Source organism: Neophocaena asiaeorientalis, unplaced genomic scaffold (genome assembly GCF_003031525.2).
Source record: "Neophocaena asiaeorientalis asiaeorientalis breed wild unplaced genomic scaffold, Neophocaena_asiaeorientalis_V1.1 scaffold99, whole genome shotgun sequence".
NCBI lineage: Eukaryota > Metazoa > Chordata > Mammalia > Artiodactyla > Phocoenidae > Neophocaena > Neophocaena asiaeorientalis.
The window spans coordinates 3359674-3492021 of NW_020173022.1; the positions used below are offsets into that span (position 1 = coordinate 3359674).

Genomic DNA, 132348 nt, shown 5'->3' on the forward strand with positions numbered 1-132348 from the left:
TGCTTTGTAATTTTGAACAAGGAAATTTAAACTGGTTGCAAGTCAAATGTTATAGAAAACAAACACAAAAATCAGAAAGAAAGGAAGAAAGGAGATGTAAAATGAGAATAATAGTATGGAAACAGAGGGAGAAATAATTTGGGGGGAGGGCAAAAAGGACAAAATTAAGATCAGAATTGAAGGGGTCTGATAAAAGAATCCAACATAAACTTAAAAATATAGAAGCAGAGTAAATATCACAAAATGCCCTTAACAAACCCCAGTTCTGCAGGCTTTTCTGCTGCTACACAAAAGTGTATTTTTCAAGAAAATTGGTTACAGCAGTTATCCGTGCCTTCGAATAGCAACAAGTAGAAATAAGGCAGGACGTCTAGAGGGGCTCTCCTTAGAGCGGCATTCCCTACCTTTTCAATCCCTGCCAGTTCTCCTGCGCCAAACCATATGGAATCCATCTCACTCAAGGACATAGACGAGGAGAGGGGCTTCGGGAAACCAGGGCTGCTGCAGGCGTTTTAACGGCATGCCACAGGAAAGTTTTATTTCCGATTGATTGGTTACAAATCAGATAAATATCGCTTCTAATGAAAGCAGCTTCCAACCGCTGGAAATGTTATCTATAGGAGTCTGGGGTTTATCAAAAGTCAAAAGTAGCTTTAATCACATCAGCATGCTAATTACAGGCAAACAATAAAAGCTTTAAGAAATGATTGTGAGGGTTTTATTACTATTGACAGTCACTGAGATATATTTATTTCGGTTGGTAATTGTCAGAAGACTTTCTCCAGAAAGACTTGTTTGTATAATTAAGTGCGTGTTATGCAAGCTTATCTACTGATCTACTTCTGCTAGTTATGTAGCTCCCCCAATGCCTCAGAACACAGAAGCAATTAAAAAAGAAAGGCCCAGGGAGATGGTTTTTCAGTAGTTCATTTGTGAAGGAGGAAAAAATAAAGACCTAATGTACTCTGGAAAAACAGAATGTACTAGAGTAAGAAATGTGATCAGTCACTAAAACATAAAGGAATAAAACAATAAAGGTAAGTTGAAAACTCTTCACAATCAGTGATGTAAAAGTAGGAAATAATAAGAATGGACATTTTCATTTGGAGGAGAAGTTGGGGGAGCAGGAATTTTCTTTTTTGTATACAAAATATCATTCAATAAAATGGGGTATTCCAACCTAAAAATATATGTGATGAGAATGAGACAAAATGGAAAATAACAATAAATGGCTTCAGGACCACTGGTTTTATTATTTTATTGTGGGTTTATTACCTAATTCCCAAAAGTGCCTAATTTACAAGTAAGAGCCTAAACTTTTGGTAACATCATTTCAAATCTGCACAGACACACGTGCTTTTTCATCCAAATGAACAACAAAGGTAGATTTACAGTTGCCGCCCTGAGCTTTTTTTTTTTTTTTAGGCTAGACCACCTGAAACATATTTTAAAAAAATATTTCCATCTTATTTCTAATGACAAACTGCATTGTGACTGGACTAAAAGAGGAAAAAATAAACCTTTCAAACTATGAACTATTTTTGTGCCATAAAGAATCATTCAACTCTAAAAGGGAAAAACCCTAATTTAAAAGATATCATTATTATATCAAAAGGTGTTGGACTGGATTTAATTCTTTCCATTCCAACATATTGGCCTCAGTTCAGTTTCCACCTCATTCAAAGCAATTAAAAATGTGGCAAACCCTTGATCAATTTTTTACCTTTAAATTGGGTCGGTTCTGAAGTTGTCACATTTTAATGGGTTCAGAGTCAGTTTATGCAAGAGACAATCAAATGTTTGCTTTTAAAAGTCCTATAAAAAGTAAGAGCTTTTAACCTTTTGAATGCATTAATAAAATGCTAATGGCATCATGGCCAAGACCACATTTGGAGGTTCCCCAGAACTCCAAAGGACTGTTGTGAAAACAGAATTTTAATCAAATGATCTGTTATTTTAATGGCCACTTACAAAACAGGAGATTTATTGAGAAGCATAAAGTTTGTTTGCATGAGTGAAAGCAAAGCTTTTAAGAATTACCTTCTTCTGGGTTTTTTTTTGCCCCAGTTCCTTACAACATAATACTACCAAATATTTGTGAATTGTGACTCAAGTCTGCAGTCTTATTTCTAGCAGAAAATAAAAGGGAGGCTGGAGAGCAAAAAAAAAGTGGTGCCAATTTGTCTGCCCAGGCTCTGATTATTGGATGCAGAAAAATTTTTTTTTCCTTTCAGGGGAGAAGGATTTGGTGGGAATGTTTCTCCCTTCAGGGTGAGATATCTGATATCCATCCCGAGACCAATCATAAGGCCAAACTTTCATGCAAACTGCACAAGGGAAAAAAATTAGGTCTTTGGGTAAAATCCTCATCTAAATTTGCAGCAGATCCCTAGTTTCCGCTGGGCAATTATGTCTCTTCTTACCATTTCTGATTGCAAAACACATTGATTTTTTTAAAAAGTTATTTCTGATAACTTGAGAACCTTCCATCCCTAGCCCCCTCCCCCAACTCTTCGTCCTCTCTTTTGAGTCTCTGTTCCTCATTTCTGTCTCCCCCGTCTAGAAGTGCTATCCAGTGACCCCTGGTGCTGATTAAAGTTTCTCGGGTGACCCCTGAATGCATTTTATTACACTGGCTGGTCATAAAACCTGCTTAAACTGCTGGCTTATCCAAACTCCTACCTCTTCTGTGGAAAGCCCTACAGTCAGTCCAGCCTCAGGCAAGGAAAATACAAACAAGCAAACCAAGGAGGGCAGAGAAGGTTTGAACACAGACTTTGTCAATACCAAGGAGCCATCCGGCATAGGGGAGGGGAAAACTTAGAATGAAGACAGACACTCACAAGGGTTCTGGAGGAAATCAACTTAATACTAGTATAGGTGGGACATGGAGAAGTAGAAACATGAGAAAAGAGAGAAAAAATTAAAACCGTTTGGTGTTTTCTTTTCCCTTAAAATGATGTCACAACACTGAAATCGCTTACAAGGTGAAAGGTAAGCATCACTAACACAGGTCAGCATAAGACATCTCTGAAAACAACATACTCCTAAAACGGATCCCAGGAAAACATTTACTCAGCTTCTGGGAGCAACACAAGGAGGTTAGAAGCCTTTGTATGTTTATGTATTTACTACATCTAGGTAAAAATATGTATTGTTATATTTACATGGCTCAGGAGAAGCCAACTTACAGTGAGGTTTAGTTTAGCTGTTTATCTTCCTGGGCTGCTAAAGGGAGGCAAAATCTATAAGATTCACAATCCTGCCTGGATGGAATTTCTGTGGCAGGGATAAGGCATGCAATGCTTATAGGGGAGGCCAGAGAAATCAGCGTTCGTCAGCACATCAAAACCTATCAAGCTCTGGGTTTTCCCCTGGGACTAAAACTGAACATATGCGTGTGTATCAAATCCAGTTTAAAAACTGTTTTGAATTTCATTCTCATTCGCGAAATCTGAAAAATCGGTAGGGTCGGTTCTCAGCCTTAAGCCAGGGTAGGAGGCTACAGTCTGGAAGTCTGCCGAGAGAAGTCAGTCTGTTCAGTTCTGCAGGTAAGGTGCTACCTGTTGCCTTGGAGGCGACGGGATGAAGATCTGACACACAGAGTTAGCTCCTGGCAGCTGTCCCACCAACCACGGTAGAGATCCACAGAGGCAGGAGAAGAACACACTTTTCCTACTGGTCAGGTTCCCATTTCAGTGACACTGAACCTGGATGAGATCCAGACTCTGCTCGGAGCCGTTGACATTCCTAATGTCCGAGTGACAGGCCCCCCGATTGCTGGGCAGTTTTTCAATACTTTGGCCATTTTCACACTAGCTAGAAATCTTTAAGAAGGTAAAATCAAGGGCCCAAAGTGAATCATTAATGACTATTTAATTGCATCTTGTGATTAAAAAGTGATTTGTGATGGTTACTCTTGACATCATTTTCTTTGTTCATGTGATTTTTTAAACTCTTAGAAAATGTATGTCATTATTTTCCCTTTTGTTCAAAGAAATACAAAATAACCATGAATTCAACTCCTCTGTAGACCAGAAGGGGTCCCTTTCACCTGTTTATACTTTTCATGTAGTCACTAAGCAAAAGTCAAACATTTCCCCAAAGATACTATTAGTGGAAGCTGGTGACTTTGTTAATATCTAGAATGAACTGGTGAGATATGCTTTATGTATCTAATTCAATTGATCTAATGTAATTCATTCAGAGAGTCTTCATAGTGAATGATAAATCTGATAACCAATGACATTCATCAACCATTTTTATTTTTTATATGCAGCCCACATTACACCAGGAGAGGAATTTGATACTGTTCCTGCTGTTGCTTGCCTATCTACTAGGCCTGGCAATTTACAGATGTAAACACTTTACTTCTTACTACAACCATATGGAGTAAATATAATTATTCCCAGTTTGTAGATGAGGAAACTAGGGCTTAGAGAAATTAGGTAATTGCCCAGCTTCACATAACTAGTGAGTGTTACAGTCAGGAATGTGATTCTGGACAATCTGACCCTCTGCACTGACTTGGGCTCCAACTCACTCCTTAACCAACATCTCTTCATCAACTTTGCTGGGTCCCAAACAGAGTAAACAGAAAGGAAAGATCAGGAAAACAAACAAATGTACAATTGGCTGCTTATTTTATTTATCTCAATATGTTAGGTCCAGAATATATATGAATCCACAACTCAAGGTTATTTTCTTCATGAAAACTTCCTGAGTAAACTAACTTACTCGCCACTTGATAAATCTATTTCTCACCTCTCCTTTCCTCAGTGGAATCTAAATTTCTTTTAAATTCTATATATTTTAGTTGCTTACATACAGTATGTCTTCTTAAAGGAAGTGATACATTTTCTTTAAATGGTGAATAGTTTAAGTAGTTAAAAAAAAAAAAAAAAGCTTGTTCCATGCTTTCAGATAGAGGATGTAAGAAAGGAAAGTGGGTGCCAGATGTGCGAAAATGCTAAATAGTTTGGAGTTCAAGTTGAAGCTGGGAAACAGAGAGGGTAGATAGGTCAAAGTGGTAGTCAGCCTTCATGTATCTGACTAAAAAAGATGGTGAGTAAAGTGGTGGGGTGACAGAGTCTAGGAAGCTAAGATATAAAATGACCTAGTAAACATTTCTTGGAATCTAGCCTAGAACAAAAAATTATGAGGGAAAAGTTATGTGCGGGAAGATATTCACAACAGCAAAAGTTTGAAAACATTAGAGCTATCCGAAATTGGGAAAATAAATAATTAAATGCTGACATACTCACTGTGCAATATTTTTACAACTACTAAAAGTGGTAATATAATATAAAGTGAATAAATTACAAGTGTCAGTACATTGTTTTTACTCTAGGTGAAATGTACGTACAGATGAATAAAGACTGGAAAAGAATGCATAGAAACTTTCAAAGTTACTTTAACAAGAGTATTGGTTTAGGAATTTTTTTCTCCCAATTGTCCAAAGTTTCTGTAGCATTGTTATACAGTACATTATATACAATATAATAAACAATAATATATTTACTATAGTGTACAGTGACAAGCACTTATATGTGTAGAAATATTTGGGATATTTCTCTATAATATTTCTATAGCCCCATTATTTTCAAAGGACATTTGATTTATGTAAATGTATGTATATTTATAGAAATTATTAAATTGATTATATTTATACATTTTGAAGTGATATTCTTAATTATTTTCCTCTTTTTTCTTGACATCTCCCTCCACTTTCCTCTGTCCCTTTCTCACCCCCACCCCAATAATCTAAAAAGTATTCACTATTGAAATCCCAGGGACAACACAATAAAAATTTGTCACTTATTTCAAATCTGATGAAGGTAAGGTGGTCCTCTTCCAATTTGTAACTATATCATCTGGAACATATGACCTTCAAGATCACTATACAAGAAAAGAGTTTTTAATTATTTAGGCTTGCAGGTGACACACAAATTCTACTGACAGACCATTAGCTGAATTAGTCACAAAGCCCAGCTAAACTGTAAAACAGGCTGCAAAATCAAGGCAGCTCATGGGAGTATGTAGTGAGCACTGTCATTGTGACAAATAGCCCGTTTTCTCCTTCCTTTCCACAGTCAATGTCTTCTCAAAAGAGACAACAAAAGTCCTATTCAGGTGCTGCCTCCATCTCAGAGTCCAGGATGTAGATTAGTATCTCCATCAAGACTGGAGAACTTTGAACTAAATACCCAAGTCATCTTCATACCCCAACCCTGATGCTCAAGATGTTAATAAATAATGGAACAGTAAACACCCCCCATTTTGAGAGGGAAGAATGGAAGATACACCACAGTCACTGGTCCTCAGAAGTTCTGAAGTCCTCTGGGTAGGCAATATGAAGTCCTCCTAGCTGGCATGGGGATGTGTGTGTAGGACAGCACCTTGGTCAGCCCCCGGTTCTGCTCTCTGAATCTTCTCTGTCCACTGTTCTCAATAACCTTTGTTTTCCCATCTGAAAGTTCTTTTTTGAACATCCTCCTTGTCTACACCTGAAAAAGTCGTTTAGGGAATATACTGTCCTTGGAACTATATACTCAGTCTACTTTCTGCTTGCAGAAGTTTGAGGCCCTAATTGCCTGGTTTTTTTTAAGAGATTTATTGTGATATAATTAATACATAAGTTGCCCATATTTAAAATATAATTTGATAGGTTTTGGCATATGTTTACATTGAGAAATCATCATAGTCAGACAATAAACATATCCATCATATGTAAGAACTTCCTCAAGCCCCTTAGAATTCTTCTCCACCTCCCCTTTCTGCCCCCCTCATCCTTAGGCAATAACTGATCTGCTTTCTAGGTCATTTCATTCTCTAACATTTTATAGACATGGACTTTACATATAGTGCATACTTTTTATTTTTGGTCTGTTTTCTTTTACTCAGCATGATTATGTCGATATTCATGCATGCTGTACAGCAGGCATGAACATCTCATTCCTTTTTATTACTGAGTAGTATTTCATCATATTCCCCTGTTAATAGATATTTGGGTTGCTTCTAGTTTTCGAATATTACCAATACAGTTGCTATGACACTCAAGAACAAGTCTTTGTATGGGAATATAAATTTGTCTTGCTTAAAAACTTAAGCGTAGAGCAACTATGTCATATGGTTGCTGTATTTTTTTTTTTTTTTTTTTTTTTTTTGCGCCGTACGCGGGCCTCTCACTGCTGTGACCTCTCCCGTTGTGGGGCACAGGCTCCGGACGCGCAGGCTCAGCAGCCATGGCTCATGGGCCAAGCCACTCCGCGGCATGTGGGATCTTCCCGGACCGGGGCACGAACCCGTGTCCCCTGCACCGGCAGGCGGACTCTCAACCGCTGCGCCACCGGGGAAGCCCTGGTTGCTGTATTTTTAAGTTTCAAAATCCCACCAAGCTGTTATCCAAAGTAATTGCACCATTTTACACTTCCACCAGCAGTATATGAGAGTTTCAATTTCTCCACTTCCACAACACTTAGTATGGTCAGTCTTTCTAATTTCAAACTTTCTGATAGGTGTGTAACATGATCTTCTTGTGGTTTGGACTTATATTTCAAAAATGGCCAATGACTTTGAACTTCTTTCTGTGTACTTATTTGCCATCAGCATCTCTCCTTTGGTGAAGTGTCATTTATACACTTTGGCCTTTTTTGATTGGGCTGTTTCTTTTTTTATTGAATTTGGAAAGTTCCTTCTATATTCTGGATATAAATCCTTTATCAGATATGTGATTTTTAATCATTTTCACTCAGCCAGAGGCTTGTTTTTTCATAGTAGTATCTTTCAAAGAGCAGAAATTCTTAATTTTGATGAAGTCCAATTTTTCAATTTTTTCTTTTGTGGATCATGCTTTTGTTTTGTTTTCTTTCATTTTTTTTTTTTTTTTTAATTTTGGCTGCACTGTGCAGCATGCAGGATCTTAGTTTCCTGACCAGGGATGGAACCCATGCCCCCTACATTGGGAGCATGGAGTCTTAACCACTGGACCACCAAGGAAGCTCCTGGATCATGCTTTTGATGTTATATCTAATAAATCTTTTCCTAATTGAAGGTCATAAATATTCCATGCATTGCTTTTATTGAGTGTTTTATAGTTTTATGTATTACACTTAGGTTTATGATCAATTTGAGTGATTTTAATATGTATATGGATGGAAGTTTTCCCTCCACCATGCATACACATATGGATTTTCAATTGTTCTAGCACCTTTTAACATTATGAATTGTCTTTCTTTATCTCTAATAATATTTCTTGCCTTAAAGTACCATTCACCTTATATAATCACTGCTTTCATAATTTTTATCAAATTTGTAATTGTTTTGACCATTATTTTTAGCATTATTTCTTTTAAAAATTTTCCGTCCCTCCCCTCCTGTCTTTGGGGACTAGAATCACGTGTATATTAGGTTGCTTAAAATTATACCACAACTAACTGAAGCTCTGTCCATCCTTTTTTCAATAACTTTTTTTCCTCTCTGTGATTCAGTTTGAATTGTTTCTATTGCTATGTCTTCTAATTCGCTAATCCTTTCCTCTGCAATATCTAATCTACCATTAATCCTGTCCAGTGTATTTTTCATCTTTGACATTGTAATTTTCATTTTAAGAAGTTCAGTTTGGTTCTCTTTTATATCTTCCATGTTTCTGATTTACATATTCAAGCTTTTCTCTAGCTTCTTGAACATATAGAATGTACTTATAATTGCTTTTTAAATTAATTTATTTTTTATTGAAGTATAGTTGATTTACAGTGTTTTTTAAATTAAATTTTATTGGAGCATAGTTGATTTACAATGTTGTGTTAGTTTCTGCTGTAGAGCAAAGAGACTCATTTATATACATATATATTTTCAGATTCTTTTCCTATAATTGTTTCAATATCCTTGCCTATTAATTCTGTCATCTGTATCATTTATGATTTGATTTTGATTAATTGATCTTTTTTCCATATTATCAGCCATTATTGGTTGCATGCTTGATAATATTTGATTGCATACCAGACATTGTGAATTTCACTTTGTTGATGGCTAGGGAGTTTTTCATTTGTTTGTTTTCCTATAAATATATTTGAGCTTTATTCTGAGACATTGTTAAATTATTTGGGAGCAGTTTAATCCTTTGGATCTTGCTTAAAGCTTTGTTAGACATAGTGGTGTTGAGTCAGGGACTAATTTTTCCTTATCTTGAGACAAAATCCTTCTGAGTACTCTAATCAAAGCTCTGTACATTATGAGTTGTTTTCACTCTTGCTCACGGGATTTTCCCTCTAATCCTTTCAGGTGCCTTTTTGCTCAGTCTTGGGTATTTCATTACATGCATGTGTTGATCATTAGTTAGCTGAATACTTGAGAAGAACCCTCTGCAGATGTCCAGAATTTTCTCTTTGTGCAGCTCTCTCCTCTCTAGTACTCTGCCTGCAAAATCTAGCCACGTTTTCACTACCCAGGCTCCCATCTCTGTCTTCTCAACTCAGGGAGACTGCCATGCTCCACCTGTACTCCTTCATCTGTGCCCTGATTGGAAACTTTTTCTGGGCTTTAAGTTGGAACAATTGTAGGGCTCACCTACTCTGTCTCCCATTTCTCAAAGATCAGTTTTCTTCATTGCCTTATGCCTAATGTCTTGAAAATCAATTTTTTATATATTTTCTTGGTTTCTTAGTTGTCTTATGTGGGAGGGTAATTTTTTTTGGATGGTAAGTAGAAGTCTCCATATCTTGATCAAAATCTCACAGTTGGTCTAAGCTACTGGTTTCTTTGGCAATGTAGTTCCTTAAAATCTTGGTTGGCTTAACACTTAAAAAATGTAGTAGGCTTTTCATCCACTTGCTCAGTTTCATGTGCCAGTAACCACACTGTAAATCTTATTGAGGCATAGTTTTCAGATCTGCTTTATGTCTTTGCTTTCTTATCTCTACGCTTGTCTTTCTCAACTTAATAATAGCTACCTAAAGGCTTTCAGGCTTAAAAGTGAGAAATCTGAATGTGATCACTTATGCCAACAAGGACCTTAATTTTTTTTTGTTACTATCTTACACTTTTTGAGGTTGATAAGCAATCAGTTTTTCCAACCTTGTATGATCCCAAATTTCTCATCTCTGTAATCCTTCTAACTTCTGCTTGAAAATTGGCCAATTTTTTTTCTGAGTTCATCACTTTCTTATAAGATTCTGACAAAAGCAATTAGCAGTAGCCAATATTCACTACTAATTGTTGTCTTTTCTAATCTCTTCTGCTATGCATGAGGTCTGGCCTAATGCCCAAGTTACCACGAGTGATCATTTTACCTTTTCTTTTTCTTTTTCTTGGGGGTGGGGGTGGGACACTGGATAACATCAATTTCTATCTTTCTTTCCTCTGATGTCAATTTTCTCACTGCTGGCTTCACACTAATATGAAGCATATATTTTAGATTTTTAATTTCAGCAACATCTCATCTCAAAATATTAATCACTGGATTAAGATAATGTAGCTACCATAAGAGAAAAATGCCAAAATCTCTAAGGCTTAACAAAATAAGTTAATTTTCCTCATGCAAAGTTTAATGTAGATTGGCAGTCTTCCTCAGACTTGTAGCTATGCCATCTGGAACATGTAGCCTCCAAGATTTCCAAGGCAAGGGAAGAGAGAAATGCAGGAAATACATCATTTCTGAACTGCCTCATTTTTCCTCAGTCCATTGGTCAAGATTGTCACGTGGCCCCAACCTAACTCCAAAGATAGTTAGGAAATGTTAGGAAACATAAGAAAGTAATTGGGAGAAACAAGGGGGACATAATGATTAAATAACTCTTCCACAGCATGCTAATAACTTTGTATTGTACCATTCACATTTTCTTTATGGTCACATCCTTCCAAATATAAATGTATTATATATAGAAGGATGTGCAATGATAGGATTATGTGTATATAATATATGATAGCTATAGTTATATACATATAAGCTTATCATTGTATATGTGTACATAGATATAAAACCTTATCATTGTTTTCTAAAAATAGAATCATATTTGTGCTATTTTATCTTTCTTTTTGTTTAGAAATATCTACTGGAAATCTTTCCAAATTAACTTCTAGACCTGTAGTTCATTCATTTTAATGACTCCGTAATATTCCCTGGTGTGGTTGTACCATAATTTACTATTTCTATACTGAGGTATATTTACTTTATTAGCTCATTTTTTGTCAGTATCAACTGTGTTTTAGTATATTTAATCAAATGAAATTTATTTCTGGAAATTAATGGCTTTTCCCCTCTATGGGATAGATATTAAAGAGTGGGATTTAATGGGTTGAAGTGTACATGTTTTGTTAATTTTAGTACTTTGCCGGATTGGTGGTCATAAAGGCTGAAAATATTCACATTTTCATGTACAATATATAAGAGAACCCATGTCTCCATGAATGTGACAATAGATGTTTCAATACACTTTAGTTTTGTCAATTTAATGGGGAGTAAAGAGAATTAGGGAAATGCAAATTAAAGTAAGAATATCTTCATATATTAATTGGCCATTTGGTTGCCTCTTCATATTCTTTGCAATTGAGATTCACATGACATTTTTGTCAAGTAGTAAGAACTTTTCATTGTCGTAGTAAACATCTGGTGATCTTCTGAATTGCAAATATTTTTCCCAAATCAATTTTATAAATGTTTATAAAATTTTATAAACATTTTGGGTATATTTCTGCATAATATAAAATATTTAATATTAAACCATATTATATATGATATTTTGTCATTCAAATATTTAAAGTTTAAATTAAAATTTTAATTTTAAATTAAAAATAAAAGTTAAATTTTCGTATTACCAAAAAGTCTTTTATACTGCTGAGTCTCTTCTGCTCCTTGATTGTACTTGTTGTGTACTAGATTTTCTTGCCATATTTTATTTTTTTTTACTTATTTAAGGTTTTAATCCATATGGAATTAATTTTTTCATAAAATAGATTTCAGTTTTATTTTTTTTAGTTGGGTAGCTTTCTGTGCCAGCACTATTTATTAAATAATTCAGTATTTTTCTTCTTTTCATATATCAAATCATGTATTTTCTGGGACTCTTTATTTTGTTCTATTGATATATTTGTTTCTTCCTATGCCTATAACAATACTAATGTAATTTCAACTGTTTACTAATATATTCTGATAGTAAGGCAAGTCCCTATTCACTATTCACCTTTATCAAAATTTGCTTGGCTATTCTCAAAAATGTTTGCTTCCTTATAAACTTTTAAGTCTTTTTATCCATTTTCCCCAAGCCTCTGCAAGGATTAAAACCGAGATTATTTTACATTTAAACAATAATTTTTGGAAAATTGACACTTCTATTATATCAGATCTTTCCATCAAGGAATGTGGAAAACTTTCTAAAAATGGTTAGTTAAAAGTTAGTTATGGGGCTTCCCTGGTGGCGCAGTGGTTGAGAGTCCGCCTGCCGATGCAATGAATCCATCTGTTCCTGGTACTGTTTTTTATGGTAAGTCTTTAATCTTTCGACAGTCTCTTCTGTGGTAATTGATCCATTGCAGTTTTCCTGGGTCTTCTTTGATAATTTTGTTAGGAAATTCTTCCTTTCCTGACTTCAAATTTGTTGTTAAAAGTTTTATGTAATATTCTTTTATAAGTTTTTCATCTTTTATGAACCTGTGATGTCTCTTTTTAAATTCCTGCAGTTTTGTGAGAAATTTTAATCACAGTACTATTTTTTTTCTTTTTAAAAATCCTATCGGGTTTATGTCTTTTCTCATCAGTCCTTTTAATTGAAGATTAGACCTTTATTTGAACTTGAGGGAAATCTAATATTTGTTTCATTGCGATTTCTTCTTCTAGAACTTCTTTCATATATGGGACTCCTGCTCTATCATCCAAGTTTCTGTGTGTGTGTTTTCCATATTTATGAAATATTATGTTGTGCTTTAAGATACTACTTTTATTTGACATCTCAGGCCACTAATTTGAGTCTACGTGGTAGCCAACAATTCCATCAACACATTTACTGAATTGATTAGCTCAGAAATTATGGTTTCACATACAGGAAGTATTTCGGAACTGCATTTGAATCTTTATGAATTGTTGTCTGTCTCCTTCAGCAGCTGTGTGGGTGTTTTGTGCATTATGATCTATCTTCTTTTTGTAGATTGTTGGGCTGTCCTCAACTGATCACTTTTCATTATGAGCTCATATGAGCTCATTGTCTAGTTATTGGATTATCTCAAGTTGTCTATAGGTTCTTGCATTGTGGAAGGTGAAGCAGACTTTACAAACAAGAGGCTGACTCTTATTGAAGGACTGTATGAAAATCTTCCTGCTTCCAGCTATCCTCTCTCTCTTCTAATCCCAGGTATAATGAGAGTTCAACATTTTCTTTGCTTCTCCTTAGCTCTTCAAGGCCAGAAGACCAGGCACATTCACTGATACTAATGCCAAACTTCTTCCAAGGATCCATACTGTCTTAGAAACAGGTGCTTTCCAGGTTTCTCAGTCTTCATCCTGGAGATCTCCAGGCTTTCCAAGACCATATAGAAAAAGCCCTATACAACATTTCTCCTCTGGGTGTCCCATAGAGTTTGAGTTTCACTGGAACATGAGTATATACCAACCAGCTTCAGTGGTCTGGAGGCTCAGAAAGCAGACCAGACAAAGTTGAAATAACAGGGAAAAAAGATACATTCAGGGGGACTTCCCTGGTGGTCCAGTGGTTAAGACTCCATGCTTCTGGGCTTCCCTGGTGGCGCAGTGGTTGAGAATCTGCCTGCCAATGCAGGGGACACGGGTTCGAGCCCTGGTCTGGGAGGATCCCACATGCCGCGGAGCAACTGGGCCTGCGAGCCACAACTACTGAGCTTGCGCATCTGGAGCCTGTGCTCCGCAACAAGGGAGGCCGCGATAATGAGAGTCCCGTGCACCGCGACAAAGAGTGGCCCCCGCTTGCCACAACTAGAGAAAGCCCTCGCACAGAAGCGAAGATCCAACACAGCCATAAATAAATAAATAAAAAGAGTCCATGCTTCCACTGCAGGGGGACACAAGTTCAATCTCTGGTCTGGGAACTAAGATCCTGCATGCCACAAGATCCCTCATGCTGCATGGCATGGCCAGAAAAAAAAAAAAAAGATACATTCAGGTTACCACCTTCCTAGAAACCTCCCACTATTTTCTATAGAAATTATGGAAATTGAGAGAACACAGTGACAGAGTGATGAGGACTGCGAAAAACTGGGCACTCCACTCAATTATTGCCAACTAGGAAAGAAAACCCTGTGTTGCCAAATCTCCCCATTTTTTTCAAAAGCAGTCATAAATTCAGAATTTTATGTAATATCTTCCCATTTCAAAATATCAATGACTTGTTAAAAGTTATTTTGTAAATACTTTGTGAGCCAAAACAAGTATGTCTGTAAGTTGAATTTAGCCTATAGCCTCCGAGGTTAGGATCTCTGGAGTAGATGGTACTCTGGACAACACATGGGTATCTCTGACTTTGAAGTTCTGCATCATGGAGGGAAACTGTCATGCCTTCTCTTGAGGCAAGCTCCTTGAGGCAGATCCACATTCTCTACTTAGTTTTGCATTCCCCAAGGTTCCAAGTACAGCATAAGGTATGCACAGGACATTTCATACATGTTTATGGAATGAAGAAAGACAACTCTCGATGCCATCGTCAGAGACTAATGGATCATTGCTCTGGCTTTTGTAAAAATAAACAGTACTGCAGTTACGGAAGCTGCTAATGTGACAACTGAAAACGTAAGAGGAATGAGGCATGGGGTCATGAAAAACAAATCCCCTGAAATTCCTTTTCAGGTAAGTTGGATGTGCAATGACAAGTTTTATACAAGACCAGAATATTTTCAACTGTCCAACTTTTCCGTGTCAAAGAGTTAACTGGGCAATGCTTAATGAATAAGGAAGAAACTTTTGTCCCAACCATGTGGATGTGAAGATTTCATACAATCACCTTAATGCAAAGCTTTGTCTAGTAAGGCAGTCTGAGGATGAATTTAGAACACGGATTTTCATTATTTTTCTATTTGCCATGCTTCTCTATGAGACCTTTGTAAGGAAAGGAAAACAAGAAAATCATTGTTCTATATTATACAAGCATGGAGTCTGAATAATAGAATGCTGAAGAAATGGTTGTCTGAGATGGGAACTCAAACATGATTTTAAACTTGGAGGGAGAAAGGCCCCAAATCCAAGTTTTGAATTGCAAATCTACTTAATCTTTGATTGGGCTCTGATGGTCCACTCACAATAGTGCTTCTTCTATTAACCTGAGACCTATGCCCAATTACAACCTGCTTTTGGTGTTCCTGGATGACATCAAGAAGTGTGGGATGAATAGACAGTAACAGGCACACTGCGGAACAATTGTAGCAAAACACCGCATTCCCTCAAGAGCATGGAGGGTGATTTCCTGGGTCAAAATATTAATGTCTAGACTTCTAAGGCTGTTGTTATTATTCTGGAAAAAAAAAAAGCTTCATTCTACTGAGTCAACAGACCATCCTGGATTTATCATTGAACTCATCTCATTTTACTCTCTAATGTAAAATTTCTTTGTTTCTCTCTGACAGTTTGAAAACATACTACTATTAACCTCAAAGAGTATTGGGTCCACTTATACATGATAGAAATATACTGTGTATAATAATATTACACATTTATTTCTAATCTGTCTACGTTCAAAGAAAGGATTTGAGGTGGGCTATTCAGAGTAAATGAAAGAGATTCAATCAGCCCTTTCTGTCTGGGAATTTGAGAATCTAAGTGTACCCCAAAAATGCCAAATATGGCAATTTTCTCCAGGACTGTCACATTGCCCTACTTCCAAAGATATGACACCCAAAGAGTTCACAGCTGCGCTGTCACCACAAGTTTAAATTTGACACTGGTGATATCAAAACCATGGAAAATAATTTTTAAAAAATATCACAGCTGAGTTTATGGATTACTTAAGTTGTCATTAAGAAATAAGCTCCACGGAGTTTGATAGAGACTACTGACATTAAAGGATGCTCAGGGCTTCCCTGGTGGTGCAGTGGTTGGGAGTCCGCCTGCTGATGCTGGGGACGCGGGTTCGTGCCCCGGTCCGGGAAGATCCCACATGCTGCGGAGCGGCTGGGCCCGTGAGCCATGGCCACTGAGCCTGCGCGTCCGGAGCCTGTGCTCCGCAACGGGAGAGGCCACAACAGTGAGAGGCCCGCGTACTGCAAGAAAAAAAAAAAGGGGGGTTTCAGTGAAGGAAATTTATTAAAGAATCAGCTGTGTAAAATGCTGTGCTAGGCCTTCCACATCCATTATCTCATTTAACTTCATAATAACCCCATTAACTAAGTATTATTATTTTTCTTATTCTGTATATCAGCAACAAATTTCAAAGAGGTTAAATACCTTCCCCAACAGCTGGTAAGTGACAGAATGAGGAAACTTACTCATGTCCACCTGATTCCAACGCTTCATGTGCTCTTTCCATTACAACTGTAATGTTTGGAATTCAGATTAAATTCCATTTTTGGCCTGGATTAAAGATCTGCTCTGTGGCATCTCTCAGGAGTCAAATATAATAGAGGCTAATGAAAACAGCTGATTCACCTAACAAAGCATAACACACCACAGAAGCAAGGGACAGGGTCTTACTCTTGGAACAAAATCATGGCAAGACTGAAAGCCTTCTCAGCCATTCCCTCTCAGAGAAGCCACGATAGCTAAAAGTCTACTATGAGTGTTTCTTCCTTATGCCCTTTTTTTTTTTTTTTTTAAAAAGAACTACTTCTCTGGAATACAGGAAAGGTTTATACATGAAATAAATTCACATCCAGGTATTTTGTGACTAATCGGATATGCCTTCTTATGAGAGGAGAGAAAAGGCAGTCAACACATTTTTGGTGTGTGGAAGGCAGCAGGGCTGAAAAAAAGAATGGAAATCTGGAAATGAGAGAATGCTCCCTATTTTGTCTCCTGCTTAGTTCAAATGCTAGACATAGTACTTGGGAAAAAAAGAGAAAATAAGATTCTGGTGTATCTTTCTTGCATAATCTAGAAGCTTGCAATGGGCCTGAAATTTGTAGCCATGTTCTTAATGTGAAGGAAGTCTGCCTGAAGATATTCATAAGTTTTTATTCTATTCTAGTGACCACTGATGATTTGTATCATTTACAGGTCAAGAACTGGCATCAAGGTCTTTTCTGAACTATTTGCTTTTATAATTTTCATAATCCTATACATGAAAGGTACACTTTGAAAAAGTTAGGAAGAGATTTCTTTACCTTATCTTTGTGAATTTGACCTTTGATTATCATTAAGTTTGAACCACAAATTATGGATTTGACTAAGACCAGTCCTAGTTAGCAAATTGCGCAAAACCATAGAGAAAAAAAAAACTTAGTGATTTATTCTGTCTCATTGACTTTCCTGCTTGACTGAATATTAGAAAGTATAATGTAACTAAATATAGAATGTACCTCAGAACATAAGGGTTGAAAGACAAGAGCCAAACTCCAAGCACCGCCTATAGTTGGCAACACACAAAGTTCCGTTTTTAAACAACTTTTTTCAAAGCTTCTAAAAAATTATTCTGCTTTTTAGAAAACACTGCCTAGCCCTGTCACATTGAGACAAGCCTGTGGAGTTGGCAGCCATCTTGTGCAGTGAAAGACAAAGTATCTGGCTCTGAGCCAAGGAAAGCCAAAGTGATCAATATTACATTCTGAAAGCACCAATGGACCCTTTGTCCCAGGACTAACTCTTCTGGGAGATGTGCCAGAAGATTCACGTGTGCACATATGTGCACACATGCAGTAACATGATGATTCAGGAAATCTAGTCATATGGGAAGATCAAAAGCACAGCAAGATATTCCTGTGACTCTGGCATTGGTCAGCAATACTTCAATGTCCACATCCAAATATGAAGGCAGCTTAAAGAGTCTACAGATGGAAGATTAACAGAAACTTGAAAAAATGTACTAAGGCAGCTTATTTTTTTTCCCATTGTCCTTCCACCTACCATGAGCAGCCCTGGTACATTGTCAATCACTCCCTCACACCGCTTTGAAGTATGACTCTGTCCCTGAATCCTACAGAGTAGATGCCAGCCTGGCCTCATCTCACCTCTTTAAGCCTCTGCCCTTCAGCACACTCACAAGTGTTTGGAACATATATTGGGGATGGAAAGGAATATGATCCCAACCCCAAGTCCAGACGGCTACTAGAACACGTCATGTGTCTGGCACTGAAAAAGATCACATTGCCAATTTAAAACTAGAGAAATGATCTCAGTTTTGAGGGGAAAGAAAAAAGAAAGTCCATGTGGCTGATGAGAGAACAATGAAAAGATACCTCACACACACAAAGATCATTTATCTAAAAATCAAGGCCATATTTGGGATCAGAAAAAAATAGACTTAGTGGATAACATTAATAGAAGGGCCTAATGAGGCACTCTTGCTACTGTTGTCCTTACAAATAAATTTTAAGAACACATTGAGCCAGGGAGGAAATTGGTATTCAATTTAGAACTTTTTCATACGTTTAATATCTGCCTCTCTCATCATGTTTGCAATTTTTACAGTCTTTGTTATGAATAGCTTCTCATCACATTTCTATGAGGGAGATCATCATAATTACAACCTTATGTTACGGGAGAGCAGAAAGAAGTGACTTGGCAAAGGTCATGTGGCAATGCAGTGTCCTAGACAGGAAGGGAACTGATATATCTGGAAACCATTGTGAGTTGTGCATTCCAGTGTGCCTGGCAGAAAACAAGGCTCAGGTTGCCCTAGCCAAAGCCCTGAGCTTATTCAGAGACATGCGTGCTTGATGTGGATGTGATGTCTCTAAGAAGAAGAAATCAAGCTTTACTAGTAATAAATTGAGCAAAATCATGTTGGAAGCAATTTCCAAAATTACTGTTACTGCTAGGAGTGCTGGGAGTAAGACAGGGAAAGAATGAGCTGCCTTTTAATACTGGAGCATTTGATTTGGCATTTAAATTGCTACAAAATATGCTCTTAGCTAACAACCCATCATTTGCAAAAGCATATTAATTCTTTTAAGGATGGTATCTCTTTCACGAGATGCTCCAGGAGGCTACGTCCTTGTGTTCTTGGATGGTCTTGTATAGCCCACGTGGCGATGGGACAAACCAACACTTCTATCCTAGGATGCTGCTTTGCAGTAGGAACTAGGTGTTTAAATAATTTTAGAAATAAGATGTCATGAAGTTCATGATTTCTGAACTCTGAATGAGCCTTCTTTCAGAACTTATCCAAACCGATAACTGTTCTTTTTCCACCAGAGTTAAAAAAAAAACCTCCATCTCCCATTACAACATAGAAGAGAGTGAGACTGAAAACTCAAATGAGAGAAATGACAGAGTGTTGTAATCAGTATTTTTCAGAAACTGCCTATTACCAGGTAAGCAAATATCCTTCTGTAGTTGTTTTTAAAACACTGCACTTACTATGTGCACTTTGAGATAAATGGAGAAATTGAGAATTTTCTGTAATTAATATTGAAATTCTGATGTGTAGAAGTAAACATTTAAATCATAAGGTAAAGGACTAAAACTTCATTGGATACAGACGAAGTCTATTAAATGAGACTATGACTCAAACTGGACAAGGACAGACACACATCCCACAGCCATATCTGAACAAGTGGCTTTCCCCAATTATTCCACAGAGAAATTAAATGTTAATATACCATATTTTTTATGTTTCAAATGTTTTAAAGTGATTATTAAATATTTCAAACAGCACAGATGAAATGGTATATCATCACCAGCTACATTTGTCAAACCTTACTCTCTTGTCATATTTGCGCCAGATCTAATTTTTTTACAAGGAGACATGGCAGGTACATTTGAAGCTCACAACGGAATACCACTCTCCACCCTCACCACTGCATTTAGTTTCCTCTCCTCTGTCTGCACCAGTAATTGGAAACTGGTGTGTGTTTGTGTTTGTTGTTTTCATACTGCATTATATGTGGTTTTATCAAAACCCACTATGCAGCATAATTTTCCACATTTAAAATTTTTACCCAAATGGTATAATGTTCACATTCTTTTCTACTTGTTTTCACCTTCCACATTGTTTTCAACATTTATTCAAGTTGATGTATATATGTGTGTGTGTGTGTGTGTGTGTGTGTGTGTATGTAGTTTAATCATTATAATCACTAAAATTGGTCTACTTGTGTGTGTAAGTTGGGGAGAATACTATTTAAAAACAGTTCATTTCATTGATTTTCATTTTTATTGTACTTTTTTTTTTTTTTTTTTTTTTTTTTTTTGTAAAGCCCTGTTGTTTTATTTTACATTTCTTTGGTTATAGTGAGATTGATCTCATTTTCTGTGGTATTCCTATTCATAGCCTTTGCTCATTTTCCCAGTGGGTTCTTTGACTTTTTAAATTAATTTGTAAGAGTTCTTAAAATGTTATAGATACTAATTCTTTGACAATTATATGCCTTGCAAATAATTTATATTATGCTTCTTTCTACAACTATTTATGTATTTCTGTATTTAATGTCATGCCCCATCTCTATTCTTTGACAGCTCCATTCACCATACACAGTTAATGACCCAAAAGAAATTTTACAGTAACTTCACTTTGCTTGCCTATCAACCCCATTCTTGTTCAATTCCAGATACAATTTGCTTCTGACACTTGACTCCGTTTCCTTTCATTGGCCCCAAATCTGATCTTTTGTATGACATTTAAACTTAGAGGTTTTGATATTCTGTGCTCCCTTAAACTCTTGCCAAGCACTCAGCCTTGGTCATCTCAGCTCTTTTCTTCCTGATGCAGATTTTCTGGATTTGTATAACTCATGTACCATGTTCTCATGATGGTAGATCCTTTGGTCTAGCATTAAATTTCCTAACAAATGCTAAATCTTTATCAACCTGATTTGTTTTCTTCAGGCATATATCACTGTCCTAAATCATCTTGTCCATGTCCAGAATCAAAGCAATACCACTGCTTCTTTATTATCTGTTTCATGCCCTCTACCCTCCTACCACTATGTAAGCTCCATGAGATCAAGGATTTCATCTTTTCACCATAGTATTCTCAATACTTTTAGAATGAATGAATGAATCCAGGTGTTCTTTGCACAACCTCTGAACTTTGGAAAGCTAATTCTAGCACAAGTCTTTCTAATTAATGTTCTATACCATTCTCATACCATAATATACAACTGAAGAGATGAATAAATGAATAGAAGAATGAATGAAGTAATTTCAAAACTGCTTTCCTCCCAATATTCCCTATTTTCAGAATGGAGTCGTCATCTCCTTTTATTTTTCTAGTCCAAGAACCTCAGAGTCATCCTAAATCTTTCTCTTCTCCTTGCTCTAGCATACCCAATTTTGTCAGTTCTACTTTCTGAATATTTGCCCTTCCTCCCCATCTCCATGACCATTGACCTAGTTTATCTCCATCCTCTTCATCTTCTACATGTCTATCAGAGGGATAATTCTAAACACAAGTGCTATCATGTTATACTTCTGCCCAGCTCTGCCACTGAGCTGCACGACCTTGGGCAAGTAACTTAACCATGTTGTACCTTACAGAGGATTGTCGTGGGGCTTAAATGAATTAATATAATGAATAATAATAACATTTAGAGCAGAGCCTGGGATATGGTGACAGTCAATATATGTTACTAAGTATTATTTTATTAGAACTTAGTATTCTTCAATGAACTTGCATTGCTTATAGGAAAACAAAAATATGTCACAGCACAAAACAACATTTTTGCCAGGCATGTAAGACATTTAATATTTGACCCTGCCCACTGCTCTCTATTCACTTCCCCCTCTTCTCACTCTAAATTCTAGTAATACCAAATCACTTTGCATTCTCTATACATAACATGCTTCTTTATAACATTACACACACTGGTGTCATCCTTTTCAAACTTCTCTTACCATTTAAGTCTCAGCTTTAATGCTGTGTCCTCTGATGAACCTTGCCAGACATATCTTGATTAAGTTAGGTGCTTCCCTGGAAGTACCACTTAGCTTTGTGTATATGCCACTTACAGCTATTATCTTACTGTATTATTAAATTTTAAGTAGTATTTCTGAATCTTCAGTAAACTGTATACTTCTTTGGGGCAGAAATAGTTCATTTAATCTTTTTTTCCTTTTTCCTAGTACCAGGGTCTGGCATTTAGTACATATCCAACAATTATTTATTGAACAGATATATGAATTGCCTGGAATGGCCTCTATTATGGATAGGGGAATAACATTTTGAATAAAGGAAAACCCCACCATTATTATTCATGACTCTCTGCTGAAAAAAACTCCAATTCTGCATATTTAGTGATTTAAGTATGTAAGCTCATCCTTTGAAGAATCTCATAGCTTGTGATCTATTTTACCTTCATATATTCCTTCTCTAACACTCTTCCTTTCTTTATGTAGATACAAGTTTCTGACTTGCATCATTTTCCTTCTTTCTGAAGAATTTCTTTAATATTTCTTGCAGTGCAGGTGTCCTGACAACAAATTCCCTCAATTTTTGTTTGTCTGAGAAAATCTTTATTTGTCTTTCACTTTTGAAGGATAATTTCACTGAATAAAGAATTCTATTTTGGTGGATTTTTCTTTCAACACATTAAGTATTTCACTCTACTCTTGCTTACATGACTTCTGAAAATAGGTCTGATGCAGTTTCTATCCTTGCTGTTCTGTAGGTAAGGTGTTTAAACTCTGGTTTCTTTCAAGATTTTTGTCTTTGATTGTCTGCCATTTCAATATTGTGTACCTATGTGTAGATTTCTTATTTTATCCTACTTGGTATTTTATGAGCTTTCTGGATCTGAGTTTGGTGTCTATCACTAATTTTAGAAAATTCCCAGTCATTATTGCTCCAAATATTTCATCTGTTCCTTTCTCTTTATTTTCTTTCTGATAGTCTCATTGTATGCATATTATACCTTTTGTAACTGTCCCAAAGTTCTTGAGTATTCTGTTTGGTATCATTCCATTCTTTTCATTCCTTTTTCTCTTTGCATTTCAGTTTAGAAGTTTCTATTAATGTTTCTTCAAGCTCTCTGATTCTTTCTTCAGTTGTGTCCAGTCTATTGAGGAGCCCATCAGAGGCACCTTTCATTCCTGCTACAGTGTTTTTGATTCCTGGTATGCCCTTTTGATTCTTTCCTAGAATTTCCACCTCCCTGATTACATCACCCATCTGTTCTTGCAATCACCCACCTTCTTCTTTAGGGCATTTTTCTTAGCACATTAATCATAGTTGTTTTAAAGTTTCAGCCTAATAATTCCAACATTCATGTCATACATGACTCTGGTTCTGATGCTTGCTCTGTCTCTTCAAACTGTACTTTTTGTCTTTTAGTATGCCTTATAACTTTTTATTGAAAGCTAGAAATGGTGTACTGGGTAAAAGAAACTGAGGAAAGTAGGCCTTTTTGTGAGGTTTTATGTTTATCATACTAGGAGTTAGGCTGTGTTTACTGTTTGCTGTAGCTGTAGATGTCAGAGGCTAAAATTTCCTATGGTGGACTAACAGTTGTCTTCCCTGTTGTCTTTGAGTTTCCTTAGAGATATCAATTTTTTTTTTAATGTCTACTGCTTCTCAGTAGAACTACAAGGAATATGCTGATACTTCCAAGAAGAAATGGCTGAGTGGTGCACAGGTAATCTCACCAAGAAAGGGTTCCATGCTCCAAATATGTATGGAGGAATCTACTGGTATTGAAAGGGTCATGCAGCCAGCAGACATTTAAATGGCTATCAATGTGGCAGAAAGACTGAAGACCACATGCCCCCTACCCAATATCTTCACCCTATGTCAAATCTACAAACTGTGACATAACCCAGGATGGAGAAGTCCAGGAAAACCTAATGCTTATGTTTTCTGCCTTGTGGGTTGAAGGCTTAAAATATTAATTATATTAATTTATGATTGGGAAAACCCATTTATGATTAAAAACTCTTCAGAAAGTGGATAGAGAGGGAACATACCCCCAACATAATAAGAGTCATATATGACAAACCCACAGCTAACGTTATAGTCAATGGTGAAAAGCTGAAAGCATATCCTCTAAGATCAGGAAAAAGACAAGGATGTGCACTCTTGCCATTATTATTTAACATAGTTTTGGAAGTCCTAGCCATGACAATCAGAGGAGAAAAAGAAATAAAAGGAATCCAAATTGGAAAAGAAGAAGTAAAACTGTCACTGTTTGCAGATGAAATAATACTATACATAGAAAATCCTAAAGATGGTACCAGAAAACAACTAGACTTCATCAGTGGATTCAGTAAAGTTGCAGGATACAAAATTAATACACAGAAATATGTTGCATTTCTATACACTAACCATGAAAGATCAGAGAGAGAAATTAAGGAAACAATCCCATTTACCATTGCATCAGAAAGAATAAAATACCTAGAAATAAACCTGGGAGGCAAAAGACCTGTACTCCAAAAACTATAAGGTGCTGATGAAAGAAATAGAAGATGACACAAACAGAAGGAAGGATATACCATGTTCATGGACTGGAAGAATCAATATTGTCAAAGTGACTATACCACCCAAGGTAATCTACGGATTCAATGCAATCCTTATCAAATTACCAATGGCATTTTTTGCAGATGTAGAACAAAAAAAAAATCTTAAAATTTGTATGGAAATACAAAAGACTCTGACTAGCCAAAGCAATCTTGAGGAAAAAAAAAAAAAAAGGAGCTGGGGGAGTAAAGCTCCCTGACTTCAGATTATACTTTAAAGCTATAGTAATCAAAGCAGTATGGTACTGGCACAAAGACAGATTTATAGATCAATGAAACAGGATAGAAAGCCCAGAAATAAACCCATACACATATGGCCAATTAATCTATGACAAAGGAGGCAAGAATATACAGTGGAGAAAAGAGAGTCTCTTCAATAAGTGGTGCTGGGAAAAATGGACAGCCATATGTAAAAGAATGAAATTAGAACATTCTCTAACACCATACACAAAAATAAACTCAAAATGGATTAAAGACCTCAGTGTAAGACCAGATACTATAAAATTCTTAGAGAAAAACATAGAACACTCTTTGACATAAATTTCAGCAATACTTTTTTGGATCCACCTCCTAGAGTAATGAAAACAAAAATAAACAAATGGGACCTAATTAAACTTAAAAGCTTTTGCACAGCAAAGGAAACTATAAACAACAAAAAGACAACCCACAGAATGGGGGAAAATATTTGTGAACAATGTGACCAACAAGGGATTAATCTCCAAAATATACAAACAGCTCATGCAGCTCAATATCAAAAAACAAACAACCCAATCAAACAATGGGCAGATCTAAATAGACATTTCTCCATAGAAGACATACAGAAGGCCAAGAGGCACATGAAAATATGCTCAACATCACTAATTATTAGAGAAATGCAAATCAAAACTACAATGAGGTATCACCTCACACCAGTCAGAAGGGCTATCATCAAAAAGTCTACAAACAATAAATGCTGTAGAGGGTGTGGAGAAAAGAGAACCCTCCTACATTGCTGGTAGGAATGTAAATTGGCATAGCTACTATGGAGAACAGTATGGAGTGTCCTTAAAAACACTAAAAATAGAGCTACCGTATAATCCAGCAATCCCACTCCTGGGCACATATGTGGAGAAAGCCATAACTCAAAAAGATACATGCACCCCATGTTCATTGCAGTGCTATTTACAATAGCCAAGACATGGAAGCAACTTAAATGTTCATTGACAAAGGAATGGATAAAAAAGATGTGGTACCTATATACAATGGAATATTACTCAGCCATTAAAAAGAATAAAATAATGCCAGTTGCGGCAAAATGGATGGACCTAGAGATTATCATACTAAGTGATGTAAATCAGACAAAGACAAATATCATATGATATCACTTACATGTGGAATCTAAAAAATGATACAAATGAACTTATTTACAAAAAAGAAACAGACTCACAGACTTAAAAAACAAACTTATGGTTACCAAGGCTGAAAGATGGGGGGGAGAGATAAATTAGGAGGTTGGAATTAACATATACATACTACTATATATAAAATAGATAATCAATAAGGATCTACTGTATAGCACAGGGAACTCTACTCAATACTCTATAATAATCTATATGGGAAAAGAATCTGAAAAAGAATAGATATGTATATGTAAAATTGAATCACTCTGCTGTACACCTGAAACTAACACAACATTGTAAATCAACTATGCTCCAATATGAAATGAAAATTAAATTTAACAACTTTTTTTAAAATTTACAATGGGGGGGCTTCCCTGGTGGCGCAGTGGTTGAGGGTCCGCCTGCCGATGCAGGGGACACGGGTTCATGCCCCAGTCCAGGAGGATCCCACATGCCGCAGAGCGGCTGGGCCCATGAGCCATGGCCGCTGAGCCTGCACGTCCGGAGCCTGTGCTCCGCAACGGGAGGGGCCACAGCAGTGAGAGGCCTGCGTACCACAAAAAAAAAATTTACAATGGAGAAAACATTTCTTTCCAACCTGAATTTGTAGACATATTCACATTTTTATTAGATCCCTATGCTCTTCTTTAAAACAGAGGGTACATACCTACATTCAAATGATTTCAGAAAGTTTCTCCAATTCTCTTTTAATAGGATTCATCTTCCAGAAAATTAATAAATATGGAACACAGAAGACTTAGGCAAACTAGACTTTATTGCTGTAAAAACCACTTTGGATTAAACCCAATCTAAATAACTCAGTATGAAACTAAACAGGAACAAGATAGAACAACAAAATTACAACAAATAAGAAACTCAGAAGGGTCAAAAATGCTAATATTTACCAGTATTATGAGCTCCTAATTATTAATTGTGTCACAACTTAGCCTTGTGACACCTCATTACTACTGTAGTCCTCTTACTGTCCAATGTTCCTGCCCCTTCAAATTCTCTTGTCCCAAACATTACAGCTGCTATGGGCATCACATAAAAATTTGCTGCAATCATTGGCACTTCAGCTTAGTAATTATTCTAACTTTTTTCTATCATCCTGGACTCTTTGAACTCCCTCACAAATTGGTTCTCTTAAATCTCCAGTCTCCCTTGCCTTTGGATCTGGGATTGCTCATCTGTTGATAACCCAACCTCAGACCATCCTGATTGTTATGGGTTAATTTTATTTCTCTGCTTCCCCTCCCCACCAAAGATATGTTGGAGTCCTATCCCCCAGTACTCAGACTATGACCTTATTTGGAGATAGAGTCTTAACAGAGGTAATCAAGTCAAAATGACTGGCGTTCAATATGACTGGTGTCCCTATAAAAAAGGGAGATCTGGATGCAGAGACAGAAACATACAGAAAGATGATGTGAAGAGACACAGGGAGAAGATGGCCATCTCTAAGCCGAAGAGAAAGCCCTGGAACAGATCCTTCCTCACAGCCCTTGAAAGGAATCAATCATGATGACACCTTGAGTTCAGACTTCTAGCCTCTAGAACTGCGAGATGACAAATTTCTGTTGTTTAAGCCACCCAATTTGTGGTACTTTATTATGGCAGCCCTAGCAAACTGATACACTGATCCTCCTCATCTGACATCACTTTGGAATGCTGCTTCTGATCATTGTTCTTTGGCTCCAGGCACAGAAACCAAGTGCAGGATGTCCCACCGCATAAAACACAGCAGCAAAACAATATTCCTTATGCTCCCTATCAGGAGAAGTAAACATAGCCACACCTTGAGCTTCAAGAACATTTTTCTTTATGCCTATATATGAGTAATAATTATCAGTCTCTTTCAAAACACATAATTCACTGTTGTATTTACTAGCCAATGTTGTTAAAGATATTGTTCACCACATCACCCATATCCTTACATGGAATCCTATGTGAGAAACTTGTTCTGAAATTCAGTGTTTCACAATTTGGCAATATCTATGAAAATTAGAAATGTAATGATAATCTATGACTAAGAAATTCCACAAGGCCCTGAAGGTGGATACAAGCTTGGATTGTCTAAAGATCAGGAAAAAGGCCGGTCTTAATCTTTAGGTGCTTCAAGATGTGGATCTTTCTGAGACAGTTTGTTCTTCAACTTAGTGAATAATCAAGAGTAGAATAGAGTGAGAAATATCCCTAAAACATCAAATATTTTCTGTTTGACCCTCTTGGATCCTTGGAATTTGGGACATTTAGAATGAGGATTTCAGTTCATCATAGATCTTGCCCATACCATGTAGCTGTGACTGTTCACTTTGTAGATCCTCAGACACAGATCCTCAGAGTAAGAATAATGATATTGATACGAATCAGGTTACAGAGCCACAATACCCATCAGGTGTATCTTTTAAAGTAGCTCTATAGCGGAGCTAAGACAGCACTCAAACTGTACATAAAACAGTAATGATAGACTGCTTATAAAGTATTAATACGAAAGCTTAGAAACCTTATATGCTCAGAAGAAACAAACACTTTGCACCTGCTCCTGTAATCCTTACATAAGGGAAGGAAGAGCTGTAATTTAGACTGTTTTGTGGTTTCTTTGTCTTCTATCTGCCCCAAAGAAAACAAATACACACACAGCTGTTATAGCACTTGCTTTCTGCTCCAGAAGAGCATAAGTATGGAGTAGAAATCTTGACTGCTTGCAGACATTGCCTAATAACTAAAAAGTGACAAACACAGCAGGTCTCTCCTGGTTCCAGTAAGGAGGCAGTAATTTATTATAAAAGCAACTCTGCAGCTGCAGTGATGGCTGTTTTATGCTCATTTGTGCACCAGAGTCGGTCCACGCATAACTGTGTAAGTTTAAAGCTGAGGAAGTAACATCACTACTGTGGGCCTGGAGGTAGAAAGCACTATGATGATCCCAGATCAAAAGAGGAAAGTGACCAGTCCTACTGAGATAGAACCAGTTTCCCAAGCTTGGTCCCATCAAGGCCAAGAATGACTCCAGTTGAGAGGTAGTGACCCGAGATTAAGTCAGTGCAGTTTTTAAAAATATACATTTTATTTTTTACATTTCACAAACAAAAAATTTGTGAATTCCAGACCATGTACAACTTAAACCTTTTCAAAGAGCCATGAAGTTGCAATACAGTAAGGTGCTTTGCTGAGGTTGGTGATGTCAGTGAATTTGACCCTTATTTTTGACTATTATTTCCTGTAGTAGTTATCGGTGGTATTGGTCAAAGATGTTATTTTTCAAAATCCCATTGATTATAGAGAGATGGAATGTCCTTCAAAGTTCCCTTCGGAAAGCTCTTACTTTTTCTTCCTACTATAAAGTAAATAATCTTGTGATAATTTTTAAGAAGAATCATTTGGCATAATATGAAGATATCAATCACAAGTGCTTTGAAGCATTTCAGAAAAGCTTACTCATTCATTAATTCATCCAACCAGCTCTGATTAATTGCTGAGGTGACTTTGAAACTGACAGCTGAAGAAAGAGCAAAAGCTAATCTTAAGCAAAGTAGGTGTGATGACCATTATAGACAAGGAAATGGCCTAGGTGAAGAGAGGGGTAGGAGGTAAAGTTAATCCAGTTAATGAAAGGAAGTGTGCTAAACCTTGGGAGAATAGAGATAAGGACAAATCCCAGTGGGAGCTTACATTCCAGTAGAGGGAAATAGATATGTGAACTAATAAAAGTAATAGAATGTGATCAATTTTATGATAAGGTGAACGATGGTTCAGCAGGGTCCAAAGATAATAGTGGTTAACTCTACCAGGCTTTCTATAATGCTTGAGCTGAGTCATGAAATATGGCGATATACTCCCCAGACTTTTCAGAGAATGACAAATGCTCTAGACAGAGAAAACTGAAAATGTGAAGGCAGAAGTTGAAATAGCTTGATACATTCAGGTTGCTGAAGCTTGCTCCATTTGGAATAAGGGTTCATTCATATACTCATTCGTTAAACAAGTTCCTTAGAATAGTGGACGAGATGTGTTCAGCCTATGCCTGCATGGAGACTACTTTATAGTGATGGAGGCAGATTTTTAAAGTACGATGTAAATAAATATATAATTACAAATTTTAAGTGTTTATAAAGAAAAAAGTGAGAGCTAAGATAGATATAGAGAAAGAGACATGAGGAGGAATAGAAATATTCTTTAAAGTCTAGGAAGTGCTCTTGTGAGAGGTGACTTTTAAAATGACATGGAAGAATGAACAAAAGCTAATCTTAAGCAAAGTAAGTGTGATGACCATTAGAGACAAGTAAATGGCATAGGTCCTGATATGTGAAGAGAAGGGTGGGAGGTAAGGTTAATCTAGTTAATGGAAGGAAGTGCATGCCATCACTATGCTAAGATGTCTAATCTCGCTCTTGTAGGCAATACAGAACCACTGGATAATGTTGAAAGAGACAAATACAATCATATTTACATTTTAAGAAATCTACTTTCTTGGCAGGGTAGACAGGTATTGTCCATAAAGTAACCAGTTAGGAAATTGCTACAGTGGTCCAGTCAACGGAAGAAGGATTTCTGGAAGTGAAGTTAAGGAAGGAAAATAGAAGGTGCATATAAAACAAGCCCACATTTACACAAATAGTAGTGAAATTCAGGAAATTTAAGGCAAAGGGAAGATCAGAAAACCAGAGGAAAACTCAGTGGATGTTGCTTTTCATGAGACTTCTTTAGGGCCTCCTTTCTGACTCCAAGTATTCTTTCTCCTTGGTATCGAGTTTGCCTACTCAGCCTGCCTTGTTTACCAGAAGTCTATATAATTTTCTAAATATTTTGAAGTTATAGTTTTAATTATGCCTAGGTTATATATTTTAACAAATTTAAAATTTTAATTTTCTATTGTAGTTTATTTTCATACTTTTCAAAAGGTAATTTCTAACTTTATTATCTTATTGTCATAAAAGACTTGTTTTATTTCTGTTTCTCTGTGGCATTCTTTTTGTCATAAACTACAGCAATAATCGGCACTTGATTGTGATAACCACAATCAGTTCAACTCTTCTTTGTTTAATCAGTCACAGAGGCCAATCTTTGACTGTCTAAGATTTATGTCTTCTGTTAACAGAATCCTGCACTCATTAACAAGTTAGTTCACTCCTGCCTGAGATACAGAGGCAACTAAATTCAGAAGATATAATATCAGGCAACATTGTGTCTGCCTTCAGTGTCTGTAAGTTTCAGCAAGTATATTTTGGGTACTCGAAGTTTTATCACTAGCATCAAAGAGAATTAAGAATTGTAACCTGACTCTATTCATTCAACAATGTTCTACCCTTAAACTTTATTAGTCAAACTTCTTTCAGCATACTATATAGTTGAGTTTCCTTCCACTTGGGAAAAGGGAGAACAGTGTCAGCTGGGCATAGGATGAAATGTACAGGGTATCAATGACTGAATGGATCACCAAGCACTACCTGAAATATGCTTCTCTAGGCCTGTGTATGTGTGCATGTATTTGTGTGCACTTCCAAATATATTCCAAAGTATTCAATGTTAGTAATACTATTTAATTTGTACTGATTTTAAGGATGATAAAGCAACATTGTCCTACAGCCTCTAAAGATTCTTCTTTAATTAATAAATTGTATTATAGTTCCCCATCTGGTTTTCCTTCAGTCTGAATGGCTTATTGGAATAGACTCTACATTTTAGACATGTCCTTGGAAAACCTATGTTCTATCAGTGAAAATCCTGAGAAGTAATAATAGCAAGAAACCTGATTGTATCTCTTGCTTCAGTTTTCCAAAAGAAAGCCAATTATATCAATTTAATTATCTTTCTCGTTCTTTTACCCTAACATGTCTACAGTTGTGTGTTCCTTCTTGGTGTTTCCATTGTAGCTTATGCATCTAAAATAGGGATAATGAATTTTTAAATATTATGTAATAGTTTTATAATATGTTATAAAACTACAAATATATAATCTATTTTAAATGTCATAAGAAAATAAATACATATAATATATAATAAACATTAAAATAGAAACCTTTTTCCCCCTATTTCCATTAACTTTCTATTTATTTGGAAATATCCATCTGCTGGAAATGGCAAATAGAAATGGAAAATAAAAGAGTAGTGGATATTCAACTACTGACTACCAAAATGGGATTTTTGAGTCATTTTTTTATGACAGTGTTCTTAGAAGCCAAGCATTGTGGAAAGAAAAAATAAATCTCTAATTTTTTTCTACTCTTTTTAAAACATCAAGAAGCAGGACAGGCTGACCTGAATATCAAATTCCCATGGGTAGAGAGAATTCAGAAGACATATATCCTTTCCATACAGGAAAGTGAGCAAATTCTACTTCTTCTAGCCTAAAAGGTTGTGGGAAGAAAAGTTTAAAAGACATGGGAGGAGGTTCAGTTCCTCAGTCATTCTCCCCCACAAAGTACCCCCCCTCCATTTCCCACCAACTCCAAGAGATTTTCCCCCTTCTTCCTATTTGCAACTCTTGAAAGAGATGATCTCACAGGGTGCTGTCTTGTACCAAAACAAAAACAAAAATAAAGAACAAACAAACCACACAAAAACAAAAAACAATGGAAAGGCTTGGTTCGCTTATAAGACTTGAGCTAGCCCTCTAAATACGCCATCAACTCCTTTAGTGTGTGAAAAAGATCCAGAAATTTGCATGCAAGGGGAGGGGAGGTAAGGAAAGCAGTTGAGCCATTGGGCTTATATGGTATTGCTGTGACAAGAGATGAGAGGACTTAACCAAAAGGATCCTAATCCTAGGAATCTGAACACAGTGAGCTAAAACCGAGAGGGTTGTGCAATGCTAGAGTCAAACTGGAGCTTAATGAGCCAGGGGGGACCACTGCGGCCTAACCAGCTATGAGAAGCAAAAGCACACCTTCATCAATAATACCTGTGAAAGGGAGGCCAGGAATAAATTCCAACCAGAAGCTTTGTCATACAGGACCTAGAAATCAACACAGGGCCATAGATCTTATTTGTGGTTCTTAGACTCTCTCTTCTCAGCCTCTTTGAGACTTGAAACCCCTTCCTAACATTCTCAGATGCTAACCTAGAAGAAAGCCAGGGGAATGGAAAACAAGCTGAAAGATTGATCATTAACATCCTCAAGGATAACGAATTATCTTTGAGAAACTATTGAATCCCCAAGAGTCTGAGATACCATTACTTATTGAATTTAAGCTTTTCTTTTGGTCCTACTGGATGAAGGACTAGGGGAATAGATCAATTTTAGAAATTACTTTTTTCAGTTTGAAAAATATAGCGTTCAATCATCAACTCTGCCACACAAAACATTTTCTTAATATCTGTTTATCTCCCCTCTTAGATAGTGAGTGTATTGTGGGAAGACCTGTTTTGTTGTTTGGTCTTTTTAAATCTTCAGGGTTAGTAGGCACTCAGCACATGTTAAGTGAGTGAATTAGTGTATGAATGAGTATCTAGTGCAGAAAGGCCTGGGGGATTGTTTTACAAGTACCCATTTTCCTGATTAGGATTTGAGGTAAACAGGCATGAAAAGTGCAATGAAGACAGACATCTTGTTGAGAAGTGAAGTTCTGGATGAAGAGATGAATCTTCAAATATAGAAAATCAAGCCTTACAAGGGTTACTGTGTTGAATTCTATTTGACCTTTAATCCCAAATGCCATTGAAAGCAACGTAAGCAAAAAAAGAATGTTGGAATCTTCACTTCATGCGCTGTCTGACTCACTATTTATACTTTTTATTTGATCTTCAATAAGGCTCCCTTTACCTCATACATGAGTTATGGGTTCAAGGTTTTTATTAGTCTTCTTGCTGCAGCAGGGTGCAGTAGCTGAAATTCTTCTTCAACCTGTACAAGTACAGATTCATTTTTCAATTGAAGCTGTTATCTCCAGAAAGAACATATTTCGCCAACACAATCCAAGGGCAGAGTCATAATAACAAGTCTTCCCTATGGTCTAAGAATAGGAATCTGGCTCCTGGCAGCTGAAGGGCATGCTGATGACAATATACATCCTGATGTGACATGGCAAAGGAATCTTTCATTGCAAACAAAATCATGGCAACTTTCAAAAATGGGGTGGGTGTGAATGTAGAGAAAAAATAATCTAAGTACGACTATCCTTTGATTTGTAGGATATCTAAGCATACATTTCATAATTCTTTCTTTTCCATTGTTCTACCAAGAAAAATAGTAAGCCTGAATGCTACAATACAACTTCTCTCTTAACTCCATCCCCAGAAAAAAAAAGCAAAGACAGGGCCCTAAACATTCAGTGGTATCTTATTTGGGAATATGGACACTTTGGTGAGACAGGCAAAGGGACAGGCAAAGACTTTCTCTTCTTCCTCATGATATTTCTAGGTTTTCAGTTGCCACTGTGGTGTAGGGCGACTCAGGAGGGTAAGTTGAAGGCTAAAGGTAGGGAAACAGAGGGAGTCTTGGGACTAAATTTACACTAAATCTTACATTTACAGTTTCAGACCATTGAACTGGCATTTCTTTATGTCACTGATGCACACCTGCACAACACACCATTTAGCAAGGTAGTTAAGAGCACATGCCTGACTGTCAGAGAGAACCAGATACTAATCATGTCTGGGTGACTCTCCTGGGAAAATTACTTAATTTTGGTTTCCTTATCTGTAAAAGGAGATAGTAAAACCTACCTTCCAGGGTTATTGTAAAGATTAAATGAGATAATGGGTACAAAACACTTTGCACAGTGTTTGGCACATAGTAAATATTCATGAAATAGTAGCAATTATTACTATTATTACAGTTCTGAGGTTATGAAGTTGAGATCATCATGAACACCTGTAGAGCTAGGGGAAAATTGTCATGTCCTTATATACTTCAGACATCTGTTTTCAGTGCTATATACTTGGTATATCATTCAATTGAACACGTAAAAGCATAGTTAAGATTTTGCTAAATATCAGAAGGCAATTTGTGAAAATATTTAATGCTTCTTAGACCAAGTGATATTTTAAGCATTTTTTTCTCATGCTGCTACTTATTCTTACAGAAATTCTCTGTGGAAGACAAATGGTAAATGCGTGGCAAGAAATGGGCCTCCAATTCCCTGCTTGAATTATAGTTTCTGTAAGAAACGTAATATGATATGTCTTCAGCTTGTGACATGGAAATGGAGGGAACCAACTTTTTAAAAAATGTATGGAACAAACTAAATGTGCTCTTTGTGGCTGGCATTTTTCCATCAACATTATATTTGTGGACCCATCCATATTGTTGCATGAAGTATTTAATTCTATAAATATAGCAATTTACTTATCCATGATATTGTTGTTGAGTATTTGGGTTATTTGCTCTTTGAGTCTGTCATAAATAGTACTGTTATACTTTTTAAAAATATTTCTTTGGGTACATGTTCATATGTTGAACCATCCTTGCATTCTAGGAATAAATCCCACTTGGTCCTCATGTACAATCCTTTTGATATGCTGCTGAATTTGATTTGCTAGTATTTTATTGAGAATTGTTTATTCATGTTCATAAGATATATTTGTCTGTAGTTTTCTCTTCTCATAGTATCTTTGTCTGGCTTTTGGTATGTTGTGTTTTCACTTTCATTCATCTCTATTTTCTAATTTCCCTTGTGGTTTTGTCTTTGATCCACTGTTTGTGATTCAAAGAGTGTGTTGTTTAATTTCCACGAATTTGTGAATTTTCAAGCCTTACTTCTGCTGTTGATTTCATCCTGTAGTAGTGAGAGAATATAATTTAAATAATATTTGTCTTTTTAAATCGATTGAAACTAACCTGAAAAATGCCCCAGGTGCACTTGAGGAGAATGCATATGCTGTTATAGTTAAGTAGAGTGTTCTGTATGTCTGTCAGATCTTGTTGGTTTATTGTGGTAAGTCCTCTATTTCCTTTCTTATCTTCTCTCTGGTTGTTCTATCTATTATTGAGAGTGGAATACTAAAGTATCCTCCTATTATTGTAGAGCTGTCTGTTTCTCCCTTCAATTCCATCAGTTTTTGCTTCATATATTTTGCACGTCTGTAATTAGGTATGCAAATGTTTATAATATTTACATATTCTTGGTGTACTGAAACTTTCATTAATATATAGTGTTCTTCTTTGTCTCTTTTAACTTATTTTGATTTAAAGTCTATTTTTTCTGATATTAGTACAGCTACCCTTGCTGTCTTTTGGTTACTATTTGCATGGAATGTCCTTTTCCTTCCTTTCACTTTCAACCCATTTGTGTCTTTGGAAAGTGAGTCTCTTATAGATGGCATATAGCTGGATCATGTAGTTTTATCCTTTCTGTCAATCTCTGTCTTTTTATTAGAGTGTTTAGTACATTTACGTTTAAAGTAGTTGCTGATAAGGAGGGGCTTACTTCTGTCACTTTGCTATTTGTTTTCTGTATTCCTTACGGCTTTTTTGTTCCTCATTTCCTGCATTACTGTTTTCTTTTGTGTTTAGTTGATATTTTGTAGTGAGACATTTAAATTTCTTTCTCATTTCCTTTTGTATATATTCTATAGTTATTTACTCTGTGGTGACCATGGGGATTGTATTTAACATCCTAAAGTTACAACACCTTAATTTGAATTTATACCAGCTTAAATTTGATAACATACAAAAACTCTGCTGTTTACAGCTCTGTCACTACCTGTTCCAGTTGCTGATGTCACGAAATTACATCTTTCATATTGTGTGCTCCAAAACCTAAACTAATAGTTCTTTCAAATGCATCCATCTCTTAAATTATGGATAAGGCAACATGTAGATTTACAAACCAAAGTTACAATAATACTAACTATTAGACAATAATTAAAAATATATTAGTCTCTTAAATCATGTGGAATAGAGAGTGGAGTTACAAACCATTGTTATAATACTACCTTTTATAATCACCATGTATTTAACTTTATCAAGATCTTTATTTCTTCACATGGCTTCAATTTATTGTCTAATTTCCTTTCATTTCACTTTTCCTTTGAGCATTTCTCACAGGGAAGTTCCAGTGGTAAAGACATTTCTTAATTTTTATTTATCTGGGAATGTCTTAATGTATCCCTCACTATGAAGGACAGTTTTGCTGGATATAGGATTCTTGGTCGATAGTTCATTTTTCCTTTGAGTGCTTTGAATATATTGTCTTCTGGCCCCCAAAGTTTCTTATGAGAAAATCTTCTGATCATCTTATTGAGTATCCCTTGTATGTAATGAATCTCTTCTTGTTGTTTTCAATATTCTCTGTTTATCTTTGGCTTTCAAAAGTTTGATTATAATGTGCCTCAGTGTGGATCTCTTTGAGTTTATCTTACTTGGAGTTTGTTGAATTTCTTGGATGTTTATATTCATGTCTTTCATCAGATTTGGGAAGCTCTTTGCCATTATTTCTTCAAATATCCTCTCTGCCCATTTCTTTCTCTTCTCTTTCTGAAACTCTAACACTGAATAAATGGTCTGCTTGGTAGTGTCACTTAGGCTCTATTCAGTTTTCTTCAATCTTTTTTCTTTCTATTGCTCACATTTGGTAATTTCCATTGTCCTGTCTTCAAGTTTGATGATTCTTTCTTCTGCCTGCTCAAATATGCCTTTGAATCCTTCTAGTGAATTTTTCATTTCAGTTATTATACTTTTCAGCTCCAGGATTTCTTTTTGGTTTCTTTTTGTTTTCTATCTCTTTATTGGTATTTTCATTTTGTTTATATATCATTTTCTTGAGCATATTTAAGACAGGTATTTTAATTTCTTTACCCAGGTAATCTTCCATCAGGTATTTTAAAGGAACACTTTCTGATTATTTATCTTTTACTTTGAATAGGCCATACTTTCTTGTTTCTTTGTTTGCTTTATGACTTTTTGTTGAAAACTTGATGTTTGAATCTAATAAGGTGAAAACTCTGGAAATCAGATTCTCCCTTTTCCCTAGGGTTTGCTGGTTTTCATGATTGTAGGTATGTATGTGTTTCTTTGTTTATTTATTTATTTATTTATTTATTTATTTATTTATTTATTTGGGGCAATCTCTGTTCCAAGGATCAGCCTGAGGTGTAAACCTAAAATCTCCTCAGGTCTTTTCTGAGCCTTCACCTTTCCCATGCATGGTCACTTTCTAATTTTCCCTGTGTGTGCACTTGCTTTTGAATGTCTTAGGCTTTAGTGTTTGTCTCCCAAAAGGGAAAAAAGAAAAAATGAAGTGGGGAGAAAGGGCACTGGCCATTTAATTCCCTTAGAATCACTTTCACTTGAGGGGAGGAGCTTGAACAATGGGGGAAATGTTACAACAATTACCATCCTCCTTTTTGCACTTCTGAGATCAGAATCAGTGATCAGCAATTAGAGCACTGATTCCTGATATTTGGAGAGTAGGGTCCTTTTTGCCTACCCTGGCTTCCACAAGTTGTGTGTTGTGTGTAGCTGCTCCAGCAATGTGTGCACAGCTGCGTGCCAGAGGGCTGAGGCTAAGGTATGAGTAGTAGCTGCTACTGTGCTAAGAGCTAAAATTGACTGAAATTAACCTCAATTTACTGTCCAAACCTTCCCCTGAAACTTGCAAGCCTTCAATATACTCCAGAGTTTTAAATTAATTATATTAGACAGATTCTGCCAGCAAAATTGTTGTCAAGGTGGAGAGACAGTTTCTTGGTGCTTTCTACTCCCCCATTTCCCCAGAATTCTCTCTGCTTCTCATTATTTTTCTCCTCCGTACTTAAGTCTGGATATTTTCTTCTGATCTATTTTTCAGCTATTTCTCACTTAAGCTGTATCAAATATCCAGTTAAACTCATCTACTGAATTTTTGAGTTCACCTGTTGCATTTTTTAGTTCTATAAATTCCACTTGATTCTTATAGTTTCAGTAGTGGGATATTATATTGGTCATTGTTAATTTTAAGTCCATGTCTGCTATGTCCAATACCCGGGACACCTATTTCTGTTGCGCATGTTTTCTCTTGGCCTTGTTTCTTAATATGTCTGGGTTTTTTTTTGTTTTTGCGGTATGCGGGCCTCTCACTGTTGTGGCCTCTCCCGTTGCGGAGCACAGGCTCCGGCTGCGCAGGCCCAGCAGCCATGGCTCACGGGCCCAGCCGCTCCGCAGCATGTGGGATCTTCCCGGACCGGGGCACGAATCCGTGTCCCCTGCATCGGCAGGCGGACTCTCAACCAGTGCGCCACCAGGGAAGCCCCTGATCTGCTTTTTATTCACATCATGTTATACTGAGCCTTTTGCCTTGTGCAGCTTAATTAGCAAACACCTTGAGGGAAAAATGGTATTACTGTTCTTATTTGTCTCAGCCTCACTTTTCTATGAAATCTCAGCTGCCCCAAACTCTAATTTGTCTTTCTCCATGGCCATACAAATGCATAAAGCTCTGCTGGATTATCTATTTCTTAGCAGGTACATTTTTTTCCTTTTCTTTTCTTTTCTTTTTTAAGTCTCTTGGTCCAGTCCAAAATGTGGCAGAAAGTGGCAGACTACCCAACAATTAAGGAGGAATAGAGAAAGTTTGATTTACTTCCAAAAGCATTCTTCTCTGGAACACGATTTTCAAGTCCTGACTGCCTTGGAAGCTCTTTGATATTTGGGGTGAGGAGGATATAAATATTTCAGATTTTCTAGTTGCTCTTAGAGGGAGCATTGCTGTTCTGCTACAAGCTACTATATAATAAACAAAAGTGGAAATTTTGAACTTTTATTGAGTATTTACTATTTGCCAAGCACTCTATTAGATCCTTACTATGTTATGCTACTTTTTTTTTTTTCAGCAGTACCTTAGATGCTGAGACTCAGATATTGAGACTCAAAGGGACTGCATAACTTGCTCAAAGTTTTTAAGAGGCAGACTCAAGAAATATACTTCCAAGGTTTTTAAAGCTTCTACTCTTTCCATCATAATAAACTCAACATGGAATATAATAGACTATCTGGTAATGGTTACAGGTTAATGGCAGACTCCTGCTTTATGCCATTTGGTCCAAAATAACATAAAATTGGATATCTGAAATCCTGTATCATAATTTTCATAAGGAAAGCAAGACACCCAACAGTAATGAAAATTAGAGAGATCACTAAATCTTACCCTTCAAATTTTGAAGGAAATAATTCAAACTTCTGGTTTAAAGGAGCAGAAGATGCTCAAAAGAAAAATTACAAAAAGAGGAAAAGATAAAAGGTGAGTGGCAAAAGGAAGTTTTGTTTTGTTTTTAAATCATGTATGTTAGTGAGAAGTGGTTCTGGTGTTTTAAATGCAGAGCTGGACACCAGGTTTATGAAAAGCAAAGCTGTATTTGTATAAAAGAGGTGAATGGTGACTTAACAAAGTGTTGAAGTATTAGGTTCATGATCTGCAAAGTGTTGAAACACTACATTATTTTAGACATAAAAAAAATCAGTTTTCTAACTTCCATTATGTAAATACTTTCTTCTTATCTGTAGTGATGAAAAGCAAGAAAAGAATGGCAGGAAAATGTGACAACTGGAGGTAATAATCACTGCAACTGGTATTATACATACACATTATCTCACAGCATCCTTTTGAGGCAGGCAAGAAAAAAATGTCACTGCAATTTGTTACCACTGTTTACTGTGGAGCAAAACTTGAAGTAAGGCATATCTGGATGTGTTCAACATGACAGATAAAAAATTTTTATCTAACCAAACAATAATATACCTAACCAAACAAGTGTAAATAGACAATAGAAGGTACAACCAGCTTGGTTTTTGACCTATGAGCTAGTACTATAGGAAAAGTGGAGAACTGGGGGACAAGAAGTGAGAGAGCTGTTTAGAAAATTAGAGATTTATGGAAGGACTCAGGAGAGGAAAGCAGGGGGAGAATGGGTTGTGCTTGGCTCCAGATTTATGAGAGCAGCAAGTCCAAAAAGGTAATCCTAAGTGTCATGCCCACTGGGTAAGCACTAAAGTCAGCTGAAGAGCCTCATAAGTTTTAAATTGGCCAAATTTACCCAGGCCCAAGGCGTATTGTATCTATCCTGTAAGATTCCACCCCACTTTTGCTTGGCTTAGAAACAGAGCTCTAGGGGCCCAACGTTTAGGAACTTGCAGAGGCAATAAGCCAGCCTGGGACCTCAGCTCTGGTGTCTTACATAGGGCCAAGAATCCAATGAGCATGCAGGTTCTCTAACTATCAGAGTGTGGTAAAAAAAAAAAAAAAATCCACCAGGCTTGAGCATTTCCAGCACAGTATTGAAGGGTCAGCAATGGTTTCCCTGGTAGCGCTGTGTGCTGCTGTTTGCCTAGAACCACTCCCAGTTTTATGCTTCTCAGTCACATGCATTTGCCCAGGATTTTTCTAAAATAGGAAAACAGCAAGAATTTAACATCCTATTTTTCCATGGAACTCAAAGGAATCTGTAACCAGGGCCATCTGAAGAAGGGAATTAACAGAGCAGAGGAAGGGAATTTACATTTGTTAAATGATGATCATGATAGGGCAATTTTTATGTTTTTTTTCTTTCTTAATCCTCCCAACAGCCATTTGTGGTTTGTCTGAATCTGCCTGGTGAGTAAGGCTTGAGTTCCTCAGGACAGAGAAGGTATGGCGTCTGCACATTCATATTTCCTCTGAGGGCATTTGGCAAGTCATCCTGACTACTAATTGTTATTATGTTAATATAATGTGAACACACTCTAATATTATAGCTACACACTCCCACGTAATGTTGCCTATTCATTTGCTCCAGTGTTAATTAATCTTCAGTTGCAATTCGACAAGCACTTATTGACTTAGTGACAGGATTGATGCTAGTTAGAGAACACAGGCAGAATTTAGTGGTTACCTGGATAAGCTGGAGGTCATGTCAAAGAGGGAGGAATTTGGGGTAACTCCTAGGTTTCCTACTGGGGAAAAAGGCGGAGCATGGGAAGATTAGGTTGAGTTCAGTTTTGGACATGCTGAGTTTAAGGTTCCTTAATGAAGTGCATGTCCATCAAGAAAATAGCTATTTTTTTCCCAGGGTTTACTGTACGGTAAGCACTGTGTTAATGGCTTGCATGCATTCTCATTTAGTTCTCATGAATATATGTGGTAGGAGCATGGTTTATCTCATTAGAAAGATGAGTAAACTGAGGCATAGGGAGGTAAGTAACTTGCCCAGTTTGCCCAAGGTGACAGTGAGTAAGTGGTAAAGCTTAAGATTTAGATATTAGACTCATTGATGAACAAGTGGTAGTTGACCCATGAAAGTATATGAGATCTTTTAGTAACGACCTGTTTACTGGAAAGGACAGTGAGGATGAGGGACAGAACTCTGGATAATATCAATATTTAAGGAGTAAGCTGATGAAAAGGAACACTCTACGAAGGCCAAGAAGAAGTGGTCATTGAAACAGAGAACCAGGAGAAGAAATTTCAAAAAGACAGTGCTCAATACTGTCAATTAGAGCAAAGGCACTTGGCAAAGGAAAGTCTGAGAGTACTCATTGCATTTGCCAATGTGCAGGTCCCCGGTGTCTTCAGTAGCACGTGCAAAGTCAGTGTCCAGTGGTTTGAGGAGGAGATAGCTCCAGTGCACTAGGTCCTACATGAATATGTTGGCCCTCCCAAACTGCAACAAAATGAACCTATTACCAGCTTGCTACCTGGAAATGTGTTTTTAGTCCTACTTCCTTTGATTACTGCAAAATCCCAAAATAATCCAATAGGGCTATTGGATGGAGGTGGGTGTGGGTAGAGAGCATTCACCCATGCATAGGAGAAATGTTCCTGAGATGCCACTTATGATAAGAAGAACCAGAACGGGGAGGGCAAAGGAGAGTCTTTTTCAAGTCTGGCATAAAATCTCCTCGGACACACTAAAATATGAGAACCCTGAAGAATATATCTAGCATTTTACTCTTTTCCCCTTTTTTATTGCTAATGAATATATACTAGAATGTCAACCATGAGCAGGAAAGCACTTCCACCCCTATAGCATGTTATTTGCATGAGGGTGGTATTGTCTTGTTTACATGTCATGGAACCTACGACCTGTCACACGTGATTATCATGTCAGCTTATTAACATGTCAGAGAGTACAACTCCTGGCTTCCACCTCAGAGGGGAAACTGCTTAGGGTGTGTGCGGGGGGGCATTCTGCTAGCCAGATGAGGCAGAGTTCTGCTAGCTTCCAGTGCCAGGGAAATCCTGGACAATAATCAATACCAAACCTAACTATGAATAGGACCACACAAGGGCACATAACTGGGAACCAAACCTCCTTCCTACTTTGGTCTGATCTCTTGGCAAGTTTCCTTGCTAGTCCGAGCTTTGCTCCCACTTACTTGGGGAGGAATCTAGAAACAGGAGTTATTTTTAAAAAGGATAGGGCAGAAGGAAGGGTTGGAAAGCCACTCTCAGATCCTGGAGGGATCATGAAGAAGCGGGTTCTGGTTAATTACATGATCCAGGGCTTCACATTTTAATAATCATTGACTGATGGATGGAAGTCAAAGCAAAAGCCAGGGAAAGATCTACACATGTTTAGAGATTTTGAGTTAGAAATGCTCTCCTTCTAACTTTTCCCAAAAGGAAGTCACATGGTGAAAACAAAGTAGTGATTAGGTAACTAAACAGGCCACAGCATTCTCTGAGGACTTCTAAGTTCCCAGGCCAGGCCTGCCGCTTGCCTGGGAGATGAGCATGTGCTCCCAGCCACAGCTTCTCCTCCCCTGACATCTTTCTGCCAGATGGTCATTCTCTAATTCTAGAGGTGCCTGGCCCTCCTGGTTCCTGCAACCTGAGCCGAGAGAACTTTGATCCACCAATTTCCCCCTCCCTCCACCCCTCTGGCGAGCAGGGCCTGGCGCCTGGACGCAGGGAGAGGCCAGGCGTGGAGACCCTTGGCACTCTGAGAAGGAGCTCCGTGGCCCGCCTCTGTGTGCCCGAGGTACAGCGTCTGTGCTGGCTCCGAGGGTTCCGCTTCAGCCTTCTCCCGCCTGGCCAGCTAGCAGCACGAACCGACGCCTTTCACCATTTACCGGGTGAATGTGCTCCTTGCTCATGAATCTCCCTGTAGGGTTATCCAGCTGGTTTTTAATTACAGTCCAGAATCTCAACAAATTACAAATGTTTTGTGTAAACATAATAAGGGTGTGGATCCAATCCACTAGCAATTGTTAATAGAAAAAAATAAAAAAACTCCACAAAGACCTAAACAAGAAAAAAATATCAATTCTGCAGGGTCTATGCCTCCAGGATTTGCTTTCTTGGGGACCCTCCCAGAGCGTCCTCCCAACTCACCCCGCCGCCCCAGCTCCCTGCGGTGAGAACTACGGATACCCTGGGAAGGAATGGCCTTCTGGAGCGGTGAAGAGTCCCCGGAGCCTTTTCCGCAGGATTCCAAAATAAGCATGCCGGGACTGCCAGAGGGGCCCTGCCGCCTGTCTCCAGACCCCTCCAGATGCCAAGCTGGCATCTCCCTTCCCTTGGACACCCCGGGAGTCTGACCCCTAGTTCCAACTTCTTCTGGGCTTGGAGGACACTCTGTCAGCCCTTCTCCTGCCACGTAGTCCTCAAATGCCACCCCTGGAGGGGGACTCCGGGGCCTCAGGACTAGCGCAGCGCCGAGAGCTGCGCTGTGGCAGCTGGGCCAACCCCACACAGTCTGCTGGTATTTGAACTCTCACTCCAGAAGACATTTTGGGAAAATATTGTGCATAGAAATTTATAGATGTATATATGTGTACATATACACACATATATATATGCATGTATATGTAATTTGGTCGACAAATGCTAAGCAAATGTGCCCGGTGTTTTTGTTGAAACCGTTAGCATCTTAGTTGGTATTGGTATAATTGGTTGATATTATTATGAGTATGACAAGTGGATGATGTAAAGGGAGCGCCCGATCCCCTTGGAAAACACAGCGGAACACAAGTGGAGACGTCTGATTGTTTCCAACTGCCCGTATCTCCCCTGTCGCTACCTCTCGGTCACCAACCAGGCTGACGGCACACTCTGGACAAGGCAACTTCCTCCGAAGGGCAATCTCCCCTCATATGACTGAGATCAGTGTGTCTTCAGGGGAAGCAGCAAGTCCTGGGGGTGTCAGAAGCCCCTAGTCCCTTATCCAGACCTTTGTCACAAAAGGCAGTTCGGTTGGTATCAAGGACGAAAAGAAACATTAAAATACAACTGTGTAATGAGGGTGGAGAAGGAGGGAAAGGCTAGGGCCTGCTCCATTTCTGAGAAGATTCGAAGAGGCTGACTCGGCTGCGGGGACATTCCCAGCCGTGCCTCGCGGGGCGTGGAGAGAAGGGAGAAACGGCCGGCCCCTCAGCCCTTTCACCTAAGCTCATGCAGCCGGACGCCGGCTGAAAACCTCTCTATGCGATTATGTCACGTCCATTCCAGCCGGTGGCACTGACACATGTGCGCTCGGCTTAGGCGCGCGCAACCAACGGTTTTGGAAATCTCCGCGCAAGGCACCCGCCTGCAACGCTCCCACTCCGGCGGGCCCACCTGGGAGCTCGGCCGTCTCCCACCGGCATCCCGCTAGCCCTGCCGCGCAGCTCGCCCCAGCCCAGACGCGGACAGATGTTTACTGCTTAGAGCCCCGACCACTGGGGAGACTGAGCGACGGGCTCTGCGCACCATGCGGCGCTGGCTGGGCTCTGGGGCTCCCGGTCCGGGTGCGAGCGGGCCGCGGGGGAGGGCGAAGGGATGGAAAGAGGAGGGAGGGAGTGGGTGGGCTAATGATGAAAAAGTCTCCTCCATCCCGGCTCCTTAATTAAATGCATGGAAAGAACCGAGGCGAGCACATCTGGTTTCAATCTGCAGCCCTTTGATGGCATCAAATGTTCTTTTCCTAGATCAGGGCTGGAAGTTCTGGGCTAACTGTGGCCGTTTGGAGCCCAGAAACCATTTACACACACTCGGACCCTTCTTTCTCTCCAGTCGAGCCTCTGGGCTATAGGAGAAAAAGGGAAAAAAAGAAAAAAAAAAGTTTAGTAATCAAGGGAGTGAGGGAATATGTGTGTATGTGTGTGTGTGTTTAACGAACATAAAACGCCACAAATAAACACTTAATATTTTACTTACTAGTCATATAGTAACTCATTTCTAATGAGACTATTAAAGCTGTACCAAATTCCAACAGGTCATGAAAAAATCACTAAGCACCTCTCTGTCCTCTGTCAAGTTAGGGCTCAGCATTAGAACGACAAAGCATTATCCGTAGACTTAGATGGGGGTTCGTCCACCCCTCTCCGTTCTTCCTCCCTCCTCCACCCCCAGGGCAGCCGGACTGTACCCTGAACCTCCGCTGGAGCCTCCGCCCGCAGCTGGCTCTAGGAGTGCCCCTGCTTCCTCCTCATCTGGGCAGCGCGACCCTCTCGGCTTAGCGTCGTAGCCTGGGGAAGCGACCTTGGCTGCACCAAAGAGGTTACGAAATTGGCCAGCGTGGGGGGAAGGGGAGCAATTATGACAAACTCCTAGAGTCCTTTCTTCCAGCTAAATAAATATGTAAATTTCCTACTGCCTGGCCCCGGGATTCCTAGCGGCGCGGAAAGACTCGAATCGATTCAGTGCCTTCTAGATCTCCCCCAACCTGCCTTCAGTCCACGGAGGAAGCGTGGGAGAGCCTTCCATTATGATCACTCCTGTCATTTTATTACATTATTTAATAGGCTGCCTCTACAGGGCCAAATGCAGCCTTAATATGCTTGCTGGCTCCCTTGTTCTCAGACGCTCTTCCAGCCCCACCACCCAAAAATTGGTAGAACAGCAGGAAACGTTAAAATTAAAAAAAAAAAAAAAAAAAAAAAGGCAGAGGGAGAAGAAAATTTGATTGAGATAGTTGTGGATTTTTTCCAACAAGTTTCCCCGCAGCTGTTATCAAAACATGCAAATGAGATTTTCCAGCAGGATCTTAAACAAATCTGGAGGAGTTAATGCCGAAGCAAAATAATCAGCCCGTTTGAAGTGACTATGGGTTTCAGTTTGTCTTTTCTCCCCGTGATACTATTGCAGGGGAATGATAATTAGACCTTTACTTAAAAAATCTGAAGGGGCTCTCTCGCTTTCTTTTCCCTCCCTTTTCTCCCCCTCCTCCCTCTCTCCCTCTCTCGCTCCCTCCCTCTCTCCTTCTCTCTTGCTCAGAAGTTGGCAAAGGGGGTTTTCTTAATCAGACTGTTTTTTTGGTCCGAGGGAAAGGAGGAAGAAGGAGATTGTGATGGAGAAAAGGGGTCTGTAAAACGTCAGGCACCACACAAAGGCTTTGCCACGTAATTACAGGCTCCTATTAAGTCGAGATCTGCCCTCCCAGGGGTCTCCAATTTTCTTGTATTCCCTACAAAGCCTCCTCTGCATGCCAGTTTGTGCCTTTTGAAGTGCCAGAGAGCTTCTTGATCCAACTGAGAAGGAAAAAGGAGCTCAGCAAGAAGAGGGGGAGAGGGAGAAGGGAACGGGGAAACCCACCACCATCCTCCTTCGGACTCTTGGAGCCCTTTTTTTTTTTTTTTCCTTACGAAAAGTAAAGTGAGAATCCTGCTCTCCAATACATCTGCAAGACATCACCCTCTCCTCCTGAAACTTTAGTCACTCCTGAGAATCCACAGGAGTGCAGAGAGGGGGAACACGTTTTCTTGAAGATGTTTTAAAGCTGGAACAAGCCTTCTTCTGTTGGTGCTTGAACTCTTGCCTGGGAATAACTTTTTTAACCTTAAAAAAAAATCCCACTTTGATTCTTCTCTCCCACCCCTTCTTCTCTGTTCTTCTGTTTGCCTAACTCCCCCGCCCTGCTGGCCTCCCCTTTCCTCTCTCCCCCTTATTATTATTTTTAGTGTGTGCGCGTGGACGCTTTTGGAGAGCTGGAAGGGATTTTTTTCTCTTGACTTGAACATAGGGTGACTTTTAATTTTATTTTTTGGTGTGGATTATCTCTTTGGACCCCGCCGGACTTGGCCTCAGGAAGGCAACCGAGGCTGTCGAAGGCTGCTGGTGCAGAACGCTCTGCTCTACACAAGGGGGTCCCCCGCCCTCCTTCCACTTTTTTTTTTGTTCTTCCCCTCCTTCTCTCTCTCTCTCTCTCTCTCTCTCTCTCTCTCTCTCTCTCTCTCTCTCTCTCTCCACTCCCCCCCTCTCTTCCCCACTCTTCTCCTCTCCCCCCTCGCGCCCACAGCGTTTGGTGTTGATTCGAGCGGGAAGAGGGGGGTGGGTGGGATCGGAGGGGGAGACCATGACCTCCAGCTACGGGCACGTTCTGGAGCGGCAACCGGCGCTGGGCGGCCGCTTGGACAGCCCGGGCAACCTCGACACCCTGCAGGCGAAAAAGAACTTCTCCGTCAGTCACCTGCTAGACCTGGAGGAAGCCGGGGACATGGTGGCGGCGCAGGCGGACGAGAGCGTGGGCGAGGCCGGCAGGAGCCTACTGGAGTCGCCGGGACTCACCAGCGGCAGTGACACCCCGCAACAGGACAGTGAGTGACGGGCGCATGCCCGCGGGGGTGTGTGTCCCGGGTCGAGGGCGGGGGTCCGGGCTGGGCGGCTGGAGCCCGCCTGGGGCCAGGGGGAGAAAGTCAGGAACCAGGAGGGGTTGGTGGCAGTGGCCGGAGGAATGGCCGGTCACAGACAGAGGGAAAAGGATGAGAAAAGGAGGGCTCCGCGGAGGACGGAGCCAGGGCGGACGCTGGAGGGAGGCCCTGCGATTGGGGTCAGGGACTCTGCCGGCCGCAGACTCTCGCCGAAGCCGACTGCGCTGCCTCTCCGTCCCGAACGAGTGCGGCTGCCGGATCTTCCCGCTTGCGGGGCGACGGGGCTGGGCTGGAAAAGGGTCCCAGAGCGGTGCAAATTCGGGGAGCCCGCCCTGTTTGGGAAAGCATTGGGTTAAAGATGCTGAGTCGAGTTCGGAGGGCTTCTTCCGGGTGGCGTAAGCGGGTTGGAGGGCCGACGGGACAGAGGTGGCAGAGGGCACCGCGTAAATCGAGCTAGACCCGCGCTGCTCTGGCTGGGCACCGCGCGCGGGCTCCGAAGGCCGGGTGTGCCGGAGAGGCGGCGCCGGAGCGCCCGGCTAGAAAGCCGGATCCGCTCTCTGTCCCCGGAGCCACTCTCTGTCCCCGGCTGTTGCGGACACCTGCATAAGGGTTTGAGACCCCCGGTAGAATGAAAGGCCTGAATGACACGGGGAGACTCAGGCGAAGCAAAGGTAGTGTCCTTTAGGGGTGAAACCCGAGCTGCCGCCCCGCATGAGCCCGCATGGGAGAGATGCGCTGGGGAAGCGCGGAGCACTGTGTCGCATTGAAGGAGCTCTCCCTACTGGCCCCAAAATTTCCAGAAAAGTCCATGTATAATCTCCCTTCCGCAACCTACCTGATTGGTATCGTGCCCCCAAGGAAATCTCACCTCGCGTTATTAGCTGTACCTCAAAAAAGTGACTCCAAGTGTATCCATACGTCCTGGAGTCTATAACAGACCTGTCACCTGGCTCATCACAGGTGACATGGGGTTGGATATTTCCTAAACAAGGTTGTTAGAGTCAGAACTTGGCTGGAAGGTTTTAAATGAGGCTGATCCCTTTCCATGCCATTATTTGCTGACTGCTATTTCGTCTTGGAACCTGGAGCCTGTGGAACCAGGGGGTCCACTGGAATTCTGTGCTTTTCCAAAAACAGTGCCAAGGTCAGATTCTCAGAAAACAGATAGCAAAGCAAACGGGACTTAGAAACACCTGGAAGCAAGGCCTGTGAAAAATTGTGGGAGGGCCAAGCTGAAACAGGCCGCAGGGAGAGCCCATCTCTACCGCAGGCTGCCTGCTGTTCGCCCTGCATCCTTGGTCCAGGCCTGGGCTCCCCTTATAGTTTTTTAGCCAAAAGCAAACTGGGGCCGATCCACCCTACGACGCGCAGAGGCAGAGGGTGATGGGGAATCTGACCTGGCCTGACACTAGGGAAAAACTGGGCAACTCTGAGGAGTGAAGACCCTGTGTCCCCAAGTCCCAGATAATGCCTAGGTGCAGAGGCCTCCTTGTTGAGGTTACTGGTTTCTGGGGAGCTTTCTGGGGAGCTGCTCAGGCCCAGCACAGCCAGGCAGCATGACTCAACCACCGAAGGTGTAGGCACTTGTAGCTCAAGAAAATGTACTGCAAAATAGTATTATTTTAAAACACTTTACTAGGGAATATTTAAACATACAAAGAGTAGGGCGAATAGTATTACGAATTTCCATGTGCCTATTACCCAGCTTCACTAATTCTGCAAATTCTGCCGTTTTTTTGTTTTGCCATGGCTAATTATTAATCACAACGTTTGTCACTATTCGGAGAACTGAAGGCTGGAGCCACAACAGAAAACAACATTGTGAAGAAACTGCTGTATAGAAAATCAGGGTGCGGCAAGGGAGATCAGCCAGGGCTGCTTTGCCCCAAAAGCAAGCGGAGGGCTGTGTAAAGCAGGCCCGGGGTCAGTGGCCGCAGCAAGCCCAGGGCCCACGCAGGCCAGAGCTGGAGAGATGCTGACGGTTCCTGTCGTTTGACTTTAAGTGGACACAAAGAGAGGGGAGTTCGACTTCATGGTGGCCTTCTAGTGGGTACAGAGCAAGACTGGGCTGAGGAGGCCAGCTGGGAAGCACCCCCAAGCTGAGGCTAGGCCACAGTGGTGCGGAGGCAGCCCAGGGTTGGCTCTTTCAAGACCCAGGCCTGGCGCAGCTAAGGCTGCGTTGAGCACGTGACTACCGCGGGATGGTTGGGGACAGGCAAAGGGCAGCAGGCAGAGTTGGGGACCGTTTGTCCTGAGGGAAAGGGATGACACCTGTGGGAACCTGCCTGCTTGATACTTGAGCACATCACAGAGTTTCTAGTAGTAAGGAGGCCTAGTGGGGAGTGACCCCAGAAAGGAAACAGATTCTGGGGGAGAGGGTGTTTGAGGAAGAATGGTAGACAAACAGTTCCAGAGGGAGGTCGCAGAATGCAGAGCGAGGTGATGGGAATGAGCTGATGGACAGACACCTGGGGCTGAGAAAGTAGCTGAGAAAACACACACACCCAACCCCCCCCACACACACATACACACACACACACACACACACACACACACACGCCACAGGCCTTGCTTTCTGGAGATGACCAGGGCCTATCCTAACAAATAGTAGTTGCTCTTAGAAGCAATGTTTTCCTCAACCTCCTTCCCCATCTCTGGGTTGAGAATAAGAGGGTTTGGTAAGTTGAGTGATAGCAAGTGTCCAGGAGGACCTTTGTCCTTAGTCTTGGGCCCCAACCAGGAGATGCCAAGGAACCTGTCATGAGCTACCTAGAAGTCAGGACCAGTGGAGCCCTGCTGGGCCTCCAGTCCACTGTGGACAGTGAGGGTCAGACTGTGAATCAGAGAAGAGAGGAGTCTCCAGGCAGGGTGTTAGAGCTAGGCTGCCAGCGGCAAGGGACAGAGGAGGGCACCGAGAGTCAGGCGCTTTGAGCAGCCTGCTGGGAGTCTGCTCCAGAGTGAAAAATCATAATCTCCTTTGCAGAGATGAGGAACATTTAAAAGACACCTTTTCCTCTTAGAGTTATATAGAAACAGGTCCTTCCTAAATTTTCTGTTCAGCTGAAATAAGTAAAACAGACTCTACTTACACTTGCAACGTTAGATCATTAATACTGCAAATTTTTCTGAATTACAAACGGGACCCATCTTAGCAAAGAGGAGCCACGTACTGTCCAAAGTGAAGGCTTCCCGCTGATCTCCTGCACTCCACACCACAATTCTGTCTCCCCCCTTTTTTATTCACTTCACTTTCCTCTCTGTTGAAGGATTTCTTTCTCCTTTTACTGATACTCCCAGCCTAGCAAATTTCTCAAACTTCTCGGTTCAAATATCTTAAGTGCTTAAAGAAACAGTTGTCTAACGCGGTTAGAAATCCAGTGGCTAATGGGGGAGTGTGGAGTGAGAAGGGGGTGGTGGTAGAACAGGGGTAGTCAGGGAGAGGAAAGAGAAACAGGTCATAAAAATAGGCAGACCTACTTCTAGGAGGACGGTGCATCCCGCTGTCATTTCTTAATCTGAACTTCTGCAAACTCTTAAAAAAAAAAAAAAAAGCGCCTGCCTTCCACGTTCCCAACCTCTAAATTAGTGAAACCAGATTGTCCTAATAAGACCTTTCGTTGGAAACACATGTAGTCATAAAAAGGTAGACGGAAAGTCAATTAGACACGCGTGTACACTAGCACACATTCACAAGGCTGTTCTAAGGGTGCACCGGGCGCAGCTGGACCGCGGGCCACGGCGGGATGCAAATGCAGAACAGCGGCGCGGGGAAATCGATTTGTCACAAAGGGAGAGGTGTAAACGCGGCGCGAAGGAATCACCCGCCCAATGCGCCTGCCACATTCCCGGGGGCCCATCTCTGCCGACTCTTCTAGGCCAGAGAAACGCCCAGGAGAGCGGGATCGTTCTCCAGGGCGCTCCCTGCTTGGAATTCACATCGGAACATCAATTCCACTGGAGTCTCAATATTTGCAACACCTACAGCGCCAAGAAATTTTCCTATGCGGCACGATCCTGGGGCCCAGGAGCCGGTGCCGCCACTCTGAATTTGGGCCTCAGTTATCTCGATTCAAGGGAGGGAGCGAACGAAATATACCGTTTTAAGCGTAGCCTGGAATTTTTTTCTCTTTAGAGGAGGCAGTAAAATCCAGGATCAAGGGAGGTCACTGAGTCCCCAAGGTTGAATGTCAAGTCCAGAAAAGAGGTTGAGAATCCTGTTTACCTTACATGCAGAAGCAAGGGGCTTAATGGCCTCCTCTTACCGTTTCGGAGAAATTGACCACCTATGACTCCCTCCCGCTTTGGAGCGAAGGGCGCTTGGAGTTTGAAGCTTCGGGGAGGGGAGCCTCTAAAGTCCGAGGCCCCGGCTGCCAATACTCCCTGGGGCTCCAGATCCCCCAGGTCTAGAAGACAGTGAGTCACTGGCTCCACCGTTCACTTCACTGAGGAGGCCCTGCCCAAGACTCCGGAGCGCCTTCCCCGCACCTTGGGCGTCGCGCAAACCTGCATTTTTGCTCGGCGACCTTAACCTTCCCCGGGCAAGCTCAGGTCAGAGCGTAGGGGCGTCAGACGGGGAGCAGTAGGTCACTCGGGTCCCTGCAGTTCCTTCGTCTTCCCAGGGGCGTCATTTTAGATTTTACAACACGAGTAAATAAATCATCTCCAAACCAACAAGATGTCACCCCCCTGCAGCCCCCTGCGAAAAAACCCCAGCAATTTCGGAGCCAAGGAGATCTTCCTATTCCACAGGCTCAGATCAGCTCAGATCCGAATTTTGAACGCCGCTCTGGTCAGCAGACACCTCCGGGAACCTTTTTCAGTTTTAAATAACATCTATAGATTTTCAACGATGAGGATCCCTAGACCCATTTGAATTTTCTTTTAAAAGATGTGTTTCTTTTACAGTTCCTCTCCCATATCCTGTTTACCTGCTCCCTCCTTCAGCAGGGCCGACAGTCAAAGCAGACCTCCACCTCCTGGAGAACCCCTCTCCTTCGCGGGGGCGCCAGGGACGCGGGTACGAGGAAGTTGCAAATCCGTGCGCGCCTGTGCGTGCGCGGCGAACCCCGCGTGCCTCTCGCTCCTGGCGGTGCGGACTTTCAATGGCTCTGAGAATATGTATTTATTTTTTACCCTTTAGGAGAGATGGAGTCAGCAAAAGCCATAAGAAGTACAATTTTTAGGAATCGGGGGAGTGTATTTGTAGAATAGGATATAAGGCTTCCTTTTTTCTTTTTTTTGTCCCCCCGAGGGTGGATAAGGGGCCAACTCCCTGTTGCCACTTCGTGTCCAAACATTTACAGAACTACCTGTGATTGCGCGCCATTGTAATCCGATTGGACGCTCTTTGTCGAATTCTGGGTTTTAATTTGAAGCGGGGCGAGTGCCACTCTCATAGTTTTGGTACACTTTTAACTCCCTTTTCAACAATTCAAAGAAGATGCATATGTCAACAGCATTATTATTTACTCACAAGAATTTGGATTCTTGTAAAATCCAATAGTTTGGTGAGCAGGCTAACAACAGTTAAAAACCAACCATCTCAAAAAGTAATAATAATGTCAACAAACTGCCACGAACTCCTTTTCTCGAAATGCTCTTTGTTATTAAATCAGTAAATGCGGAGAAACATTGCTGAGAGGTCTGAGGAGGGACAGTCATCGGTGTTTCAGGGTCAGTGGGTTTGTTTTCCAAACACACGTACGTTTTTGAGTAAGGAGTCTCCACCGTGGTCTGGATATTAGTAGATTCTTGGCATTGTCATTTGTCTAATTTAGTGAGGCAGCCTCAAGGAAGTAGTCGTACAGAGAATTATGGCCTATCAATTTTAGGTTTAAGACAAAAAAGAAAAATCACTACATTTCACTTGTCCTGGAAGCACTTTTCTTGGTGAAAAAAAATATCTGGGAAGCCGATTACAGGGGCAAGCCACTTTAGGGGAGGGGAGGGGAACAAAGGCACAAATGGTGGTGGGTTAGGGAAATTTTATGAAAGAAAATAAAGAAAACACGTCAGAACAAATCAATCACAAACACAAGTGACTTCTCAGAAGAGTCTGAGTACGACTAGAATCAAGGATTCTGCTGTTCCCGGAGTTCTCAAATACAGGAATTTATATAGGTCTGAGTTAGGACCAGAATGCAGTTCTCGGGCACTGGATAGCCTAGTCGCTTTGCTGCACCACGTAACGAGGGAGCTCTAATTCCCAAGAACTTTGGTCCTCATTTTTGCCATTATTGATTTCCCCAGACTCAGCTCCAAATGAGGAATGCATTTGAAAAATGTGTATTAATTTGAATCCCCAAGGCCCGAGTTATGAGAAAGGACAAGGACAGGTCCTCTGGTTCCTATTTTGTCTACTTTCAAGGAGTTATTTGCAAGCGATTGGAAATGCTCTTAACTGCCGCATGAGGAGAGACTACACCGAAACTCTCTTGCAGGAATGGCGGTCGCACCCGGCCAGAACCACAGGCTCTCTTCGACGCTCATCTATTTGGTGGAAGAGGGGCGGAAGACGTGGGGGAGGGAGTAGATTGGGCGAGGGAGAATTAATTCAGTAATTCAGTGAAGAATTTTAACTTGTAAAATAAAGACACAGTATCTTAGATTTTAATGTTCTCCATCTCTGCCGGCCGGGACGAAGATGCGAAAACCGCCATCCCACCTCCGCCCTTTTCCTCCCAGTTCCAGGGGCACTGGGGCGCAGCGCTCGGCGAGGTGGAACGCACTCGCGAGCCTTACCAGACGCGCCTCTCCTTGCTCTCTCTCGCCGAAAGGGGGCGCATTCCTCCCAGGTCGGGGCTGGAACTTAACCCCGGCCTTCAAAAACCCTTGGACTCCCGCAGGAGAGAGAGATGTGCTGGAAGACCCCTCTACACAAGTAGCAAAAGATGGGAAATATCAATAGCGTGAAGTCACTGCGGGGCCTGCGTAAATATATGCTACACATGCGTTTTAACGGAAACGTGGAAACAGCTGGTAGGCTTTGTGCCTTCCTCTACTTTGAAACGAGGGTGGTCAGTATTCCAGGGTTAGCAGGAAGGGACAGGAGAAGAGTGGGACTAGATGACCCTGGATAGGTGGGTGCTAGGGCTGATGCCTGGGTTCCAGTGGGAAGGAGAAGGTTTGTCCTTGTGGAGGTGGGTGAGACATTTCTGTAGACGAACTCCAAGTATTTAAAGAAAGAAGGGCAGTTCTGAGAGACGGAAAGCTGGCAGTAGTAGTGAGATGCTGCAAAACTGCCACAGAAACCCTCAGTACCTGAAGTCCTTGGATAGGGCAGAACATTGGCCACCTTAGAGTTAGGCCCTAGGGTTAGGGTAAGCCTCTTCCCCTCAAAGGAAGAACAATAGCTGCCCCCGCCGTCTTTTGTGTGCCTGCAACTTGGGCACTCACAACCACTTCCAACCCCTGAATCTGACTCCTGGCCTCCACTGGTCCTCCCTTTTTGGGCAAGAGTTTCAAGAGACTTACAGGACAGATGAGGATACACCCTTGTACAACTTGGGATCTTCTACTTCTCTCTTGGTCTGTTTCTCACCCTGACATTGGAGGGTCAACAGGATAAGGCAATGCTGGGAACAACAAACTGACAGAATGAATATTTTGTCTTTGTAGCTTCGATGGTAGTTTATACACACCTTCCAAGATAATCTTGAGCTTGGGCGTTCACTAGAAACAGAAGCGTGAGGCCAGAACTGGAAGGGAAATTGCTTTCCCTCAAACGTTTGTCTGAGAGAACATTCACCCCATTCACTTAATTTCTCATCATCAGTATGTCATTATATTTTAAAGGACCTCACAGTGCTGGAAGGTGGTGTAGTTATAAATAAGCATAAAAACAGATAGGTACTCTTCCAGTACTCTGAATATACATGCGGAGGCCAAATCTATTCAAAGACGATTGAGATATACAACTTAAAGGCCAAGGGGCTCAACTCAATCAATTTTTGAGCCAGGATATGCTAAGTTCAATCAGCTTGACTATGGGCAAAGTGAAAGGCCTAGCCAGCACTTCAGATATATACAGAGAACACGTTTTCTCAAGTTTCCGTTGTATTTATCCACACAAATTCATGGTAGTCTGCAAAGGTCTTGGTAGAATTGGCTTGGGTCTGTTGAGTGATAGGGAGTCAGTGCCCCGGCCTCCTGAGCTTGTCCACCATCCTTTTCTTCTTTGCATTCATTCCCTGTGCCCCAACTGGCTGTCCAAGATCTGTCTGCTGTGGAGAAAACTGATGCTAAAGGCCACAGAAGCCTCTTAAATGCTGTTCTAGAATCCTCAGAAAAGGAGAGGGCTTTTGAGCAAAATATGTAATGTACTAGGTATTTTCACGTATTTGTCGTCTCTGATGATTCATTTTATAATAGCCAGTTAGAGACTTCTTGGGGATTGAGGTTTGGGAAACTGGTTACTATTCTGCTTCTTTTCCAAGTAACTCATAAATATATGAAGTTGAAAGTTCTAGTGGGAACAGGCATTGAATCTAAATCTTTATACCTGGACATTGACATACATCACCGTTAATCCAAACTGGGAGGTGACACTAAATAATTATGTACATTTGACTTTTCTTTCCATTTTCTACCAGTGCTACTTCCCTAAATACTGGTCTGGATTACAGCAGTCACATACCACTGGGACAGGTGCCAGACTGGTGTCTGTGCTCAGTAAAAGCTTATTAAGTGATAGAATGAGCTCCCTAAGTTTAGTGGATCCCCTTTCTAACCTAGCATAAGTACTAGGCCCCCTCCCCTCCTCTTCCCACTCTAAACCCTTTGCCTTGGAGATCTCCTCTAGGCTCACCATTTTAGTAACCATCTATATACTAATGACTCCCAGGATATAGCTTCAAGGCCCCCCGCCTTGGAGCTGCAGATCTATATATGCATCTACCTATTGGACATTTCCATTTGAACAGCACAAAACGCTTCAACCTCAAAAACAACCTAAACGTGGCACTAATGAGCTCCTTTTCCCAGTCTGATCCTCTCATAACTTTTTCTATTTTCCTGTATCAAAACACGTGGGTGCAACACTCAGAAACTTCAGACTCATCCTTGACTCCTTCCTTTATGCCTCTGTCCAACCCAACTCCAAATCCCAACAATTTTACCTTCTAAAATCACTTGAATTCATTTCCTTGTAAAATCTTTACAATATCTCACCTGCACTGCTAAGCCAGCCTCCTAACTAAATGTCTGCATCCATGCTTATCCTCCTCTATGTGTACATGATGGCAGAGTGGATATAATAGGTCTTCAAAGAATATTGGTTGCATGAATGAGTGAATGCTAGTGCATTTTTTACAAATATATTTTTAAAAAAATCATGGCTCTCCTCTTCTTTAGAATTCACAATTGCTTTTCATTCTTTTCTATCTCGACCAAATTTTTGTCCTGTTCTTTTTTTAAAATCATTCTTTACTATATATATATATATATATATATATATATTTTTTTTTTTTTTTTTACAATCTGTATTTTTATCTCTGCCCCAGCAACCTGCTCATTCACACACAAATGCTGATTCGAACCATTCCCCTACTTTTCCCTAGTATGCCAGTTAAGCTAGTACATGTGCTCTAGTCTCTTTTCTGCTTCTTTGATTCTGATCTGAAATGTCCTTGCTCCATGCCTCTTTTTTACAAACCTACCCATGCTACCTTTCAAGGTTCTGCTTCCATCACCTCCTTGTGACATCTTCTTTGTCTGCTTCTTTTAGACCAAGCAAATCCCTTTTCTCAATGCTTACTGTAGAAATAATCAGTTCCTCTACAAGTATTGCTTAATTCTTTTCTAAATATTTTAAATTAATTTACCTTGAGAATTTTCTTAAGATTAGAGACTTTTTGGGCGGGGTTTATTCCACAGTTGTGGTAAGCAAATAAATCAAATAGATAATTTTAGGGAGGTATTGTATGATTCTTCTGTTTATGCAATCTCTAATGCAAGTAATTTTTAAAATATGAGTAATACCAAAGTGCAATACATGCTTATTTTAGAGAATGTATTATTTTGCATTAAAAAGTTTAAATGGGAAAGTGAACTAAATTTCACCACCCTGAGGTAGACACAGGTAACAGTTAGATGTTAAAGTATTTCTTTTTTATTTTTTACACAATGTTTGTATTAATGTTCTTTTTTTTATATAAATTTATTTATTTTTATTTTTGGCTGCGTTGGGTCTTCTTTGCTGTGCGCGGGCTTTCTCTAGTTGAGGCGAGCGGGGGCTACTCTTCGTTGCGGTGTGCAGGCTTCTCAGTGAGGTGGCTTCTCTTGTGGAGCGTGGGCTTCAGTAGTTGTGACGCATGGGCTCAATAGTTGTGGCTCGCGGGCTCTAGAGCACAAACTCAGTAGTTGTGGCACACGGACTTAGTTGCTCTGCGGCATTTGGGATCTTCCTGGACCAGGGTTCGTACCTGTGTCCCCTGCATTGGTAGGCAGATTCTTAACCACTGCGCCACCAGGCAAACCCATGTACAACATTCTTGATGGCTGATTTTTCTTAATTTTTCAAAGACTGTGTTTCCCCCAAATTACGAAAACACACACATGTTGAACCCACTTGCTCTCGTCAGAAAAGTTAAACAAACACACAAACAACAAACAAAAGTTCTCCAAGAATGATGAGAGCTGTGACATCACAGTTATTTCCCAGCGTTCTCAAGTTCCAGTGGGTACATTTCCAGCAGTAAAGACCTTCAGAGTAAACAGTTTCTTTTTCTTTTCTGCTTGTTCTAGCTGGGAACCTTCCCTAGACATGAGCACATGTCTCCTTTTGAAATTGGAAAAGCCTGCATAATACCTAAAGGACATTCCAAGACCACAGTTGGAGAGCTACTGCTCAAAAAAAATCATTTTTACATGATTTAGTAAGAAAAGTGCCACAAAGCAAGTTGGGAAGAAAATATCTTAAGGGACTGAAAATTTTCTATTATTGTAGATCCCTGGATCTTGAATTTTCTTTTATTAAATATTTTAAGACTCATACATGCTTTTGTAGAAAAAAGAGGAGGAAAATGATATATATTTCTCTGTACCCTGTAGAATGATGATCAGGTTGGATTAGCAACATGTTCCAGGACACGGTAGTGTTTTTTGGCAGAAGAAGAAGCACTTAGAAAAATCAAAGACAATGCATTTATCCAGATATGAAAGTCTGCAGTCCCCCAGCCCTTATTTAAAGTGATAATTGCAGAGAAAATATAAATTGTTATTATGAAGTCTATGTAAAAATCATTCCCAGGCAAAATGATGTTGAAACATTTGCCTGATGAATGCAAATATTTTCTTTAGGGAAAGTATTAACAAATGATATAACATCATGCAGAACAAAATTTTAAAATTATAAATTAGATATAGCTAAATAATTAATCTTTCTCTTTCTCATGAAAAAGGGGGAACAGGGAGAGTAATCATCATTTTTGAGGATTAAAAATCACTCTTCCCCAATAAAAGTTTCTGCAGTTTCCCACATTGCCTAGTTTTAAAGGAGAAAAGAAGGAGAACCACCCAGAGAGCTCTTTGCCTATAACCAGATGTGCTGTTCAGCTGCTCTAATCCTCAAGTTCGAGGGAAGAACACAGGATGAATCTTAATACATTTAAGAAATAAAACGTAATTTGGTTCATTAATCACGAAACTGAAATCTGCAGTTTCGCTACATATATTTCAAAGGCTGAATCCCTTTTGACAAGAGAAGAAGAAAATAATATCACTGCACGTTTGACTGTTATGCGTCTGTTCTAGCTTCCCTCAGGGAAGAAGAGATTTTTCCGTGCGTGATCATTTTTTACTCAGAATATATGAAGTGTTATTTAAATTTATATCTTTTTTTCCTTTACCCTAACATTCTCCTTTCTCAGGGTGATGAGAATATCTGTTGTCTGCACTGTTTTGGATTTCTCTTTTGTGTGTGTGTGTGTTTGAAGATTCAGGGCTACCTTGCACAGCCAGGAAATTCCAGCTGTGCTTGGGTAAAGCCTTAAAAGTACAATTGTTTAAACTGAATTAATATACTCAGGCTGCTGGTTTGCTTAATTCTTTTCCCTTATTACTTGTATAAATTGATGCCTTACTTGTCTTAAAGGATTAATAACATTAATAATAGGAATGATAAAGTGAGATAAAATACGAAACTGCTTCACAAACTCTAAGAACATGTACCAGTGCTATTATGTTTTATAAAGGCAGTTCTAAGAAGTAGGTAGGGGTGGCATAATTATTTTTGTTTTACAGATAAGAAAACTGTGGCTTGGAGAATTTTAGTGAACTACTGTTGAGTGACTTGAATCTTGATCAGGAATCTCTCCTGATCCCATTTAAATTTTTTTCATTGTATCCCACCACCTTTGATGTCAACCAGATTCTTTTAGATACATTATTATCGAGAGAAACAACACTGAGTTAGGAAGAGGGACCCCAGCATGCCCCTTCATGACACACTGCCATGCTGCACAAATCTCTTTTAATTCCTCTGGTTCTTATTCTTCGTTATAAACTGGGCATATAACTTCATTATAAACTGCCCATCTTCCTCATGGGAATGTAGCAGGCCAAAGAGACATTGCATTTGTGAAAATATTTGAGAAATAAAGGGCTAAATTTATGTGCATTAGTATACCATAAGGAATCAAATGAAGGCTTTTCTAAATTAAGTTATCAAATAAAGATAAAAAACAAGAATGTATTTCAATACATTTATATCCAATTCTCAAAAGCAAGAATACTTAATTTAGATTTAGGGGCACTAGGAGGTTCAAAGCATTTTACTTTGTTTTTAGACAAATCCATGTTAAATGATGGGTCTGCAATTTACTTACTGGTTGACTTTAGACACGTCTCCGGGTCTTGATTTTCTCATCTGAAAACCTGACACATTAATATCTATCACACAGGTTTATTGTTTGGAATGATGAGATGATGTAAACAAAGACCCTGAATGCTTGCCCTTTCCCTGTTCTCTAATTCTACAACCTCTCTGACAAGTTCAGGCTCAGTTATGTATTCAATACGGTTTCCCAATCCATGCTGGAGGTCATTTAATGTCACTGAAATTAGGAATATTCCCATCGTCCAAAGTCACAGTCTTACAGCATGTCACTTACCGAGTGACTAGGGAGACATCCGTTTTTGATCAACAGTTCAGAGCTGATGCCTTAGGATTTTTAGTGACACTCCTAAGACCACACCGTAAGTTCCTGGCAGAGCCAGGAGTCTGGCTCAGATGTTCCTGACTACGGTCACCTCTTTCAGGCCACCCTCCCCTTCTTTAGCATGAAACAGTATTGCACATCTTTTTAAACTTTGAGATGGGACCAACATTTCATATTTCCACGTGCTTCATCCATCACTGAAGACTTTATCATGACTGAAGCAGACAAACACCCATCCCCAATTTAGACACTGAATTGAATGGAGAATATATGACATATGCTTAGGCTACCAGCTGTCAATACTTCTTATCCCAGACCTGACACAGCCAGTAAGTTTCCAGGAGACCAATCACGTTAAATTTTCTCTGTAGTATAATATCTCTAACATAGCACTGTCATACCACTCCTCTGAGATTTCTGTGGGGTTTTCTTAATTTTTTTGTACGTGAATAATATACTAAGTTAAATGTGATTATATATAAAGTTGCCATTCTTTTGCCAACTTAGATTTCCTAACCAGTTGAGTAAGATAAACATTCTGTTCTCAGTTTGATATGTGACCTGCTTTCATATGTATGGCTTTGAAATCTGATGAACCTGGAAGACATACAGACTGCATTTCTATATCATGAAGCATCCAGGACTCTTTATTTATTTTTTGCCAAGCAATTAACGATGAAATCTTCCTGGCATTTTTCTGTAATAGAACAGCATGGCTAATGCTTGCGGTGCATGTGGAGAGAATGGGTCACTGTGGGTGAGGCACTTTGAAGACGGTTTATTGCAAGACGTGTGCTAGTTGTCTAGAGAAGCAGGGTACCATGTACCTTCTACACATGATAGATGAGAGGCAGATCATCTCTTAAACACGCTCAGTGGGTATTAGTCAGAGATTAGGAGCACAGCTTTGTTGGGAATATCAGTTCCGACATATGGAAAAGTGTTTGTGTGTTTGTTAAAAATGCTTTGTGGGCTTTACAGTGTTATGTAGTCTCTAATTGGAGGTGTAGATAACTGGGTTACTGCTTTCCTTTAGGGAGCATGGAGTCCTTCCTCATCCAGAAAAATTATCCTTTGGTCCTTATATTCTTCCTTTCTTTCTCCTCTATACATCTCTCCCATGTGCAGTTCATTTCTAATGATTTAGAGAAAAAGGATAAAGAGAAATAACAGGTAATCGGATTCTTTCTCTAACGCACTTGCAATCTAATCCTGGGTATCTTAAAGTGTGATCCCTAACTCACCCGCGTGCATCAGAAAGAAGAACCTTAAAATGCAGATTCCAAGGCCCCACCCACACCCAGTGAATCAGAATCTACCAATCATGTACATTCTAAATATCCTGGATGATTTTTATATACCGCAAAGTTTGAAAACACTGACGTACACCACTTTCTCTCATAGTAATTGGTTTTGAATGATGTTTCTTTGTGACATCCACTGTGTTTTATGTGTTCCATTGTTATTTAACTCTCCCTAAGTGTCAATCTTATCTTTTCAACCAGGTGTATAAAGTTTTGAAGACAAGGGCAGAGAGGCAGGTATTTTCTAACTTCAGAGTGCTTATCACGGTGCTTTTCATGTTGTAGATGGCTTAATAGAAAGCATTTATTAAATAAATGAATGCATGAACAAAGTGGGAGATAAAAAGAGCACACATAAAGCACTCACTAGGTGCCTGGCACTGTGTTAAATGCTTCACACAAAACAAAGAAAAACAGTTTGAGGCAATTATTGGGGGTTGTAAAAATCCTATGATAAATTTTCAGTGATTGTTATCTCAGCTCTTCTTCTAGAAGAAAAATGTTAAAGAAGGGGCAATCTATCACACAGATACTAATATTTGCAATTTCACTTTAGTTTTAAGTAAGTTTTCAGATGAAAGCATGCCACATTTAAAAAGTTATAGTTCAGTATTTTGTATCTTTTTTTTTTATAAAGTCCTTCCTTTCTGATGGTTGATAAAGTACAGTTTTTCTAATATTTATGCAATGTTGTGTACTTATCTTCTACATGGTCTGAGAAAGCCAAGTTTTAATTTACCCTTTTTTCAGACACTGACTGTGGGAAGGTTGTATTTTGAAATTTCAACATAACTTTTCCAGGTTTGCCATGTTTAGAGACAAATTTATTCCATTAGTGGGCACATACATTAGCTTGGCACATACTAAAGTTACATCTCAAATATCTCCTTTTAAGGTGTGTTCCAGGGCTTTTGCCCTAAATGGATTTTTCTGCTAAATATCAGGCTTAGCTTTTTTCTACTGAAGTATATCTAATTCATAGCTTGCCGTTCAAAGAGTGTGGAGGAGATGTGGATAGCCTCTTAAATGACAGACCATTCAGCTAAAAAGGAACTGCATTTAGAAAGTCAGGGTTAGTGTGATTTTAGAAAGCTCAGAGGAAGAGAACAAGAAAGGAGGACCTTTGCAGAGATGAGAAGGGGCAAAAAACAAGGGGAAAGGCTTTCCTGGAGCCATATCTGCAGCAGAGACCACTGCTGGGTTACAGGCCTCTAAGCTCATCTGGGATCCTTTGGTGACCTAAACTTTGCTCTAGTGATTTACGACATCACTGGCACCCCCTTAGTGGAATTACAACTTCATAATTTACAGTTAGCTGTTGTTTATTTTATATTTAGTCATTTGTGGAGCATACTGGCAGTATACTCAGGGAAACTATGTGGTTGTGCTCCTGCAAATCTTGTTGCATAATTAAGTACGTAAGAAGTAATTCACCCAGTGTCATAACATCCCGTATTTCAGGTCTTGCAGATGCTGGCCTTGGTTGTGATCGTCCCGAAAGTTAGCCCTGCTGACTCACCTTCTCAATGAGTTTTTCTTTGGGCTGAACAGTTACCAAAGACAGCTGGGCTTCCTGGTTTAAATACAGTTTTCTAAGTAGCAAGCGTAATGCTTCCATAGAAAGATAATCCTCTATGTGATATCAACTTCTATGATGTAACTGTAAAATGTGTTTCCATTCCTATTAACCCAAAAGAATGTTAAATGTATCAATGATATAACAAAGAAGGTTCTTGAGTTAGCAAAGGGAATTTGGATTAGTCTCTATATTTCTCTGTGTTTGGCCCTGCGGCTCAGAGATGCTACCACTTATCTAATGTCTTTGGATCTTTCAATGGAGGAAGGGGGCTAAGGGAAAGAAATTAGGATTTATTGAGCACTTATCATGACCAGGTACTGTGCTGGGTGATCTATACTACTTAATACTGTTTCAATTTTCACAATAATGTTGAGTGGTAGATATTGTCATGCCCACTTTACAAATAGGGTTTTGAGACTCCGAAGGGGCAGAGCAACTTGCCTAAAGCCTCAGAGTTAATCCTGACAAAACCAGAACCTGTCTTGACCCCTCTGGTAACCCATATTCCGTTATCCTATCACTTATCCTCCAGTGGCTAGAAAAGTGGAAGAAGATGATTGAGTTGAATGGCTTTTCTGTGACGTTTAGTCCGTGGAACACAGGACTCCTGTAACTGGGGTACTGGACTGTTCACTGGGCTTACAAGTTAAAAAAATGCAAATAGTCCTTTAGAAAATTATAGTTTTGCAAAGAAAACCCCTCATGTCACTGGATACTTCAATGACAGTTAAGCAGCAAAGTTGAGGTTAATTACAGGGCTCAGTGAACTTGACTGGAAGGGTGAAGATAGTACCAGAGAAGAGATTAGGAGAGCCAGAGAGCTTTCCTCAAGATAAGGACTTGATTTTGATCATGGCTCTGACCTTGAACATGCCACCCAGCCCCTCTGAGCTATAATCCTCTCAAATAGAAAACGTATCGGCATAGTTTTTACAAGTCCATTGAAGATTAAATCAGGTATATATGGATCTTCTTTACCTTATCTCACGAGTGGTACACATCTTTTAAATTGTGTCAGGTCTAATACTGGATTAAATACTGGATTAAAATATTGAAACAAAATGACAGGTCCAAAATTTCTGGTTATATTCTTTCCTGCTATGGAAATGATTTTTTTATATAGCAAAGAATAGGGTTTTATTTGAAAGAGTCAGTCTGATTTGGTTGTTTGGAATTGGAAATTCATTTTTTCAGATGCAATGTTATAAGTGGTGATTAGGGTCCCAGGAAGCCTCCAACAGACTAGTAGAAGTATGATATAGATGAACAGTAGTGATGATGGAGGCATCCAGAGGGTTGTGTCCTGGAAGGAAGTGTCTCAGGGGCTCAATAGTGAGGAGGAAAGGGCTGTCTTTCCCTCTTTACTGGTATAGACCAGTGCTGGGAAAAGTTTACAACTGGATGAATTTTATCTCTAGCAGCCTTCTTTAGCACTTACCCTCTGACCACCAATGTATGAATTCAGCCCTTCTCTCCTGGTGCTCTCATGTCATTTATGGTGTGGTCTCTTTGCCCGGTTTCTTTAAGAACGCGACTGAGGTTTTGTTGCCTCAATCATCCTTCCTGCTCACCCCTCTTCTTTCTTAGTTCCCAGTGATAAACACACAGAACAGTAGTTTAATGGGAAATGATATACTGAATTTTCATCATCTGGACCAACACTCAATAAACCCCGGGCAGCCCAAGGCCCCATCTTCTGAGATTTGCTGATGAAACAAAGTTGGAGGCCTAAGTTTAAGTCTGTCATGATTGTGGAACAGACTCCCATTCCATTGTCTTTTCTGTTCCTCTCACTCATTTTCTCATGTTTGACAACTATGTTTTGAGTACCTGCTGTGTACCAGTCACTATTCTAGGTTTTGGGGATGAAGCAGTGAAAAAGACAAATTGTTTCTTCTCATAAACCTTACATTCTCCTGGGAAAGAAAGGTGATAAACCTGTACATAAACGAACAACTAGATAAATGATTCAATTACACATGATGCTAAGTCCTATAAAGGAAATGAACAGGATTATACGAGCAAGGATATAATGAAAGGAAGGAGCTAACCATGAGGAGATGAGAGTAAAGAGCCTCTCAGGCAGTGGGAATAAACAGCAAATGCAAAGGCCCTATGACAGGTACAAACTTGTTTTTTTTTTTTTTGCGGTACGCGGGCCTCTCACCATTGCGGCGTCTCCCATTGCGGAGCGCAGGCTCCGGATGCGCAGGCTCCGGATGCGCAGGCTCCGGACGCGCAGGCTCCGGACACGCAGGCTCAGCGGCCATGGCTCACGGGCCCAGCCGCTCCGCGGCATGTGGGATCTTCGCGGACCGAGGCACGAACCCGCGTCCCCTGCATCGGCAGGCGGACTCTCAACCACTGCGCCACCAGGGAAGCCCAACAGGTACAAACTTGATGGGTCCAAGGAACAGAAAGGTCAGTGTGACTGGAAGATAGCAAATGGTAGGAGTTTGGCAGATGAGATCATAGACATAGGTAGGGGCCAGGTGATAGTGACCTTGTCGGTCACAGTGAGGAGCTGGGCTTATATTCTACGTGTGATGGCAGTGGGAAGCCAGTGGAGAGATTTAAGCTGGGGAGTTTTGTAATCTGATTGATGAATTTAAGAGAACAATATGACTGCTATATGGAAAATAGATATTAGAGGGGAAAGGAGAAGCAATTAGGAGGTTATTGCAACAGGCCAGGTCGGGGGCGATGGCGTTTTGAACCAGCTGTATGGATGAAAAGCTGAGCATCGGTGGCATTCACCCAGACTGCGCTTACTATAGGGGAGTAGGAGGCTGATGGGAGCCAGCTGGCTTAGTAGATAAAAGAGGCCTTGCCTGGAGGACTGACCCCAGGTGCTTACTTTTCTTAGCCTCATCTTTTCTGTATTTCCTTACCCAGGTTTTCTCTCCAACTTGCAAGCCTTTTCTCAGGGAGCTCCCTGGAATCAGTTGACAAAGAAGAGGGAGTGGTTGGGTGCAGTGCAGTGTGAAACGTGGGCAATTTTTTTCTCGAGTTTGTGATTTGAAAAGTTTGAGCCTGTAATTCAGGTACGGCCTGTAATTTTCCCAGAAAGGAAGGATTCTGTTTTAAGTTTAAGTTCAAAAGCAGCCTCTTTGTAATTTAACAAAACATCAGAATGTAGTGTGACTAACAGCCACAATTCAGATACGTGATAACTGAAATGCCTTGAGACGTTCTTTGTATTTCCTCCGTTGGAGTTCCTCCCCTTTAGTGTGTGTGCATTAATGCAGTCAAAGGTCAAAAGCCAGTGAGGTCTTTTCTCCAAGCAATGAAATAGTACGCAGAGTTCAGATGAGCTCAAATCAGAACATTTTACCTACCACTGGTCATCCAGCTAACAAGTATTTATTGTGTTCTGCACCATGTCAAGCACTTTGGAGGATACTAAAGATGCATATGACATAAGCTTTTGCCAAAAAAAGCCAATCATCTAATTGGTGAGGTGAATCTACTACTGGCCCTCACATAGCTCACCTTCAGTGTAATTTTAACACGTCCAATCCTGAGATCACCAGTCCTCCATACCTTTCCTCCTCTTTTCCCCATCACTCAAGGGTATCTCAGGCTACCAGGTGGTGCCAGCTCAAACTTTCAACAGCAACTGCAACTCCTTCCTGTCTTCTGTTCTACATGCCTGTCTCTCGGGGCAGACATCTTGTCGCACAGGGGCTTGATCAGATCTTTCCTTACAGTTCTTTACAGATGGAATTTTCTATGACCTGGAAGTGATTCTAAACTGGAGGAAGAATTTCAAACATGTAAGAAACCACTAGTTGGAAAGAAGAAACTTTGAATAGATACATCTTGCTTTTATTTATTTTTTATTTTTAAAAATTTTAATTGGAGTATAGTTGATTTACAATGTTGTGTTAGTTTCAGATGTACAGCAAAGTGAATCAGTTATACATATATCTACTCTTTTTTAGATTCTTTCCCCATATAGGCCATTACAGAGTGTTGAGTAGAGTTCCCTGTGCTATACAGTAGGTCCTTATTAGTTATCTATTTTATATATAGTAGGGTGTATGTGTCAATCCTAATCTTCCAATTTATCCTCCCCCCACCTTACCCCCTGGTAACTACAAATACTACAAATATGTTTTCAATATCTCCTCTTGCTTTTAAAGAATATTTTGAACCTCCAGTACTTTAAGCATTGTGCAGCTTATAGTACCACGAGAGTTAAGAAATGCCTCATTATCTCATCTTCCTCAGCATTCTAAACCTTCTAACATTTCTCATGATTTTCAAGTTATTTGGCAAATGATGTTATAGTCAGCATAAATGTACAAGTATGCAATCAATTAAACAGACCACACAGAAAAGTTCAGTAGTTGGAAAGAAAAACTGGACTTCATATAAACTGAACTTTGGAACAAGATGACAGTCCCCTAACTTTGAGACTAGAATTCGGAGACAGTTTATTAATTTCTTAACACAGGGAATTTAGACAATATTTTTCCTGAGGCGGAAATATTGGCTTTGCAACAGGGCTTATTTGAGGTTTTATTAGGCTTCTCATTTCTTCTGAGCTTCCACTAATGTCTTTATTAATGATCTGAAAAAAGGAGCAGAGGAAATTGGGTCAGGATAAATCATTTTACACCAGTGGTGGCTGGAACTAGCCCTGCACATCTCCTGATGCAGGGGGACACAGAGGTGGGGAAGCCCTGCAGCCTGACAAAGCTGGTCGTCGTCAGCTCAGACCTGGGAAGGCTGGTCAAAGGGTAATTCAAGTCCTGACTAGTAGCTGACTAGGGAACAACTCAGCAGTTCTCAGAAGGCTGATTCCAAGCCAGAGGATTTATGGAGGCAATCTGCAAGACACAGTTAAGAGGGAAGATGATATGGGAATTACAGTGCTTTCATCCAGACTAGGAAGTTTAAAAAATATTTGTTTTGGCAGGTGAATATGGAATTTGAAATCAGAACATCTAGATTTCAGTCCTGCCTATGTGTGCCACTCTTGGCCTCTATTACCCATCTGTAAAATGGAATGATAATGCATGCTTGATTTGTCTTTTTTTTTTTTTATGGAGTCTTGAAGAGGGCACAACATGGAAGAAAAGATGTATGTGAGAAGAAACTAACACAACATTGTAAACGAACTATACCCTAATAAAAATTAAAAGAAAAAAGATGTATGTGGTTTGAGGTCTGATCAGCACTACTATAAAACTCTGGTATAACAGAAGGGTAGCAAACTGCTAGGGAATCAGACGGTGGATTTTTCAAACTAGCAGGGATACATGAGGAAAGGCTTCCTGGAAAAAGCAGCATTTGAACGGGACTTGGGTGTAGTAGAATTTTTTTACAAATTGGAACATTGTGAGTTAAGAACAATATAAGCACTAGGGAAGCAAATTTCAAATGGACATGGACCTGTTCAATCCCACAGGACGCTTGCAAGCAGAAGGGTGAGGCCTGTGAATTTCCTTGGCAGTAGCTGACATTGCTTCACTCTGTTATAGTTAAAAATATAGACCCTCCGCCTCCAGGCTGTCAATCTAGGCACCTTTCACCAGCATTAAACTCACTTAAAAATGATTTGAAACAACATTACATTTAAAAAAAAAAAAAAAGAGCCTGGTAGATTTTTAGTCAAGGGTACAAAAAACAAGTTGCTGTTTGTGTTCCAGATACTTTTTAAAAAATATGGTCTGGTGAGTGGAGAATGGCAGCTTGGAAAACATGCTGGCTTTTAGAGGACCAGAAAACCTAAGAGGGCAAAAGCGGGCAGCTCTGCATTTGATAACCCAGCTTTTCTTTAAAAGGAGCTATTGGAGACCCTGGAAAGGGGGGAAGGAGAGAAGTGGGGAAGAGAACGCATTCAAATAATCCCATGGTTTTCAGCAAGGTCAAAAGTCTGAGAGTTCTGTGGTGCCTTGGGGAGTGGGACTAAGGAAAATGTGACTTGGCAAGGTCAGCAATTTCTGACACTCATTCAAATTCTAGCCTTAGGAGGGTAGCTATTTGATGAGAACAGGGGAAGAGGTGGTATGAATACATGACATTTAACATCGGTAGGAGACAGGCGGCTGCAGCAGCTTGTGTGCTCAATTCCAGGAGAGACATTTCCAGAGCAAACAGCCTCACCTCTTAATCGCCTGCATATGGATTTCCCACTTGGTGGATTCTTTTAATGTCGATGGTTGCTGTCTCTAACTTGCCCACTCCAGAGGTACTTCATTTCATTATCCCAGAGACTGCACGTTGAGAACCCAAAATCATCTGGAAACGAAACCTAGGCAAAACTTGTTAGAAATGTATACCTCCTAGGTAAACGAAAACAAAGAAACTATATAATATTTTTCAAGCGTAAATACAGAAGGCTTCTGGACTACCTTTTGTTTTGGGGAGTGGAACTAACATTCATTGAGTACCTTGTAAATGGTCATGGCTTGCTTCTCTCCATTAGTTAGAACAATCAATAATTGATTGGACACTTCCTCATCCCCACCCCAAATACAAGTCATTTAAGCGTTTTTTAATTAATACTAGGCTCTTTCCAGAGTAACACAAAGTTAAACAAAAAGCATAGTTTCTATGATATTAAGAGATTCTTTTAGAAAGGTCACCTTGACCACTTAGGATTCTCTTTTTTACAGGTCAGAATATTGTGAGTAAAGAACAATATAAACACTAAACAGGCAAATTTCAAGCTCCATACGTGAAAGCTGGTTTTTATTTATTTATTTTTAAGTAAATTTATTTATCTTATTTATTGTTTCTGGCTGTGTTGGGTCTTCGTTGCTGCGCGTGGGCTTTCTCTTGTTGCAGCGAGGGGGGAGCGACTCTTTGTTGCGGTGCGCGGGCTTCTCATTGTGGTGGCTTCTCTAGTTGCAGAGCGCGGGCTCTAGGTGCACAGGCTTCAATAATTGCGGCACGTGGGCTCGGTAGTTGTGGCTCACGGGCTTAGCTGCTCCGCGGCATGTGGGATCTTCCCAGACCAGGGCTCGAACCCGTGTCCCCTGCATTGGCAGGCAGATTCTTAACCACTGCGCAATCAGGGAAGCCCTGGTTTTTAAATAGTGAGAAAGTGTTGGCGTCATACATTTACAGTCTGTTGCTATATTTGGTCTGTAGGAACTGCTCATGGATATTAAGCAAGGAGGACTCTCGGTCTACAAACCTTCCTCTCTCACCTCTTAAAGGAAATTTATTTGGATGTTCAGGGATGCTCCACAACTTCTGTGAATTCTTTCCTCTGTATCCCGTGCTAAGCCAACAGAAGAAGAGCTTTGCTCTGAGAGAGAGGCAGGGCCCACCGGCTAAGAATGTGGACTTAGTATAGCAGCCCATTCCCTCACTTCATGTTCTGTGGTTACACTCTGAGCCCCACCTTCCTCTTCTCCAAAACGAGGAGTACAAAACCTCCCATATAGGGCTATTGTGAGCATCCAGTGAGACAAGGTAGTGAGCGTGGTTAGCGCTGTGCCTGGCATGTAGCAAATACTTGCAGAATGGAAGTTATTTTATAATAAGCACTTGATCCTTATTTTACAATTGAGCAGACACTGTGGAGTCCTTTATCACTCAGCCATAAAAACTGTGTGAATATTTCCTTGAAATATTTGTAAACATCTGGAAACAATTTAGTCCGAGGACACTTTAGGTAACTAAAGGGACTCATTCTTAAAATGAATATATAGTCTCAGGAGACTCTGGGGTCAGAGAGCAAGTGACCGAATACTTCTACTCAATCCAGAAAGCTTTGTGGTGAGAGAGAGGGAAAAAGAAGGAGGGAGAAAGAGGACGGGTGGGAGAGAAATAGATTTTGCTTAAAGCTAAGGATCAAGCATATTTTGTTTGAGAAGCACCCTGTTGCTTACTCTATGATTTAAAAGCCAAAGCATCTAGGCTATATATCTATTTATTTGCTGAGTGACCTCTAAATCCAGTGGAGTACCTCTCTAAAAATTATTATTGTTATTATTATTATTAAATCTATTAACCTAGAGATCTTGGGAGATAAAGCCTAGAGCTGCCTGCTGAATCTGGACCCCGAAGCGGTGTAAAATCACTCAAGGGAAACATTAGCACTCAGAGTACAGCGTGGATCAGAAAAATGTAATGTCACACAGTGTAAAGAGATATCTGTGGAATCGGGCTATACTTGCAAAAATGGAGGTATTTGGGTTTTTTTCTACTTTTCTTAGACATTGCCTTTTTTTTTAACCTATCCATTTGAAAAAGCAATCGGATTTTAAAATTTTGCTCTTAAAGATAACACAAAGCCAGGTGTGTTTTGAGGGTTCCCAACTTTTAGCCCTTCAAAATTAATTTCAGATTCATGCTCGGGATAATCTAGACTTTAGAAATTTATTTAGTTGTAAAATTTTATTCAAAAAATTCTGGGCATTCTTATTTAGCCACATAAGGACATTTATATAAACTTCCTACTCTTTTCTGACTATATCGTTTCATAAAGAAAAGGATACTGTAACACCAAAATAATAAAATGACTATAATCTCAGAATAAAACATATGGGTGCACTTAACTTACGAAGAAACTCGCTGCTTTGTACTTATTTCCTCCCCATTTTATATGGGAACCTTGAAAGCTTTGTTCTGAGGACTGTTGACTAGGAATCTCTGATCTAGGTATTTTTTGCCTCCTATGTCTTCACTATATAATTGCTGATTTTGTTATTGAAACTCATTTGATGATTTCGTGATGACCCTAGTTCAAGTAAAATTCATATTATTCTTTAGCTATGCATTTTCAGTTCTTAGTTCTGTGACAATAAAATTATCATCAATATGCCTTAACAACCAATTACATATTTAAAACCAGATGAAAGATAATCTGAATAAAAAGTAGACATTTGAGACTTTTTTTCAGGAATTATTGATTTGAAGCTGTACTCAATCCATCAGGATCTATTTTTTCCTTATCCACTGGTACCCAAGTTCAGATTCCCCAGCTTCTTAGGGACAGTGACAGGAAAACTTGACTAATTTTCAGTTATTTCAAAACACCTAATGAAAATATATGTTTACTCTCTACAGACAAAGAAAAAACTTTACGATTTCTTGATTGGATTGATATTAAGTTACTGTCACTCTGTGGAACATTGTATAGCTCTTAGAATACAGTAGGGACTTATTAAAGAGCTGATTGAACGCATAATGAATGATGATATTCCTGGCTATCACAGGCTAAATGATACCTTAGACTGACAATTTTGAGTTTACTTAATGAAAATAACAAATGATAGTTTATTTTCCGGTAAGGTTTTTAAAACATGGAATCTATGGTGGGTGGAAGGTAGTCCATGGAACTGAAAAGATTGACAGCATTCTTTTCTTGTGTGAAGATGTGAGTGGAAACAGGCTGTGCTTTGAGGGAGTTTTGTGCACTTAATCTTTATGTTTGTGACCAGAAGTCTATGCCAAGAAGCATGTGATTTTTTAAAACTTTCAGTATATGATTCTAAGGTCCTGATATTTATCAGCTCAAAAAAAATCCTTTTCATTTCTTAGATATTTTTCTTGCTTTCGGACACCAGGTGGCGATATGAGGTGAGATGTGGGGAGCTTGGGGCCCTTAGGCTGGATTATGTCACAAGACAGATAAATTTAAAAAGGGAAGGCGTTTTAACGATTTGGCTGTATTTTGGCTGAGAAAGGCTAGGTTGGCATTCATCATCTGTATGAAACACTTTTCTCACCAGATTTCAGGCAATATTTCACTTGGAAAATTCAGGAGCTACCAGAGGGTCTGTCTCTTCTGCTAGCCTTTTTTTTTTTTTTTTTGCGGTACGCGGGCCTCTCACTGCTGTGGCCTCTCCCGTTGCGGAGCACAGGCTCCGGACGCGCAGGCCCAGCGGCCATGGCTCACGGGCCCAGCCGCTCTGCGGTATGTGGGATCTTCCCAGACCGGGGCACGAACCCATGTCCCCTGCATCGGCAGGCGGACTCTCAACCACTGCGCCACCAGGGAAATCCTCTGCTAGCCATTTTTGATTAGTATTTCATAATATACAAGACCTGCCCTCCTCCCATCTCTCACATTCATTCAACATTTACAGAGTACCTACAGTGTTGCACGCACTGTTATAAGCACTAGAAATATTGTGTTGTATAATAAGGTCTGGGCCCTGCCCCTAGGACCGCATAGTTTAGAAGAGGCAGACATATGAATCCTAAATCAGCAACATGTCATGGATTCTAGGATGGAGTCAGGATCAAGGCAGGATAAAGAAGAGTCACAAAGGATGAAGTTGTCAACCAAATAAATGGCTAAGGAAGAACTACATGGAAGATATGAACTTTGGGCTGAATAATGAAAGATGAACAGATGTTAATCACTTAGAACGGATTGGGGGAAGGGAATTCCCTTTATACATAACAGTCCATTTTGCCACCACAGACAGTTCAAGTATGTGTGGTATGTACAAGAAAAGTTGGTTGGGTCTTAGCAGTTAGTCATAGTCATACCCAAAAGCAAACTTGGTAGTTAACATTAGTAACCTAGTTTTTGGACTTGAAAATGTGAGAGAATACACTGTTGGCAAAACCCGCCACCTCCTCCTATATATGAGAATTTTTGTGATAAGAGTAATTGTAATATAAATTGGGTTTAAACATTCAAATGTTTTTACGGGGTCAGGATGGTTTAAATATGGGCCACCTGGATTTTGTGTCAGAAAGGTCTGGACGTGTGATTCTTGGAAGAGTTTGAATTAAAAAAATTTAGAAACTATTCAGAGAGTCGGAAATTTCAGAAGATGTAAGAGCCTGGAGAGAGAATAGTAAGTTGGCTTGATGCAAGCACTGCCATTGGGGTCAGAACCAGGGACTGCAGGGATTGATCAGAGATAGTCCATTAGAAAAGGTTTGATCGCAGGGAGAAGGTACTAATGGTTTTGTCTGGGCAGACAGAAAGAATTTAGAGAGGATAATGTGATGAAAAAGATGCCTGCTTGACAAAATTTGGGGATGGATAATAGCACTAGTTTGGGTTTCAGATGGCTGTGGAGAGAGTCAGATAATCCGTTCAAGTGAGACATGTTTTGTTCGCCACTATTTTTCCAATGCCCATCACAGACCTGGGAAATTGTTCCTCAAAAAGCATTTGTTGAATAAATGAAATAAAGCAGATGGGTTGGGTGACAGCAAGCAGACTCAGATTGGGTTAAAAAATGTTTATTAGCCAATTTAGGCATGAAATATAAAGTAATGTCTGAGACATTGCCAATGGATTTAATCAGGTCAAATTTAACCCAAGTAATGAGAACCAACTTGTTTTTATAGAGTTGCCATTCAAATGAATTCTGACTTCGAGAAGAAATTACATTCATTTCTTCCTTCTTTCTTCTTCCCTTCCTCCCTCTTTCCTTCCCTCCTTCCCTCCCTCCCTCCCTTCTTTCCTTTTTTTTTCTTTCTCATGTTTTTGCTATTATTTCAGGTACATTGAATTATTTTGTTTTCCCCAGTTCCCATCTTTTCTTCCTCTCTCCTTCTTTTTCTCTCCCTTTTCTTCTTTTTCTCCCCCCTTTCTTCTGCATTCCCTCCCCCACCCTTCCTTTTCTCCTCCTTTCCTTCCTCCTTCCCCCTTCTCCTTCCTCTCCCTCTTTTTCCTCCCCTATTCTTGTGTGAGTGACAAACACAGAATTGAAAATAAATAAACTAAAGGAGCACAGCCCCAAGGGTTTAATGTAAAATGGAAATATTTTAACCCTTGTGCTCTGGTGGCTGACAGAGTTCTAGCTGCAGGTTTCAGCAGACCACTCGAACTTCTGTTGGGGTGGGGGAAGCAATGCCTTATTACAGCACTTAAACCTACCTTATTGCAACATTAATTCAAGAAATAGTTAATGCGCCAACATATGTACATGGTACTGTGTTAAGCACTCTGAGAACACAAAGTGCTTTGTCCCTCAAGAAACTTGAGTTGATGGATGGGTCTAGAATCTAGGCTCTAGATTAGATAAACACAAAATAAATATAATATTAAATGGAAGTGATGTTACAAGAGAGGAACAAATTATTTGATACAGGAGTTATTTTTATCTTGGAAGTCCAAAATTGGAGTAGGATTTATATTTCTGGGAAAGAATATGCATTTATATTAATGATTGTCCAAGATCAGGAAGTTCTTCCTAATAACTGACAATTTTTATGGGTTAAAAATCTAATTATTCTTCCATAGTTTCAGTATTTCTGATTAAATTCTTAATTTGAAGGGTTTAACTCAAGAGAAGAGCCTTAAAAATCCCAATAAATGGTGTTAGTAAGACTGTTGGAATAGTCTTCCTTGATTCATTGTTGAATTAATTATATATTAGAATGTAGCTAACTTTCTAGAATGTAGTTAAAAGATAACCTTACATTATTATTATAACCCTACATTATAATGAGCATTATAACCTTATTATTAAGTTATGCATTACATGTATCTGATGAAAAATCAAACCGGTTTTTATTTCAGATCGCTAGTATTCTCTTATTATTTAAGAATTAGATTTGTCCTAGCTGTGGAATCACTTTTTTTCAAGATAAAAAATGAGAGTCTGTGACAAGTATTGAGGATTTAAATGGGTTCAGTAGAGAACTTTCATGGAAATAAGTTAAAGGAATCTTTAACTAATTAATTCCCCCCCCCCCACCCAACACACACTCACCCCTACCTCTCTTACATTTTTCTGCATTTGGGGCTTTTGGAATTTGTATATCATCAAAAAGCCTTACCTTCTGCAGAAAGCCCTTGACCTTGAGGTACCTTGGGAAACTTTAGGAGCTTGCTTAATCCTATATATATTCCAGGCAAATGTTGACAGCCTTATTGCTTTTCATCATTTAGTGATCCTGGAACTTTTCTTAAACAGTTGGGCATATTAACACCAGCATCTTGATTCATTTCCAACCCAACCTTCAATTTATTTCACTTAGGCTAGTCATAGCATTCTTCCCTGCTCCTTCTGTGACCTAAGCCATTTGGGAGAACAGTGTGTGCTGTTAATACGTGGAGAGTTCTCAGGAGACAGAAGCAACAGAAAAGCCAAATAGCGTGGTTTTGTTATTATTACTGATCACGGGGCTCTACCTCAAAGGAACAAGGGTGAGAAAAGATGAAATAGCATTGATAAATGACTTGCACAATAAAATATGCTGTAGAAAAGTTCTAAATATTACTATAAAGAGTGGAGACAGCATGCAAATGTGATTAAGGAGGTGGGGCCAGAGGGCAAAAGCTGGAATATGGGTGCACTTAGGGTCAACAAGACTGAATTCTGCTATGATGTAACTTCCCGCACATACCAATCTCAGAGTCATGTTTTCAGGAAACAGGATATTTGATATGACAGCAGTGCCTTACTTACGAAGGGGACCAGGAAAGAACAACAGTTAACTTTCTTGCTGGGCTGTGATCCCCCTCTTCCCCTACCCCTAACCCCCACTAAATTCAACAATTACCATTGTAAATAATTTAAAAATTGGTGTTGCTAGGTAGAACTTGCTCAGCCAGACTCTTAAAAGGAGAACTTTTAGGAATGAGACGTTTGATAGTACAGTTGGTATGATGGAGGATGGGTAATGGGGTTGATGGGGTCATTTATTACCTGGAATTTCTTGGAAATTGAATTAAAAAGACGAGAAGATCAGACCTTGAATTGGACTAAATTTTGAGATGAGACAATCAGAAATCTGATCTAATTGGAGGAAAGTGAGATGTATCAGTAGTAGCAAAGAAACAAGTCTACACAGTATAAATTGCAGGTGAGTTTTTGTCTACAAAATAAAATGGTTGGGAGTAATAGTTCCATTTTATTTCAAACATTTGATTCCTAATTTCCATGTTTTCTGCCTGTGAGAAATGGGAATGGTACTGTTCACCACACATAGATACCATAGAGTTTTAGTTTTATATAGCACTTTGCAGGTTTTCTTGGAAGAAGGTTGCCGCCACAAAGGATGTTACTACCACATACTTTGGTTTCTAGGTGCAAATGTGTCCAAAATCCCAGGTGCAAATGTATCCAGATTTCAGCACCACAAGGTTTTAGTTTCTCACTTGTGTTTGTTGTAGTCCCTGCCAACAAATGAAACACAGTAAAAAGGTTGGGTCAATTTCTAAAATGAATTAAGGAGAAAACGGTAACTGACAGAATCTCTGAACTCACAGTTGAAAGAGAGTTTATAAGTGACTGAATCAAACCTATTCCGGGATCTGGAATTCCTCCTCTGGTATTCCTGGATTTAAAAAAATCCAGGGCTTGTTTAGTGGTTTTCACAGCTAAGGAGTGCACTGTCTCACAGAACAGCTGTTTTCTTTGTGGGGTGGAAATTATCTTTATAAAATTTATATGAAAATTTTGTACATGTACATGCTTGTGTGCATGTATTATACATATACCCATTTAGAAGAGGCATATTCCCTATATAACTTCATTTTCTTATTCAAAAGCTAGTCACATGGGCTAAAAAGTGTGAGCATATTTATGGGGAAAATAAGAGAACTGGAATAGTGCTTAAAAACTGGGAAATGTGCCCGCAGTATTTACCACTCTTTTAAGAAAGCATATTTAGGCTTTTAGTACCAAGCACATCTTTTTATTAACTCGGGAACTTCTACTATTTCACAATGAAAGCAGACTGTAAATAAAACGTTACTGATTTTCTTTTTTCCTTTTCCTGTAGTAACCAAATGCTTTCAGCCACTGGAGTCTAATGAATAACAGCTGTGCTTGAAGTGTTTCTATAGATAAAAAATTTTAAGTATGATAACATCTAAGGATTTTTTGTTGTTGTCAGAATAACAATAGATGCGGGAAACTAAGTGGTGACTAAGGGCATCAGTTCTTCTAATTTGTCATTCAGCCTCTTCATGAAGTAAATTAGGAACTGGCAGAGTCTAACAATGCAGTGCATTGGGAGAGAGGCCGGAGCTCTCTGAACCTGCGTGTAGTTGCAAGAATTTGCAATGGAAGAGTCTAGTTCACCCACTGGGATGTCTTTGGTGGCCTGATTTACAAGATATCTGATATTAGAATGGCTAAATGCAATAACTCTACCCCCATGGACGGTTAGAGCTACAAGGGTCTGGAGAGGGCGTCCTTCCAAACCTCTTATTTGCAAAATGAGGAATCTGAGGTGATTTACACAAGATCAGGTCGCTGGTGGCAGAACTGTGTCTGCAACTGGAGTGCCTGTTTAATGCCCATTAGGTTCCACCAGTGGCTTTTCCAAAGCTGCCTTCTGGTTGTAACCACTCAAAATAAGATGCTATATAAATACTACATACCTAAATATTCAATCAATTGTTGTCCCCCCCCACCCCGACCTTTTAGCAAAACCTTTCTGGAATATATTTGACGCTAGTGTCATGTGTCTGTTCACATACGCTTAGTGAAGGAATATTTGTCTTTGGGTGGAAAGGTCATTCTTTCATGCTGGGAATATGTACATGCATGAGATTCTCAGCCACAGTTAGATAGAGGAGAATATTTCCTTCTTCAGAGTCAGGATCAGAAGCCTTTATACTGCCAGCTGTGCTTGAGTTCTTTTCACTTGGACATATCAACTCCCAGTCAATTATATTTCCTATTAGTTCAAATCATTTCCTATCATAATATTGTAATACTTATATTCAATACTACACAATATTGTAATACTTCAATTAAAAAATAAATAAAAATAAAAAACTCAAAAAGGAAAGTAGAGACTATTGCCACCAACATTTTTGGATTTGTATGCTGGCAAGAGTCAAACATCAAAGAAATTTTGCCGCAAAGCTTTTAGATTTGGATTGTGTTTAAAAAAAGAGCCACTGAAGTAGTGCTGGTTCGTTATTTTAAAATATTAAATCTGCAACACATAATCAGTGATTTGATTAATAGTGGCTAATAATTATAGATGTGCTTTTTTGCTCTATTCAGTGAGGAATCATTTTTAAAGTCTTTATGTGTGAACTTATAGCCTCATATTGGCATTAGATATTATAAGAATAATAGTTACTGATAAATAATAAAAAGAAAACATAAAACTAGATGTATTTAAGGTCCTGAAACTATTTTATTTGTTTATTTGATCTTTTATTTTTTTTAATAAACTGCATATATATTCAAGGTAAAAAGAAAAAAACTTCCCATTAGTTCCTGTTAGAAAGTCACACCTCCAGTCAACAAGAAATCTATAAGAGGTATGAAATCACACCTTTCCCTCCAGCTATCCTAACTGCGTCTTCTCTTTTCACTTCTTTTTCTGGATATACTCTTTTTTGCTCTATTCTCTGGGCCCTGATCTGGAACCCCAGTTGATGTAATGTAGCATAGGCTTAGAGCGATTTAGGATGATTTTTCTGGGACCTTCCAGATGTTCAGTGTGGAGAAATAAAATATAGACGTGCTTCCCTCTAGACTTCAACATAAAAGGCTTGAGCTTTTAGCTTCCTCTCCCTATAGTGGTACGTGTCCAAAATCCAGCACAAAAGAGAGACAGAGAGCATCCACACCTCACATCTGCACGGGTCACTCATGCAAGGTGCCAGGTAGGCAGGAGCAAAGGAGAGAGTGACACATGAAAAGTCCCAGGGCCACATGACAGTAAGACCAGCCTGGCATGCTTTTCTAGAGCCATTTGGAAACTCAGTGGGTGTTACCCCTCCACAGCAGGAAGGGTGCTAAATGCATTATTAGTCATGGCCAGCGGTGACCTGTCTGTATTAGAGAAAAAGAGGCAAACTTGGCTCTCAATATCATATTTTTTGTCTTACTTTGCCTATTCCCTAGTGTGCAGTTCTCAGAGAGGAATGTGCCATAGTATTCCAATGGTTATGAAAAGATAGCATAAGTACAGCTGGCAGTCCAGAAAGGATGTGGTTAAGATATAAGCCACTTGAAGTTCTTTATAAGTAAAAATACCTCACTTAATGGCTCTTTTTTGTTTTTTTAACATCTTTATTGGAGTATAATTGCTTTACAATGGTGTGTTAGTTTCTGCTTTATAACAAAGTGAATCAGTTATACATATACATATGTTCCCATATCTCTTCCCTTTTGCGTCTCCCTCCCTCCCACCCCTCTAGGTGGTCACAAAGCACCGAGCTGATCTCCCTGTGCTATGCGGCTGCTTCCCACTAGCTATCTGTTTTACGTTTGGTAGTGTATATATGTCCATGCCACTCTCTCACTTTGTCACAGCTTACCCTTCCCCCTCCCCATATCCTCAAGTCCATTCTCTAGTAGGTCTGTGTCTTTATTCCTGTCTTGCCCCTAGTTTCTTCAGAACCTTTTTTTTTTCTTTTTAGATACCATATACATGGGTTAGCACACAATATTTGTTTTTGTTTTTCTCACTTCACTCTGTATGACACACTCTAGGTCCATCCACCTCACTACAAATAACTCATTTTATTTCTTTTTATGGCTGAGTAATATTCCATTGTATATATGTGCCACATCTTTATCCATTCATCTGTTGATGGACACTTAGGTTGCTTCCATGTCCTGGCTATTGTAAATACAGCTGCAATGAACATTTTGGTACATGACTCTTTTTGAATTATGGTTTTCTCAGGGTTTATGCCCAGTAGTGGGATTTCTGGGTCGTATGATAGTCCTATTTTTAGTTTTTTAAGGAACCTCCATACTGTTCTCCATAGTGGCTGTATCAATTTACATTCCCACCAACAGTGCAAGAGGGTTCCCTTTTCTCCACACCCTCTCCAGCATTTATTGTTTCTAGATTTTTTGATGATGGCCATTCTGACTGGTGTGAGATGATATCTCATTGTAGTTTTGATTTGCATTCCTCTAATGATTAATGATGTTGAGTATTCTTTCATGTGTTTGTTGGCAATCTGTATATCTTCTTTGGAGAAATGTCTGTTTAAGTCTTCTGCCCATTTTTGGATTGGGTTGTTTGTTTTTTTGATATTGAGCTGCTCTTATGATTCAATTTTCCAGTTAAAAAAGGGCAAAGAACACATTTTGCCATTTGTGCTAGAGATTAGTATCTCTTTATTTACATGCAAATTACTTAAAAAACTAGGAAAACCTATAAAATCTTAAATATTCCACACCGGGGACTCAAACTAAGAGTCTTTGTCAAATAAAATGAATTCTCTGAGATCTGCTTTGAGCAACTTTCTTTGCATCTAAGCACAGCCTCTCTTAGAGGAAGGAAATAGTAAAGTTCTCACAGGGAGAGAAAACGTTTACCACTCAGTAAAAATCCTGGGGCCTCGCTGTATGAAAGCTTTAATTTAGCTCGGCTCACTCCTCCATGAGTTAATTTAGAGCACCAATAAAAGGAGATTATTTTTGGACTGAGAATCTGCCTGGTACATTCTTTGAAGCTAATAGAGCTAAATAAAGCCATCCAAACTCCTGTGATTTTTGGAGGAGGTCACCCACAAGTGATAGCCCTGTGATAGTTTTTATGAACATAGCAGACCAAATGTGAAGGAACATGCTCTAATCTGGAGAGATTAGGAGCCTCGTATATGAATAGACCCGCTTCTTAAACCCACATTAACTGGGAAAGATATGGAATGTGAATGTGCAAGTGTGCCTGAGTGTGCACGCACACACGCACACACACAATCAGTGCAGGAGGCAGCAAGGAGAAAGGGAAAGCACATAGGCCTAGAAGTAGAATAAACCGTGTCTCAGCTTTGGCTGTGGTACCTACCCGGTTTCCATCGGGCAAATCACTTAATCTCTTTAAGACTCAGTTACTTTATTGTAAAAATGGGAACAGTCAAAAGGTTATCATATTGGATGTGAAAAGTATATACATACACAATCACCTTGCAAGCCTAATATTTTAGTTTTGATTTTTTTCCTTGCCTGTACCTTTTCTGTTTTTTTCTCATAATAAATGTAAGACAAGCTCATCATAGAAAATTAAAGAAGAGTATAGAAAAAAACAATATGAGAAAAATATCTATTATTGCATCACTCAGAGGTAAATACTCTTAACACTTTATCTCCTTCCAGTCTTTTTTTGCTGAGTATTGTTTCACACAGTTGAGAATATACCAGATGTATAACTTGCATTCGTATATATATGGATATATATGTTCACAAGCGTTCTTTCATAACATTAAAAAGGCTTTATAAACGCAAATCTTAATACTGCATATTCCCCCTCATCTTTATCAGCATTATTGCCAACAGCATCGTTATCTTCATTTACTGATCACTATATACTAAACAAAAAATAAGTGGTTTACATATATTCTGTTATTTTACTTCCTTCTGATAAAATACTGATGTTTGTATACTGAGACAAATATAGTCAATAAAAGCAAAATATTGGAGGGAATAATAATATTAATCTGTGAGCCTCTGAGAGAAACTCCAGGACCATTGAAATTAAATTAACTGGCAACAAGGTGATAGTAATACTGACAATGACCTCATATTTCTCTGGAAAGTTAAATCTAAATAAAGATATACACATATGTTTCTTGAAAAAGAGATGTTGTACCACATATATGCACTTGAGACTAAATTTTTTTCTAATTTTAAAGTCTGGAAAACAAAGCATCTCTTTGTTTTTCTGTTCCTAAGGAATGAAATCATTTAAAGATGGTTTAATGCCTCAGTGAAATGCAAAAAGGCTTCTTCCGAGAATACATAGGCACCATTCAGGGTTTGGGAGGGTGTTTTAGAATCACAGTAGAGGCCTTTTGCTTATTAAAATTCACTATTTTTCTGACCAGTTAGCCTCTAAATGAAGCAGCTGAGAGGAATAAGACCATATTATTTCTTTAGTTTTCAGAAACCAATCTTGTCATTTCCATTTTTATCAACAGAGCTCATTCAGAGCAGAATTGGAGCAAAGTTGCTGCTGACTTGATTTGGCCAAAGATTCTTAAGTAAGGCCTTTCACAACCATTGCATCTTTTTGCTGAAAGCTTGCTGGTGAAGGGAGAGAGTGCAAGAGATGGGAGAGTCAGCCTTTAAAAGTGAAGAGGGTGGGCGAGGAAGGGTCGAGGGGGGTCTCTGGGGAAGGGGCTCTTGGTGTTTAATGTTCTAATCCTCCCTTCAGAGTGGCCCACTGGCCGCCAAGGCTGGTGTTATCCTGTGTTCAGTGTTGATGGTCTGTAATCCTTTGTCAGAGTAATTGATGGTGAAGCCTGCACTTTTGCAGCTAATGATAAATAGGGCTTTTAAAGGTTATAATTTCTTGTTTAACTGATGCCAGTTGCAAATACTTTGTGCTGAGGAATAATTCCTCTCTGCCAAATAAAATACAGTGGAAGTCTGGGGCGTGTTTTTCAGCTTATTGTTAATCACAGCTTGCCTGACAGAGCACTTTCTATGCAGGAGATAAATGCTCAGGCCGTCTGGCTGCCAATTTCAGTACAGAAAGGACTTTTCTTGTGGAAAAAGCTTTTCTGTTTCTCCAGCAAACATTAATAAGGCTTGTTTATTTTTATTTTTTTTACTTCTGATTTTTATTCTTGTATAAAACACTTTCAGAGGGCTAAATGTTTAGTTCCTTGAAAAGAGAGGGATTCTTTGAGTTTCTGAATGTGTCTCACTTCTTTCTCTGTTCCATTCTGGAGCCGTGGTGTGCACATAGCTCCTCCAGATAAATGGCAAGAAGGCAACTTTCTCAATTCACAGAAAACTGAATTATGAGCAATGGGGTTGGGGGTGAGGATCTTGAGGGGGTCTGCCCATTTCAAGACTGAAGGAAAAGTTAGAGTAAAAAGGGCTGGAGAATGGCAAAGAGAAGAGAAATAAGGGTTCCTGTGGGCTCAGAAGGAGACAGGCTTGCTTGGATTTGAATCGCACAAAGCAACACAAAAATACGATGAGAAATGCCAGTTTGCCTCAAAGTACAAATGCATGCACTTCTGGGGTTTTCATATATATATAATTATACTTAAAATATACCAATAGAGTTAGCAATTTAAAAATACCCTGTGGTCAATATTTTGTCATATCTGATATTATATTTTTGGAAATTTTCTTTCTTTTTTTTTAATAAATCAAGTTGCTTAAAGTGAGACTCCTCAGGAGCCTGGGAAGTTCAGTAGGTCTCAGGTGGAATGTTGGAGGGTGGAGGCAATACCAGGTAGTATAGAGCCTTTGATGGTTCCTAGTGGAGGGGTGCGTGGACTTTTTGGATATACATTTGGACCATTTGGAAAGTCCTTCAGAGCTCTGCCATACAGTAAAAAATTTCACTTCTTCATGTCCTGAATTTGTACTTTGCATCTTTTGTAACTCAGATACACATATACTTAATAGATTGAAAGAAAGATGAGCAGGGAAGTTAAAAACAGGTACATACCGGAGAGATAGTGAGAGATGATGGACAGAGATATTATGGTGGAAGTTTAAGAATCAGAGATGCCTAAAGCATCCTGAGCATTAAAAGCAGCGGGATGGGCCACATCATTAGTACTGACTTTTTGAATATATAAAGTGTCGATGTTTGCCTCACACCCAGCCAAAACCACACTCTATGCAATTAGCAGGATGCTATCTGAAAGGCAAAACTGCTCCTGTCACCCACTCCCCTGCTGAAAAATTCATTACTGACTCCCCTGCGCTAAAGGATGAAGTCCAAATGCATGTTTTAGGAGGCCCTCCACCATCTGGCCCTGCTTTCCCTACAGCTCCATCTTTCTCCTCTTCTCAAAGATCCCAATGCTCAGCTTCAGCAACACAGGAAAGTCAAGATCATATCACTTGCCAGCCCTGCCTTCTTGAGATGTCTACTTTTCCGAAACTCTGAAATTAGGACAATGACATGCTCCTTCATGGGGCTGGAATGAGGAATAAATGAAGTGAAAATCCTCTATTAGGAATGAGTAATACTGCTTTCTATCACTTTGCTCCATCCATTACAAGCAGTCATCCCCCCTGGTCAAAGTGTAATTTTTTTCCTTGAAAATCCAGTGCAATTTGTTTCTCCTTTTCTGTGACTCTTTTTTTTTTTTTTTGCGGTACTCGGGCCTCTCACTGTTGTGGCCTCTCCCATTGCGGAGCACAGGCTCCAGACGCGCAGGCTCAGCGGCCATGGCTCATGGGCCCAGCCGCTCCGCGGCATGTGGGATCCTCCCGGACTGGGGCACGAACCCGTGTCCCCTGCATCTGCAGGCAGACTCTCGACCACTGCGCCACCAGGGAAGCCCTGTGACTCTTTTTTTTCATCTGTTAAGATGCAGTTGATCCCTCCTTTGTTCCACAGCTTTGCAATGTATGCCTCCGTTATTTTACTTAGCTCATTTTTTTTGAAGTTACCTGTTTATAGATCTGTTTTTCTCACTAACCTGTGAGCTCCTTGTGGGGGTGAAGGCCATTGACCTTTCATACTCACCAGCCCCTAGGTGTTCAGTAAACATATGTCACATTGAATAGAAAGAAAACACAAGATAGGAAACCTGAACTGATTCATCATTGCAACTTTATTTTAATTCCATGGTTTAAAGGCTCGTATACACCTTGGGCATGAACGCAGTTTAATTTGTGGGCTACTGATCATTCCATCTCTACTCAGGCCAAATGCTTTGCTTGCTTTGTTCAAGAGTTGCTCATCTGTCAGACTCCCCCTGTGGAGTTGGCCTGTGTGTGAGGTGCGTGTGAGGGAAAAGCAGAGGCACATTTCTGCTAACAAATGTAGTTTCCATCACAAAAGAACTAAAAAGAGAACTACCCAACTTAATTTCTTAGTGGGGCTCACCGGATCCTTAAATTGAGGTGCTTATCTACGTTCACATCAGATGATATTGAATTTTGCTGTTTTTTTCTCATGTTTTCCGTTCTATCTCATGAGCACCCTCTGAAGGATAAACACTTAAATTTTTAATTTTATTTTGATAGCACTTAAGACAAAGACAGTATAATATGGTTCTTCCATAAATGGCAATAGTAGAGTATTTCAAACAACGTGGGGATTCCAGAAAGCTGAGGTCGTGGCACTTCAGTGATTGATGATGCTGAGTGTAACGGATGGGTACTAGATCTATGCAATTATCTTGTTCCCACTGGCCTTGTGCATAATCGGATTTATGCTCCCATGATTCTGGGAAGAATTTGTAACTAGTTGATCAGGAGAAGAATAGAAACATCTTGTAGGCTGTAACTTCAATGTTTAACGTTTTGCCAAATCAAATGCTCAGAAGTGTTTCTCTGAAAGAAACACCTCTTATACAAATCATATGATTGCAACCCAATCATATATATCAAGAAGTTGGTGTATTTATTTATTTCAAATTCTGAGTTAAAATTATATCCAACATACGCTCACAAATTCCTATGCACTTCTTAAAAGTTCTTTCATTTTTTGATAGTTTTAGGAAGGACATTTTATAACCTCTGCATTCTTTCAGGAAGGAATGCTGGTTCTGTGAAAGACAAACAAGAGTAAAGAGTTTCAGAACTTGGGCTCTGTAGCCAAACTACTAAGAGTCAAGTGTCAGCTATGTGCCCCTGGTCAGGCTGCTCAATCCCTCTCAGCCTTGGTTTCTTCACTTGCAACATGAGCATAATAATAACATGACCTATTAAGGTAATGAAATATAAAATATTCCATGTAAAGTACTTAACAGTGATTCTTGGAAAATAGTAAGTACTCAGTAATTGTTCGTTATTAAGAAATATTAATTAAGTACTTACTTGGGAAATCATATTAACACAACATCGCATTAGATCCTGGAAAGTAGGTAAGGCAGTTACAAAATATTGTGTCTGCCTTCACAGAGTTTACAATAATAATGTCTTATTTGTATGCATAGTAGTTTTTAGAAAAAAAATCTTATTTGAACCTCACAACAATCCTTTAAGATTTTTTTTCATTTGTTAGTAAAGAAACTGGAGCATAGTAAGGCTGCGAGTTTGTTGAATGACAGTGAGGGGCAGACACAGGTCGGGCACTCAAGGCTCTTGTCTTGAGTTAGTGTCATTTCCAATACATACCAGTCTCTCCCTTTGAGTAGCTATTGAGACTAAAATACATAGAAAACAAAGAAGACAATGTAACAGTGTATAATAGTGTGCTAAATTGTGTGAATCAAGCATTAGTGCAATTAGAGTTAAGAAAAGAGAATAACTCATATGATCTTGAGAAGTTGGGAAAAGTAAAATAAAATTTTTAATTAGAAATAAAAACAATGAACTCACCCATTAACCATTTTAAATTCTGAATGTTGCTGAACATTGGTTTCTCTTGTACACTAAATTAAGTAAATGTTACTTTACTTAGTTTTGCTAAATTGTGTTAAATTATTAATATATTTTTCCTTAAAATTGTATTAAGTGCTCTTTTCTTATACTGTAAACACATTTGGAATATAAATGAAATAGCATATGTGAGGTGTTTTATGATCTTTGGAAGAAAGGCATCATAAAAATGCAACCTCTCAACCCTCAGAAGTTATGAATACAATTACATTGTCTCTCTCTAATGGAATTCTATTCTCTCCAACTGCACTGAGAATAAAGTGGGGGACACAGATTTCTAGTTCTATTCCTGAGGTTTAAAAATCTCTAGGCTGTGGTTAACTTTTGGCTTGAGACCACAAAAAACACACTCCAAATATTTGTCATATCCAAAGGTTAAGTAGGGTACAAAGATGTAATTGATTTATTGGCCATTGGTCATTGGAGTCATTGTATAGGACTGTATGCAAACTCGCCTTCTTAGCTGTACTATATTCTTAAAGGCACCTTGAGAAGCAAGCTAGACTTGGGAAAGCTAGGGACATACATCTTCCTGTCTCCTGTCCTGAGCTCCCACAAGGGATGATCTTGGAGGAACTCGCCATCGTGATAGTCTTTGTTGAAACAAATAAAATGGTAGACAGATTTGCCCCAACAGATCTGCACCCCGTGTATAATAGACTATACACCAAACTCTTCTTAATCCTAAATGTCAGAGTTTTTCTTTCAGCCTGGGAAGTAAATTGTTTTTCTGAATGCTCTCCTTTTGGAAGAGGCATCAACTTGGAATCTAACTAACAGGCCTGAATTCTGTTGTTACTGGATCCTTTGCAACATTATTTTTCCAGCCCTGACAAGAAACTGCTTTTCTAGAGGGACCCATAAAATCTACCTAGCGGCTTTGGTCTGGATTTTGAAACATATACTGCAAATGGTTCCAAAGGCTTGCGTATTACTTGGGTCCTAGTGGGATAGTGTTAATGTATAAACACTAACAGTTTAATGGAAGAGCATCCTTAGTGATTCATCGTTAATGCACTCCTACTCCTTTTGTGCCACTTCCCCTCCTCTATGTCTGCATTATGCAACAATTTAAGACCCCACTGATATAGCACTTGGTTGTACCAACCAGCACAACTTGGCAATTGACTTACTTGGAACCTTACACACTCTGCCTTGGTTTATTTAAATTTAAAATTTTAAACATCTGAAATATCTATTTAAGATTTTTTTTTAGTTTACAGCTGAGTCCAGCTGGCACTGATATCGCATAAGCCATTGTCGGGGAGCTCCTACCTAGAAACTAATATGTCAATGTGAGTTACCAGATATAGCTGACATGAGACTAGGTAATGATGATAGGTCTTAACAGTTTTAGTGGGCTACACAGAAAGCCCAAACAAGTAAAATCTTTCACAATGCCAAAGGTTGGTCCTTTCCACTGTGGGCAGTTGGATCTGCTTCTGGTTCTCATGTTTATAGCACTGTTGCAGTTCAACCCAGGATTCTCTGAGCTGTCACACACACACTCACACAGACACACACACCCATGCAGACACACACACCCACGCACATGCACACAGACTTTTTATAAAAAATATGTCCCCCACCTCTAAATGTCAGATTATTTTAAAATTCCAGAACTTTATAAAATGGTTTTTCATCTTTGCTCTCTTCTCAACTGTTTGAATACTTGCTAAATCTGAACATTTTCTTTAAAGTTTATCTAAAAGAAAATAAGCATCTATGCAATGCTGAAATAACCCTGATATCCACAAAGGTCATCAGTAATGTTATTTAAAACATCAAGAACACTGCAGATTTGACTGCAAAAATGTGTATCCGTGGAGTTATATAATATCTAGTTAGTCACAGATTCCAAAATTGGAGATAATTAGTAAGTAAATATATTATTCTTTACTATATACCTCTTTGAGGGCACAGATTTATTCATTGGTCAAGTATTTGAAGAAGAATTTATAATTTAAAATCAGGAAAAGATATTAAAAAATCTAATAACATGCCACATTTGATAACAACAGAAATGGAAACCCAGCTTGGCAAAATTACATGCTTAAGATTACATGACTGGGAAAAAGATCACATGATTTTTAGTACCAGACAGGTCAAGAACCCAGGTTGTCTGACTTTTAATCCACTGGAGTACCTCCCCCACCCCTGCCCCCACCAATTATATAAAGTTGTCTTTATAATAAAATTCTATGAAAAGACATAAATATTGGATTGCTAGGGAAAGGTATAAAATCACTATCGTGAAAATCTGATCTGGGGCTATGACTAATTAGAGATAAAGTTTGATATAAAACTAGACTCTCTCAAGTCAAGAAGTTAATTATACTGATGTCATTCGGTGACCACCTAGGCTTAGTGGCAAAGAAAGTTAGTGCCCTTTTGGCTTCTGGGAAGATCTGAGACTGGTGCTAAAACTAGAAGTCTCCAGGAAAGAAAATCATGATAATCCTCTAGCCAAGGAGCTTTACTTCCAAACTGACAGACCTGTAGTAAAGAAGGAAGTTTAACTATGCTCTCAAGGGAGGTATGACCACTACTGGAAAACCTTAGTATGAAAACAACCAAACAGAACAAAGTGAAGGAGCCCAGCAGGGGTCTGCAAAACACAACTGGAGAGCAAGAAGGAAGTTGATTTCCTTGTAGGTAACTCCCTCTTTGGCTAGATAAAAAAGTATAAAACTGCAGCTTGGGATGGTCTCACTTTTCCCAGATCAGTTACCGTATGCACACTTCCTTCAACCAATTTATGGCAAACATTATGTTTATAAAATCTTATTTTCTAAAATCTCTTCTCCCACCTATACACCTAATCCATATTATGTCTTTTTTGTGAGTCACCTGAGTTCATAAAATCTTCCAGTTTATTCCTAAGATGCTTTATTTTAAAGGTGCTGCCTTCCCAGTAAGCTAACCACATCGTCAAACCCTGTGCCATTTTATCAACATTGCAGAGGAATAGAGAAGAAATAAGAAAGCCAGCAAATGAAAGTTGAAGAATGGTTTTGTAGTGGAATTAAGCACTAGTTTTGTAGTGGAATTAAACACTAGTTTGTCCTGGTTTATCCTTCCTCTTGGTTCAACATATTGCTATCAGAGTCCTTTCTTGAAAATAACTTAAATGTTGGAAAAAAATCTAAAGGTAGGGAAAATCTGTAAAAAGACGCAAGGATGTGGAAGGAAGAATGGCTGTATTGGCAATGGATGCACATTGGGAACAGGTGTCAAAGAAGAGAATGATTTAGGTGGTGACTAAAAAGCCATTGTTCTTACCCTTGGTTATTCTCCTTTTCTAGTTACCTTCTTTTTAATCAATAAAACTTGTTATTAGGTCTTTCCTCCATCCTGGCTTCTTCCTGTTATGAGCTGAGCAGTATAAAGTCTTCTCGCCAACTTTCAGATGATGCGGAGTTGGAAGTGGTGGCCGTGACATGACTCACAGTGACACATAGATTACTCATAGGTTTCCACTCTAGGCAGACAGAATCACCTACTCACAAGGAGTTCTTTAGGGCTGTTCAACAGCAGGGGACATGATTCAGTGGAATAAGATTATCCCACATGGATTTTTGAGTGCTTTGCCCAAAACCTTTTTTCTCTCATATGACCTTAGTGCATCAGCTTTCTTACCGGTTAAAAGTCACATATCCCTGGAGAGGAAATCGCCATATAATTAAGGTTTAGGTGTGGTTGACAGACAGTAATGTTCTTGTATGTTGGCAAATGAATTAGTCATGCTTTTGCCCAAGCTCCTTTACCGGTGAAAAGGAACAGAAACACAGAAATAACTAACTAGAAGAGAATACAACCTAAAGCTAAAACTATATATTTTTGGAACAGAAATAACTGTATCAGGTCACAACTAAAATGTTCAATAATTCCATAATGTGTCATCATTACCAAAGTCAAAGATTTAATGAGTGTTACTGAGATATATAGGGCTCTGTGCTACACACTTATTCACCTGCCTCAAGGCTCTCTTCTAACTGGGGTGATAATTACTGATGCAAAGTCATGTGCAAAGAAAGTGCATGAAAGACCTGGGTAATGCATGCTCCTGGAATTTATGTGCCTTGTAGAGATTGCAGTAACCCTTCATAACAGGAAAGTTTCTGTGCCAAGACTTTATAGAAACTCATCCCTGAAAGGGCTGTCAGGTTTGGTGGCTGAGTGTGAATCAACCAGGTGTACAGAATAGGTATTTTCACCAAGCACAGTTAACATATTCATTAGTCATTCAAAGAAAAGAGCCTCAAGTATGCCAGGCACTAATGCTAGAGGCTGGGATACTACAGTTAACAAGTCAGAAAAGGTTCCTGCCCCCACGAAACTCATATTCTAGTGTGTGAGCCAATCAACAGCAATAATGATTTGTCATAAGTTGCAAAGCCGATGGTTCATTCCGATTCTGGAAGGGGAATAGTTATAGGAAGGCTACTTCTGCTTGGTGATCAAAGAGGGTCCCTATGGAGAGCTGACAGGAGGAGGTTAACTACGGAGGTTGACTGAGACTTGGAGGAGGAGAAGGTGCCATCAATATAAAGAGTCAGTGGATAGGGGAAAGGCCTAGTATGTGTGGTTAGGCAAAGACAGACGAAGTCAAAGAAGAGTATGAATGACACATGAGGAAGGCATGATTTGTCACCATCATCAGCTGAACAACCAGAATGCGGTGAATGGAATGACAAGTCATAATGCAGCTGAAAAAAGGATGCTGAACTTCACATGTGACAGAGGGAGGCTCATGCTGACTGTGTCTTCTTACTTGCCACCCACTTTGGTGTCTCTGTCCTCCTCCCTCGCCCATTACTGGCTCTGATGGCCACCACATCTACTGGAATCTCTTTTCTCTGTTTTTACCTTACTTTTCAAGTGCTCATGGCTTCATTTCCCAGATCGATTATAAAGTTCCTTGAAGGTGGACTACATGTAATATTTGTCTATTTCTCAGAGCACCTACTTGCCTGGTGTGTAGTGGATGCACACTTAATATTTGTTCAAATGAATGAATAAGGTGATAGAGACAGGATGTGAAGGTCAAGAATAAGTGTGACCATTGTTAGTGGCACCAGTTTTGGGATTAGTCTAAAGTGGTCGACATAGACAGTGTTTTCAGCAAGTGTACTGTCACCCAACCCACAGTTAGGTGGTCAAAGCTAGTAGAAGTAATAATAGAAATAGCAGTTATTCTCATTTCTGTTAAGTAAATTTAAATGTTAGAATAACTGTTTCTTAGAAACCTCTCAGGTTTCCTCTTTTTCTTGACTGCGATTATAGGTGAATTAATTTCTCTTAGAATAAAGATTCACATAAATTTCAGTTTGGAGACATATCTGCAGAGTACTCTGGACATAGAGGAATGGGTCAATCACTTCAGCTTCCTCCAGGCATGAGTAATTACAGAATAGTCTTCATCCAATATGTCATCTAGCCAAAGGTTTTCCAAAACATAGACAAGAACAAAACAAAGCAAAACCAAACACATAACAACAAAAACCAAAGGACATGACTCAGTCATTGCCTTAAGCAAACAGTTATTAAAAGTTTTCTATTGGGCTAGATACCGAAAATATAAAAACAATCCGAAAAACCCACAGTGCTGGATTTGAAAGAGATCTTAGTTGCCTAGTCCAACCTATAATTTTTCCAGTAAGAACACTAAGGCCAAACATCACATATTTGGTCAGCAATCCTGCTGAATTAGGATCTGAACCTCCTGATTGCCAATCTAACACCCTAATTGCCAATTTCCACAATTGCTCCATAACAGAATTTAAAGCAAAATAGAAGGAAATGTGTATATACCTAATTGTTATAATTTTTAAAAAACGTGTATTGTTTATGTCTTAAAGCAACCCCACTTTACAGATAAGAACGTTGAAATCCAGAGATGTTACAGTGTGATACATTTCTCAGAATATGTCAAGCTTTAAACCACCGTTTACACTTTGGCTTTTCTAATTCTTGAAAGAGAATTTTAATTTCCTTTCACTTAAACATTGTTTAAAGATACCAGGCTTCTTATGTTGACCATTTTGGCATATTTTAGTCTTTATATTAGTTTGATGTCAGAGGCCAGAGTAACACCTGAGAGGGGCTTTAATCTCCTCTTTAGCCCTCTTCATTTACTCTATACAGTGTTAACAGAGTTATCCTTGGCTCCATCTTTATTGTGATGAAAAGCTAATTCTCTGTTCTCTGTGGCTTTCTCTGCTATAGGCATCTGTCCTTTGAACTTGAGATGAAAAAGCATAAGGAAAGACTAGTCATGCTTCTATTCTCAAGTGTTCAAGCCTCATAATTGTCTTTTTATCCAAGTAAAAGAGCCTTGTTCCACCACTACTGTCCTTTCAAGAGCTGAGCTGACTCATTAATCATGTACATCTCCTTCATTACTATCTGCTGCCAGCTATGTTTGTTTGTTTGTTTTTATAAAAAATGTATTTTTTACCATATTTTTCTTGAGGACATTAAAATTTATTACCCGAAAAATGAATCATTAAAAAAAATGACTTATAGCGGTTGCCTCCCATGGAGACACCAATTTCCACTGCTAACGTTAAGACTGATGTTGTGTCTTTTACAAAATAACAACAAGTCTTACTACAAAGGGAAAATGCTACCCAAAGAAGACAGGAGCTTATAACTCCTCTAGAGCTTTGTTTTTAATCCTACTGAAATACAGGGCACTTCCAAGGGGACCACACACCTGGAATACTGCAAGTTTAGCTCGGTGCTTTGTGACAGCCTGGAGGGGTGGGATAGGGAGAGTGGGAGGGAGGGAGACGCAAGAGGGAAGACATATGGGAACATATGTATATGTATAACTGATTCACTTTGTTATAAAGCAGAAACTATCACACCATTGTAAAGCAATTATACCCCAATAAAGATGTTTAAAAAAAAAAAAAAATCTCCATCAGAACTCACTCTTTTCCCAGAATTCGCTTTCCTTGGTTTCTTTTTATCCCTTTGGAATTCACCAAAATGCTCAGACATTTAGAAAAAAAAAGTCACTGAATAAATATTGAGTAGTATGGCCCAACTTTTGTGTTTTTAGACATGTGGCAACCAAATTAGTCAACCCGAGGCAAACAGGCTGCGAAATCATTGAATTTTCATAGCCTGGGTTTAGCCCTTGGTTGTCTTCTTCCTTTCTCCTGTATTTTTTCTTTTTTTAAACTTGTTTCTAGTGAGATTACTTGTTAAAGGAGAAGGTTGCTGTCTTTGAGTCTTAGAATCTGCCTGCTTTCTGAAAGTTTCTTTTCAAAATTTTAATTGAGAAAGGAAAATTGATTGCCTTGTTAGAAAGCCAGGAATTGACTAGCAGTAGAAAAGTGACCCAAACTGCACTGATTTCCATGTGCAATTTTGGGTCTATTGTCACGTTTCAGTTCTTTTTTAATTTATAAAGTTTTTACTCATTTTTCATGCTCCCTAGACCTCAACTATGCCCTCCATCAAACCTAACTAAGCCAGATCAACATATTTGAATGTTTTTCTATCTCCCCAGTTATGCGGTGATAGAGATCTTAGTGAATAGTTAGATATGAACAAACAGTAAGCAGAAGAAAAAAGGAAGAACAGCAGTGGTTTTGACAATCCACCTCCAAGGAGAAATTGCAGCAGCAGTGGTAGCTGTTAAAATCCACCACTTACAAAACAACTGCTATGTGCCAGACTATCTGCCTGCTCTGTGTTCACCATATTTTCAAGTGACCCTAGGAAGTAGGTAGTCTGACTTCCATTTCATTGTTTTGAAAATTGAGGCTCAGAGAAGTGAAGTGTCTTACTCAAGGCCACACAGCTACTAAAGTAGCAGGGCCTATAGGAGAACACAGGTCATTCTGATTGCCAAGCCAGTGAACTTTCCTCTCTACTCCACTGCACTCCCTCCTGATTATAGTGTAGTTGGCTCTGAGTAAAACATTCTCATTTTCCACTATTTTCGACATCCAGAAATGAATTGAAAAATGAGTAAATAAGTGATTCATCCGTAGAGAATTGGGAGTAGGTTACATATCTGAAGCTGGAATTTTATGTCTTTATCGAAGAGAAGGTATTTTGTGCAGTAACTGAACTCCTATGATAATAATTCCAATATATGAATATTTTATGTCTGATTATTAATTTGTATTCACTGAGCATTGATAAGAGCTTCAATTAAATACACATGTAAACTTTGTATTCTGAAGTTATAGTCTAAAATAGACCCAGAGTCACATGGAAAAATGATAGCATGGGGAAAATTGTCAATATAGTCCCAGAAGAAAGCTAGGGTTCCAATATAGGGCTGCACTGGAGGGCTTGCTTTGTATCGGATATCCTCAAGGTTCTGGTCAGGAATCCTTTCAGAAAAATGTCTTACGAGAGTTAAAGTAGATAAGATGACATGGATCGTGTTGATATTTTTGACTGTATGGAAATGTATTGGTCCTACAGAGGTGAAAGCAAATATGTGAGATGAAGAAGTGAAAAGCAGTACAGACTGTATTATGATACCTCATATTCTCCAGTATTTTCTATTTCAAATGAGAGTTGGTTATATTCAGAGAGCTCAACTTTGAGCTGTATCTGCTTGAGACCACTGTAGCTTTACACAGAGCCATTGATCCATCTTTTGGGTGAAAACCATTCAAAATAACATTATTTCAAACTTTTTAGAGCATTTTATTCTCCAAAGAACATATATTCCCCCAACTGTTTAATGTGTTTTAATGCTATTTTCTAAGGTTTAAGACTCATACCTGACCAAAAATAAACCATGTCTATGCCAAGTTGACAGTAAAGGAAAAAATATACTCATCAAAAACCATCACGCAAAGTTCAGGTTCTGGCAGCCATGACCCTAAGGTGAGTAAGAGCTGTACAGCTGGGCATTTGTATTGGCTGAAACCTGGTCACTCTTGACAGTTGCTGGGATTCAGCAGTGGAGGATACCAGGTATGCTGCAGAGAAGATGCAGACGTGCTGCTGAATTTGGCTTCGGTCAGTGGGATGTGCTAAAGTCAGTCTGCACTCACCCCGGTGAGGACCTATGTGCCATTTATCGGAGCACTTATTAAAAGGATCTGTCCTAATTACAACTGGAGCTTAGTGTAACCAAAGAAACTCAAATGAATGCCATAGCTGTATTTCACTGCTTTTCATAAGCCTTGCAGTAAAAGCTAAACAGTTTTTAGTGGCTTTTACAATTATACTTCCCTTCAATTTTCCAAAGGTTACAGGGGCTGAACCACACAAATCCCATTAAAGTAAGTAGTTGTGCAATATAAGTTCCTTTGAAAACATTCTTCGATGCCCATAAAATGATCAACAGGCTGCTCTTTAGATCCGCTTGCCTGCCATGTTTTCAGCCAAAAGGCAGATGACAAGCTTTGATGTGATGGTTGGTTTCTGCTACTGAAGCTGGCGTTTTATCTTCTCGCATCAGATTTCTTCTCAAATTGATGTGACTCAGGCATACGAAACACATTTTTTTCTTCAGATTTTATTCCTAAAATATGTTTTTGCTGTACCTTTAAATTACATTTGGCTGACTGAGTTTGGAATCTCAAGTGTCCCACAAGGTACAGAGCAGGAGAGGGTAAGGGCCTTTGGGAGTTAACTGGAGCCTGCACAGTGAATGCAAACCTTAGTGAGGAGGAACAGTGGTGTGCTGCGTTCTCCTCACGCTTGAGGATGGCGCTCCTCCCTGTCTTCTCCACCCTCCCTTCAGTGCAACTTAAGCAGCCACGAGTGAAGTTCAGAGTGAATTTCAAGGTAGAGCCAAGGACAGAGCTATTGTTCTCTTTAACTTCTACTTGAAAGCCTGAGGGGTCTCCTCCCTACAATTTATGGCTTTCTTTCCTAAAGAAGTGCTTGATAAGTATTCTAACATCCTGTTCCATAGGAAACACCATTCTTTTTAGCAGCTCTTCCCCCTGCCTGTTCCTGTTTGTTGAAATCATTCATTTATCTTAGATCTGCTTTTCTTGTAGGGACTAAAAAAGAAGGACCAGCTCCTTCATTTACGGAAGAGTCAGACCCACCCAGCTTTCTCCCATCTCTCTAAATCTGGTGGTGAACCTGTTTGAAAAAGAAACATGGTAAAAAGATTTTTTTCCTCCACAGGTAAAATTATCCAGGGACAAAAGATAATGTTAACCTAATTATTTACTATGCACTGTTAAAAATAATAATTGGAATCAGAAGTTATTCAGCCCTCCAAAACCTTACGTAAATCACCAAGGTTCTAATTTTCTGGGACTACTTCTATACCACAATAATACTATAACTCTTTCAAATTTTATTGTCATTTAATGTATCAAAAGACCTTATGTCTTTTATATAGGAATACTTGAGCGCAGCAAGGTGACAAAACATTTACATAAAGAGAAATGAACCATAATTTTTAAAAAGTATTTGATTATGTACTAAAATATGTTTAGGAATTTAGATATGGAGACATCAATATGGATTGGCATTATCAGCAAAGTTTTATAGAGAAAGTAGGATTAAGATGTGTCATAGGAGACAGAGATTTTGAACTGTGTCCTAAAATGAAAGAAAGGGAAGTACTAATATGAATGTGAGAAGATGGAAGGTGAGGGTTTACTACTGTGCTAAAGTAACCCTGCACACAATTGATGAAGCAAGTACTTACAGAGGCCTTTGAAAAGTGAAATCCAAGGATATCTGGATCAAAGTTGCTGTCCTAGATGAGAATGGTTGCATTTTTTTTAATGGCTCTTCTGGCAGGAATAACAGCTTGTGATACACATGGACCCTCTTCCTGAGACCCTCTTTATACAGCTAGTTTGGTTAAACCTACCTTTCCCATAAAATTTTTTCCTGGGGTAGTGGTTTTTTATTTATATCTGTGGTGAGTCATTGCCCCTCTCCTGCACAGGGTGTATATTGTCATTGGCACTTAAAAGTAGAGTGGAATTAGAAGTCCTGGCTTCCACACTACTATATATAAAATAGGTAACAAACAAGGACCTACTGTATAGCACAGGGAACTATACTCAATATTTTGTAATAACCTATAAAGCAAAAGAATCTGAAAAAGAATAAATATATATTCTTTTATATATTTTATATGTATATATAAAATATATATCTGAATCACTTCACTGTTCACCTGAAACTAACACAACATTATAAATCAACTATACCTTAAATTAAAAAAAAAAGAAGTCCTGGCTTCTAGCTCTGGCTCAGTCACAGCTTGTATTGTGATTTGAGGCAAATCACTTCATTCTTCTAAGCCTCATTTACCTCATCTGTAAAATAAAAGGGTTGAATTAGATAATTTCTCTGGTTTCATGTGGTGCCAATATTTTATGACTCATGAATCCAAGTGAAAATTAACCTGCTAATAAGATCATTGTTCTTATTTTTATTAGAAAGCGTGGCAGTAACTGCATACTTACAATTTACTCAATCATTCATAACATACATAATCATCCATAAAATCTGTAAACACCTTGGACTTGAAACATGATTTTGATAAAAATGTATCCATGTACCCTGTGGTTATCCTGCAGTTTGGTGAATCCTACCCGTTTCAGAATTCCAAAGAATTAGCTATGTCCTGATGGCCAGTTGGCTGTCAGCATCCTTGGACAGCATCTTTCAAAATCAACCTTTACAGTAGCTGTTTTTACAAGAAAGATGATATTCCAGCAATGATAAAAATACACTACTTTCTCTACCCTGTATTCAACCAGAGTTCAAAATCTGATAACAGTCCTTATCCCAGGTGTTTCAAAAACCCCACATTTGTAAACCCGTACGATGTTCACATTTTCTCTCATGCCGCTGATGAGATTGTACTGATCCTGTTCTGTGTTCTTGGGGGAAAACAGGGAGCTCATAGTTGGTGATTGGTGAGCAAAGACAGACGAGCCGGAGGGCTGCCGCTCAAGCTGTCTCTGTTGCCTCCTCACTGTCTCTTTCTGTTATACTTGTGCTCTGAAGGACGTTTGCCAGATACACTCCTTGGACCCCTGTTATTTGTGTGTCTTTTCTCACCTTCAGCATGATCTGGACTGGTGTTTTCATTTGTTAAAAACAACAAGAACATTCACTGGGAAACTTTTGCTGGAATCATTTCAGGTCATCATAGCTATTTATTCTCTGTCATAAACTATAATTCTCCATTTCCCTTGCTCCCATGTCAGGGGAGTTGGTGGTTTATGGTGGACAGGCAGTGGAATTTGAGTGAAGAGGGGAAGATTTCAAAGAACTACAGAAAGGCTATGGAGCAGGTTGTAGTACTAACAACAAAACATAAAAAATTCTTGTTCTCTATCATAGTTTGGCAGTACAAGAAGAAATGGGCTTAACCAAACAGCGTAAAGGATTTATAATTTGTGGTTATACCTGAGAAAGCATTTTCTTTGAGGAAAGAAAGCAAATCATGGGATTGGCTTAACAAGGGATTTCCTTTATATGATTAAAATAGCCTAGGGTCTAATTGATCTCAGTCTAGGGTTGGTATGGAAGCTAAATATTTTTGGCAGACTTCTGTTTAATAGGAGCATGAAATACAGGTGTGGTGCTGTCAAAAGGCCTGAATGACTGAGAGAGACCTGAAGTGCAAGACATAGAACTGTAAAAAGATTTAGAAAGAGAATGGGAGCAACAGGAGTGCCTTCAAATATTCAAATAGGAAGGAGCATACAAACGCAAGGCAACAGCTGAAAGATGTATGATCCTAGGTGTTTGAACTCTAGTGTTGACATTATTATAAACTAATTTTGCTAATAGCTAAATAGTGGTAAAATCAGGGTTGTTGGATGGAATATTCCAGGCGTTGACAGATCCCAGAAATCATGATAATTAAATTGGCTCCATTCTCAAGATGCCACTGATCTGACCTTCTTATTGAGAGTGTCACAAAACTGCCTTCAAAGCAGGGCTCCTTGTTGAGGTACCACAGTGGAAGAAACTAGAGAGGTGGTCAACTCCGAACACAACCGTAAAGCTGAGAGAATGGGTGTCAGCAGCTGCTTAGCTGGGGGAATGTGGTTGAGATCATACGGCTTTTTTTTTTTTTCCTACAGAAACAATTTTCTACAGACAGGAAAAGTTTCACATTTTCCCTGGACACAAATTCAACAAGCACTTACTATATCTAGGTGCTTTAACTGTCAGGGACGGATGAGCAGTCTCTCTTCTGAGCTCCAAGGGCACCACTGCTGAAGCAGTACTCATGAAGAAGGGGTCTCTCATCAAAAAGTCTTGGAGGCCTCAGTTAGGCACTGAGAGATCTGAGCTAGGAACTCCTAGATTTAAGCTGCACTTTGAATCCCCACCCAAATCTGGAACATGCCCTCAATTTGTAATAATACTACTATAGCTCAGGGGTGGGTCACTCTCCTCGGGGCATTAGAATTCATGTTAGTAATTTTTTGAGTATTTTGTGTGTTTATAGTCAGAGAGGATCAGGAGACTTTACATGTTGGAAAAAATGGCTGAGAGCTACTTTCTGTTGAATGTGGAGCTAGCGGCCATGCTCCTCTTTCTCTCCATCCTCACTCTCACTCATATTTTTCTTTGAGCTGAGTGGGGAAAGTGATTGGAAGTGTGAGTTCAGTTCATCAGGCTAAGCATGTGACTTGGGCCTGAGCAGCTTGAGCTGTAAATCTCTGAGTGCTACACGGGCTCTGCAGTGGCTTGGGCGTCAGGGTGAGGGCTCGATGGTGGCGTTAGCACAACTGGTATTCCGCTCAGCTTCACACATCCATCATTCCTGTCTGGGCTGAAGGAGGGTGGCAGGACAGGAGCACACTACTCTCTGACTGCCATGGGCAACCTGGATGATCAGCTTGCCAGGGTGCCTTTGGGGGCACTCAGAGAAAACCAAGGAGGAATCTTGATAGGTGAAAACATGGGGAAATGATTCTCCGAAGGTTCCCAAGAGCTCAAAGCCTTAGAACTCAAATTTGGAGTGAAACTGTTTCAGAGATGTTTCAGGGCTGTTCTTGAGTTCTTAGAGGGTGAGTCTCAGGTCAGTGTCAGCTTTTGATGGTGTTATAGCACTAGCTCTGATCTAGGCTGAGGCCCCTGAAGCCTGCCTCAGCAACGGCATGGAGCCTTGAGCAAATACAGTTACGAGTTACTTGCTGTTTCCAGGAAAATGCATGGTAAAACAGAGATCCTTCTAATATTGTCTAAGACAAGTGAGGTACAAAGCAATCTACTTTCCTTCCCCCATCTCCAGAGAATATGGAGAGGAGTTAAATTTTCCTTTAGCCCTCTTTGACAAAACAGGCTTCAAAAAAATATGTTTTTTTCAGCATTCAAAAAATATCCCTCTGACAGTTCAGGTCTGGTCCCAGATTTAGAAGCAAAAACCAAGCATCAGAACTGCTGCGTGCTCTTGGCAGGTGAACTTGATTGCACCAATGCCTGCATTTGCACGCTGAAAGTGGCATTTGGAAATAGCACTTTGATAAGCATGTGAGCCAAGGAAACAATCTCACCGTAGGTACACAGTAAAGAAGTGTAAACCGGGACCTCCAACGTGACTTTTTAGCTCCTTATCATCAATTTCTTCTATTCCAGATGATCAACTGAACTCAGAGGAAAAGAAAAAGAGAAAGCAGCGGAGGAACAGGACAACCTTCAACAGCAGTCAGCTGCAGGCTTTGGAGCGTGTCTTTGAGCGGACACACTACCCGGATGCTTTTGTGCGAGAAGACCTCGCCCGCCGGGTGAACCTCACCGAGGCCAGAGTGCAGGTAACCGGAGTATTCCCCTCCTTGGAGGCACATCTCTGAAGACTGTTGAAAAACACAACTTGTAGGTTTCAGACCAGAGCTGATACTAAAAAGAATTATAAATGGACAGCATGAGAACAGAATCAGTTTCTAATTGTGTTTCTTTTGGCAGCAGAGTATTTTTAAAAATTGAAGCGCATGCCTTTCAGTAGGGCAGAAAATGCCTTGCTAGAGGTCTCATTCCTCCCAATGTTTCTCACCCTTCCAGATCCATGTTATAAACATTGTCCACTGGAGCATTTGACTTTGCACCCTCCCTCGTCCACACCCCAGCTTTCGGCTTGAGCTGTAGGATGGCCGGAGAGATGAACTCTCTGTCCTCCATCTCAGTTTTCCTCCCCAGACTTTGGGAATATCTAAATCTTCAGGAAATGTATTATAAATACACACAATTATGGACATGGATGGGAGTGAGAAATGAACACACCAAAGACCTTGCCCATAGGAACTGCATTAAGAGCACATTCAAATAGATGATTTTGTGTTTCTATGAAGTAAAGAAGGATAAGGGCATGTAAGACAGGGGAAAGAGATCACATGTGTTTCTAATATGAATGCCATGAGACATCAACTACAAGCCAGACATCCAGAAATAATACCACCTGTGATTAGGAATGATAATCATAACTAACACTAGTTGAGCCCTTACATGCCAACTAGTGTTTGTAGTTACATAAACTAATCTGTCTAATCCTCGCAACAATTCACTGAGGTGGATAACATTATTCATCTTGCAGATGAGGAAACTGAGACTCAGAGGTTAAAGTAGTTTCCCCAATGTCACACAGCTAGGAAGTGGCTGAACTAGGATTTGAAGACAGATATGCAGATTCAGAGTTCGTGATTTTTAAGCACTACAGTAAATTTTAAATAAGTAAGAGTCTTCTGGCTAAATGCTTTTTCAAGCAGTGCTTTGCTGTCTTTGCTGAGAGTCAAGATTTTATTATTTTCCATATTGCCAGTGGTAGGCTGCTCTTTTTTTTTTTTTTCTGTTTTTTTTTGTGGTACGCGGGCCTCTCACTGTTGTGGCCTCTCCCATTGCGGAGCACAGGCTCCGGACGCTCAGGCTCAGCGGCCATGGCTCACGGGCCGAGCCGCTCCGTGGCATGTGGGATCTTCCCGGACCGGGGCACGAACCCGTGTCCCCTGCATCGGTGTCCACTGCGCCACCAGGGAAGCCCAAGTAGGCTGCTCTTTTGATAAAGAGGGGTTGTGGGCCAAATCTGTCTTGTCTTCCCGAATGAGTTATTGTTTGCATATCTGTGTTCAGTCTGGGCTTAAAGGGTTTCTTTCTGCAAATAATAACCCTCTTGATGGGGACTAGAGCTAGACTCAAAGGGTGTGGAGAGTAGGAACTGTATCTAGTACCCTATGCTATGAGAGACATTCGTTGAGTTGAGGGAGAGGGTCCTAGAGGTCCCTTCAGCCTGAAGAGAGTGTGCAAGAGTTTTCCCCATGGGAACTAGGGACTTCACCTAGAAGTGTTCCCCACGAGAAAAAAAAATGTCATTGACAAAAGGGGAAAGTTGCCTGGGCACTGTGGTGCCCCCGAGGATAGGTGAGGAGAAGGCATACGTGAGGATGCGTATGTTACTGCGTGGCAGTCTCTCAGGGCTCAGATGAGTGATCCACAGGCACAAACTCAGTTCTGCTCTCTCCGTCCTGCAGTCCAAAGCAGAACTCGGAGGTCTGCCTTCCCACATCCTCTTCCCCCATGCTGCTCACCACAGTTCTCCAAACACGTTCTCTGTTTCTACTCTTAAATCCCTTCCTCTCCTTCAAAAACCCCGTATGTTTTATACCCCAGGCTTGGCCTGCAGTGGCCTAATAAATAATTTTAGGCCAATAACCCACAATTCCTGAAAGTACCATTTTTGCCATGGCGATCTGAATTTTAAATAAGGAAACCTGGACAGGGCAATGCTGGCAATTAAAAAAAAAAATGTGGAAGAACAATTTTGGGTTGAGAGCTATTTTGGCCCCATCACAACAACGGGCAAATGACTTTCTTATATGCTGAAACTATTTTATCTTCCACCTTTTCCATCCTACTATGTTCTAATGTCTTTTAGAGCTGTGAACATTTCCCACGTGAGCAGGACAGAATTCTCCCTCCGTGACTTTATTCTTCCTCCGTGAAGTCTTACCCTTTGCCAGTGTGAACCACTCCCTCTGACTCTGGCCTTCTTTATATTTATGGCTTTTATCGCAACATGACATGTATCATATTGAGTTGTATGTGGGCCAACTTCCCCAACTAGACTGTGAAGGCCTCTTGGATGGAAGCCATATCTTATCATCTTTGCAAAATTCACTTTTTTCCCTCCAATATTTATTGAGCATCTGTTATTCGCTTGGAACTGGTTTTGGTTTGCTGGGCATAAATAATACACTGGCCTCTCTCCTTAAAGCTGTTACAGACTGGGGGCAGAGAAGACAGATGTGCATATCATACTATTATCATAGAGTAAGATGATTCCTACACTAAAGGAATGTTCAAGAATGAGTGATAGACCAGAGGAGGGAATGATTAAATCTGCCTGGGGGAAAAGAGAATACATGAACATTAAGCAGCCATTCTGAGCCAAGTCTCACAACAACCTGTGAGTAGGTATAATTATCTTCATTTGATTGGGGGACAAGGAATCAGAGAAATTAAATAACTATCCAAGGACAAACCTTTAAAGTCATGGAGCCAGTGTTTTTATCCAACTCTGTTAGACTTTAAAGTTATGTTCTTTCCACTACAACATTTCACAAAGAAGGTGATATTAAAGTTAAATCTTAAAAAACATGTCTTTGGCATGTGGACAAAAGGGAAGAATATCGCAGGCAGAGAGAACATTCAGTGTGAATACACGTAGGTGGGAAAATAACCAAATATATTTGGGAGCCTTAAGCCCAGGTAGGATTGGAAATGATGAAGGGCCAGTGCATGAGATTCAAGTGATACAGGATGTGGCCGACTTGGTGGACAGTGTGCTAATTCTTGAACAGTCTTTGTTCTATGGTAATACATTTTGATTTTAATCTGTGGCTGATGGAGAGTCAGAGGATGATATAAAGCTAAAGCGAAGCCCTGATACAATTATATTTGCATTTAAAATGATAACTCTAATAGCAATATGAAGGACACATTAGAAACAAAAGAGGTGAAGCCAGAAAAGATTCTGCCTCTACTGATTTGCACCCTGGTCTTCCATGGGGCACCGATCTCGTGGTATTTTATGTGAATGAAACCAACTAGAACTGTGAAATTGTCCCACTCCTCGCCACAGGATTTCTTTCTCCCACACCTGGTCATGCGTTTCCATAATTGCACTTAAAATTCTTGTAATTTTTCAAATTTACATGTCTATCTTCTTTTAATAGACTGTGAGCTGCTTATGAGCAGAGAATAAGTCTCACCTCTCCATTCCCAGTATTTAGGCCAGGGTCTAGAACACAGTCGCCATAAAGACTTCTTGAATGAGTAAATGAATGAATCAAATACCACGGCAGTCTGGAAGAGTTGTAGTGTCATGAGTCAGATGTTCTTAAGCTCAAAAACTCAGCCATTTATTACTTGTGAGAACTTTAACAGATTACTTAATCTCATTGAAACGGTTTCCTCAACTCTGAAATAGAAATAATAATACCTAATTGTGGAATTGTCATGATAACTAGAAATAATGTAGGTAATGTGCTTATATAAGTTCCTAGCCCTAATAGCACTTAATAAGTGGTAGGTTTATTATTAGCTGTAGTCGATGATATCAGTACTGCCCATTTCCTTGGAACCCTACAATTAAATATACTCCGGCCAACTTCCAATTTTCAGTATCTGCATTTCTGTTTCACAAGTTTCTTTCTAGAACTTCGGGAGTCACGCCAGAAGTGCTGGAACATTTATGATCAATGACTGACAGGAGCCAGTGTACAAATCCACAATTCTCTCACCCCTCCGGTGGGAGGTGTGTGCCCTGCATCAGTCCTTAGAGCCCCTTAAGGACTGAGCTCCCACAGAGGAAGCTGGTTCAGTAGCACAGTTAGAGGTTGCTTTTCTTCTGTTACTTCCTCCCTCTCTCACTGATATTCCTTGCACCTCCCAGATAAACCATTTGCTTCTTAAATCCTTGTCGCAGGGTCTACTTTTGGGAAGATGGAGAGTTTTCTTTCCATATCCAAAAAGTATTATGAAAGCAGTTGAAGTTTTTGCCTTTTGAAGAACTTTGAAAAAACTTCTTTTAAGATGCCATTGTATCTGTGCCGAAGTCTAACGAGATTTTTCTTTTTTTATTACAATTACAACAAGGAATATAATCCATATTTTGCTGTCACATGGGTTAGTCATGGATCGCATCTCCGGTGGCTTGATTATTGGAAGTACCTCATGGTCCTGTTCTAATAGTCTTTGTGCTTAATAGCCCTGGAACATGGCCTACCAGGGAAGGATTATGGCATGTTTTCTGTTGTTCTGGGAAGAATTCCATACTTAGCCTATATCTTCCATGGGAAGGTATTGCATGGTAAAAATCAACCGGGACTTTATTCATGGAACCTCTTCTTTGTTTTTTTCTCTCCCTCCTCATGCTCTTCTCTCCTCCCGACAATCTTCCAGGTGTGGTTTCAGAACCGAAGAGCCAAATTCCGCAGGAATGAGAGAGCCATGCTGGCCAATAAAAACGCTTCCCTCCTCAAATCCTACTCAGGAGATGTGACTGCTGTGGAGCAGCCCATCGTACCTCGTCCTGCCCCAAGACCCACTGATTATCTCTCCTGGGGAACTGCCTCTCCGTACAGGTGAATGACTGGCCCACTCTCCCTTGCTCCGCTTCCACACGTTTCTCAGCGGTTGGTCACGTTTAAAGCTGCTTGTGCAGCTGGCTGACATTTCTTACTGGGTTAACCTCTTCAGAGACGTTCAACTTGCTGACATCCCCAGATTTTCACAGGAGATTACTAGTTGCCCCAGGAGCAGGGTTTGGGGCAGAAGAGAGAGGGGCAGGCCATCAGCAATCTCCTCTTGGACTCAGGAACTCTTGCAAAGGTTTCAAAGATGGGGAAGAATCTCAAAGAAAAGATCCTTAAGCTATGCCCAGAGTCCCTCTTGTAATCATTCTGGAACAAAACTTCACTCCATTTCCAAATCTGATAGATTGGTTTGATTATATGCAAGTAGGAATTTAACATGTAAGGCTCTAAGTGTAGGACCAAAGGCAAACTTCACAATAAAACTGATTTTGAATGAAAAGAAAAGAAGTAAGGAAGGGAAAAAAGAAGGAGAGAGACAGAGAAAGACAGAGAGAGAGAGAAGGGGAAAAAAACCCAAGATCATTCAGATCACTTTCATGGCCATAGTTCTTTGTTAGTAGGTGGGGATGTCTTATGATCCAAGATGCCTTCCTGATCTATTGCTAATTCTTGTCTACTTATCTGAAGTTCTTTGAGGGGTTAGTTTGTGTGCGTTTTTTTTTTAAATATATAAAAACAATGTATAATTTACACTAAATTTTTATATTTAAAAGGTGAAAAATATTAAGGAAGCAAATAACAGAGTATTATTTCAATGGCTTGGAAAGGCTTTTAACCTCCATTTCGTATGCTGTCCAGAAAATACAGATTAACGCCAGAGGGAAGCTGAGACACATGTGCCTAATGCACTGTCATCAGTCTAAAGTGTCTTTATTTGAACCTAAACCTGAGTATTCTTAGAAACCAGATCGAGGCTATGTGTTCTCTGGCCGATTGCAGTGGAGGAGGAAGTATTTACGAATTCATTTATTATGCTTCTGTTTACCTTTTTATTGCTAAGGTTAATTAAAAGTTTAAAGAGAGGTTTTAAACTAATTATAAGATTATCTCCCAGTTGATGCTGAAGCTACTGATGTGAAATGCAACATTAGTGAAATGCAGATACTTTCGAAAGTTGATCACTCTAATCAAAGCAAAAAACCTCAACTAAATATTCTCTCTGTTCCAAATCAGTTCCTTGAAAGAAACACCATAAATGGATTTGAAAATTTCTTTTAAATTCCCCATTGTGAAATTAGCCTGAATTGCTTTGGTCTTAGTACATGGAGACTCTATGCATAGGAAACTGGAAATTTCTATTGCTCTCAGACATAGTATGCTTTGTTGATTTCAAAAGATTAGTCATATCTGTGTGTCTTATTTAAAATTTAGACTCCTCTCCCATAGGATTTACTAAAAACATATTTTGAAGACCATCGTGAAATCATATATTTAGTATTTTAAATAAGTGGAAGACTGCTTTGTTTTTCAGATAAATATTGATAGTTCATAGACTCATTAAATGGCTTGGGAAATGGATGTGGATCAGAGCTTGATGTTTCAAGGTCTCTGGTTTGAATTTGGTCACAACCAGGAAGTTCAGCTCCTTTTTCTTCCTGGATCCTAGTGAGGAAGTTTTCATACCAGCTGTAATAACCCAGATGGCTGTCACGCGGTCCTTACCAGTGAGAGGCGGAGGGCAGTACACTGCATGAGTGGGGATGAAATCTTCCCTGAATTAATGGCTAGATTACCTGGACCTCAGCAGAAGTTCAAATCCTGTGCCTGCATTATACATATTATGTATATGGGCATCTAATTGAAAGTATTATGCAATTTATGTGTGCTATTTGGGGAAGTGTTCTATTTTATTTTGAATGATTATGTAGAAATACTAGATACACTTAAAAAAAAACACTCATAATTCCACCATCTTGAGATAATTAGTGTTTATTTTTGCAATTAGAGTTCAGTATTTCATATAGTATAGACTTAGTATAAATACTATTTTGTATTCTGCTCCTTTCACTTAAAAAGCATATAACCTAGTACTTCTTACTCAATTCATGGTATACTTTTATATCATTTCTCTCTTAGACACAGAGTTTGTAAAAAATAATTAAAAATTTCATAGAATCTGATTGTTCATATTCTGTATGAAGAATTAATTAATCTCCAGATTTAAGTAGAAAAATGATGGTTTAAGCAGTAATTTAAGCAATAGTAATGTTTTTTGACCCAATGTTGACTGAAGTGTTTATATTTTGATTAATTTCTAAAAGTGGCACAAAGCTATTTTGTTTCTTAGAGATTTTTCTGCTATGTTTAGAACCAGAATACATTATGATTTCACATTTTGAAGCTTGGTAGGAAATATAAGTCTTGTTAAGGAAATATAAAAGAAAACCAAGTGATGAAAAGCAGAGGAAATGATAGACCTTTTGTGTTATGGAAAATTAACTTGCTATTTCTGTTGGTACTATTATGTCAAATTAGTTATCTCACATGTGACATTCATTAAAAGGCATTTCTCTTGGTTAATCCTTGGATGCACCTGTGTGGCAGCTCTGTCCTTGATCTGGTTCCAAAGAACAGACCCAACACTTGCCCAAGTTTAAGCCTTCAGCAAGCAGAATTAGAGCGAGGGCTCGTGATCCCTGTTTCTGTCCAAAGTATTAGGCCACATAACCTTATTTTCATTCAAATTAAATCTTACACGACATTGAAAATAGTATAAGACTAGGAAACTACGTAAACATGCCTGTTTGATTCAGGGTTTGTCTCAGATCTGTGAAGCATGCCTGTGACTGAGGTCCACCTTCTGGGGTGTGTGGGTAACCCCTGGGATGAGTGAGGCAGCTTGGTCATGCAACCCAGGGACAGCGGAGCAGACAGTTTTGCCAAAGAGGACAGTTTGCTCACTTCCACAGCAAACTGTGGAAGAAGACAGGAGGAAAGCAAGACTCAAAGAAGATAGCGTGCATATGGTCAGAATGATGGGATGGGAAACAGCCAACATATTTTTTTCTGGGTGTCTTTTATATCTAGAGTGGTGGCTGTATAATTTATCATCCAAATGGGACACTTCTGAAGTAAAAGGGGAGTGCTATTAATAATGACACTAGGACAACAGGCATAAACTGGGATTGTCCCTGGCAAACTGAGACTTATGGTTCACTCTATTTATAGCATGTCATGACCTCCTTCATACCCTCGAGGGTGTTAGAGGTGATGCTATCAGGTAGGAAACTGAGTCACCAGAAGGAACAAAGCATTCCTTAACAGGACACTACTGTCCTGGCAGGTGTCTTCTTTATCTACCCCTAGACAGTTGAAAGAAGCTTGTCTTTGGCACACATGCTCACTGCTTAGCTAAGAACTGTTTCCTTATGCAAATGAAAGCACACACAAGCACTAGAGTTATTTAAGACTTATTAGCTTGTACTGCTTTGCCTTTCGGGTGGCAGTGATTTACCAAGTCCTGGACTTTTGACTGTTGTTTTAGATGAAGTAGTTAAGAAACCTTTCTGCAGAGACATCCCTTCCTATGAAAGATAGATAAAGAATGGCCTAGCTCTGCAGTGTTGGTCTGGAGTGCCATTTTCAGAGGGAGGGCTGGGCTTCAAAGAAAGCTAATGACAAGTGAAAGAGAGGCCAGCAATCCTTATCCACAATTTCCCTCCCCCCACCTTCTCCTCCTCCCCTCATTTGATCGTGGTCACGGTGCTGCCTGACATCTGCTGAACGCATTTGGCTCATTTCTCCCTTTCACACTTTCAAAAATAGATCCTCGTCCCTCCCAAGATGTTGTTTACACGAGGGGCTTCATAACGGATTCTAACGGAAGACACTGAAAAGGTAACTTGTCAGAGGGGGAAGAGGGCGGCTGCTGGGGGTAGGGTTTAAATGGGAATCAAGTATATTCAAGAAAGTGGGGCTTAACAGTCCTAGAAATGAAAGCAGTGAGGTCCTCAAGTGGGGAACACCATTGGAAACCAAAACTGCAAGAAAATACGTCCATAGAGTTAAGGGTAGTCTGATAGCCTAGAGCAGGGCTCTGCAAAGATTACTGGGCGTATGAATCACCTGGAATCATGGTACGATGCAGAATGAGATTCAGTAAGTCTGGGGCAGGACCTGGGAAATGTACCTCTAACTTGCTCCCATGTGATGCCCATGCTGTTGACACTTGGTACACACTTTGAATAGTGAGGTTTTAGAGGAGATGGGACAGAGGTCAGAAGAACTATGTTCTTGTCCTGGCTCTTGTTGTTCTTCAGGCCAGTTGGGTCGTGAATCTACGTAACCTTGTATCTAAGCTTGAGCTAGTAATAGTTTCCCTATTATATATCACACAGGGGCGTTTGGAACCTATGTTAAGCAATGTGCATTTCAAAAAGAGAAACAAAAATCATTGAGACAACAGAAAGATGCAAGTCTTCATATATAAAACATTTCTAGAAAGAAAAGTTTAAAATGGTGGAAGCATCACTGCACATGCAGTGCAAACTGAAGGCTTAGTAATGAAATATGGCCCAAATGTGTCCACTTTAAGAGCTAAATGTACGTTTAAAAAAAATCAACTTCTGAGTTTTAAAAACAGAAGTTGGAAATGATTATTTAAATCACGAAAAGATCACTTCCAAAAGGATTTATCGGGTCTCTCTTTAAAAGTAAATTTTCCCTAGGAAAACTCATATTGAATTTTCTTAGATGAAGCAAGTATACCTCTGCTGTTCTTGCATTGACAAAAGAACAAACCAAAGAGATGATCTCCAACCTCTACACGTCACAGACAGAGTCATGAAGACCTCAAGCTCTACAGCCTTTCGAAAAATCCCAAGCTGGGAAGCCTTAGGATCTCAGGAAGACACATAGACTTCTTGGGCTGACAGATCTGTCTTTGGGGTGAAAATTTCCATAGCTTGTCATCATTTGTCCAAAAGGGCCAAATAGAAAACAAAGTTAGAGTTGAAAACTGAGTCAGGTAGTATTTTTCCCCCAGCTCTCCTCAATTGTTTCGTGATTTGTGGGATTTACACTCCGGGTGATTAGAAAGCAGAGGGGGAGACGGTCATAAGTTTCCTGGCTTTAAAACCATACCATGTATAGTATTTTCCATACTTCCTTGGTGTTTGGCAGTCATTTTAACACACTATCCCTCACAACAACCTCTCAAGGTAGGTTGAAATTATCAAAAATGATTTGTCCCCAGTGAAAACAGAACTCTAACCCTGCTGGTGGTTAGCATTCTGCTGTCTGTGGCTGGGCTCCAACTGTTAGGAATCCCCAAATAAGGAGAGGGAAAAATGTCAAGCTTACTTAAATGTGTCAGCTCTGTGCAAGTCCCAGAGCAGATTTGCTGAATCAACAGATAGGATACAAGTATTTCTTTTTCATCTCTAATTCCTCAATGCCCTGTACACGGCAATGTCGTTTCTTGGTCACAGACACAGAGAATTTTACATTCTTCAAAACTAAATAGAAATATTGCTTTGGCCAAACCCTATAAGCCCAGTCTTAGTACTCATCTCATGTCTGCCTCCTGTTAGAGGAATAGGCAGAAGGCAAGACCAATGGGCAGCATCTCTACGTGTTGGAAAGCAGGCTCTTGGTGTTATCATGTGCTTAATAAATTACCTAGTTTCAACCTCATCTTTTTAGCCCAGGAAGCTTAATCCTGTTTAGGAAGGAGAGGTCATTTTACATGGTGCGAATGGCCCCATTAATTTGGTTGAAAACAGCTTATTAACCTCACTGGTTTCTGTCTTGTGAGAAAACATTTCAGGGTTCTCGTTCTTTTCCTAACACAGAGCTTTAGAAGTTTTGGTGACATGGAAAACAGGTGGTCATGAACAATCTTTCAGATTGACAGCCACTCAAGGCTCTCTTGCATCTGTTGTCACTTTTGGAAGTGGGTCCTCTCCATCATACTTCTAAATGCCTTTTTAAAGCATGACTAAGCTGCGCTTGGATTAATTTTGTCTTTTCTGACCTGTAACACGTCTTGCTTATTACTGGTATGTCAAAGGACTGGTCCCTACTTGCCTAAATGGTAGTTTTAGTTTAAGTTGAGAAACTAGATTTATGTCAAACTACTGGAGGGAAAACATACTCGTTTTCTTTAGTGTGTGCACACAATATCACTTTAGCCTCTACCTATAAAGTTATGTACTCTAAATGTTTGTTTAGAGGCTGTGAATTAAGATGGTCTCTGTTCTTTTATCCTATTTCTTATGGCTATGCGATGCTGAAATAAGTTAGACCGATTTTTGAAAGTTTATAGCTTTCCTAAACGTTTATAGAGTGAAAAGCTTATCACTTTTCAAGTGTATAGGATATTGCAAAACTCATTCATTAATATCAACTGCTTTTTTATTCTCACATCCCTCTAACTTGAGAGCTACATATAAGTCATTGTCGTGGTCTCACTAACACAGTGGTGTCCTTAGAACGGCACCACAGTACAATTAGACAAGGGTGTTGTTCTGAAATCTGCAAACACAGTTGCTATTTAAGGAAAAATGTCTCAGTGAAAATCCAATCTCCTGTGTAAAATATAACTCTAATTTCATTAATTTGGTTTTGAGATGGGAAGTGGATCAACATTCATCTCATCTGGGATATTAACATCTGGCCTGCGTTAGAAAATCTGTGTTTCCAAGATATGTGTTACCATACTAAGTCTTCAGACTAGAAAACCAGATGATACTAGCAAATTATGAAGTAACTGCAGCAAAATGGTTATATAATAGATAAAATTGAAATCGCAAATACAGTAGACATTTCTAGAAAACAGTAACAGCATCTTTAGTAAACTAATTCTCCATAGTTCTAATTCCCTTTGTCTGCTAAGGAAACTGGCCACACCTTTGATCATCACAAAAAGAGAGAATCTCTATTAAATAGGACTTTGCTTGTCCAGAATCTCAAAGGATGGAAAACATGTCCCCCAAGAAACTGGGCCAAATACATAAAAGCACAATACTCCATGACAATCTACAGTTTGCCATCAGAGAATATTTTTTTTTCTTTCGCTCTCTCATGAAGCTTTAGCCTCCTGTTTTCAGAAGCCATTTAATTTTATTCTCAGTATTTAAATAATACAGATAACTCAAAATCTCAGCTTCTCTCCTATGCATTTAAAATTGTACTATATACCATCTTTAGGACTTAATTCTCTCACAGAAATCTGGCTGAGAAAGGCTGATTTGGTTGATGTCATAATCTATAACTTAGGTACATTTCCCAAATCCAATTATCTTTTTTCTTAGCTACTTAGATCTTTTATTTCTTTGAAATCTTAGATTTCAGTATATCCTAGAAATTTCTTGAGTATGGGATTTATGGATTTGCATATATTTCTGGTAGGGTCTTGAATGGAAGCATGTAATTCATACAGAACTTAAATGATAATATGTATATGGGTTTTGAAAATAAATGAGACTTCTTGGTATATTGTAACAAAGAAAAAAACTTGTCCCATTTTAACAGGTTGTTCTGATTATTTATCTCACTCCTAATTGAAACCTTCATGAATTGGGACTCTTTCTGTCTTTATCTTTTGGTAGACAGTAGTAGAAGTAATAGTCTATTCTATAAGTCTAACCTGCACCAATATTTGTTCACTTTTTACTGTTAAAAGCTATATATGGTGGATTAAGAATATGCAATCATCAGTCTTGCTTTTGTCATGTCCCTTTTGATTTTGCACATTCGATTAAGACAGCAAAATTAACGGGAAGGACTGGTTCCTTAAAATAAAAGCATGTTGGTAAAATATTTTTAGAAATCATTACTCACAGCAGGATGACAGAGATCACTGATACTGAGCAGGAATCAGTTTAATCATACAGTATCTAGATATTTTTCAGTTACTTATCTATTCATTAAATACTTTCTTGAATGCCAAATATGTGCTAGATATGGTGCTAGCTCTACCTGGGGACACGGTGGTGAACAAGGCAGATGTGGTATCTCATCTATGGGGCTTATAGTATGAGGAATTAAAATAAGTCCTAAAAGGAAAAGTACAGGGTGCTATAGATAAATCTTTGTGTAGACAGTTAAGATCATGCACCCAGAAATGAGTAAGAGTGAAACACACAACAGTGAAATAGAAGAGTGTAGGGTTATTTTGGAACCCTTCTGAGTCTTCCCCCTGCCATAGGACACAACCACAGACACTCACACTCACACACATACCAGTGTTATAAGGGTCTTAAATTAAGGATCATATTTCTGGAAAGACCTAATTATACTTTTTAACCCAATTTTCCTGGGTTAATTGCTAGTAACTGAGCTGATATAGGCTATTGTGAGTCTTGACTATACGTCTTGACTGTAAATCTTGACTATGTGGTGTCCCAAATAAGTATTAATGATACAGTCTCTCTATTTGTAGAGTAGCTTTAGTTTTTTCTTTCTGGTCTGTCACTTGATCCCCAGAACCACAAACTCCTGTGTGGCTGACAAAATTGCATAGGAATGCAGGCACCAGAAGAGCACATGTCATTCCATTTATAAGTCTATCTCATTCCAGCCCTCAGTTGAAAGGTATTTTGCTAATCTTAGAAACAACTAGGAACATTTTCATTGAATTAAAATGAGTTCCCTTATAGCTGTTTAGTATCAAGTAATGGATAATTTGCATCCAAGTCTAAGCAACCTTTACTTTTCCTTTAAAAGAAATTCATGGATACAATTAACAGAAAACCACCAATTACAAATTTCTGCCCAGTGGTATTCCTAGGTCTTAATTACAGTCTCTGACAATGAAAAACAACTTTGGGTTTTTCTCAGCAATAAGAACAGTCAGAAAGTTACCTCTGAGGTCAGGAATACTGAAACTGGAGCATTTGCTAGTTTATCTAAGAGATATAAACATTTCCAAAATAACTGACCCGAAAGACAGTGTAAGCTGCTCAAGTACTTTTGAATAAGTTATAAAATCAAGGCGAATTGGAGTGGAAACCTCTTGATTTGGCAGTGCTTGGTACTATCAACCAGTGGATCAACAAAGGCAGAGAAGTCATCTTAGATTATTTAACTGGTTCTCCAAGTACACTATTTAATAATGGTATTCAGTGATTATCTAAAATATGTTAGGATTAATGTCAGCTACCTAGAATGAGGAATGAAAAATGCCCCTTAGTTTCTTTTCAAATGCCTCCTTCTCTTCCTCCTCACTCCCACAAGCTGGTGATGTAGGCAGGACAAGATTAAACACTGTTTTAACTGGTCAACTGATGAAACACCTGTTATCCACCATAAGCAGCTTTCTTCTCTCACCCCAGAAATAAATCATTACTCACTGTATCCAACACAGAAAATACTTTTCCCCTCGTCTTGTTCCATGCTCCACTGCTTTTCCCTGCCCTTCAAAACACTGCCACCCTTTTCCAAGGGCCTTAGACTAATGGAATCTGGGGCTGTAAGGGACCTCAGAGGTCATGTAGTCCAACCCACCTGCCCCTACCTGCCCCCATCCTGAGACTTGTACCCATCTGGGGCACAGACTTGCAGCTTTATGAAACTAATGCCTGTTATTCTCCCTGCTCTCTCCTTTGTCCCTACAGCGCCATGGCTACTTATTCTGCCACATGTGCCAACAATAGCCCTGCACAGGGCATCAACATGGCCAACAGCATTGCCAACCTGAGACTGAAGGCCAAGGAATATAGTTTACAGAGGAACCAGGTGCCAACAGTCAACTGAGGAAAAAAATAATTAAACAGGCCTAAGAAGAAATCAAAAACCATAAGACACCTATCCTGCTCTGTCATTTCTACATCTGCTGGAAAAAAATAAAAACAAACAAACAAACACAGAAATAAACTATTGGGACCATGGCAGAGAAAAGCAGGAGAGGAGCAAAATGAAAATTAGTTAACAAATGTTCCTCCTCCCTCTGGGATACCACCACCACTTGTTTCTGTGTGTGTTAATTTTGTTTTTCCTTCTATTCATATGCTTTGCTTGATATACTCTGAGCTTCTTCAGTTAAGTTCAGCCCACCCACCCCCATGATTGTATGGGTTTTAAAAGAATCTACAGCAGCCAAAGAAACCATATATGTATATATATTCAGAATAATTGCCTATAGTCTCCTCATTGACCTGTTTGAACCTCAGTGTCTTACACTATCCTTCTTCCTAGTTCTCTGTACAGAAGCTCTAGGAACTTCTGAAAAGCCAAAGTCTTTCTGAAGAATCTGTGCCAGACATAATTCCCTTTCTCATTGTCTCCATCTCTGTTGGTCATGGTAAGCTTGTTCCATCAGCTACTGGAAAGAAAAAGCAATTGTACACAACATCTGGTCACTGGCCTGTCTGATCCAGTGTGACTGGCTATGTCTGGCTAATTCTAAGCTCTAAGTTCTAGATCTAAGCTCTAGATTTAAGCTCTAAACTATAGAGGATAATATTACCATCACTACCACCCCTCACCCCTATCCAATCAATCAGCCATCCTAAGTTAAAGATATTTGTGGTTTCTTGAATGATTTGCTGTCATAGGCTATTTGATAGAAGATACATTTTTCACTTGAGAGGGGGAGAGACATTTCTCTAGGAAAACAAAGACTAAGTTGTTGTGAAAGGCATGGCCTATATCTCTTTGGTGCCTTAAGGGTAGTCATATGCACACTTATATATATACTGTATATATTTATATATTATATATATATAAAATATTCTTGCAAGCTTGAGTTTGCAGTTTCTCAAACACTACAAAGAGCAAATTTCACACCATCACCAGTGTCTTTATTTCTACGGTGATAAGACTTTTTATTAGGGATCTCATTTCCTTTCTTTCTCTACACAAAATTCTTATTATGGCCACAGAGCAATTGATAGGGCAGCTGTTTGAAAACAGGTCTAATTTTCACATTAGGGTTTTAAATAAATTAGAAACTATTTGAGGCTATGAAAATGTCCTTGAGTTTGGCACCTGAACTCTGGTGGAATGCTGATACATTCTGATAACGGGAATTACACTTAGAAGAGGGAAAGCCGTTTCGTCATCTGTCCTTTTTCCACTCAACAGAAATCTGAAAGATACGTCTTTAAGTGGAATACTTAAAGGTTTATCTAAATTCTAAAAATTTAAAAGGCAATTGTGGGCTATTTTTATCTTCTAATATATTGAAATAAAGTTTCGTGTCTAGGGCTGGGAGCCAGGATTGACCTTTTCTTTGTTTCTTTCTCTTTGTTTCTACCCGTGCTTTTGTAACTTGTCAGGTAAACTTGACCAAACCATGTTCATTCTGTGCCTTGGTTTACCTTTTTTGTAAAATGGGTTTAACAATACTTACCTACCTCACAGGGGTGTTGTGAGGCTCTAATCATTTGCTTTTTCATTCTTTCCTGTATTCTCTGTATGTCCAGCGCTTTGTAGCCATGGGAGGAAAGGGAATATAAAAGTATACCATGTTAATAGAAGGCTGCTGTACCCAGAAGCCTTGTTTTCTAGCAAGGAAATGCTACCTTGCTGTAAATACTTATAACCTTGTATTTGGAAATGAGAAATAGGTTTATATTTGCAGACCTCTCAAAAAATCACATCATTTGACCAAAGAATAATTTAAGACGCACAGGACATATCTTTGACTTATGTTTTCATCCTGATCAACTTGGATTTCTAATAATTTTTATCAGTAATTTGAAAAGGTTTAGATTGATTTTGGCCAAATATGCCAACTCTGAGTGACAGGCAAGGATTTGGGATTTAAGATGCACTTTCAGTACAGATTTTTTATTTTCCCTGGCATATCAGATTAAGCTAATGGTGGTATTTTTTCAGTCAAACAGCCACCAATCTGAAAATGTATTTCCTATGTTGATTTTGAACTTCTTTTATTAAGAAGGAAGCCCATCTTATGCATTTTGCTTTCATCAGCTGATTCTCTCTTAACATACTATTAAAACATTTCTTACTGAATGGTTTATGTAGGCTGGCTGAACAACACACATTACTTGCTTCCTAAAGTATTCTTCAACTAATTCTTTTGTCCCACTAGTTGCTGCAGATTATCGAGTTTCAAAGGAACAGTGTATCCTAACAGATTAAAACATTCTTTGTGAAATGAGTGCAGTCCAAGAAATTGGTGAACTTTTGGGGTTTGGAGAGAACAGCTGAAAGAGGATTTGGGTTATATAGTGCAGGGAAGAGACATCATAGGTGAAAAGATTTTGCTAAAAAGGGGGAAATCTTAGAAGAGGGAGTAAAGAGAGGATCATGTAAAACAAGGTCATTTGAAACTTGCATCCTGACATTCATTTCCAGTGGTGAAGAGAAAAGCCTGAACCCATAACCCCAGTGCTGGATGAAATTAGGCAATTTTACCCAACACCTGGGCAAGTGCTGTCCAGGAATATCATAGAGTAACCAATGCTGTCCGCCACAGGAGCTTTTATTGTTAGTGAATCAATACCACAGACACCTATTATGTAATGTACACAGGGTACAAGCACTCAATTTTGTTCATTCGTTATTGATTAAAAAAATAGAAGTTTGATACGTGATTTGGAGGAATAGCCTTCTGGCTCCTAAACCAGGTGTCAACAGAGGGCCTCAGGGACACAAAATTCAAAGGCATATCCCTGTTCCTTATCATCTATACACAGATAACAGATGAATACATATAAACTATCTGTCTGTGTCCCCAGTCCCCCCCACCACCAAAACAAGGCGCTGATTTGTAGGGTACTTGGCAGTTTAGATCAAGCAGGAAGAAGTGACCGGATAAAAAAGGGAATGACATTTAGGGTATAAAGATCTCATAAGAAACGTAATATGTAAATTATATCTTGCTTTATGATGTAAAATATACATTGTTTGCGCTAGAATAGAAATGATTCCTTTTCAATAAAAAGAAAGAAGGATACTACTATGTCTGCTGAGTCTGCTGGTTCTTTTTGACCTTCAGAAACACCTGCTAAGATCTAAGATTGCACTCAGAAAAGAGTGAAGGTAAGAGGGATTTATGAACAAGAGAACTTTTATCAGAGTGTAATAATATTTTCTAAAAAAGGGAAATAATCTATTGTTCTCACAAACAAAGACAAATGGTGGGAGAAAGAGGGGACTTTTTTTTAGTATAATGGATAAGTGTAAAGTGGATCTTTTAGGAGAGTTTTGCTATTTTTCATCCACATCTTTAGTATCCACAATAACAGATATCATTAGACAAAACAGATTTTTTATAAAGCACAGCCTTTTCTTTTAGAAAAAAGAAGTAACAAAGTAACATTTTTTAAGCACCTATTGTTATAGCATTGTGTGTGGTAACTGGTGGAGGCGTGATAGAAAAACTAAATAGGAATCGAGTTTTTTCATACAAACTGAAATCTGATTTAAAAGGCAACTACAGCATGAACAAATTTATGCAGTAGTTCAAGACAATAAATTAATGTTGTCAAAGAAATAGAGCAGATGGGAGTTCAGAAGAGGAAGCAAGAAAACACTGTGAACTGGAATGGGAGAGGGTTTCGCGGAGGAACTGGGACTTGAGTTTCATCAGCAAGGATTTGGTCAGGAGAAGGGAAAGTGATGGCTTTCAGGTAGGGGGAATGGTATGCATAAGAAAGGATGAAGGTAGGGATACGGGAATGAGGAATTTGTTTCAGGAGCACGGCAAGATGGGCCTTGTGACCGCCTGGAGGGGTGGGATATGGAGGGTGGGAGGGAGACACAAGAGGGAAGAGATATGGGAACATATGTATAACTGATTCACTTTGTTATAAAGCAGAAACTAACACACCATTGTAAAGCAATTATACCCCAATAAAGATGTTAAAAAAAAAAAAAAAGATGGGCCTAGATGGGATGGAGAGTTTATTTTCAAGTGGAGTAGAAGAAAACACTGAAGATTGAAGCTGAGTCTTCATCTTGCAAGGTATTATCTGTCAGACAAAAGAGTGTGGACTTTTCCTCAGGCCATAGAGATTCATTGAAAATTATAAAGCAGGAAAAAAAAGTGCCATGCAAAAAGTACTTCTTTAGCAGGATTGTTGTGGTAAAAGAATAAAGGTAAACTAGCGCAGAACAGAAACTGGAAGCAGAACAGAGAGAAGGGGAACAAAAAACAAAGGATGAATAGGAAATATCTTGCAAGGAAAGAATCAATAGGACTTTATGATGGGAGAAAGAGAATGGACAAATCAAAGACAACCCTGATTTGAAACCTGGGGACTAGGGGGATGAATCACTGACAAAACTGACAAAAATCAACAAAAATGGGAGAGACCCAATTACAGGAGAAGATAATTGCAGTTTTAGATGTATTATATTATTGTACCATTTGAAAACTGAAATGTAGGGACTTCTCTGGCAGTCCGGTGGTTAAGACTCCACGCTTTCAATGCAGGGGGCATGGGTTTGGTCCCTACTCAGGGAACTAAGATCCCACATGCTGAGTGGCATGGACAAAAATACAAAACAAAAAACTGAAATATAAGTGTCCAGTAAGTGAAGAAGTAAGGCTTGGAACCAAGGTCAAGGATGATAGAAGTTTGGGATTCATCTTTAAGGAGGTGACACCTTGAGGTACAAGTGTGAATAAGTTCTCCGAGAAGAGAAAGTGTCATTGTGACTCAAATAAATATTTTAATAAGTGGCTTTTGGAAGTAGTTTAGCCCAGGGAGAAAGACAGGACTTTGAAGAACATCTCCAATTAGGGAGAGAGTTACTGAAAGCAATTTACAAGGAGCTTTTTGAGAAATAGGAGAGAGGTCAGCTTGTTTGTTATCCCAGAGTTAAGGAAAGAGAAGTTTTCAAAAAGAAGGGAATGCTTAATATACTCAAATGCTGTAGAGCAGACCAGCTAACTGGGGGTGGGGAAAAGGCCATTGGATTAGTGATTTTCTAGAGTACAGTGTACTAGAGTGCTGAAAGAAGAAGGTACATTTTGGCAAGTTATGGTAAGAAGAAGTGCTTTAAAAAATGGAAGCAGTGGCTATAGACCACTTGCTTGAGACTTTTGGCATTGAAAGTGTATTAATAAGGATCCTTTCAGTGGCAGGTGGCAGAAACCTATCGCACTAGTTCAAATTACAAAGAGCTTTACTTAAAGGACACTAGGGTTGCCCACTGAACCCAGAAAAATACTGCTGGAGCCAGAGTAGCCCTTGGGATCCCAGACACTGTAATGAGGCCCATACCCTTAGACCTGGCAAAGTCCACACACCCTGCCTTGGGTCTCACTAGCACTCCTCTGACTGTGCAAATAGTCTATGGGGCCAGATGGATGTGCCCACCTGGAATCTGCACCATTCATTGTAGACCATCCTTCCGGCACTTGGGATTTGGAATTTCCTGTCAGAATGATCTGGAACCTGCTTTCAGGGTTTCCATAGGCCTCTTTTCCTGGGACCACTGTTTTTGGGGGATGGAGTTTGTATGTTGTCCTAGGATATGTGTGCTGCAGTTGCCACCTGTGTGCGCATGTCTACTTTTGGTGTGGGATGGGGCTGAGGTGAGAAGGGAAGTGGGTAGGCCACAGGCTGGGGGCTAGGTCCTGGCCCTTCCCTACACTGCCATGCTCTGAAAGAAATTACAAAGCAAACAAGTCTGAGAATTCTGGATGTGAACCTGGCTTTTCTGGTCATTATGGAGGGGTTCATTAATGGAGGAGAGTGGAACATAATTGTTTAGCGGTTTGTTAGCCTGATTTATAATATAAGTGTGTGGATGTAAATATGCGGACCTTCATTTGTACTCTTGCCTGGGTATGGCTCTAGCACCCCCATGGATGAGATACCTGGCTTGGCTGCCTTTTGATTTAATTTCTGGAGACTCCATTAACTAGAAATCAGTGCCAGAAAGCTTTTTGAGTCATAAATTTTGAATCTGAACCCATCCTGACCCCACTTTTTTTTTTTCTCTTAGAAATAGGACTCAGAGTTCTATGCATCTGTAGGACTTCAGCTTGAAGGCTTCTTTCAAATCTTCCTTGGGACAGGGTCACAGGAGAGTTCTGAACAGAGCTAATCTGCCCCCTATCAACCAACATCCCAATTTATTGTCATTTACATGGGTTGGGGTTTGATACCTTACATCAGGTCTATGGGGAGAGAAAACAGCAGAGAGCTTTGAGAAGGGGCCGAGAAGGGAGATTTCAGTTATCGCTTTAGCTCCTCTTAAGCCCATGTACTTTCCACTGTGTTTCAAACTTCCTGACTTTGCTTAACAAGGGGAAATTTCTGTTACAGTTCACAGAGTTTGCTATGGTCTGACCCTCGGGAGTCTCGGAGATCTGGCAATGGGTTGAGATCCTCCTGGTTGTACAGAATACCTCAGGTCATGTAGTTCTAGATTTGAGGGCCTCTAATAAATGACACTCCTCTTTTACTTACCCATTTCTATATTGTTAGGTACATTTCTGTTGCAAGTGGCAGAAACCCAAATGAAATTAGGTTGAGGCAGTTTAATTAGGGTGTTTATTAGATGGATGGGAGGTAGGCCAGAGGAAGAAAAGAGGAGCCATGAGAATCAGGGTAGCTCTGAGAAGCTCAGCTACCAGAAGAGACTTGACATCACCAGAACCCTCTGTCTCTCATCTCTGCAGGCAAATTTTCTCCATGGAGTAAGGAAAGTGACTGCTGGCAGAGGCAGACTTACATCCCTTCAGCTTTAGCAGAAAGATCTGAGAAACCAGCTCCTGTTATAAATATCCTGGGAGAGGACTTTAATGTCCTGGCTTGGTTTATGCACACTCATGACCCAATCATTGTGCCCTGGGGGTGGAGGTGTACTGAGCTTCCAGACCAGGGGTGTCTGCCTTTTTCAGGCACCACTTGAGCATCAGTGCAACTCCTCTTGTCCTCACTTCTACCTGTAGTCACTACTGAAACACTCAGTCTCCAGCATATTTCCAGAGTCTTATAGACAGAACATAAACTAAGCCAATGTATAAATGCTCCCCACTTTCATTTTCAGGCATACAATTATTGGACATCAGTCCCCATAGCAGTGGTGGCCACCTTGATAATGGATCCTTGTTTTGGTTTCCCTTTTTTCCTTTTTATTCCCTAAGCTCCTCAATCCTGCTACCTGGGATCATTTTCCAAATAAAATACCTGCATGTCAGCCATTACCTCCATCTGTGCTTTTTGGGGGGTGGGGTGGGGGGAGGGCTCTGACTAATACGAAGCTCTATTCTCTTTTGCTAGGGGCATCCTCCCCAAAACGATGTGGATTGAGTATTGGGGACCTGCTGTTACCAGTTGAAAGAGAAGGAAATGAAATGTAGGCAGATAAAAATAACACAGGCAGGTTGTCCCGAGCAAGGAAGGAGAGAGAAACATTTTTGACTGTAAATTGCTTTCCATCTCAATTGGTATTAACTCTTTCTTCTCACTAATGTTGGCAAATGTTTGCTGCAAATACTTCAGTTAAAATCATACCAATTCCCTTCCTCATTCTTGTAGAAGAGACAGCTAGCATTTCAACAAAGTCCATTTACCCTTCTTTCTGTGCACATGGGTAGGTCTCATTCCCCAGCATCCCTTGCAGTAAGGTGTGGTCTTGTGACTAATTTTCAGACAATGGAATGAGAGAAGTGGTATTTGACAACTTCAGTCCTGGCTCATAGCTCCCATCTATGCTTTCCTTTGCTCTTCTTCCCTCTGGCTGCCTGATATGACAGCCTCTGATCAACACTGGGAACCACATTTTAAGGATGGTAAAGCAACAGTCAACCTGGGACTTGGAAAAGTGACTTCAGGAAGCAACGGTGCAACTCTCGCTGACCTGGAAACATTCTGGAGTGTTATATGGTGGGGAAACAAAGTTTTGTTCTGTCAATCTATTACATGACAAGGTCTATTTGTTAACTGCAACTCAGCCCAACCTAATACCTCCTCCCCTTTTCTCCTCCCTTTCCATTCTTCCTTCCTTCAATATCACATGCATTTCAAGATCCTTGTAACTCACTGACTTACTGTTTTCCATGAGCACACATTCTTATTCTCCCATACTGGATATTTGAATATTATAATATATAGTTTTATAGCATCTTGTGCCCTTTGGATAATACCTAATTAATTGAATATTGTAGTAAATGAGTACACTAAATATCACTTTCAATAAATTAGTGCCGGACACTCGAGTTCCTGGAAAATATCTCAAAATGTTATTCTAGTTATAAAAAGGCAGCATTCTTGAAAGTAAGATAGCCAGGTCATCTACAAATTGAAGACATCTGAAAACTATTTCTTAGAGTCACATATTTATTTGCTTAGTGTCACTCAGTTACTCAGAGGTAAAATAAGGCTAGCAATCCTGGACAGCTAGAGAAACTCACACATGTGCACAGAAAGATGTGAACAGAAATGTCCATTATAGCACGGTTTGCAATAATAAAATATTGGAAACAAGTAAAATGTCCATCAAAGAGAGAATAAACAAAACTGTGATATATTCAGACAATGGAATATTATTCAGAAATAAAAAATGAATAAATGAGAAATGGCTACACATATCTACTTGGGGACCTCTCAGAAACATAACTGTGAGAAGAAAAAATAAAAGTTGCAGAAGGATATATGACACTTTATATAAAGTTTAAAAATGCACACTAAAATCATATATTGTTTATAAACACAGATGCATGTGGTAAAAATACACATACATATAAATAAATAAAAAGATGAAATGAAAAACAATTTCAGAATACTATTTCAGAAAAGGCAATTTCTGAGTAAGGAGGTAAGGCATAGGATTGGAAGGGGCACACTGAGTGCTTCAAGTAAATCAGAACTACTTCATTTCTTAAAAAATATGAAGGTGTCTGCTCTTCTGGTGAAATGGGGCTGGGAGACGCTCTGCTCACCTTCTTGCCTGGGTTGGCATTCAGGCTCTAGGGCCGACAGAAAATCTCGTTTGAGGGTCCCACTGAGTTCCCCGGTCAGAGTGTTGTAGCTGAGGAGAGCGGCTGCTTGGGAATACTGCTCAGGCACTGTAGAAAGCCTTCTTGGAATCTGGCATGTTATCACTTTGGGACCGTTGGCCTGCTGCTCCTGCCTTGGCCACATGAAGGCTCAGACTGTCCCAGTCTCTGAACTGAAGAGAACCAACACTGTTAGCATATCTCTCACCACCATGAATGCAAGGTATTTCAAGGAAGAGTATCAGGAGGACATCTACAAATCCTAGACTGGCATGTACAAGTTCTGAGGAATGGTAGAATAACCCAATGTATCTGGGTACAATTTGGAGACAGCTGGGACAGAGCTACAACAGGGCAAGGGCTGACACCCAACTCACAGCCCACCTTCTCCAGCCATGTGGCTGTCAGGGTCTTGGTGCTCTGGCTGGCTGTCAGGCCTGAGCCTCTGAGGTGGGAGAGCTGAAATCAGGGCATTATCCACCACAGACCTCCAAGCCCCACATAATATCAATACGAGAGAGCTCTCCCAGAGATCTCCGTCTCAACGCTAAGACCCAGCTCCACTCAATGACCAGCAAGCTCCAGTGCTGGACACCCCATGCCAAATAACTAGCACGACAGGAACACAAACCCACCCATTAGCAGAGAGGCTACCTAAAATCATACTAAGTTCATAGACACCCCAAAACACACCACAAGAAATGGTCCTGCCCACCAGAAAGACAAGATCCAGCCTCATCCACCAGAACACAGGCATCAGTACCCTCGACCAGGAAGCCTACAAAACCCACTGAACCAAACTTACCCTCTGGGGGCAGACACGAAAAACAACAGGAGCTACGAAGTAGCAGCCTGTGAAAAGGAGACGCCAAACACAGTAAGTTAAGCAAAATGAGAAGACAGAGAAATACACAGCAGATGAAGGAACAAGGAAAAACTCACCAGACCAAACAAATGAAGAGGAAATAGGTAGTCCACCTGAAAAAGAATTCAGAGTAATGATAGCAAAGATAATCCCAAATCCTGGAAATAGAATAGAGAAAATAAATGTTTAATAAGGACCTAGAAGAACTAAAGTGCAAACAAACAATGATGAACAACACAATAAATGAAATTAAAATTTCTCTAGAAGGAATCAATAGCAGAATAACTGAGGCAGAAGAATGGATAAGTGACCTAGAAGATAAAATAATGGAAATCACTACCACAGACCAAAATAAAGAAAAAAGAATGAAAAGAATTGAGGACAGCCTCAGAAACCTCTGGGACAACATTAACCACACCAACATTCAAATTACAGAGGTCCCAGAAGAAGAAGAGAAAAAGAAAGGGACTGAGAAAATATTTGAAGAGATTATACTTGAAAACTTCTTTAATATGGGAATAGAAATAGTCATTCAAGTCCAGGAAGCACAGAAAGTCCCATACAGGATATATCTGAAGAGAAACACACCAAGACACATATTAATCAAACTATCAAAAATTAAATAAAAAGAAAAAACATTAAAAGCAGCAAGGGAAAAACAACAAATAACATACAAGGGAATCCCCATAAGGTTAACAGCTGATCTTTCAGCATAAACTCTGCAAGCCAGAAGGGAGTGGCAGGACATATTTAAAGTGATGAAAGGGAAAAACCTACAACCAAGATTGCCCTACCCAGCAATGATCTCATTCTGATTCGACGGAGAAATTACAATTTTCACAGACAAGCGAAAGCTAAGAGAATTCAGCACCACTAAACCAGGTTTACAACAAATGCTAAAGGAACTTCTCTAGGCAGGAAACACAAGACAAAGAAAAGACCTACAATAACAAACCCAAAAATTAAGAAAATGGTAATAGGAACGTACATATAGAAAATTACATTAAATGTAAATAGATTAAATGCTCCAACCACAACACATAGCCTGGCTGAATGTCGACAAAAACAAGACTGTATATATGCTGTCTGCAAGAGACCAACTTCAGACCTAGGGACATATACAGACTGAAAGTGAGGGGATGAAAACAGATATTCCATGCAAAAGGAAATCAAAAGAAATCTGGAGCAGCAATTCTCATATCGGACAAAATAGACCTAAACACAAAGACTATTACAAGAAACAAAGAAGGACACTACATAATGATCAAGGGATCAATCCAAGAAGATATAACAATTGTAAATATATAGGCACCCAAATAGGAGAACCTCAATATATAAGGCAAATGCTAACAGCCAAAAAAGGGGAAATCGACAGTAACACAATCATAGTAGGGGACTTTCCACTTTCAGCAATGGACAGATCATCCAAAATGAAAATACATAAGGGAACATAAGCTTTAATTGACACATTAAACAAGATGGACTTAATTGATATTTATAGAATATTCCATCCAAAACAACAGAATACACTTTCTTCTCAAGTGTTCATGGAACATTCTCCAGGATAGATCATATTTTGGGTCACAAATCAAGCCTTGGTAAATTTAAGAAAGTTGAAATAGTATCAAGTATCTTTTCTGACCACAATGCTATAAGACTAGGTATCAATTACAGGAAAAAATCTGTAAAAAATACAAACACATGGAGGCTAAACAATACACTATAAATAACCAAGAGATTACAGAAGAAATCAAAGAGGCAATCAAAAAATACCTAGAAACAAATGACAATGAAAACATGATGACCCAAAACCTATGGGATGCAGCAAAATCCATTCTAAGATGGAAGTTTATAGCAATAAAATCCTACCTCAGGAAACAAGAAAAATCTCAAATGAACAAACTAAACTTACACCTAAGCAATTAGGGAAGGAAGAACAAAAAAACCCCAAAGTTAGTAGAAGGGAGGAAATCATGAAGATCAGATCAGAAATCAATGAAAAAGAAAAGAAGGAAATGATAGCAAAGATCAAGAAAATTAAAAGCTAGTTCTTTGGGAAGATAAATAAAATTGATAAACCTTTAGCCAGACTCATCAAGAAAAAAAGGGAGAAGATTCAAATCAATAGAAATAGAAATGTAAAAGGAGAAGTAACAACTGACCCTGAAGAAATACAAAGGATCATGAGGGATTACTACAAGCAACTATATGCCAATAAAATGGACACCCTGGAGGAAATGGAAAAATTCTTAGAAAAGCACAACCTACCGAGCCTGAACTGGGAAGAAATAGAAAATACAACCAGACAAATCACAGGCACTGAAAGGAAACTGTGATTAAAAGTCTTCCAAGAAACGAAAGCCCAGGATCAGATGCCTTCGCAGGCAAATTCTATCAAACATTTAGAGAAGAATTAACACCTATCCTTCTCAAACTCTTCCAAAATATAGCAGAGGGATGAACACTCCCAATTTCATTCTACGAGGACACCAGCACCCTGATACTAAAACCAGAAAAAGATGTCACAAAAAAAGAAAACTAGAGGTCAATATCACCGATGAACATTTACACAAAAATCCTCAACAAAATACTAGCAAACAGAATCCAATAGCACATTTTTTTTTTTTTTGGTATGTGGGCCTCTCACTGTTGTGGCCTCTCCCACTGCAGAGCACAGGCTCCAGACACGCAGGCTCAGCGGCCATGGCTCACGGGCCCAGCCGCTCCGCAGCATGTGGGATCCTCCCGGACCGGGGCACGATCCCGCGTCCCCTGCATCGGCAGGCAGATTCTCAACCACTGCGCCACCAGGGAAGCCCCCAACAGCACATTAAAAGGATCATACACCATGATCAAGTGGGGTTTATCCCAGGAATACATGGATTCTTGAATATATGCAATTCAATCAATGTGATACACCAAATTAACAAATTGCAGGATAAAAACCATATGATCATCTCAATAGATGCAGAAAAACTTTTGACAAAATTCAACACCCATTTATTATAAAAACCCTAGAGAAAGTAGGCATAGAGGGAACTTACCTCAACATGATAAAGACCATATATGACAAACCCACGGCCAACATCATTCTCAATGGCAAAAAACTGAAACCATTCCCACTAAGATCAGGAACAAGACAAGGTTGCCCACTCTCACTACTATTATTCAACATAGTTTTGGAAGTTTTAGCCACAGCAATCAGAGAAGAAAAAGAAATAAAAGGAATCCAAATCAGAAAGAAGAAGTTAAGCTATCACTGTTTGCAGATGACATGATACTATACATAGAGAATCCTAAAGATGCCACCAGAAAACTACTAGAGCTAACCAATGAATTTGGTAAAGTAGCAGGATACAAAATTAATGCACAGAAGTCTCTGGCATTCCTATACACTAATGATGAAAAATCTGAAAGAGAAATTCAGGACACACTCATATGTACTGTTGCAACAAAAAGAATAAAATACCAAGGAATAAACCTACCTAAGGAGACAAAACACCTGCATGCAGAAAACTATAAGACACTGATGAAAGAAATTAAAGATGATACAAACAGATGGAGAGATATACCATGTTCCTTGACTGGAAGAATCAACATTGTGAAAATGACTATACTACCCAAAGCAATCTACAGATTCAATGCAATCCCTATCAAACTACCAATGGCATTTTTCACAGAACTAGAAGCAAAAATTTAACAATTTATATAGAAACACAACAGACCCTGAATGGCCAAAGCAATCTTGAGAAAGAAAAACAGAGCTGGAGGAATCAGGCTCCCTGACTTCAGACTGTACTACAAAGCTACAGTAATCAAGACAGTATGGTACAGAAATATAGATCAATGGAACAAGGAAGAAAGCACAGGGATAAACCCACGCACATATGGTCACCTTATTTTTGAAAAAGGAGGCAAGAATATACAATGGAGAAAAGTTAGCCTCTTCAGTAAGTGGTGCTGGAAAAACTGGACAGCTACATGTAAAAGAATGAAATTAGAACACTCCCTAACATCATAGCCAAAAATAAACTCAAAATGGATGAAAGACCTAAATGTAAGGCCAGACACTATAAAACTCTTAGAGGAAAACATAAGCAGAACACTCTATGACATAAATCACAGCAAGATACTCTTTGACCCACCTCCTAGAGAAAGGGAAATAAAAACAAAAATAAACCAATGGTACCTAATGAAGCTTAAAAGCTTTTGCACAGTAAAGGAAACCATAAAGAAGACGAAAAGACAACCCTCAAATTGGGAGAAAATATTTGCAAATGAAAAAAAAGACAGGATTAATCTCCAAAATATACAAACACATGGAGCTCAATATAAAAATAACAAACAATCCAATCCAAAAATGGGCAGAAGACCTAAATAGACATTTCTCCAAAGGAGACATACAGATTGCCAACAAACACATGAAAGGATGCTCCA

The 132348-nt window shown here is 39.5% G+C and overlaps 1 protein-coding gene across 1 annotated transcript; it reads left to right on the plus strand.

Moving 5' to 3' along the window:
• The first annotated feature begins 48099 nt into the window (after window positions 1–48099).
• On the plus strand, window positions 48100–121046 carry PRRX1 (paired related homeobox 1). The gene is made up of 4 exons (XM_024742395.1): window positions 48100–48340; window positions 103170–103345; window positions 107985–108166; window positions 117736–121046. Exons 1-4 carry the CDS (start codon window positions 48100–48102, stop codon window positions 117872–117874), a joined length of 738 nt encoding a protein of 245 aa, XP_024598163.1. The 3' UTR covers window positions 117875–121046.
• The last annotated feature ends 11302 nt before the right edge of the window (window positions 121047–132348 follow it).

Bases quoted from the DNA above. Each gene is read 5' to 3' on its own strand.
- PRRX1 (XM_024742395.1), top strand. From the start codon at position 48,100: ATGACCTCCAGCTACGGGCACGTTCTGGAGCGGCAACCGGCGCTGGGC. The intron at 48,341-103,169 runs GTGAGTGACGGG...CTTCTATTCCAG, and splicing joins TGACACCCCGCAACAGGACA to ATGATCAACTGAACTCAGAG. The intron at 108,167-117,735 runs GTGAATGACTGG...TTGTCCCTACAG, and splicing joins GGAACTGCCTCTCCGTACAG to CGCCATGGCTACTTATTCTG.